General features: G+C 34.2%; 2 protein-coding genes across 2 annotated transcripts; one reads left to right on the top strand and one right to left on the bottom strand.

Annotated features, from left to right (window-relative positions):
- Positions 1–27718: 27718 nt before the first annotated feature.
- TSPAN19 (tetraspanin 19) lies at positions 27719–38587 on the bottom strand. Its single transcript, XM_065741344.1, has 9 exons — positions 38564–38587; positions 37409–37501; positions 37225–37297; positions 35620–35750; positions 34168–34242; positions 32238–32348; positions 29967–30110; positions 28712–28795; positions 27719–27795 (listed from the first exon to the last, which is right to left on the bottom strand). Exons 1-9 carry the CDS (start codon positions 38585–38587, stop codon positions 27724–27726), a joined length of 807 nt encoding a protein of 268 aa, XP_065597416.1. The 3' UTR covers positions 27719–27723.
- A 1537-nt stretch (positions 38588–40124) lies between these two features.
- On the top strand, positions 40125–140894 carry LRRIQ1 (leucine rich repeats and IQ motif containing 1). Its single transcript, XM_065743217.1, has 26 exons — positions 40125–40270; positions 41043–41154; positions 42435–42529; positions 43995–44097; positions 44816–45045; positions 46860–46934; positions 47113–48312; positions 48424–48576; positions 50471–50621; positions 54086–54279; positions 54997–55124; positions 60800–60873; positions 61588–61681; positions 64433–64609; positions 72437–72907; positions 74658–74796; positions 76926–77045; positions 92520–92609; positions 93419–93540; positions 94129–94224; positions 94600–94685; positions 102728–102826; positions 122646–122775; positions 123930–123990; positions 128273–128393; positions 140303–140894. Exons 1-26 carry the CDS (start codon positions 40142–40144, stop codon positions 140440–140442), a joined length of 4590 nt encoding a protein of 1529 aa, XP_065599289.1. The 5' UTR covers positions 40125–40141; the 3' UTR covers positions 140443–140894.
- Positions 140895–144179: the final 3285 nt, after the last annotated feature.

Below are 144179 nucleotides of genomic sequence, written 5' to 3'. Positions count from 1 at the left end.
AGGACAGATACAGAAAAAAGAACAGTGACCAGAATAGCTATTTAATTTTCTAAGATAAATATATTTTATAATAAATAAATAAAATAACCAAAAAACACTAGGTTGTTTTGGTTTGTTTTTTCATCTATGTTTACTATGTCATAATGTAAGAAAAAAAAAGAATGGCTAACAGAGGAATTATCTAATATTCAGTAATAAGAATAGAGTATGAAGTAGAATTTATGGAGGTCTGACAGGTAAAGGTAAGCTTCATTCCTTTTCCAGAAGTCTTCTACTCCAAGATTTGAAATAGTGATCAAGAAAATTAAGAACAAAGTGTAGAAATAGTCCTCATCAACTTAAAGTTATACATATACTCAGATAAAATTATATATATTAAAAGATATTAATTTTTGACTAGTCTACTATCTAATGGCATATTTGTGCAGTTTGGAAGAATGTTGTACTCCTGGAATATCTCACAATCTCCAAAATAGGAATTTCATTTTTCATTAATTTAACTCCAGTAGATATCTAGCAGAATTTATATTTTCAGCAATTGTGATACTGCTGTCAGAAAGTGGTACACAGTATATTTGGATGAGATCTCATTTGCAGTGAAATAACTCAGTATAGCCCAACAAGATGGAAATTGATCAATGCTGATGTTTCAGTGGTTATTTTTTTTAGAATTTTTATTATTAAACAACATTTTGGGTCACATTTTACCTCCACTTTTGGTTCAGAATACTTTTTTAGGTGTTTGAATAACTCAAAAATAATTTTGAAATTTAATTTCATACAAAATATTTTTTCCTAAGCAAAAAAAAAAAAAAAAAATGACTTTTGCAAATGTCCACAAAAGTTTAAATCCTATTTTGCTCATAATCTTACATTTACAGAAAAAAATACACTGGCTAGGTTATAAAACAGGATTATATTTCATATCATCTTTTTCCCTTATAATTCTGAATATATATTTGTATGTCAAAGATATCTGAAACCCAGAACTATGCAGTTGATAAGAGCATGTTAGTGAAAAAATATATTGTAAGAAGAGTCTGCATTCGAACTGCAATAAAAATCACTCAGAAGATGCTCTGATGGATTCTCCAACCATTCAAGCAACTTGAGAATTTTAGGATTTTTTTTAATTCCTCTGAGCTCTACTGCAAATACTAATGGCTTAAATACCACTTCTGAGGAAATATTTTTTCTTTTTTATGAGAATGGCATGCAAATCATAGAAACTTCTGCCATATGACCATCACACTGTACAGTGGTTCAATTCTATTTCAGTCTGCAACACAATCTTTCTTGAAGGATGTAACATGGACTTCAGCAGATCTAACATGACTCAAACAAAAAATCCCCTTATACACCCACTAAACAGTGTCTAACCCTGAAGGCTGTTAATATCAGTTGAACTTAAGTTCTCTTCTGCCCAGGGCTTCCCCAGCCCTGTTAGCTTGATGTTTATCTCCTGCCTGTGCGTGATGAAAATCCAAAAGTGAGGCATTTCTCTGCCAGGCTGCTTCAGGGTCTGACACAGGGGACCTCACAAAGATGTTGTGGCTGCTTTCTTTCGAATTCCAGCTGGTGGGAAGAGGTAGCAGACACAGAGAATCAAGAATTCAAGCAGGAAACAGGCAGTCTGGATCAAGTTCTCTCCTTAGCCCGAGGGATGCAAATGCACACAACTTACCTCCAAGAGAGTCATGTAAAAATGACGCTGTAGGTTATTTGAGGGAACAGAAATAAAGAAAGTATGTGAAGGGGTGTTCTTTGCATATTCCTTCTGCATTTTATTTCTGCAGGGAAAAAACAGAAGTCAGATTTGTTTATGTTTTTTAGCATGGCATTCATCTGGGTATGAAGAGCATGGAACATCTGTTTCCTTTAAAACAAACACTTGTTTGTATCTCAGTAGGAAGGATCAGAAAATATTCCAGGCCTTTTCATGTCCAAGTCACCGGTGTAGAGCACAAAGTTCTTCTTCCATTTACCTCATAAATTCCAGTGCTGGAATGCACCAGGTAAGAAAAAAAAAGGGATCTAAACATGCATGATAATCATTGTTCATTGAATGCGTGGCCTTGCTGTCATATAACGAAGAGATCTGAAATGTAACAGAAAAGTAACTGCCCATCACTCCTTCCTTCTCTCCTTCCCTGCTCCCCTCTCCAGCATTCTTAGAAGAGAAAGCCATTAAAAGTGTTGAAGGCTATGCCTGCCATAATTTGGATGCACTTACTTGAATATTTTAAAAATAAAGTCATAGAATCATAGTATAGAATTACAGGGTGTCTGGGTTCAAAGGGACATCAAAGACCATCCTGTTCCAAACTTCTCCTGCTGTGGGAAGGATTCCTGACCACAAGATCCCATCCAGCATGTCCCATCCTGAAAACTTTAATCAAGCTCTTCGCTAACTGCTCTCAAACTCTCCTTTGTGTGCTGCACAGACCAGTCCTTTCCCAATGTCTTGTCCGTTCTGAATCCCATACTGAAATATAATTCTTCTCTTTCTCTTTATAGGAAGCCTAACTGACTCACTCAAAACTTAGTTTCTAAATATAAAAACTGCATAAAAATGAGATGCTTTATTAAATCTAATTCATTATATACACAAATTTAAGAAATTGAAAGAACCTGGATTAATACTCAAAACATTCAAATTAATTAGAAACAAGCTAAGCATTATTTTATACCTTTTTTTTTTTAATATGAAAAGCCCTCCATTACATTCTGAATTGGATAACTTTCTCATTAGACTTGCTTTCTTGGTGCCATTATTACTGGAAATCACTTGTAAGAGAAATTTGGATGTTGCATATTCAGCTTGTTATGTACAAATGATTAGTTACACTGAAAGTGAGATGCCAGTTTAAAATGGGATGATTATAGCTTTATTCCTTCACATCCACTCAATCAAAGTAACATTATGAAATTTCATTCTGTGATTGTTTGAATATTTTGTATCAAGATTATTCTCTTGATTGTTGGAAGATCAGAGATTTCAGAGAAGCAAAGAGGGAGTCTGAAGGAGTGATTTTATTTAAAATACTGCCATCATTCTTAGTAACTACATGATTGGGGAACTCATCAAAGGAAGAAAAGAAAAACATATGACTGAAAGAAGTGCAATAGTTTTTAAAAGTTCTGAATACTTCAGCAGTGGGAAGATGAATTCAAAAGAATGGACAACACTTACATATATGTACATAAGTGTATGAATGAGCATACCAGTATATATAAATATATATGTACATATTCCATATAGAACAATATAACAAAAGAATAATAACAAATGCACTTGCATTTCTCAGCACTTTTACATAACAAACAGTTTCCATTTTTTCTTCATGCACTTCCTGTTTCTGTATCTTCATATCCTGAAATAAATTCTGAACAATTATTGATGTTTCATGAACACAATACATCAATCAACCCCCAATTTTATTTTGAGTTGTAATTTACCATGTGCAAACGTTACTCTATACATTTGGACTGCTTTTTCACTGAAAAATAACGTTGGTGTTTTTTGATGAATAATAACCAAATGTATTTGAAGAGTCTCCTGCTTGTTGGAAGTATATTGTTAAAGCATCCGTTGTTTAGTAGGTTTTATTGGAAAACCTGCAGATGAAATAACTTACAAAGAAAAAACCTGAACATTTCCTGACATGCATTCTGAATTTATTTCTCATAGTTTAGGAATTTAAAACTGCAGAGGATACTGGCCAAACAATATAATATAGTTGTGATTTGTATATATGTAGGCAAAGGGCAAGCTAGTAGATTTCAATGCTGTAAGCATAACCGTTGTTATTTAGGAGTAACTCATGCCAAATTTTTAGAGGGACTTAAGAGAAGTTATAATGAAGTATGAGTTGGTATAAGAGAGAGAAAAAGAGAGAGAAAGAACAATCAGAATCCTGATTTCACCTCAGCGTTTCTACCTCTTCCTCAGAAACACAAGACTAGGTATCAGATATCCAATTTTTTTTTTCCCGTTCTTCAAATTTTCCCAAATGGGATTTATGTTAGAAATGATCAAAACTGAAAAACAAAATATTACTTTCCTTGACATATTCTGTTAAAATTTCAGAGGCTTCTTAAATTCTCTAAGGTTTCTTAGAGATGCGACAGAGTTAACAGTCTTAGAAAAGGCAATTAAAGCAGTTTTAAATCAATTAAGTATTTTTGTAAACTTAGGTTGAGTCAATTTGACAGGGTGTACTGTAGAGAAGAGTAATGGGTGAAATCTCTGTACAGCTATATACTGTAGTCTCATCCATTCTTAACACAGCCTCAGTAAAGAACAAATGAGTCCTCATGAGAAAGAGTGAGAAGTGTATCTAATTTTCCCTGCCAACAAGGAAATAGGCCCTTTCAATACACCAAGTTTAATCTATTCAGGATGAAAAATAAGCTGGAAAGATGAAGAAAAATTTTTCACATTTCTTAATGAAACTTTTTTTTTATTATAGATGTTCTTTGGAGCATTTTTTATTCTGACTTTATGTCTAGCTACTTCTTTTGGTACTAATACCCCATCACTCCTAAATAGTAAGAAACGCTACCCACATTAAGTCTGCATTAAGTTTCCAATTTTGATACTGTTTACATGCTGCTTGACACTGACGGAGAAAGGGAGGAAAGAAAAACACTGTTTGATTTGTTCACAGTTAATATGTGGTGGCCCTGTATTTGTGCTTAATATTTTATCTGAATTAAAAATTCTGGGGACTGTTTTCTTATGTATTTGTGCATGAGTGTTGGATTCTTTGGTGTCTAATCAGGAATGAGCGCTCCTAATCTCAAAGGAACTTTCTTCTGTGCAAGATGTTTATTTTCAGTGACTGTTTCTCTAGTTTTGAGACCCCTGTCTCTCTTCCATATGTAATATCTACCAGTGGATTCAATGCAGGGATGTCCTACATACTCCCTCAAGAACACACATTAATTATAACTGTATAGGACTATTTTTCTTGTTGAAACTGAAATCCTGTTCTCTTATTGCTTTGCATGGCAATAATGGAAAGAAATGTTTTTTTAAATTTTATTTTTATTTTCATTGCCAAGATATATTCTGCTATAAGGAAGATAACTTTCAAAATGCAGTTTACTCGTAATGTTGACAGAAATCAAACTCAAGTGTTCAGAAAGGTGTTATGTCTGATTAGAAACATGTATAATATAAGAAGCTGGTTTATTTAACTTTATGGATTGCCTGGAGAATTCACCTAGTGAGAACCACTTTTCACCATCCAAGAACTGAAAATTGTATTTGAAATGAATATCTCTCATTAAACTTGTCATTTCCAAGACTCCTGTTGACTAAGTCCAGTTTGCTTAAGCACTGGACCTCACTTCTTCCGAGGACATCACAGAATCACAGAATCATAGGGGTAGGAAGGGACCTCAAGAGATCATCGAGTCCAACCCCCCTGCCAAAGCAGGTTCCCTACACCAGGTCACACAGGTAGGCATCCAGGCAGGTCTTGAATATCTCCAGAGAAGGAGACTCCACAACCCCCCTGTGCAGCCTGTGCCAGTGCTCCGTCACCCTCACCGTAAAGAAGTTCTTGCGCACATTTGTGCAGAACCTCCTGTGCTGCAGTTTCTGTCTGTTCCCCCTTGTCCTGTCTCCACACACTGCTGAAAAGAGTCTGGCCTTGACACTTTGACCCCACACCTCAGATATTTATAAACCTGGATCAGGTTCCCTCTCAGTCTTCTTTTCTCAAGGCTAAACAGACCCAGTTCACTCAGCCTTTCTTCATAGGGGAGATCCTCCAGGCCCTTCACCATCTTTGTGGCCCTGTTTGTCTGGACTCTTTCCGAGAGATCTCTGTCTTTATTACACTGGGGAGCCCAGAACTGGACACAGTACTCCAGATGAGGCCTCACCAGGGCAGAGTAGAGGGGGAGGATCACCTCCCTTGACCTGCTGGCCACGCTTTTTTTAATGCATCCCAGAATGCCATTGGCCTTCTCGACCACGAGAACACATTGCTGGCTCATGGTCAACCTGTCATCCACCAGGACACTCAGGTCTCTCTCCACAGAGCTCCTCTCCAGCAGGTCATCCCCCAACCTGTACTGCATGCAATTATTCCTCCATAGGTGCAAGACTCTACACTTGCTTTTGTTAAACCTCATTCAGTTTCTGACTGCCTAGCTCTCCAGCCTGTCCATGTCTCACTGAATGGCAGCACAGCCTTCTGGTGTGCCAGCCATTCCTCCCAGCTTCGTATCATCAGCAAACTTGCTGAGGATGGCCACTATCCCCTCATCAAGGTCATTGATGAAGATGTTGAACAAGACCAGACCCAGCATGGACCCCTATGGGACACTGCTGGTTAAGGGTCTCCAACCGGACTCTGCACCACCAATGACAACCCTCTGCGCTCTGCCAGTCAGCCAGTTCTCAACCCACTTGACTGTCCACTCATCTATCCCACACTTCCTCAGCTTTGTTGTAGGGATGTCATGGGAGACAGTATCAAAAGCCTTGCTGAAATCAAGGTAGACTACAACCACCACCCTCCCCCCCCCCACCTCCTCCCCACTCAATCAGTGACAACATCATAGAAGGACAACATCAGCACTCTTACTTTTAGTTCTGTATTCTGTTCTATTCTACTTTTACAGGAAAAAATCTCAAGCACTTATCCCAGACATAGCCATCAAGCTATGAAAGTACCTTGAGACTCTTCCCTGTCACTTCTTTAACACATGCTGACATAGCAGGCCACCTGAAAATTTTTACTTTCTTCTTTGCTGGTGTCTATTTCAGTTCTCCTGTCACCTGCTGTTCTGCTACTGCCTTGTGATCACTGACCATCTGGTGTTCACAGTGCCAAACCTACTATTTTATGTTGTGATGTCATTCTGATACAGCTCGATATTGTTCTAGTTATGTTTTACAATACAGTAGCAGTCACAGAGCTCAGCTGCACACTTCACATTCTATAAATGTAAACTACACCAGCGACAACAAAACCACCAGACTACTACACTTGCCTTCAGTTTCTAAATTATGATCATTTTGCGTGGAAAAAAAAATACTTTTATTACTTTTGAAAACATTTAGATGTTCCTTTGCAAATACTTTGTACAATTCTAGAAAATAAAACAATTCCATATTTCTTCCTTATCTAAGTGGATGTAATCACTCTTTCCAGTTGAAAAATGTTGAATGAGACCAAAAAAAAAAAAAAAAACCCAACAAAAAGCAAAAACAAAGGCTTTCACCTTAAAATCATAGAATCACCAAAGTAAGTTGGAAAAGATCTCCAGGATAGTCCAACCTTCCACTACTACAAATATTTCCCCTCTAAACCAAGTTCCTCAGCACAGTATCCCCCAGCACAACTTGAGGTTATTCCCTACAGTCCTACCACCTTCACAGTGATTTAGCAACAGGTAAAATTATTTATACTCCATGTGAAAAGAATGTGGCTACTAAATGATACTTCAGGAGAAAGTAAAGATACCAGCTATGTAACATCTGCTTCTGCTACTTAAGAAAAGAGCTGCAATTAAGTGGCTTTGTGAGACACATCCACAATCCTTTTCTGAAAAAAAAAAAAAAAGCAAACAGCAGTAAGCTGTGGCTGACTGAAGCATCTCAGGGGATAATTAACTTGCTTAAACTCAACTACATCAAGCATAGGTGGTGTGAACAAGGGATTTACTGAAGTAGCTTCCTCTGAAGAATGACCTCAGAACATTTGGATTGCCAGGCATTGCAGACAATAAATACCAAGTAAATAGAATAAATGTTGTATTCTATCTTTCTTTTATGTAGCAGCGAAAAAGCAGTGCACTCATCTCAATTTTTTATTATTATTTTCAAAACAAAAAAAAAATTGTGTGCCAAGCTTAATGTAAGAATAGACTTTATTGTTTATCTCCATAGTCTTTCCTACAGATTAAATATATGCTTTTCTACTTAACATAAATGCTGTTCGTTATAATATTTTCTGTATGTTTTACAGAAAAACTGCAAATTATAAATAGCTTTTGTAAAAAAAAAAAAATTAAAAAAAATCTGTTTCTGGTCCTCGTATTTTTTACTTTTTATAGTACGATAATGTGACATACCACTAATTACTCTAACTCATTATGTGCCAACTATGTAATCAATTACTAATATGTCTGAAATTTTAGTCCCTGTCTCAAGCATCACAGACCAAAACATCTACTTATCTACAATATAGAAACTAGCTGCTCAGGCTTTCCCACAAAAGAAAGCATAGCATCAGTAGATGTGTGCTTCAGTGTGTATCAAAGATAGGGCACCTATCTGCCAGCTAATATTAAGTTCAGCAATATTATATTTTTATTGTGCAGTTGTCAAAAAACAGATACCTAGAACTAGTGATTCACTAGTCCTCAATGGCTTCAAGAGTCATACACCCATTGCTCCTAAGCAGGCACTGGGAAAAGGCTGGCACTAACTGCATCTCTGACATAGTCACCTTCCGCTCATGGCTTGCATTCTTAGACCATGTCCACACCAAATAATTCAATGAGTGCAGGAGACTCTGGCAGACAGAGATGATAAATTCAGAAGTTAATTTTATTACATTTTTACCTTAGTTCAGACAGTAGAAATAGCTAAAAATAACTTTTCAGTAATAAAGTAATTCCAAGTTGTCTCATCAAGAGAGATTTTGATGTTGGGAGATTTACAGTGTGCTGTAAATCATGGCTGTCAGGAGGACTAAGAATTTTTTTTTTCAGAAAGTGAACCAAGGAAAGCAGGAGTAGAGAACTGATAGTAGATGTGAATTCTCTCAAACATGTGGTCTTCAAAAGAATCAAAGCTGATTACTAATATTCTCCCTTCAATCTCCAGGTCAAGAGGGAAAAGTAGACATAAAGTGCTGTAAGGATGAACTGCACACATGCTGGACTACGCTGGCTGGTCAGCATTTGTAGCTGTGTTACCCTGTTATTGTACCTCATGAGTGGTGCTCCCCAGGGGTCAGTACTGGGGCCTGTTCACTTCAATATCTTTACTGATGACCTGGATGAGGGCATTGAGTGCACACTCAGTAAGTTTTCAGATGACACCAAGTTGGCTCTAAGAGTCAATCTGCCTGGGGGTAACACGTCCCTACAGAGGGATCTGAGCTGGCTGGATCACTGGGCTGAAGCCAATGGGATGAAGTTCAACAGGACTAAGTGCCAGGTCCTGCACTTTTGCCACAAGAAACCCAGACAACAATACAGGCTTAGGGCTGAATTGCTGGAAGACTGCATACAGGAAACGGACCTGGGGGTACTGGTCAATGTTCAGCTGAACATGAGCCAGCAGTGTGCCCAGGTGGCCAAGAAGGTCAATGGCATCCTGGCTTGTATCAGAAGTACTGCTGCCAGCAGGAGCAGGGAAGTAACTGTCCCTCTGTACTCAGCACTGGTGAGGCCGCAACTCAAATATTGTGTTCAGTTTTGGGCCCCTCAATGTAAGGACATCAAGGCTCTGGAACATGTCCAGAGAAGGACAATTAAGCAGGAGAGGGGTCTGGAGCACAGGCCTGATGAGGACCAGCTGATGGAGCTGGAACTGTTCAGTCTGAAGAAGAGGAGGCTGAGGGGAGATCTTATTGCTCTCCATAACTACCTAAGGGAGGTTGTAGTGAGCTGGGGGTTGGTCTCTTCTCTAGTAATAGGACTAATGGGAATGACCACAAGCTGTAATAGGGTAGTTTCAGCCTGGATGTTAGGAAATACTACTTTTCTGGAATGGGCTGACCAGGGTGGTGGTGGAGTCACCAACCCTGAAGGTGTTCAAGGAACGTTTAGACATTGTGTTGAGCGACATGGTTTAGTGAGAACTATTGGTGGTAGGTAGATGGTTGGACGGGATGATCTTGTAGGTCTTTTCCAACCTTGTTGACTCTATGATTCCATGGTATCTGTAGCTTGGCTGGGACTGGGCAGGAATTATTACACTGAAATTTTTTAGAGGACTGGCAAGGAGCAGTATAGCTATTGAGTGATATATGGACTGTTTTCTGATTACTCTTTGAATTTCTCACAATCCTGTCTCCATTTAAAATGTAGATATAGTGAAATATTTAACAGTGCGCATGCTTCTATTAATACATTAGAGATCAGAAAAGAAAAAAGAGAATTTATTTGACCATTTGTGCAACAAACTGAATAATAAGTCTCCAAAAGGGGTATTTACGTTTCTTGTTATGGAATAAATCTCATTTGAAATGCCATCTTTTATTTAGGTAATCTGAAGACATACAGAGAGTTCTCAGAATAAATGGCTGGGTTACTAGTAGGTTTTTCTTTTAGTGGTGGAGGCTTTTTCTATCCAAAGAGATGACTGCTTGCATTTAACATAGAAGTTGGTTATTAGAAATATTTTTTAATAAACATAAAAAGTTCATCTTTAAGAAACTATTTGAAAATCGTATCATATATACACTTATAATTCATAGACACCTACACATAAACCATGCTTGAATAATGCTGTTTATATTCAAAGCAACACAAATAACGGGTCAAGCTCCCTCATCCTACTTAGGAATTAGTACAAATTTGATTGGACAATGTTGATGAACCCAGACATTTTCTAGGGTCATAGCAGTTAAAAATTCAGATAATGTGTTGCAAATTGCAATCCTATTAAAGGAGTAAGAACAAATCTTGGGGAAAAAATGGAGTTGTAAAGAAACTGCTTTGTAGAAAGTGAGTTACATTTTATTCAGGTTTAAGACTTAAGAAGTCTTAATCGGTTAATAACCTGAGCTCCAGTGGCTTATGACATAGATGCAGACTATGTAAAATTTTAAATGACCTTCTCAGCAAAAGTATAAAAGAATGAAGTCCTCTCATAAAGCCAGGATTAATAAAATTATAATTCTATACTGAGGAACTATGGCTAAACTTGATTGAAATTCCATTAATTGAATGAAAAATTAAATGCTTCTTTAGAAAACAAAACAAAACAAAACAATGTAAACACACAGAAACAGATTATAGTGTGGAAAAACAAATATAGGGACATCCTCCTGTTTCATTTAGTGATTTGTACACCTGATGAAGAAAAACAGTTAGCAATATTTGAGAAAACATTGTCTTATTTTCCTTTCCTGACCCACTGCTCTTCTTCAGAGGTACTTCTTGTCTTAGTAAAGAGATAAGGGATTTCAGTGCAAGAGCATATCATGGAATGAAGCTGATGTCTCATGAAAGAAAAAAACACGAGAGAAATAATAATGAGAAATATATTATCTGTGTAGGAAATATACTTAGGATAGCATAAGAAAAATTCACAACACTGGAGTAAGTTAATAGTGGTTTAGAAAGGATAAAAATGACAAATAACTCTTTGGAGATAAGAGAAAAATGAAGGAGCCTGGGAAATTGTGTGAGTGCACCCTCCTTGTCCAAAGCAGTGCCTAATTATGCCGACACTACAGACACAACAAAAGAGATCACATCTACCCCGCTATTTTCATATCAGGTAGCTTACGTTTCCTGAATGTTTAAGAAGTTAGATGTTTAAGAATACCCTCTTTCTTTTTCTTCCTCTGTGTGGTATTTTGTTTTTGTATTCTTTTATTTTTTATTTTTTATTGCTGTTACGAAGCAAAAATGGAGAAGATATCTGATGTTACTTCTTTTAATTTTGAGCTGCCTTGTACAATAACAGTATGCATTTTTCCAGTCATTATTGCAGACATGGAATTAAGAGGAGCACTGTGATATGAGGTAATATGCTTTTGAATCAAACTATCATGCTACTCCAAATCTTGAAGTGTTTTCTAGAAGGCATATTAGATTAGAGTCATAACATAAATTTAGATTTGTTACATAAATTGCATAAATGCAAATTATAAGTCCAAATGTCTCCTAAACTAGAATTTCTTTCAAGGATTAATTTGAGATAATCCTCAGTTTAGATAAATATATCCTATTTTCTTTTTATAGAAGGGTTTCAGAAATGCCTTAGGCAAAGCCATTTATAAGATATTAGAAGCTTACTGCAGAAACCTATCACAAACCTTTGCTGAGGACAACACTTACAGCACTGAACGTTGTTCCTTTTCCACAATTCTATTTATTTCTCATCTATGCTGCACTTTCTGACTTTGGAGTGTTCTTTTGCAAAGATTTGAGGTATAGACCTGAAACTGACCTTTTGGCTAATGATATCATCCCCTGGCTATTACCACCATATTTCATTTCTATGAAATTCAATCCCTATTTTTACTTACCAAGAATTAAAAATGGTAAAGCACCTCCAATCATATCACACTTCTGTGCAGTATTACTTATTTTGAAGAACTGAGAAAATGATATAAATTATATCTTAAACATTAATATTTCAGCCTATTTTTTTTCACTCTCTCTAGATGTTCGTACTAGATATTACACCCACCTAACGCATCAAGTAGACTTTAGGCTAAGGACTGTATCTTCCTGCCTTCCTATGTTTTTGTACCATTTAGATTAAGTACAGTCAGACATAAATCATTGTGTGGATAGCAAGACACTTGAAAATATTTATAACTGGATAGAATAATAATCCTTGCAGGAGAATAACTTCATTTACAAATGATTTTTCTGCACTTTTATATACAAAGATAGATACACTCAAAAAACTTTTACATCATTCAAGTGGAAAAGATTTTATGAGAAAAAGAAGATATGATGAGTTAATTGAAAATAAACTCAAAGCTTTTTTTGATAGCGCTGCTTTAAGAAAGCTTTCATTAGAAAAGTCTGAATTTCATCACTGTAATTTTTTCCTAGTATTGATTAATTAAAGAAGAATTGTCAGAATAATGAATGATTTATCCCAAATATTTTTTTCCTGTAAGTATAGGAGGGGTTACAGTGAAACAGAAAAGTACATTCAAATTCTACCGTGGGATAAATCTGTTTGTGTAAAATGGAAAACGAGTCCATGAAAACATAATGAGATTCAACATGGTCAAGTGCAAGATGTTGTGCTTGGGTCAGGGCAATCCAAGGTATGTGTACAAACTGAGAGAAGAACACAATGAATGCAGAACTGTGGAGAAAATAAACTGGAATACTGTGTTCAGGCCTGGGGCACTCAGTACAAGAGGAATGCAAATCTCTACAAGTGGGTCCAGAGAGGAGGGCCACAAAGAAAGCTGGAACACTTCTCCTGTGAAAAAGAGTTAAGAGCACTGGGCTTGTTCAGTCTGAAGAAGAGAGGGCCCTGGAGGTACCAGATAATATGGCATACACGTTCATCTCCTCTGCTCTGTGTTGAAGTAAAGATGGGATTCTTTGTTTGCTGCTCCAGCTGAAGTGGATAGGACAGCCTCTGAAGGAATGCAGGAAGTGTGTTAGTCCCAGATCCATGTCCTATTCCTGTTGTGTCTGTGATGAAGACAGGCATGTGTGGACACTGCCATGTTCCTACACTTCAAGGGACTCAGCATGAAGGTGCTGACATCTGACCTGTTTTCTGATGCTGCAGCTACAAGAAGAGTTCATGCAGAGGACAGGGTTAAATATCTGGGAGCTTTCTTGTAGCAAACTGCAGAACGCAATGACATATCTGTTGCATTTCCTCAGAGCTTGATAAGCATGGTTTTCCACTTTTCTGAGAGATAGTAATGTACTGTAAATGATTACGAATTTCCCTTTCTTTTCTTGACATTTTAACTCGTCTAGAAGCTTGTTGCTCTGTCCTCACCATGGTGTCAGTTCCTATTACCTTACTGCAAACGTCATAGTTGTTATTTTATAAGTTCTTGCTCCAAAACTATATGATTAGGTGAGAATTTAAGTCTTGATTATGACAGTGCATTGCTCTAATCCAACCATATGTGGTAAAGAGCTTCAACATGTAACCTGTGTGTAGTCCGAAAGCTCTGAAACCATAAATCAAAAATAAATGTGAAATGTTTCTTTCATCTACTTTTATTAGATTCTTTTTTAATCCTGTGAGTTTCATGTCAGACACAGGATATTTTCAGACTTTACACAGTACTCACGTGCTTGGAACCGCTAAAATCAAGCTCCATTACAATCAATCCACTTCCTGATCAGCTGCATCAGGAGAAGCAGGTATATTGCTACCTCTGTCTTCAGGACTTCCCTGCAGGGCTACTATGAGGTTGATGTTTTCATGATTCCAAGAGTGTACAAATTTCCTAATATGAAAATTACACCTAACAACTGAGCACAGACAGGGAAAACTGTTTAGTGGGAAAACTTGCTTCAAACTGTTAAACATTATTGCCTCCTTGTCTTTACAGAAACAGCTCCTGCTCTGGAAAATATACAAATCTAATTCTGACTACACTCTCTAAGTGAATAATGGCTTTTCCTTGGACGCACTAAAGAAAAACAAAAATGGGATGAAACTACATTTTGTTTCTGTAATTCAAAACTGATAGATGAGTCTGAAATATAGAAGTCCAACCAGTGTCAGGAAGGACTGAAAAGTTCAATCATTGCTTGTTTTTTTTTTTCAGTCTTTCTTTTCTGGGAAAAAAAAAAAAAGAGAGTCTTTTGAAAAACAACAAGAAGATATCTGAATAACCCTGATGTTTCTTTTTATTTGCTTTTCAGGAATGCAAATGACAGCTGACCAGTCAAGTATTTCATCAGGGTTATTTCCTGGCAGCCTCTGCAGCAAAGACAGTGAACTTCCTCGGTATTCTGCTATGAAATTTTCCTTAGGAGTGGGAGATACTAAAAGGTGTAGATCAACTTCACATATAGCATGGCAAAGCATTATTTCCATAAGGAGGTCAACTGTCTTGTGAACATTCACTGGCTGGAGAGAAAAAAAATCAAAGAGATTATCCTTAATTGAATGAACTAATATGACACATTTTGATCACAGAAAAAAATAAAAACTTCTAATGCTAGCTAGTTTTTAACACGAATAACCTTGAACAGGCTAAATCTTTTTTTTACATTATATTTATAAATACGTTCTTTGGTATAAATGCATACTTCATTCCCACACATGAGAAGAGATGATGTGGTTAAAGCAAAGTACTAGGAATTAAAAGATGAGTGGTGAAAGCTGAAGCATGCTGAATTCAAAGAAACATTTACTATTGACTTCTATGTTTAAGTTTTCATTCTAAAACATATAGGCTTTGCTAGACCCTCCTATTATTATAACGAGCAAATGGTGTATTTTTCTACTGATAAAAAATATAAATATATGCTCAATGTTATACATATAAGAATTCTATTTAAGATTTATATATCACATTTTATCTGTAATACACAGGAAAAAATTTTGTTGTTAAACAAGAGAAGGTGAAGCAAAAGCAAAACTTCCACCTACACATGGAAAATGATCTGAAATATTATTATTGCATTGTGTACAAGAAATGTACTTTGCTGTCTTAAAATACTAATCTTAATATGATAGAGATATCACATCTGAGGCTAGTTTTTATAATGTGCACTATCATCACCATTGTTTACGTGAGTGATTAATGAATCTGACCAGACCCAAACATGGATGCAGGCTCCCCAGCCCAGAACAAGGGTACACTTCAAATCCTCTTGCATTTGAAATTTCCCAAACATCCTGCTGGAAAGAGAGAGACTGCCAAACTCAGAAAGCTGAGAAGCTATGTTATCACCTTATTTTACACTACCTGAATGCACTTTCTTCCTCTTGAGGAGAGAGATCCTGAATCCTTTCCTGAGGATAGTTGTCTATGTCTTTCTTTCAAAAATGGAGATGTTGTTCCTTCCACCTAAAAAGCAGCTGCAGATGTTGATAATTCAGCAGTTAGAACACACACGCTCATTTGCCTGAGAGCTGTTATAACCTGCCAGTACTCCAGCTGCATCTACAGCCCTACCCACCACTCATTAAGTTTTCTAAGAGAGTATGTGAGAGGGCAAACTTCACCTTTGCCTTTGGAAGAGCAATTGTCTGAAAGAAAACAATCCCAGATTCAGTAGACCACAATCAACTGAAAGCTTGACTGTCTTATCCAGTGACTGAGACACTCCCAGGAGTGGGATAAGCCTAGTCTGATCTTTAACCTCACAACCTGCCTATTTTTCATGCTAAACTTCCCTTGGAGGAGGTTTGCCCTCAGATGAGTAGCTAATCTAGGGAGGCAGGAGATAAACTCCTGCTTAGGCTGTATGGATCATGTAACCACAGAATCATACAATCTCTTGTGCTGGAAGGGACCTCAAAGATCATCAAGTTCCAACCCTTCTGCCGTAGGCAGACTGCCAACCACTCAATCAAGTATTAGATCATGTTGCCCAGGGCCCTGTCCAGCCTGGTCTTGAACACCTCCAGGGATGGGGCATCCACAGCCTCTTTGGGCAGCTTGTTCCAGTGCCTCAGTGAAAATTTTCCCCCTGACATCAGAATAAAATCTCCACTCCTTTAGTTCACAATCATTCCCCCTTGTACTATCACTATCCACCCATGTAAAAAATTGATTTTTCTTCTGTTTATAATCTCCCTTTAAATACTGGAAAACAAGTATGAGGTCTCCACGCAGCCTTATCTTCTCCAGGTTGAACAAGCCCAGCTCCCTCAGACTATCTTTGTAGGAGAGGTGCTCCAGCCCTCTTCATGACCCTCCTCTGGATCCTCTCCAAAAGCTCCACATCTTTCCTATGTTGGGGACCTCAGATCCCAGTCCTGGATACCCTCAGGCAGTTCAACCAGGATGTTAAATTCTCAGCTAGTTCTTACATTTGTTGTTAAGCCTATTTACTTCCAGCTATCACCACATCTTATTCCAGAAGTGCTCACTGCCTCTGTGTACTGAGTCATGTAGGAAACTTCTGCTGTTCTCCTCACTCTTAACAGAATCAAAAGAATCACAAAATGGTGGAGGTTGAAAGGACCTATTGACATGATTTGGTCTAACCTCCATACTTAAGCTGGTACACCTAGTGCAGGTTGTCCAGGACTACATCCAATCAGCTCTTGAAGATCTCCAAGAAGGACACTCCATGACCTCTCTGGGCAATGTGTGGCAGTGCTCAGACATCCTCAAATAAAAATGTGTTTCTTGATGTTCAGATGGAAACTCTTGAGTTTATACCATTGCCTCTCATCCTGGCAGTGGGCATCACTGGAATGAGCTTGGCTCTCACAGTAAGGAAACTCAAAATTAGCTGTTTAAAGAATTGAAAATTCTTCAGATGAAAATCAGATACTCTTTTTTATTTTTCCCTTTCTGTGTTTGAACTCTGTCACTTCTGGCCTGCATCTTCTTATCTCCTGAGATTAAAAATTACCTACTCTTTCTGGATGCCAAAGATGATAATGTCATGGTAAGAGCTGTGTAAATGTGTAAGAAGGACAAAATCACTTGCTTGGCACACAATAACTTCACTATTTCTCTCTGTCCTGTTATGCAGAATTCCACTCCCTGGTCCTGTCTCCATAGCATCCAGTTTGCAAGCACACACATATCTTCCACATGCTATGCAAGTGTACAGCTACATCTACAAATCTGTTTGGACAGAGTCCCAGGGAGCCCTGAAGGCAATGACTGAGCTGTGCCACACATAGGACAAGACTTAGCTAGTGAATTCTGATCAGGCTTAGATACAAAGCAACAGTCTTTTGGTTTTATGAGCTCACAAGATAGTTTAAAAAAAAACCATAAAAAAAAAAGAGCAAGAAAAATTCAGTGATTTTTCAAACTCACATCTTTGTTTTTTCAAAGAATCTGTTCTTGTTCCATCCTTTTTCTGATTTTAGCTTTAGTTAAATGCAGATCCTTTTTTAAAGTTTGTATTACCATGTTATTCGTCAACCTGAGGGCACTCAGCTGATTGCTGTTTATTGCTTGATATCTTCAGTAACAAGACTCTTCCTGTACTTACAAGTGTTGTAATTGTCAAATATGAAATGCTAGGCAGAACCATTGTGAAGCTATGTGTCTCATGACATGTCTGTCAGTGGGCATATTACAGTAAGTTTTTTTAACCGTTTAGGATTTCAGCTTTTTTTTAGAAATAAACTGCATTTCCTAGTACAAATTCTTTTTAACTGAAACTATGTAAATGATAATTAAGCCTCATCAGGTTTCTACAAGTACAGATATGATGAGGTTTTACGACATACTGATGGAAAGAAAATGAACTGTCATTCATTCTTTGAAAAACATGAATACAATCAGCTACTAAAGCTATGATCTCCCTCTTTGAAGTTCAAAAGTTAATCTGATATTTATTCTGAACTCCAAAATCATTTGGAAATAAGTTTGTGGAGGAATTTAGAAAGACATTTATAGAGAACTTGCTGATGGCAGACATTTTCATGATTTTGTTTTCAGTTTTAATTCACAAGTTTTTTCAAGTATTTTCTCTATGATACAAGTATAATTTCTGAATTTTTACTTCAATTCCATTCTAAGTGTGAGGCCTTACTGACACCAAAAGCAGAACTCTACCTGCACTTGAATGGGTTGTGATTCCCCTCTCAGTTATTTATGATGTTACTTTTCCTATTTTAAAGCAAGCATAATTTTTCAGATTTAACTATCAAAAAATAAGTAATTTTGTTGTTGACCTCTGGTGGACAAAGAAAAACAATGTCCCAGATCTACATTAAGAACTCTAGATGAAATGCGAGATTTTGGCTAAGAAGGCCCTCCACATTTCTGCTGACAATAATTGTTTAAAATGATACAGAGATACAGAGAAAGGACACTTACATGACAACTTAGCTTTGTTGTCACTGTTGTATAAACAAAAACATATAAAGGCTATCAAATAGTACAAGAAAAAACTGATAAGCAAAAAAACCCCAATTATTTTGTAGTAGACTTCCATTCTTGTAAATTATTATTCTGTGCTCCTGTTGCCTAGAGCCAGTAGTTTGATAGGTTGACTCTAATGAGCCTTTCCTAGCTGGCTCACTTGGGCTACATAGTAAATCACTTTTCTTCACCTTCACCATGCTGTAAGATTTTCAGAGGTGACAGTTGAGTCTGTGAAAGAGTGGTCAGGCACTGGAATGGCCTGCCTAGGGAGGTGGTTGAGGCACCATCCCTAGCGCTGTTCAAGAAGCGTTTAGATGAGGTGCTAAGGGATTTGATTTAGTAGTTCAGTGGGTAGGGATGGTGATAGGAGGATGGTTGGACTAGATGATCTTGTGGGTCCTTTCCAACCTAATGTACCTATGAATCTATGAACCTGTCTTTCAGCATTAACTAAATGAAGACAACAGCTGAAAGGTGGAGAAGAAGAGTGCACTGGATACCTTTCCAGCCATCTCCCCAGACCCCTTTCATGAGGAAAGGCCTGGGTCCAGGACCAGAGAATCTAAAGGAAAGCTATGTCTTTGCATATTTGATTTCAAACATGTTTAAAAAAAATAAATCTGGGTTTTATTTTAGAATCTCTTTAATTCACTGGACAAAATGCAGTTTAGCATCCCAGAATTCTCAGGATTTAAAAATTTTCAGTAGATATCCAGAAGTATCTGAAAATTTAACAGTTCCAGTGGAGCTGACCTCCTCATCCTAGGATTTGAATTTATTTCTATAGCTGCTGATGCAAGAAATTTGTTGGGAGCTGCTGTTTGTCAGCTGCCCCTAAGGCTTGTTTATAATTGTTGAAGACAGTTACAAGACATGTTAAACTATTATACGATGTTATTTCAACAGGTTAAAACTCATTAGAAACCACATAAAAACTTTTCATTAATACCATTAAATAACCTACCACCTTATTTTTGTGTCATAGGCAATTTTCTCTGATGTTACAAACACACCCTCTCATGTACAGTACTGATCTACAATCATGGCCAAGTGGATTAAGCATAGATTCAAAATCATTAGATGTAGGTTTTAATTCCTTTCGATGCCATTAAGATGCAAGTTGGGGAGTAACTTCTTAGTAGTGATGGACTAAATCTCTTTTACTTCTTCAACTTCTGTTCAAACCTGTTTGTGATTATTGCTAGCTGCAGAGACTCTTGCATAACTTGGAACAATGGCCTGAGTGTCTGCATGTGATCGTACAGAAATCATTTACACTTTCTGAACAGGAGGTTGTAGTCAGCAAGGAGTTCAAGGAAACTTATCGTAACTATTTACAATTTGTCTACAGGGCTGGTCTTAGTAAACGACTACTGAGTACTTCACTGAGCTGACCCTCCACCACAAATCAAAAAACCACCCTGCTGGGTCAGCTGCTGACTGCTGACTTTTCTCACATTTCAAATCATTATTCCATACAGAAATCGTAACCGTATCCTTTCATTTTGCAGGAAGTAAAACTTCTGGGGCTACATAAATACAGTTACTCTACGAAATAGCATGCTTAACTGCATTTAAATGTCAAGAGACCAGAAGACTATTATGAGGTGTAAAAATTAAAAATCGATGCCTGCATTTCTTAAATTCTAGAATTTAAAAGTAAACAAGCAAGTAAGCAAATAAACAAACAAAACACAACTAGCAATATAGTAAAGAACATAAAACTGCTGAGCAGTTAGTTAGTTAGATAGTTCAAATACTAAAGCACCTTGAATTTGGGAAATATTTGTCCTGATATTGCACACCTAAGTGAGTAAGGGAGGGAAAGAGTATGCAAAGATTTATATCCTTTCATTAGCTGTGCAAGACTTAAATTTGAGGCTGTCGAATTAATAATGTCCTAACAGTAAAATTTCAATAGGATTACAGTTCATAACAGTTTGTATGTCTCCAAGTTACACTTGGAGCTCTTGCTCTTCTTCCAGTTTGAATTAGATTAGTAGGTGGTAATGAGAAATGTTAGTGATTTCTGACTCCTAACTGGCAGAGTTGAGCTGCAGCCACATTTTCTTTGTGAAACGAGTAGAATAGAAAAGTAACTACCAGTGTGATGGTTATGCTGAGATCATGGCACTGGGGAGACCTTATAGTAGCCTTCCAGTACTTGAAGGGGGCCTACAGGAATGCTGGGGAAGGACTTTTTATAAGGGCAGGTAGCAACAGAATGGGGGGAAATAGCTTTAAATTGAAAGAGTAAGTAAGTAAGAATGGTCTCAAGTAATTGTTTTTAGCTTGAAGTTATCCTTTCTGGTTATGTTTCTAATCATCTTCACAACGGCTTATCTATAGATAACACATTCAATGTTATTACATGATATATCGTATACAAAATAAGGTATAAAGCAGTTCTCAACACATTTTGACGTATAAAAAAATATTTATCTATTGATATGATGACAGCAAAGAAAATGCATACCTTCCATTCTTCACATGCTCCTCTCTTCTCCAGAAAAGACGGGTAAAGCATCAATGATTCAGGCTCTATTCTTGATCACACTATCATTCATTTTGAAGAACTTCACAGACCCTGGTGGAGTCTAGCCCATGTGAACTGCCCTTTTTCTTGAAGAATTTCTCTTTGACTTTTGCAGCTAGACACAACACCATGCAATGCATGCAAAGCAAAAGAGACAATTACAACATTATTTGAAAGTTATATTCACAATGAGCTTAAAATAACTATGTCTTTGAGGGGAAGAAATTGAAAAGACTGAATATACATGCAGAAATGTTTTAGGGTACTACTTTCCCTTTGTGTTTGTACAGTCTTGCCAACAGATTATTAAACAGATTTACTCTTAGATTTTCCATTTATATTTATTACCTTTTCAAAACAATAAATCTGTGTGGAAAAAAAATGACATCCTGAGGGATGTGAGCCGGTGCTTAAATCAAGAATCACTGTGATCTTTAGCAATGACATGACACAGCACTTTGGAAAAAGCAGACCAGTGACTCTGTCCAAAATTTCAGCTGCATTTCTTTTAAAAATGAGAGCTGATTGCACAGCCATGCTGTAGATGTCTGTTTGCACGCACATGGCTATAAAGGTACCTGAAGAGTTCTGCAGATAACATCTTGTCTGAGTGCCCATCATTCCTTTCCCATACTTTTTGCATCTGTTGTATATTCTTAACCAGGTTTGCCACAGAAAAGTTTGAAAAGTTTCAGTCTTCAGGTTTCTACTGTAGTAAAAAAAAAAAAATGACAGAACAGAATACTCAAGGAAAGGATTGTTACATAAACATACCCCCGATTAGAAACATAAGTAAAACATGATACAGAAAATAAATGGCCAGAATTCCTAAGTACGAGACAAGATTGAACTGGGGCTCTGATTACAAGCAGCAAAATACATGCAAGATCAAGTGTGCTGCTTCTTGCTTTTACTCTCCATCATGAAAGCAGGGTTATTACTTTAATCCATTCCTTCCTCCATAAATGATGGAAATCTGTGTGTGAATTAGCTAAGGAATCAACAGTTTCACAGGAATCTTAAACTGTATCTAATCCTCATCAGCATATTAAACACTCAAAATGAGGCAAAAAAAAATCTAAAATCTTCATCAAGTGGCTAGTAATTGATTAACTGAGTTAACTTATATATACCTCTAAATAAGAGCCTGATGGATGTGATATCAGCATACGAACTAGCCTTGGAATACTTGAGATGAAAGTAGAGAAATGTGTAGCTGCCACATTCACCCAATATTTTGGCACTGAATCTTGAATCAGTCTCAAGAAGCACTGGAAAACACTTCATTTACATTCTGCAGCAGTATTTTGTTTCATAAAACCATGGTTATTAAATGAAAAATGAATAGCCAAACTGCAGTGGTCTTTCAAGAAAAACAATTAGTTTCTACACAACACTTCAAAAATATATATGCCGCTATGCACATTCAAACTAGAATGATGTTCAAGATCATACACTCAGTCAATCCATGGTGTTCGCAAGTAATATAGCATCTAAGAATCATATGCTGTACTAGACTTTAACACTTTAGGTTGGCATTTGCATTCTGTATTAAATTAGGTCTGATAGTAAACCTCCAGCTTCCCCTGCACTGTGAAATTACAGGTACAGATCTCAAAATCCAGTTAACATCTGCATTTATTTTATACACTGGAGAGATTGTACCATCCAGGCATCTCAAACATGATAACATTCTTTATCCTATGTCCAATACATTGGAGAGAAGTAGGAATTGCCTTATGAACCCTGCTCTTCCCATGGTCTTTGTAAGTGTCTAATTAAAAGTCTCTTCCTCCAAAGTCATCACATGCCTTCTGTCCTTCCCCTGAGAGGAACTTTTAAGTCCCAAACTTCAAGATAACTGATGCAAAGGACTGGAACTGAATTTAGGTAGAAATACATGTTCTGTATTGTAATCCTACTATAGTTTTTACAGGCAAAGAGTCAAGTATTATAAATGATCTCTCTTGCAGTTTTAAATTTCATTCACTGAATTTGAACTTACAGTTCAATATGTGTCAATATGTGTCCTTTTGAACACTGTAATAGTGAGTTGTGTAGTGCTTGTAAAATATCTAGATAAGGGAATGTTTAGCAGTTGAGAACCCTTACTAATTCAAATTCAAAATAGCTGCAGCTAGAGCAGACTCTGAGAGATGCAGTATTACCAACTCCAGCCAAATCCAGTGCTCACAGAATATGTGATTTGATCAATCTTCACAAGCTTTTTTTTGTTTTAAAATACAGTCTGTGCCTCCCTCCCACACTTGGTCTTTTTTTAAGCCTTTATATCTTGCTGTAAACTTTTCTTTTCTGATGAGTACAAGCAAACCTTTAATTCTTACATTATAATCTAGAACTTAAAGAAATAAATACCTCATGTTTGACAAACCGTAAGAATAAGCAATGCTCTAAGACTGTGAAAAGCTTCAATCAAACTAAAGCCAATGTGTAAAATGTGTTTATATAAAAGAAAACACCATAAGCTAATTGTACAGCCATTTTCCAGTAGTTTAAGATTTTGAAACTCAGTGCACATGAAAAAATGTGGGGTTTTTTTATTTATAGATAGAAGAATTTTAAAAGACTCTTTATGAGTCCCAGGTTCCAGTAATTTATTGGATTGATTTTTCCAGTGTTGGAATGCTTTATACAATTGATCAGGAATAAAACACTGATTCTTCATCTTAAAAAAATTATAAAGATGATACAAAAGTATATATGTTAAGAGAAAAATAATTTGGATTGGAGTAAAAAAAAATGAACATGCATTGTTTCCAAAAGAAAAATAAGGATGGTAATCTAGCTGGGATTTTTTTTTTAATTATTAAATATACAGATCATTGTGATCACTTTATTCTCATAAGAGTTAAATTCCAAAACTTACATTTATTATATCCTTTCTGGACTTCTAAATATTTGTTAAGTGTGGAAAAGAGGATCTTGGGTACTGACTGTTCAAAAAACAGCTACTGTCACCTTCTTAAAATTCCTTTTCATGCAAGGTGTTCCTTTTTTACTTGTTTGTTAATGGATAAAAGCATTCTGTCATCTAGCATTCTTCTACAATAAAGTGGTTTACAAGATTTTCTTCTCAGCGAAATTTTTTATCGGTCTTGCTCTTTTGAGCTTGTATTTTCAAAGCCTTGGAGGCCATACCCTAAACCAATTTGGTATTTAAAATATCTGGACATGCTCTCTATAACTTTTGTACTGGAGTAACTTTATCTACAGGGCTACAGAATTTTCCCATTCAAAACAGAGACACGACATTCACTGAGGAACTGACACTGGCTTAAATTAGCTTTGGATAAGTACCAAACAGAAATTAGAGTTGTCCTGTGAGAACTGCATATTCTGTTCCCTTGGGAGCTGGGCAGTAAGTGGAAATAAGATAACTATAATTTTTATTTCTTCCACAGTTTGAACACAAATTAACCAATTGGCATTCACACCACTGTTTTTCTAGGTCTGTCTAGCCATGTAAGGACATCATTCATGCCTTTTTATCTTTTCCAGAAATATTTAGGGAGCCTGATTTCAATTACACGATTTCAATGCACCTGCTTCATTGATACTGGGCATCTAGCTTGTAACTCTGCTTCTATAAAAATTCAAGTTTAAACCAAGCAATAGCATCAATCAAAGTCTCTCTAAGACCCTCAGAGAATTCCAGAAAAATTAGTTACCTTTTGTCTATGACTATGACTAACACTGTGACTAAATTTGATAGTGACTGGCAGTGATTCCAGTCCCATGTACTGTATAGTCTTCTAACACTATAGTGAAGCATCCATCATCCAGGTTGGAAAAAACAAGTTTTCAGTTTTGTTCTCTTCCAGAGGCAGAGCCCACAGATCTCAAGACAGCATCCTAGTCCTGAGGTCACGAGGTGCTGTGAGTGAAAGCAGACTGTGCTGAACCTGTCACTGAGGCTGAAACTTTGTTCATTCAGGCACACAATGCAGCGGGGTGGACACAGAAAGTAAGAGGCAGACTCAGTTTTACATACAGACAACTTTATGTACGGATGGGCAGAACTAAAATTTGAAGGCCTGAAATATCGATCTATTTCATTTTTGACTCGCATCAGCCAATAACTAAATTGACAATACTGCACCAATAATGATCTAAGGACTGCTCTCTACTGGTCTGCTGCTGTTTTTTTTTTGTTTGTTTGTTTTTTTGGACAAGGATTATTTTTAGACCAGGGAAGGCTTTGAATTAGTTTCCAACAAAGCTGTGTGTGTATAAGTGCCAAAGCTCAGGCAGAACACAAAGACAACAGGGACAGTCTCTTTAGCAGCAGGGTGCTTTTAAGCCACATGAAAGACTGTAACCACAGTCTGTGGTTAATCCTTTTCTTCTGTCTAATCCCTTTCTTTACTCAATTGTATTTGGAATTTGTGCAGTTATTATTTCCCTCTGCACCCCCGGATGATACATTTCTCTAGGGACATCTCCTAATTTTGATCGTACAACTTCTAAATTAGCTGAACAGCACTCACTCATTACCTTTCTGAACTTTAATACGCTGATGGCTGCAGCGAGTTTGCTGTGGCACAAACCTTTGAAGCCCATTGCCTCTGAACACCCTTTTCTCTCCAAGTGTAGTGTTATGTGGCTCAAATCTTCTGACTTAATATGGCATACATATAAGGTATGTACATCATGGCTTTCTATGAATCTGGTGTTTACTTTTCTGTCTTGTATAATACTTTCACTCTGTGTCCTCTAGTGTCTACCTATCAGCACTGCACATATTAGCAGATTAAACAAATGTCTCCATTCTCTTTTATCTCAAAAAAATTTATAAAACCCTTTTTAAACTATAGATTTTATTTTCTGTTCTTTCCAACACTTTTTAGTAAATGATGTATTAAGAATGATGTTTCTATAATTATTTCTGTTATCACCAGCAGTGTGTATGGCAGTCTGGCCAGTCTTTTCTATAATTTTCATACATATGTCTATTATCTATTTACCTATATGCTTGACTTCAGCAGCATTTTATGGTGAATGTTTATGAGAAGTCTTGATATGTATTGCTTGTATTTTCTTAAATACTAAAACACATTCTCCTCTCACTTGGGCATGCCAAGTTGTCACTGAGGTCAATAGGAGCTGCTTCTATTCATGCTTAATATTTAAATTAGGACAACAGCTACAGAATCTGGATTGTAGCCTATGGTGGAAACACACTACGAGATCACATGAGATTATGGTTAATAATGACCATATGCAGTAGAAATGCTAAGTCATGGCCTGATGACATTGAGCACCTGATGGGAAGGGAGGGCCACCCCAGGGGAGCTCAGGTGCATGCAATGTACCTGAGTAACCAGAAGGTGTGGAGGCAGGATCACCGTTTGCTCTCTGACTGAATTACACCAGTAATATCATTAAAATCTCTCAATACATCACAGGCTCTAAGGAAACAGGCTGCTGCCGTTCTTAAGCAAACAAATCAGAGTGGAATGACAGACTAAGAAACTGTCATTACATCTTTGCTTGTGGTAAGAAAAAAAAAGATACAGGTTTGGAATTCAGATACTGTTCCAAATTTGCTTTACTTCTTTCAATTTACTCTCTTAAGTTCTCTAAATAAGGAATTTGTTCTATAGCACACACTTGGCACAGATATTTTTTTTTAGACAAATTTAATAAAACTTACCAAATCTATAAAATGGATTACTAAAAATGGAAGTTTTGGTGAACAATAGTTAACCATGATTCTACCTACATTTGCAATACAGTGCTTCCATTAGTTTTTCTGAAGATATTCCATGTCACGTCGCTGCTGTAAAGTTAAGTAAGTTTCAGAGTTTCAAGCTTACTCCACCTAAACAACTGAAGTCATTTGATTAAATTCATTTTAAGAGCCATTCAACAAGAAGATGCTTACTACAACACTTGTTGGAGAAGAACTTACAAGGATCAGTAAAGTTTTCAGAGATTAAATTGCTAAGGAGCCAAGGTCAAAATAGAGTTAAAAAGGTTAGAAAAAAACAATAAGGGCTTAAAAGGAGTATCAGCAGGACTTAATATGTTTGTTGACTAAATCTGATAATATTTTCTTTCTGTTTTGAAATGCTGTATATTATACAGTAGTACTTATAACACTGAACAAACTTCTGGAGATTCAGAAAACAAATACACAGTCTTTATGGAACCATATAGCATATTAACTATTTAAATATTAACTATATTAACCATATAGTAAAAGGTGTAGTACTTAACACTTTAAAACACACAGTTTTGCAGCATACTGCTGTATCTGTAACTATGATCAAAAACCAAACACATTAAAGCCCAAATGTTAATATTCTGGTGATTACAGGACATACAGTGCAATGGGAAATCTTAGTGGAAATAATTTCTACTACATTTTAATGTATTTATATTTTTTTTACTGTCACAAGAATGGAACAAAACTTCTTGCACAACAGCAACGCCCAGAGGAATTCATCATTCATTTGGCCAAATATTATTCTTTCTGATGTTCATACATAACTTCACGGTTAATGTGATCACAAATACCTGAGAAAGGAGAAAGGATAAGCTAAAAACAGCACAGAAAGCATTGATATTTGCTCATGACTGAGTCAATCTGACTTCTGATATATGAATGACAATGTAAGAGGACATAAAGGAGAATGATTGGGAAATCTTCCTGAAGACACAAGCTGCTCAAGCACAGACTTGCTCCGTGACCTCAAGCAAGTCACTTAGGTCCACACTGTAAAGGAATCTATTTCAAGTGACAATAACTTAAGAGTTTCAATGCCCTGTGAATCTTGGTGTTGTCCTTTAGAATCAGCATTAAGTTCTTCCCTACCTGACAAGAAAGTGCCGTAAGTTACAGTACACTGAAATAATGAGATATTCATGTCCTGTGCTAATGAGGGCTATGTAGTCCATAGTGTTTTTACTATCTACTTTTGAGGGATAGTACTACATACAGAATAGATGAAGTAGGTATAATTTTTAATTCTTTTAGTAAGAATAAACTAATCCCATTTTCAGTTCCATGATTTAGATACTACCAAAACTTCCTTCTGCCTGCTTGATAGTATAGAGCCTTCAAGGTGTCACTGTCACTATTCTTTTACCCCCCTAGATTTTCTCATAGATAAATGGGGAGAGGGTTTTTGCATTAACAAAATGCGGAACAAGACAGGAACCATTACATTTTTGTAATGGTTTCCTGCCCTTATAGATCAGGTCAAATGTTTCCTTCAACAAACTTTGGACACCAACATCTGTGATGATGCTTGAATTCAAGGACGGCAGTTGATAAACAGGGATAGATTTTATTTCTAATGAAAATTGATGGAAAGCTCTATAAATTTTCTGAGAGCGTGCCAAAACCAAATGGCACTAAAATGATTTTCATCCCCAGCAGAATGTCAAAAGTTTTTGTATTTTTTTTTTTTTTACTTAAAACTGCTCTTACCTGTGTAATTAGCAGACTGATACTCATTCCATTTAAGATCAAAACATTATTTTCAAACCACGTATCTAAATGTTCTTCACAGCCCTAAACAAGTACAGAAGAGCATATTTTGAGAAAAATCATTCTGACTATTTAGTTCACATTGCATATTTACAACATGTTGTTAGAATATATGCAATACAACTTTCTGCATTTTAAGATGGGATATTTACTCACCAGAAATCAATAGAATAGTGACGTGTACTGCACATCTAATTGATCTCAATGATATTTTTGTATGGAAATGTACCAGACTCTGTAACTTAATCAAAATGATACTTTTTTATTTTATTTTATTTTTAATCACTTCACCAGTAAAGGAAAGAATATTTTCAAGTTTTCAGTGATTCTCACACATTATGCATCCTGCTGCGTATTTTTCAGATTGCAGTCTATGCTTATTATATTGCTGATTTTAAGAATTGGTTAGCTATTATATAGATTAAAATAGCTATAAATATAATAAAAATATAAATAAATGCTTCCTATACTTCAAAGTGATCCTTTAATGACTAGGAACAGATTAAAATTCCAAACTGAAGAAGAGAGAATACCAGATGTCATTTGACAACATCATGTCAATTTCCAGTCTTCAATCACCCACTGAATTATTATTTATCTACACTAGGAAGTTCTCTTAACACTGGATAGTTTTTAGAAGAAAATACAATGTATCTTTTCTTTTATCAGCTGATGAGTTGGTTGCTTTCTATTAAGATACGCAGATGCTAACACAAAATGGCCTTGAGCAACACATCTCTCATTCCAATACCTTGCTCTTATTCTGTACAGAAGATGTTTTGGAAATGAATAACTCAAACAAGTGAAGTAATTGCTGTCATTCTATAAGTAAGGAATAGTAATTATAAGTTACTATATACTTTTCATATACCGACACTTCCCATTATCATTTCTGATTTGCACAGCATTGAATGCCAGGATGTTTACCACATTATAAATCATAAATAAATATCCCTGTGATGATGATTCTCTGAAATTTGCACCCTCGTTTTCTTCAAGCATCTGCCTACATGACTGACACCTAAAGAGCAAAATACAAGGCTTCAGGGTGACAAGTGACAAACAAATGATTATTATTAATATTTTCATATTTGCAAGACAAGACTTGATGGAAAACATGCTTTGAATATTCTTTTCCAAAAGTCCATTTAGTAGCAGAAGTTAAATCTTACAAGTTATTTCTTTAATTTCTTACCATACTATAAGTTGAATTCCTTGAGATATCACAAAACCATTTCTTCAGATTAGATTTTGTGCATGAACATGGGATCTGAGTATTGCTTTCTTTGTTTTTATTCTTTTCCCACTGCGTGACATTGTATCTTCCACAGCATTCCATCTAAAATAAAAGTGCTATAATTTGTAACTCCAATGCTTAAAAAGCCTGCCTCTCAGGGGAATTTTAACTCAACCAACATCAGTGATTTGATTTAGACAATTAAATTAGATAGTTTCCCCCTACATTCTTAGAAAAGAGGAGTCTCTGCAGAGGATTTACAGGGATGTGCACTGGATATTTGGAGGCTCAAAAACGTTTTCTTTATAGTTTCAGAAGGAGCATTCTTTCAGGTTCTGAAATGATTCTAGAATACTGCAAATAGAAAACTTTAATATTCAGAGTATTTTTAACAATTAACTTTAACCTTTGCAACCACTGCAATTTGTAATGCTAATGACTAATTCAGCATAGAAATTGTGTGTAAGCAGTAAGTACAGTAAGGATGCACTCAGTGTGAATTTCAACAAACACGAATGCTTTTCCCTCAAAAACACAGTAAACACAGCCATATTTTATAAAGCATACTAAAAAATTCACAAACAAACACTCCTTTACTCCAACCTAGGAACTTAGAAAAGGACAGATTTTGCAAAGCTTTTCATTATTCCTTTGCAAGTTCTAGAGTCATATTTGCAAAACTTCTTTTTGTTAGCAAGAGATCTTCAGACCATCTCCCTGTTTCAACGTGTGTTTTCATGGAATTGATCTTTCCATTTAGGAAATTCCAGAAATTTTTCCTTCTTGATCAGGATGAAATTTCAGAAATATCTATACTTTCACTGTTGATTTTGTTGGCTTGTTTGTTGTGGAATTGTCATATTTTGTCTTAGAGATTGATAAACAAAAACATCTAATTTTAGAATTGTCAAGAGGTAGTCCAGAATGTTGCTTTTAAATGTTGAAAAATTATACAACTTTGCAAAAAATGTTATTTTTCTGTAAAAAGACTCACCTTCATGAACCATACAAGTTCAACTGAAACAAATCACCAGCTTTAACCAACTTTAAACTTAGCACTTTACCAAGAATACGTTAATTCTAGTTCTTCTCCAATACTACTCAAACTTATTATTATTAATTTGTCATGGTAGACACTAAACACATTGTAACAAGCAGAAAGCATGTAACCTAAGATTACGGCAAAAGTAAAATTCATCTTGGCAGATTTTACATCATTTTATCTGGCTAAGACCCCAGCAGCAAAATATGAAAAGGATTCTGATATCTGTCACGATTTAAACATGCCTACTTACTGGATATTGACTAATGTAGGTAGCTTTGATGAAATCTGTGAGCCCAAAATCATCCAATTTCAACTAAGTTGAAACATAATCCAGAGAACAGTCTAGCAACACCACTGACATAAAGAGGTCACCACTAGAGAAATCATGAGCTCTATTTTCAAAGAACAGATTTTAAATACACATTATAGATGCATTTACAATCTTGAGTCTTGGCATATATGCTTTGTGAGTTATCTGGAGTCATAAATTGTGTTCAACAATTGTCAAGAACTGTTTAACTCACCTGTATAGGAATTTGTATTACAGGATTCTCTACTCATCTATATAAATATATTAAGTCTTATCAAACTGTAAAGTCATAGCGTTTGTAACTCAAAGCTCATGGCTCAGTCAGAAAGTTTGGTAACAACTTCCAAAATAACTGATCTCATATAAATTCTCTGAAGGACTTCTCCAAAAAGGAAACAAATTACATATTTCCAGACCACAAAAAAATGATTATGCTTAACAATTAAATTAATTTGAGGCTTTAAGCATTATTTCTGAGAAAGGCTCACAGCAGTATTTATTCAGATGCCTTCTCAGTAGGAGCTGTGATTTGACCTGATAGCCTTGCTGCTTGCCAATTGTTCATGTTAGCATTCAGACACGCAGACCAAGCATCTTATTGATATCACACACTGTTGAAAATATTAGAGAACACCTATTTTTCTTCAGCTGCAGTAAACTTCAGTAAAAGGAACAGCATCCATTCCTAAATAGATCAACAAGTGTGCCAAATAGCTAATCTCAACCATGACCCTGTAAATTAAGGAATCCGTGCACACACACACCTGCACCTTACTAGATACTAGTAGCAGATCCTAAAAAGGTAATCCTTTATTAAAGGAGTTGTTTTGTTCTTAATTAAATTCTAATTTGTGACATTTTGTATTTTCCTTACATTCTGTTGCACAGCATTCAGAATATTCCACACAGGTTCCTTCTCAGCCAGGCTCTTATTCCCATATTCAGAAATAACTTCATCGATTCTGTTGTTCCACTGATGGTAGACCTGTCAATAAATGTTTATAGCACTTTGTACACGCATATAGATAGTAGCATGAATCGATCGTATAGTCCTTGATCTTTTACTGATATTCAGACTAGGACAAGAGTCACGTGCAAGAAATTTGCTAAGTACGTTTGCTAAGTACGATCTAAACCACACCATAGCTACTGGAGTCACAGTGAAGCTAAAAGCTGAAGGGGAAGATAAATGAAGTGGTCAAAGTACAAACGTAGTGTAGGCAGGCAGAAGTTGCTTAGCTCAGCTGATGTCAGAAGACCCAGGGAACATTGTTCAGATGCTCCTTAGCTTTCCCGAAATAGAAAATCCTGCCTGTTATTCTTGTTAGTAAGCACAGCACCTTTCAATAATAACAATAAACAAACAAAAACCAACCAATGTGTTGCAAACATGTATAAACACCATACTCTTTGACTAGGATATGTATTACTTTGGGCTAGAGTTGTCAGCAGCTCATGTTGAACCTATAGCAGGGATCTTTGCACAACTTGTTAAAATATACCTTCAACAGTAATTGAAGAAGACAAACTGATCACAGAGTATAGCATGGAGTACATACATATGAGAACTCCTAGCCCCACTGAAAGTTTTGATTAAAAAACAAAGCAAAACTAAACAACAACAACAAAAAGGCTTCTCCAACTCATTTCAGTTGCTATAGCTGTTCAAATAACAAAGTTTAAAAGCTTGCACAGTGAATAACAAATTACTATAATTTACTATACTTCAGCAGCACTTTAATTAAGGTTGAGATCAAGTGAAATTACAAGTTAAATTTAACTGCAGTTTTTCAACCAATTGTTCTAGAACAAATAATCAGCTCCAGAATGCATCATTCCTGACAGTTCAAATATTGCAATATATAGAGCCACAATATGGAACAGAGAGTACTTTGTCATTATAAATGAACGTTTATTGAATAAATCTTGATGACAGAAATTGACTTTGATGGAGTAAAACTAATTTATTTGTGCTGTGCTGAGCAGCAGCAGGTTTTGAAGAACCTTATAATATTTACGAGGCAAGTGTTGTGGGAGTTTTCTCAAACCACAGATTTTGTAATTGCAGAATAGGGAAGAAGCAGGATCTTTATGAATTTTGTACAGATTACCTTGCACACTGTAGTTTGTGGAGTGCTCAAGCTATTGAAATTGATATTTGTAGATAAATAAATGACCAAATAAAGTTTTAAGGCAGTATAGTTACTAGCGGTAACAACTATATTTGTTCTTATTATTACTCCTTGTTTTTAAAAGCAAGGATATACCATGTAATTGATCTCTATTTGGATATAAAATACAGGCTCAAATAATAAAACTGGTAATTTACTTTATTTACACTTAAAGTATACTTTAAGTGCCATGATATGAATGACTCCTACTACTAATGGCACAGTAAACTGCTGTTATTACCTATAAAAAAAGACTGTCATCTACTGTGTTCTATGTCTGCTGAAGTTCAGGAAAAAAGGGACTTCTTAGGACATCTTTCAAAATAATAAATCAAATATAATAAAAATAAGCTGTCCCTGCATCACTGTTGATTCTAAATGCCTGAACAGGAAGAGTATGTTTTGCTGAAATTCAGAAGACAAATTGTAAATTTCTCTTAAGAATCCTTTAACCACGCTGAAGTTTTACAATTCAAATTCTCCGTTGTGCTTGGTCAATGTATGGAATACTCCAAACAAATAGTCCAAACAAATAGTGATAAATCATGCAGTTTATTTTGGACATTTTTTAATTAATTGCAAGAAAGTATTTTGTAACTAACAGCAGTTCCATGTAATAATTTATGTACTTACCACTTCTTTCTTCAGAAATACCAGCACTGATATGGCAATCTGGGTGAAAAACACCAGGACTTGAAAACACACATACTGAAAGAAAGTTCAGATTATGAATAAACATAATATTGAATAAGCAAGTGTCTCAGCTTCAGCTGGGACGGAACTGTTTTCTTCAGTATCAGATATGATGCTGTGTTTTGGTTCTAGGAGAAAAACAACGTTGATAACACATTTGTTCATAAGTTCATAAGTTCATAAGTTCATAAGGTTGAAAAGGACCTATAAGATCATCTAGTCCAACCATCCTCCTATCACTATCTCTACCCAACTACTAAATTAAGTCCTTTAGCACCTCATCTAGACGCTTCTTGAACAGCGCTAGGGATGGTGCCTCAACCACCTCTCTAGGCAGGCCATTCCAGTGCCTGACCACTCTTTCAGAAAAGAAATGCTTGTATGTGTTTAATGTTTATAGTTGCTGCTAAGCAGTGTTGTGCAGAGGCAAGGCCTCTCTCAGTGAAGGGCCCAGGGAGCTGGGAAGGAATAGAATTAGGACAGCTGACTTGAACTTGCAAGGATATTCTGCACCATATGACATCATGCAGGAGTTCTTTTTCTTTTTCATTAATGTTCTCCCCCATCCCACTGGGAAGGGAGGAATGAGCAAACAACTCTTTGATGCTTAGTCACCTGCCAAGTTAAGCCAGAACGCCAAACAATATAATATACTATTCCAGAACCTCCAATATAACTCTTTGTGACTATTATTTATATTTTTTTCTAATAAAAGTAAGAAATATTCTTTTCCTGGAAGCCCTAAGAAAATGATGTCATAGTCACTTTTAGAATTAGAGAGCATTGTGACTAAGAATTAGGCTTCAAGCAAAGCACAACTCATTGTTCAGGGCTAATGAGAAAGCCACAGCTTTCAGGGAAGTACAAAATAAAAGCTGACTGCAAGCAGCTGTGCTCCACAGAGGAAAACTCTTGTTTCATTATTTCCTCTTTCAGTTCTTACTGTGAGACCTGAAAGTCTCACACTTAGGTAGAAACTCTTCTGACTAAAAGATGCACAAAAAAAGAAAACAAACATAGTTCATTCATATTTTTCATTTGCACTGAGACAAAGTTTTCATCCACACTGCCTAATTTTCAGACAACTTCATGAAAACTAGAAATTAGACATTTCTTTATCATTGTTTAATAAGCTGTCAAACAAACACTGAATAAGAAGGGTAATAGCCAGAATGAAGAAGAAAGAAGCATCCTGGACTCCTCACATCACTGCTTATTGATACATTTATATGGAAATCTTCAGTTTTGTTCAGATTACATTAGAGCCAGGACTTTATCTAACAAGATCCTCCTCTTAGCCTGCTATTAAAAACACATCAAGACAGGATCACACTGGTTTCACCCACATTTTTTAATAGTTTAACAGAAAGTTGGAGTCTGATTTGCACTTACTGTAACTATTAGGTATCTGATTTCCTTAAAATTTCCAAGGAATCCCACGGCTGATGTAAAAATAGTAAGAGATCCAACTCCAAGTAACATAAAAGAAACACATGCCACTAGCTGGTTTTCACCTGAAGAAACTGGAATACAATGTGTTACTTCTTTTCAAGTCAAAAGATGTATTTAATAAATTCAGATGATTGCAACATATGAGATATGAACAGAAGATACTTAGCTAAACAATGTGAACAATTGTTTGATCATCAAAAATTAGTAGTGCATGTGCAAATCACATGTGGACATGAATATAGTTCTTCCAAACACAAATTCAATGCTGTCCACCCTCTTTGTGATTGACAACTTTCCTCATTCCCCTTTAATAGGACTGAATAGCTGGGCTGAGGTCAATGGGATGAGGTTCAATAAGACCAAGTGCCGGGTCCTGCACTTTGGCCACAATAACCCCATGCAATGCTATAGGCTTGGGGCAGAATGGCTTGAAGAATGTAGAGAGGAAAAGGACCTGGGGGTGTTGGTTGATGCTCGGCTCAACATGAGCTGGCAGTGTGCCCAGGTGGCCAAGAAGGCCAACAGCATCCTGGCTTGTATTAGAAATAGTGTAGCCAGCAGGAGCAGGGAGGTGATCATCCCCCTGAACTCAGCTCTGGTACGGCCACACCTCGAGTACTGTGTTCAATTTTGGGCCTCAAAATTGCACTCTACCACTTCCTGAAGGGGGGTTGTGGTGAGGAGGGCGTGGGCCTCTTCTCCCTGATAAATAATGACAGGACGAGAGGGAATGGCCACAAGTTGCGCCGGGGAAGATTTAGATTAGATTTGAGGAAACACTTTTTCTCTGAGAGAGTGTTCAGGCACTGGAATGGCCTGCCTAGGGAGGTGGTTGGGGCATCATCCCTAGCGTTGTTCAAGAAGCGTTTAGATGAGGTGCTAAGGGATTTGATTTAGCAGTTCAGTGGGTAGGGATGGTGATAGGAGGATGGGTGGACTAGATGATCTTGTAGGTCCTTTCCAACCTAATGTACCTATGAATCTATGAATCTATGAATAATCATTTTTGCATAGAGAAAGAATCTAACAGGAAGTTGTCATTACTTCCATCTCAAATGCTCATCTCAGCAGTTTCTTACTGGGTGGGTGAACTGGTGCTCCTCAGTAAAGCTGAGAAAAACAATTCCCTAAGAGCATAGCTGTTGTCCGTGACTTGAACAAAGCACAAGTGCCAACTGATATTTATTCCACCCAAATACCCACTTAAATGACCTATAATCATGCTAAACATGGGCCAAATGTGTTCTGATAAATTATTTTTAAAAATATCAATAGACCTAGTTTATATTCCAATAATTATTCTATAGGCCATTCACCAAGTTAAATAAATAAATTGTATAAATTTATAATCATAAATAAATTGTAGATGTACTGATATATGCTATATTTTCTCCTCTTTTGATAATCATATAAACATACCCAAAAGAAAAAATAACCTAAGTATTTCAACTCAACACTGCCACCTTGTGAAAAAAAAGTAACTGCTTTCCTTCATTTACCTTATGATCATTGCAAGAAAACAAGGGAAAATCCATTTATACTCACATAACACACTGAATAAATTGTTTCTGTCACATAAAAGCCACAGACCAAACGTCAGAAGCATAACACCCAGTGCCTGGAAAAGAAAACAAGGACTATTGTTTTAACTTAAACTATTTTAAATAATTAATTTTATGTTGATAAAAAGGAAAGAAAAAAGAAGAAAACTTTTTTTTTTTTTTTTTACCAAGAAAATTCCATTGAAGACAGTTAAGGTTATTTTCCATGTTAATAATTTATCTCTTATTTTCATTCTTCTGTTTTCTGTTTTGAATTGCAGCTGAAAATATAATAACATATTCAGTCCATACAAAACAGAGATATCTAAACAAATCAATAATTAGGTGATTTATTTCTTTCAGACACTGTTTTATAAATTTAGACAGTCACCTGATGTTAAACAGAAGTTGGAATCAGCAGCAGATGCAACAAGGAGTGTGGTTTAATTTGCCTCTAACATTATAGTTTACACATTTATATGTATGTACACACTTCAACATATTTTTTTCCTTAACTACTGAAAGGTATTTGGAGGCACAATATATGTAGGAATACTTATATTGCAGAGATGGCAAGAATTACATAGTCTGTCATACATTTTCCATACACTGCTAAAAACTTAATTTATGAATTTTTAATGATGCTAGCTGAAATGAAGGAGAATCATAGCAAAAAAAAACCCACAAGCTCCCACCATTTACAAAACTTGATTCCAATTTTTCTTTTTTAAAAACAGTATATACAGACCGATGATTTCAGTGAGATTCAGTGCACAGTTCTAACAAAACCATGAGAGCTGTTAAATGGTGCAAACAAGTCTCATGTCCTAAATCCAGAGCATGCATTTTCACTTTTTAAATTAATCTCCCAGTCATCCCCACTTAGTTCTTATCTTCTGGACTTTTTGTTTTTGCAGAATGTAACAGGATGTGAAGTTTTTAACTCATATCAAAGAAAACTAAACCAAGAGATGCACTCTGTCAAGAACAGTATATGGGCTCTCAGTAAAAGGACAAGCCTAGATGCTAACCATGGCAACTCCCCTTGAACAGATGTGGTGTGCATTAGGACCGGGGAACCAACTGTGTTGCTCTACCAATTAGATTAGTATGTTACAACACTTGCAAACATAGACCCAATCTTAATAAGCACTGATGTTTTTAATATGCTTTAACATATTTCAGCAGGTAAGTCCCTTAGCACTGTAAAGTATCTAATACAGGGCTTCATTTTTATGTAATCAGCATTACTAATTATCGTTATTAGATATCCTATGAGTCTATCAAGATTCTTGCAATGAGTGAAACTCATACATCTGCCCTCCCCACTGGTTCCCCTTCACCTCTACTGTATCTTCTGTAAACATACTCCAGCATTCCAGTCTGTCTGGATCGATGATATAAGCTGAAAAGAGTCCAAGAGCAGGGTTAGAAGATGACTTCTGCAACAGCAGCCTACTGCAACTATTCCATACCTTTCCCTTGTAAGACAAGGCAGACAAGCACTCACACATATATAGACTCATGCATATAGCCAGCATATGCATACTCTTTAGAAAGTATTTTCCAATCCAAAGGGATGTGTTCAAAAGGAATTGTATGTGGTTCTCTTTTGTCAGAATTACTACAGATTAATTACATCCTCTATTATTTGTAAAATAGATGAAAACGTTATGTAAATGAAAACATCATGTAAACTTCAAAATTCTTATCAGACAAATTAATGTTTCTGCAGTTTCCCTGAAGAAGATCCACTACTTTTAAGAGAAATTAAATTTCATCAGAATTTTCAAAGTTGGAATTATTGATTTGGTACGCTGTTTCATTTAAAAGAAAAAAAAATAACAACTTTAAATGGTTTCAGATTTCACTTCAAGCCCCATTCTGCTGTAATAATAGAACGGTTTGGGTTAGAAGTGACCCCTAAGATCATCTAGTTCCAACCCCCCTGCTTTAAACAGGAACACCTCCCTCCAAACCAACTTGCTCAAATAATTATGTGGGTTGCAATGCTTTATTTTGAAGCATTTTAACAGTGATTTGATTTCTCTTAAAGCACTTATCTGGAAAATACTGTCTTTACAAAACCATGTTCATTTTACATTTAAAGGCTACAAGAAAACATTTAGCAGCTGAATACTTCTGTCTTACCTGAAAGACTACAATCTTACGATGATATGTTTTTTTCCTTATGTGCATCTTAGCTGCATGTTTACACTTCTGTTGACCACCACTTACTTCCTGGTTACAGAAGGTATGCGGACAAAAACAGCAAAGCTGTTTGACAAATGCAGGACACTGTGTCTTGTGATTCCTTCACCATGACAGTATATTTTGCATTAAAAAATGAGAGCCAAGCCTGCATCCAGCTCAGTGCTTGAGCATATTTCCTTAACACAACCATAGAGTGACGTTTACCAGTTGCGTGATTGTGCGAAGATTGTGATTGTGCAAAGATTATGATTGTGGATTACAAATGGACACGTTTTTACAGTGTTAAGATCTGAGTTTCTTACTGATTGGTAACATCCAGCCTGACTCCACCTGCCAGCTCTCTCGCTGTCCTGCTATACGTATCCCGGCGCTCAGCACTCCTAGCCAAGCTAAACACTTCCACACCTTAAACCTACACCATCTGCACTCTCCGTGGGCCTAACTGCTTAACTGAGTGAGGCGGACCATTTCCATTCTAGGACAGGCCACTTCCTCACGCAGCGCCCTTCCAATGGGCGCCACCCGCAGCCCCGGCCTGGCCCTTCCGCCCGCCCGCCGCCTGAGCGTCCCGTTGCCGCGGTGACGCGCTCGCGGCCGAGGCACTCTTTCCGTTCCCGCTGAGGGAGTGCCAGACAGCGGCTGGAAAGCGATTAGTGACGGCTAATATTTTCTTTGTGCAGCTTTGAAACGACGCTGTGGAAGGTAGAATGTCAGCAGATATTGAAAGAATTGAAATAGAAATAGAAAATGAATTAAGTAGAATCAGCGTTTCTTCCTTTGAAGCAGATGAACCTGACGCAGAGGTATCAGAGGGATCTGTGAGTGACACTGAGTCGGTAAGTGTTCAGATGGCTCACACTGCTTTTGCTTCTGCATAGAAGTTGTACAGGATCTATAGGATGTTTGAGTAGATGACCTGATATCTATAGGATATCAGTGTAGTTGGTCATATGCGACCATTAACCATATATATTTGATACAGATAATGGCAGATCAAGGCATCACTGTTGTTTATGCTCTTGCATCTTAAAATACCAACAATAAACAATTGCACATCTAGGGAAGGCAGTCCTATTTTCCCAAATCTTTGAGAAGATGATATTTTGAGTAGAAAGTGTCTGCATGGTGGAGAAACATCAAATACGTATATACATACTTTAAACGTTTATATCATCAAATTTAAAATTAACTTTGCTTCTGAAAGAGTTGTAACATCATTATGGAAAAGATTCTATGCATCGTAGGTGTTAGTTAATTTTTGTCTCAACTCAATTTCTTTGTCTGTGACAGTTATAAAGGAAATGCTGATTGAAACATTTTTGAAGTTTTCAGAAGATAAACTACTGAAATGTATTCCAATTAGAATTTAATGAAAGTTTAAGAAATGAGAATTATTAATTGTTCAGTGGATGATATGAGAGTGGGAAGAGTGAGAATTCCCATCACCAAAACTCTGAACAATTTTGATAGCAATTGCTACTAAATTTCCATTGGTGCTTTATAGGTGAATCCTAATTGAGTCTGTATTCTCGCATATTAAGTATTTACCTCCAGCTGTAGCAGTGTGATGAAAATGTAGAATTTATGTGAAATGCCCTATTTTTCTAGATTTCAGATGATCTGCCAGAATCAGTTCTGTCCTATTTAAGTTTTATAAAGAGCAGAAATCAAGATACTGAAAAGGTTATACTGCAAGACTTAGAAGATGAAGAACCTACAGGTAAGCAGGGATCACAGCATATTTATGCAGCTCATATTTCAACTAACAATGAATAAACCAATGCAAACTTTTAAGCACAGCAAGCAGTAAAACCTATTGCATCAGCTTCTGAAAGCATATTGAGTCAAGAGTAAAATTATATAATGCTGTCTTCTCAGATTAACTTTTGTATATGAATTGATTTTTTTTTTCCTAAAAGTTCTTCTCATGCTAAACTATGGAACAAAGCAAGTTACAGAATCATTTTCTGAAACAGAACCTAGGCCAGATTCTTCATGAGAATATGAGATGAAGTCCCTATAAGCTAACGTGCAGATACAGTTGAGCCCTTTAGGATGTTTAAAGTCTATGGATGTCATGGTTTTGTGGTTTTTGTTGTGTTGTTGATATTCCACATCATGGCATCATGTGGTGTACTGGGAGTTAATGCTCCAGCTGCATTCTGGGTATTCCTGTCCGAGACTCGAACCTGGGCTGTGGCAGTGAGAACACTGGCTCCTAACCACTAGCCCAAGAGCATTAGCTCTTTAACTCCCAAAACACCACATGATGCCATGATGTGGAATATCAACAACACAACAAAAACCACAAAACCATGACAATGGAGTTGTCCTAGCTAGCAGTAAATGAAATGGCCTTGCCATTGGAACTTGCCTTTGTGTACCAATTGTGTGCCTGAAGCCAGGCTCATAGTTTTTATGTTACATCTGGAATTCTCTGTTCCATTTTAGTTATTCACAGTGTCTTAGTATTCATGCTCATTTCATGTAGTGTTTTGGGAACAAAAATTCTATATTGTCTTTATATTTTGCTATTAGGAGAAGGTTTCTTTAATTATTTCCATCCTTATTGTAATAGGCAGTCATTCTTCTTGATTATTTTTGTAGTTCTCTGTCAGCATTTGACCTGTTTCTTACAAGTTCTACAATATTTATTTATGCCACACATATTTGACTATTTTATGCTGTGGAATTCTTTCACAAATGCAGTTTGGTCTCCCTGGGCAATAGTAGCATAAATTGCATGTGTTCCAGTTACATGTATTGCTACTTTTAATTTAGAAGAATGACTCCCATATATGTTTGAGAATAGTTTTGGTTGTTGTTATTTTTGTTTTGCTGGGTTTTTTTTTTAATTATTTTTGGAGAAAAAAATTAAAGGAAAAAAATACTGTATTTTTTTGTAACGTAAAAAATACACTGGGTAGTATAGAGCAGAACTGGGTACTGCTAGGGGATTTTCTCTCTGTGTACTAAACCATATATTTTTTTCTTCTTTAGATAATATTCATGAAGTAGTTCCTTGCTGTGCTTCAGATAACTTGGCAGAATTGACTTCTGAGTATAATGAAGATTCAGAACAATTTAAAAAAAGGGTATTCACTATTTAAACAATATATACAGTGAATAAAATTCTATTTAGTATAGTAAATAGCTTGTTTAGATAGCTTCCTGGTGAGACATATAGATATATTCAGTTTTATTTCTGTTAGACTATCTGTATGTTATTAATTTGCATTTCTAATGCTGTTCTTTAGAAATGGGACTCAACTGCAATACACTACAAGTTAAAATTTGGAATCAATTTTCTTTATCAGTTCTTGAGATGTTGAGCACAACAATTAACAATATTAAACAAAACTGAATAATCATTTCTTATTTATTTCCAGAATCATATCCCAATAGTATTGTAAAATTTCTGACACTTCTTTCTAACCTTACTCTTTTTATGATTAGAAAGATGCATGACTGTTAATGCCTGGGGCTCTCAATGACAAATCAAAAGTTATGAACTTCAGTTCTTCTATATTTTAATGAGATTTGAGAGAAAAATATGCTAAAGATTTTATAAAAACACAAACCCGTATTGAATGTCATCACTTTTTGTTCACCTGTTTTTTATGGGTGAGCACTTCCTCAAACATGAATTTTTATTCTCTGAAGACCATTGTTTAAAGTAGCAAAATTACTTTCTGTGAATTTATTTGTTTTACATAACTTAATCTGTATCTCAAGCACGTGCTGATCAGGTAGTAAATAAGCAGGAATAGATTACTTCTAGACACTAAAAAAATGAATGAAATACAGTATAGCACTATTTTTCAAATAGACTACTTAAAAATGTACAAGCAGCTAGTTATTTGGCTATCTCCATAACAGTTTAGATGCATAAGTATAGTGCTTCCACAGAAAGTAGAACAAAAACAACCCCCATAAACAAAGAGTTTATTTTTCCAGGTTAAAAATACAGAATACTCTTAAATAAATAAAAAACACACTAATACTGCTTTTTTAAGGAGAAATACAGAAATATTTATTATTCTAGAAAATATCTTTTGTCTGACCCATTTATATTATTCAGTGTTCTAAGGATAGCAGACAGCAGTGAATTTCATACACTTCACAGAATCATGGGATTTTAGGGGTTAGAAGGGACCTCTATTAAGGACAAAGTCCAGTAATGCCCCTTCCTCATCAGCTTCTCCACCTCCTGCATCAGAAAGTTATCTTCAACACATTGCAGGAACTGTCTGGAGCATGCAGTGCCTGGCCATGTTGCTTACCCAACAAATATCTGAATAATTGAAGTCCCCATAAAAACCAGTGCCTGTAATCATGAGGCTACTTCCAGCTCCTTGTAGAAGGCCTCATCAACTTCCTTCTCCTGATCAGGTGGCCTGTAATACACTCCCACAGCGGTGTCCCTCACACTAGCCTGCCCCTTAATTCTCACCCACTGTTATAAGATGGAAAATATTATGCTTCTTCTGGGAGATACTTATAATGTTCTGCTTTTAAATTTTATTTCTTGCTTCTTAATGACAATCTAAACTCTATTAGGTACTATTTGAAATGGAAAATGAAAACTTAAAAGCTGCTACAACACCTACTTGTAATAATCAGTCCAGCGGTGAAATAGTCACTAATGACCTCTTTCTTACAGGTAAGGAAATGTATTATTCATTTGCTTGTGTTGGTCTTCAGCATTATGTTACTACTTCCTACTTTTCTATTTTCATAAGTATAGTACATTTAGTGAAATATTATACAATACAATACGCAATAGCCTTCATGGACTACTTGTGGTTTATCTAATTTGGGGATCACAGAATTATCATTGTCTTCAGTGTCTTGATAGAAATTTTATTTCAGAAAATATTACTCTAGAATGATTTAAATAATTATGAGAATTAAAAAACAAAAAAACAAGTATAAGCCAGATTGGAATCACTAAAATGCTTGTTCTTTAGCCACAGTTTGCTTTATTTTTTGTGGTCACAATGGTTGAAATGCTTCCATTTGCCTTAACCTTTGCATGTTTTTAAGTGGAATGCATCAAATATGAAACCCCTGCAAACAGCCAGAGAAGGCATTTATCTTAAACACAAAGTATAATCCTGGCACATACATTGCCATGGCTGTGGCAGCATCAGAGGTTTCACTAATAAGTGTTCATAGTAGTTCATATGGTAAAGTATAAACCATTCAAAGAAGGCACTCATTGCAGCTCTGATTTCCTTGGGGATATATATTGCTGGCTATATCACCATAGGATCCTTCAAGTTGTATTTGCTTGTCAGTGCATTATGACCATTTAATGTCCACCAAAGCCTATTATTAAATTAAATAAAAGGTTTGCTTGATTGATTACAAATTTGTAGCTGATGATGAAATGAACATAAGCCTTACTTATAATGAAGTAGAAGAAAAATGTAGACAAGAATTTGAGCAGTGGGAAAAAAGACAAAATGAGATTGAAGATGACAAGAGGAGAAAGTGGAAAGCTGAGAGAGAAGCACAGGAAAAACAGAATGAAGAAGAACATGCCAGAAGGGTGCAGCATCTGGAGAAATTTGAGGCTGAAAGGATGGAGTTAGAGCTTCTGCACAAGGTGATTAATGATACTTAAACAAATGTTGTTGCAACCTAGATTAATTGAATTCAGGGTCTAATGTGAAAAAAGAGAGTGCTATCTCAGACTGTATGATCATCTTTTACCTACTCTTTCTGATACTAAATGGAGTGATAAGACATATTTAAGTACTATCTGTTGAGATATTTGTTTTACTGCCTTGATTGACAGTGAGTTGATTTACTATGTTAAATGGTAAGTATTTCTTTTAACATTGCCTGTAAAGTCTTCTTACAGTATGATACTAGCCAAAGTACTGGAAATGAGAGTTGTATTAAATTACTCACAGAAAAAAAGCAGCCACTGTGTATTAACAGAAAGTACTTTGGTCCATTCACTCCAAATCCACATTTAGATATAAAATCATAGGTAAAATAATCTGAACAAAAATCGTTCATAAATGCTTTGTTTTCCCCTGGATAGAAATTAGAATACTACTTTTCCTTGTCGGTGCCTGGGAGGCTGAGTCAGGATTCATTTACTGAGTTTCATCATGATGGAATATGGCTCCAGACTTTGACTGGTTGCACTATTAGAGAATCTGGTCAGGTTTTGGCACTGTGTATTGTCCATACCAACGGATAAAATTTGGTAATTCTCCACAAGAGAGAATGAAGAAATGAAATCTTATCCTCAGACATTACATTTGTGAGGCCAAAATTGCTTCCTACTTAGCCAAAATATTTCTGTATTAGGAGATATGTTAACACTTCATATTCAGATAACTGATTTGTGAATAGCTGTGAATCTTTGTTGCAGCAATGTAGTTCAAGTCACCAAAATTAAGGAAGGGCTTGGTGAGTGGAAAGACTGTTGACCTCTACAAGTCAATGAAGTGTCTGAGATAGCTCTGTTTTCAGCAGGCCACAGAGTTGCTTTTTCTCTCTCTCTTTTTTTTTTTTTTTTTAATATATTTCATGAATAATTTTTGGATGGAGAATGGCTTTCTTTCTCTAGATAAGGTGGATTTTAACATGCTTGTCTTGGGACAGTTTGGAAGCTCCATGGCTAGAACACTTTACAGGGGTGAAAGATGTAGTCTAACCTTCTCCATTAGAGAAGACTTGAGACATCCAGTCTGTTTTATGAGCAACATAAAGAAGTGCTGGCTTGTTTATACTGGTTCTTTCATGTACTGTTGTATATTTAATTTGGCTGATGCTGATTTATCTTGGTTTTACCAAGAGTCAGGTAGTTATGGATCAGCCTCTGGTTTTTAGGTAGTTACTCTCCATTAATTGTCGATCAGATTGAATTCCAGTCACAAACTTTCCATTTTTCTTCATCTGAGAAACAATGTCAATGAAAAACTTCCCTTCTGCTTCACTGAACAAAATTTCTGTTTGAAAGATTGTAGGATTATCAGTTACGTAACAGCACAAAGTTGATATTCATTGTACTTTCAGAACTTTCATTTCTGTTATCTTGCTGCTATAATGCAAATCTTCTTTGAATAGTGTCTTCATAAGCATAGCTTTCATTTTCAGTAGTATAGAATTTGAAGTAGTACAGTAGTGCAGAGGAGAGTGGCAGTTGTTTAGACCAAATACTGAGGTGGTAACACTCTGAAGGTATGCATCATTCAGTACTTGACCAAATCTGAATTATTAATCTGAATGCCTAGTTGTTGATTTTGTTTATTTAGAATTTACTCACACAGCTGAGTTTCTCATTTGAATTGAAGCATTCATTCACCAAAAAGGGTAAATATAAATTAAAGGTGGAGGAGTTTGAGAGGTTATTTTGTAAAATACATTTTGTACAATATTCATTTAATTTGATTTATTGTGCAGAAACAACAGACTGTGATGGAAGATGAATTACAGAGAGAAATGAAAGCTTGGAGAGACGAGATGATGCAACGCGAGGTAAAGTTGTACAATGAGCCTTTCTCAAAAGACTGTGAGGTTACTTTTTTATTAGAGAATACACATTGTTCTGTAACAGTTAATCCACCAATTGCTGTCTATTAATAGTAAACTTGTGCCAACACCTGTACTATTTTAAAAGTTAGTAAACTCTATCTTAATTGTTATTTTGGCCTAGGAATTAATCAAGAAGTTGCAGCTGCGAATGGAACAGGAGAAAAGGGCGTTTGAAGAGCAGAAAGAAAAAGAAAGCAAACACCTGGCAGAACAATGGAATACAGCAGCTGTGAAAATCCAAGCTAGATTTAGAGCATACTTAGTCCGTACGAAGTATGCTCCTATCTTAAAACAATGGAAAGATGAAATAAAAAAGAAAAAGAAAATACAAGAAGAAATTGAGAGAGAATTGAAAGAAAGAGAGGAAAAAATGAGGAGGCAAATGGAGGAAAAGAAGCAAAATGAAGAAGAGAAGAAGAGACAAGTAGAGCTAGAAAGACAGAAATATTTGGAAAAGGAATGGAGACAAAAGGAATATGAGAAAGAAAGCTTTAGACTTGAAAGAGAAAAAGAGCTGCAAATAAGAGAACAGAGAAAATTAAGAGAAAAAATAGCAAAAGCTATGATCACTGAAAATGAAGAAAATAAAAAAGAAAATATAAAAGAGGATAAATTGAAAGAAACTGTGAATGTAATAAGAGACGAGAAAAAGGAACTACGTAAGCAAGTAGAAGAACAAAAAGAAGAGCAGATTAAAACGATGAGTAAAACAAATAGTGGTATGATTTCAACAGAAAGAAAGTTGACACCAACACTGAATGTGCTAATCTCTGAGAAAGAGGACTCTTCTCAAATGAATATATATGAGAACATATATATTAATTTAGTAACATGTACAGAAGAAAATTACTCACAAAGTAAAGAAATTGATAAAGCTTCAGGTATCCATGCTTTGTTGAATGAATCTGTTGATTTTGGAGCAAATCACATGGTAGAAAATAAGTCAAATGATACATGCATCAGTCAATCAAATGTCCAGTCAAATGCTACTAATACAGATGACCAAGATCAGTTTTCTCAGTCTGAAACAATAAAGAAAACCTTATTTCTAATGGGAGATGCTAATGAGGAAGTCATAAAAAATTGGGACACATTTCAAGAGGTATCTGAGTGTTCTAGTAGATTAATTCTTCCCAGTGACATTGAGAAAAAGAGAACAGAATGGATGAGCACATGTAAATCTTGGTCTAAAATATATGAAGAAAACCAAAGGAAGATACCAAATACTAAAAAACGATCAAGGAAAACTTCAGTTAGCAGGATGCCTCCATTAAATATACACAAGATAATTCATAGTGGTCCTTGCAGTACTCTGCAGCAGGTAAAATGTAATTTCGTCTCTCTATTCAGAGAAAAGCAGAATGTGATGTTGTATAAGGAAAGTTCAGCATATCAGTAATTAATCTCGTTTATCATGTTATTTATCATGTAGGTCACAACTCTTACACTTGAAGATTTGCCAGCTTGTAGCCTCTCAACACTGTCAGAGTGTTCAAATCTGCAAGTTTTGACTGTGAGACGCTGTGGACTAGTTGCACTGGAAGGGCTAAGTAGCTGCAAAGACCTGAAGTATATCAATGCAGAGGTACTAAGCATATTTGATTCTTTATCATAACTGGGTGAAAGCTGCCAGCATTGCTGTTCAGGTGGTTCTGCAGTTGCATACAAATGAATATAGAATCATAGAAACATAGAGTCATCTGGATTGCAAAAGGCTTTGGAGAGAGTCAGAGCTTGTGGTTTGCTCCTACTGCCACCCTGAACATGTAGATTTTAGTGCTTTGAAAGCATGAGAATATCAATAAACATAGTTACGGAAGTAGATTTGCACTGTACATAGCAATTTGCATTGTACTAAGACAGTATCCTGCAAATGAATCAAACTATGCTAAGAAAAGTGATAGTGTCAGTCTAGTATTATTTACTAGTACATATAGTAATAAGTATTGCTATGACTTGATTGATAAGATATTCATTACCTCACTCTGTCTGAGGCCATGAATGGATGGGTTAGCAGGTTAGGCAGGAGTACGTCCTCTGAAATGCAAACCTTGAATATTAGTGAAAATTACTCATGTAAATGCTCAAGGAACTATATGGCATGTTACACTAGAGACATAATCTCTGGGTACATGTTACTGCATCCAACAAGACCGTCTAAATTAAAATTTCATTGACTATGCAAACATTTTGCTGTATGGTGCATCTCAGTTCCGGAATTTAATTTACATGAAACAACTCCTTAATTTTTTTTCATGTTTTTTAACAATCCTCATTCATAAGGAAGTTTCTGTGCCATCATTGTTCGCAGTAGACTTGTGAGTAAGCAACACCTGTTCTTTACAATATTTCTTTCTTTACTTATCTATTTATTATCTATTCAGCATGTAATTTCTGTGAATCATTAATTTTGGTACCTCAGTCTACGAAAGCACAGTAGTAATATGAGAACATAATATACATGTCTAAGCTGCTAGTCTTTCTAAGACTGGTATTTATAAGCAAAAAGTGCTAGATCAAATAATATCTGGTAAAGAATGGTTTTTTTTTTTCATTTTTTAATTTCAAAATTTTATACTTAATATGTATGATTGTCTCAGTGGGATACATCACACTAATTTGATGAAGGGGGAGACTCCTAGAAGATTCACTTTTATATATACTTTACTCATCCCTTAATAATACACATTAACAATAATAATACTTTGGCTTTGCTGTCTAGTTTGGCTGTTGTCTTCCATTCAGCCTTAAGGAAGAAACAGCCTCTTTTGTGAGGAATCAGTGTTATGGTTTCCAAAAGAAGCGTTTGTGCATGTAGCACCTAAATCTTGGCAGGAATAAAAATTTGTTTGTTGCAAAGGCAAGGAATTTATTTTTTGTTTTGTTTTGTTTTCGTGACTATCTGCTGGTAGAAAAGCGAGGGCAGCAAATAGTGAAGTGAAAATCAGAGAGAGTATTATTAAAACAGCCTGAGGAGAGGAGAGGAATGTTAAAAGAGGAAGAACTTTTGGAGAAAGAGCATTAGCTAAGAACAGTTTTAAAGTTAGTAAGCAAAAGACCTCTAAATGCAGATTTTCATTTCTAGCAAATACGATTTCATCAAAGTCAAAACCATCTTCATTAATGTCTAGTAAATATAATGTTTGCTATGGATTTTTCAGTTCAGTCTCCTAGGCTTTTAGAAGTCAGCAAAGTATATTTGGGGAAGACCACTGTCTCTTTAGATTCTCCTTGCTCTTTTTGTTTCAGCTTTTGGGTATTCTGAGCCAGAATGCAGTGTGAGATATATCTTTGCTCTTTTCCAACTTAACACCAAAAAGACAAGTTCTGATTCATTAACTTATTTCCCTAATGAAAAAAATAGATGCCCTTACTCCTAGCTAGAAATTTAAGGTAAACATAAGTGATGGTGATAACCTACTATATTTTTACGTTTAATTCTGCTGATTCACTGCAGATGCTATTTGCCTTTGTTACAGGAAAACAAAATTCAAATAATTGACTGTGAAAATCTGGAAAATCTCTGTATTCTGATTCTGAACAAGAACCACCTTTTATCAATTTGTGGCTTGGATGGTTGCGTAAATCTCCAGAATCTTGAACTTTCCTACAACAGAATCACTCGAATTGGTAAGAAAAGTAATGAAAAATTATTCCAGAATAACTTTTATATGCAAGGTTGTATTTCCCTTGGATTTGGGGCCAGCCCACAGCTAAGCCCAAGAAGAATGAAGAAATGGATTTAGAACATACTTGTATTTTAAATTGTAGTCAACTTCAGATTTATTAGTCGCATGGCTTAGATACATTAAGTATTTCTATGTATAAATAATTACCTGAGTGTGCTAACCACACTAACACTGGACCACAGCCTTTCGTCTAACATGCTGCCCATTCTTGTTCCAAACCACTGTTCCATATTTACTCTCTTGTTCTTCGTTGCTACTGATTTGCCCAAAGCTGGAAAGAACAGTTTTATGTTACAGTCATGCATCCCATTTAGGCACATCTAGTGTAACAACACCTGTTAAAACAAATTGCATCTGTAAATAATATTTGTTTGGTCTGGCAGATTGTAGACCAATTAGCATGCAGTCAACCAGGTAGCATTCACATACCCACAGACAACTCTACAGATGCATCAGTACTTAAAAACTTTGGTCCAAGAGATATCTGTTGTCCAGCCAGGAATTCTTCATGTAGTGAACCAGGACTTACTTCTCTCCTTGTTGTACTGCCTCTGCCTTTGAAGCGCCTAGGGGGCAGGTTTCTCAGCTTCTGGCAAGCCATAAGAAATTGTAATATGAGCTCTGTCTTACATACATTTTGTAAAGTGTGTAGTATAGATTTAGTCATCTGAGTTCAGAGCCTTTCCAAGTCAAAAATGATCAGGAAGGAGTAGTGCTGTCATCCTTGCTGTACTCCAGTGGACAAGCTAGATTTTTTGGCTTTAGAGTCATATATGAGGGAAGACCATTAGTAGTCCCTCAAAAACAACGTTAGCAGTTGAGAAGAGCTAGTAGTAAACTTCTGGAAGTTTTTCATTATATGAAAAGGGGCTTTCCAGGAAGAGAGGAACGAAGTATTGTAGCAAGTTGAATAGACCTAGATTTAACAACTTCCCTATGGCTCTAGTCTTGGGTTTTGGTACAATACATATATATAATTTATATTATGCACAAGTAAAGATATTGGAGTATCAATGTTTACTATAGAACTATATCAGTATCCTAATGGGAAACGATAAGAATAGCTATAAAAATGCTTTGTCTCTACCTTTGTGATTGATTTGATAAAAATGTCTGCCAGATTACTTCAGGATTGGAGCAAGTATGTGTAATTTTATCTTTGTATGGAACATGTGAGCTAAAATCCTGTTGCACTTTCTGTTTTGTTCAGTGTGTTGTTACACTTCTGATGAATTTGACTGGGTAAACTTCACAAAAATCAATTTGGAATCAGTCTTTCACTGCTGCAATACAATGCAGTGTGCTCTGTTCAGCCATTGTTAACAAAGATTGTATGGTGTTGCTTTTTGTTTTTGTTGTCTGCTGTGCTTCTTTTTCCCCCCGCCGTCCCCCGAGAAAAGGCTTATTTATATTTGTATACTTGTGTTTTAATAACTTATTGTTGGACATGTCAGGCACACTCATTGTTTCTTTTTCTTTCCTCTCATTAAAATATAGCATTAGTGGTGGGAAAAAATGAGTTACCAGAAAACCCTTAAAATGACAAATACATCTGATATGCTTTTCTGCTTAAGGATGTATGCTCACAGACTTGATCATTTTATCAGTAGTATATTGAAGTTCAGCACTAATGTATTTGGAAGATGTTTTACACAAGAAATTGCTGAAAAAGAAGCATTTTGACTTGATTCATTACATTTTTTTAGATTGTATTTTCTGAGCTGTGTTGGCTAAAACCCTGGCAAAGCTAAGAAAAAAAGTGCATAACTAGCTACTCTTAAATGTTTCTTTGGATCTATTGTTTTTAAGAAAGCACAACAGGGGTTTTTATCAATCATCTTTCCATTTTATTTATTTTTGTTTGTGTGTATGTTTTTCATCGTCGCGTTCACCGTCATCTTTTAGTCCTCCTTCATCATTCATCTTCGTCATGCTTAGAAGTTATTTCAAAACTGGATTGCTGGCTAAGACAGAGTCCCTAGTTAACAGATTGCAGTACTTTCCCAACTGCTGCTTTATTTAAGTGAGAGTTTTCTACAATTTTTTCTGAAACTATGTGCTTTTTATAACAGAATGGATTTTGGTTGTCATCTGAAAAACAAGATAATATCTTCTGAAAATGTGCACAAGATTTTCATGCTTATTTTTAATTTCGCATGCATACAGAAAAAATATTAAAATATCAGCTGTTCATGTTATATTATGCTTTTGTGTTTTTCTCTTGGACTTCATTTGATAGTTCAGAATAAATTGTGATCCCTCTTGTATTATGGTGTTGACATGTCTCTTCTGAGTGATGCTCACTCTAAAACAGATGATGAGAAGAAAATGTAAAAAAAATCAATAATTTGTGCAGTATACAGAACACGAATTTCCAGATCCTGTATTAACTCCTTGCTTTTTCTTATTGTCCTCTTTGTTCCATTCTATGCTAATTCAGTGCTTTTAAAGTTACCAATACTGCTTGCTGTGAAAATTTAAATACTGCTCTTGTGAGGAAGACTTGGAAGATGTTAATATTAATACTCTCTGAAAGGAAAGTGTTTTAAGGCCACTAGATGGTGCTGATTCCCTTTGTATTCTTACCTGATCATGGATAAAAGAAAACACAGGGCTGGATCTTGCAGTCAGGATAGTATGTCATGGATATGCTTTTATTTCTTTTACAGCAATTAAAGATTTGGAAATTTATCTCCTGAAGCACTGTTTTCAAATTATAATATATAATATTTGTTTTATACACAGTATGTTGTCTCTTTAATATACAATGTGTTATGAGATTGTGTTATTTTGACTGGGTGCTTCCAGTTTTAACATATTGTACCTGTACTTGCTGTTTGTAACTGCCCTGCTAGCCTTGGTATTTAATCTTTCACTTCTTTTTTTTTTTTCCTTGTTTTTTTCTTTCCATATTCTAAATAATTGATGGTGCAAGATGGTCTTATAATCTAGTTTAGCTCAGAAATTTATTCACTTCTGCAAAGTTTGCCTAGCTTACTTATGGAAGCTTTGGTAAAAATGAGACAAAGTATTACATCAAACCCATGAAGAATACTTGAAAGAAAAGTTAATTCAGAGCATAGTTCTAAATGACAGTTATAAATTGCTCAAGCATAGTAAGTGCAGTTTATCAATTAAAAAAAAAACATTCTGTTCCAAAGGGTTTGAGAATTGTCCTATTACTTAGTTAATCGGATCGGAAATTCATGAACTGTAAATGGCATTTTTGATAGAGTCAAATACAGATAATTTTTTAAAACTTATCTAAGTTAAGTACTTTATATATATATATATATAATATATTAATAAAATATTGAAACCTATTTTCTTGCTAAGTAGAAACCAGCCTTTTTTCTTTTATTATTTTACGATCGATTATTTCAGGTTATATCTTTTAATTTTCAGGTGGTTTAGAGTCACTTAAAAACCTTCAGCAATTAACTGTGGATCATAACCAGTTAATCAGCACCAAAGGTCTTTGTGAAGTGCCTACTCTCATATATCTAGATTGTTCTTTTAATCATCTCACACAAGTTGAAGGCATTGAGAGTTGTGGACTACTTCAAATTTTGAAGTTACAAGGCAATAATCTCCAGGAGGTAAAAACATTGAATTAAGTGGTTGTTTATTGTACCTGCATCTTTCTTAACAGTAACGTGGCTCAGACTGCTGATCATGTGCTCTCTCTTTGCCTGGGATGTTATTTGTTTTTGTTTTCCTTACAGAGATTTTCTCAAAGGTAGAAATTGCTGTTGGTGGTAGCTAAGTATTTTCTTGTTCCTAAGTTCTTGGAAAACTGGACCCTCAATAATTATATTTTCTTCCTTGTTTTAAGGCATCTAGTCTTCAGTTTGTATCATGCAAAGATGATTTTTTAAAATGTAACAAAATATTGTTGTCATTCCAGGTATAATCCAGTTTAGGTTACTTTCAGGAATGACTAAATAGAAAGGTAGTTTGCTAAGTGGACAATTAGTCGTCTCTATCTTGCTAATATTCTCTTGCACTCTGGGAACAGAAAACTATTGTCAATAAGTAGCAGATATCAAGTATTAGGAGTATGGCTCCTGATTCCCTTTTTCTGGAAATGTATCTTGACTGTTTAAATTACATAGAGAACACTGAAAAATATTTACCACCTGATTTGTAGCAATTGTTTGACACTTAGTGAGCGTGTTATATGAAAATGATGTATATATTCAAAATAGTTTTTTTGCTTGTATTTAATATTGATTGAGGAAAAGCATGTGGTAAAAATTCTGCTGTTATTTCTCAAACTTAGATTAATTTCAAATAATCTTCTTTTCTCTACTCAGCTTCCAAGGCTGGAAGATCATGTTCTGCTAAGAGAATTATATTTGGATGACAATAGCATTTCTGCAGTGAGAATGCTTTCCTTATATTGGTTGCCCCTGTTGCAGATACTTTTGCTGTCTCAAAACAGGTAAAATTTTTTTTTTTTCACTTATGTAGTTGATACAGAGGAATTTACTAACATAACACTTATTTGATAAGTATAATTCTCAGTATGTTTAAAATATCACCATCTTTTTCAGATACACTTGGAAAGTGTGTTGTTGACAAGTAATGGCACTGGCTACCTTTAGTTACGAAAATTCAAAACAGAAGTAACTATGAAAAGTATTTTTTTCTATTAGATGTTATATTAAAATAATTTTTGAACATTGCAACTTTATTAAAACCATAGTGTTGTTTTTTTTCTTTCTTCTGCTATTGTTTCTAGAGTATGTCTGTCAAACTTCATATTTCTCATCTGTTTTATTCAAAACAGACCTTAAATGCTATAGTATAACTACTAGAGCTAAGATGTCCAAGTTTGAATGTTCATTAGGCTTTTCTTAAATTTCATATACATTGTATATTAGTACTCCCCAAACCACATTTTAGTACTGCATGCATGCTTTCATTCTTCGGTGTAGCAGTTGAGTTTGGAGGTCTAGTAAAGAGTAACCAAGACAAGCAACATAAAACTAGATGATTCTCTGAAGTACTATGTAAATGTCTTTCTTTTCTATTTTTATAAGCTAATCTGTATATCTGCAGAATTAGAATGACCAGATTAAAAAAATATATATAATTTGCTGTCTTAGTAATAAAACAAATTTTGCAAGTAAATTTGGAAAAAAAAAACACAAAAGTTTTTCCATAATGTGTTAAGTTTATTCTAAATAGAATTTATCTCATCTAAACACATAGAACATAACGTTACATGCAATATGCAGAATGACTTCTCTTAAGTAATCATTTAATACTCCTGTTACTGAGGAGAAGGAGATGGTTTTAGGATATGATTCACCTGCCATTTCTAGACGTTGCTTTGACACGAATTGTATTCTACAAGTACATGTTCATCTTTGTTGACTATTAAGAGTCTGGATGGCCAGCTCATGTGTAGATGTGTCTTCCTATTAACAGAGGAGAATCATCTTATGAGGCAGCAGAGTCAGCTGTAGCTGGGAGACTGGGGAAAAGATCTGTAAGCTTAAGTCCTTTTATAAGGAAATGCCTTCATGGAAAATGAAAATTATTTGAGTTAATACAACCTATATTTTCATTTAAATTACTTCTAGTAAAGAAGTGTCCAACTAAACTCTTACATGTAAATATACCAGCTAGTTTTATATATACAAAATCTGGGCTTCAAGTTTGTGTGCTTTTTGGATTGGATATGAGTAATAGCTCTATTTTCTTATGGCTTTCTCTTTTATATTTATTTGACATTCAGTGGTGGCTATGTGTGTAATCAAAAATTTTCAAAACTGCGTGAAAACCTGATGTGCCTGCTAGGAAGACAAAGTCTTAAGGAACCAGGTTGTGTTGGGCTGGCCATGTAGATCTACTCAATGTCACATGATCTTACAGTTTGTATTTACTGTCCATCTCACTACTTACTTTGTTTGTCCAGTGGCCACACCGTCTGGTCTACTGAAGTTCTGCTGAAAAAGAAAAAAGCACGTATTCATGCATGAGCAAACTGCAAATAAGCAAAACAACAACAAAATTCTCTTCATTTTCTTAATGTATCTGTATTTTATATCAAATCTTTGAGACAAAAAGACAAGATAGCCTTAAATGCACATTAAAGTCCTCCAGATTCCTGGCATTCGGTAGCCTGATCTTTTACACCCGCTTTCTGTACGCTTATAAGTAGCTCCATATGTGTGTGCTATAGCATAAGAAACTTGATGTTCTATACAGCAACAATGAATGTAATGAAGTAATCTGCTGAAAGAAAAGCTATTTCTTTACTTTTATTTTACAGCTAGTGCTATTTTGTAATTTTATTTTTAAGAATTTATTGAGTGCCATTTTCTTTTTACTGGTTGCAGGAAGTCTGTATAATTTTAATGCTATAAATCTGTATTTTTTTATAAATATATGAAGTACTGCTAAAAGAAAAAATGGACACTAATTTACAGGTTTTTTTTTTAATTCTGAGATGTTTTTTATCATAAACCAAAAATTGCTAAAATTTACTTTTTTTTTAACCTGCAGTATATCAACACAGAATTGTATATAGCATGTAGTGATGAAATACATGTGCATCAAGTATGAAAGTGACAGCAATTTTTCCACCTCTGCTTTTATTGAGTGTTTTGCTGTGGCTTTCACATGGGGAACATGTACTTGGTTGGTACACAGTTGACCGAAGTCAGTAGTGAATACCTACCTACTTGGCTTAGTTACTGCAGCACAGTGGCTATGAAGATCTGTACTTTCTTTAGAGAAGCTGGAAAACACAAACATTATGTCAGTGTTAAAAAGGAACATTTTCTTTTTCCTTATATTGTAGATAAAGATTAAATATTACATATTTAATACACAGTAACATTTCATGTGATGTCTCTATTTATATGTGATCTCACTTAATCCCGTAGCATACTGGTTAATTTATTTTTCATTTAAAAAGTTCTATAAAGTGACAATCAATCTGCTCTTCAATTAGTCCTTACATTTTTTGTGCAAAATCACATGGACAAATACATCCCTCTTCATTTCTGTTTTAATATGTATAAATTCTTTTTGATTTCTGTTGTTTTCATTATCATAACTTGTGTGGTACTTAAAGAATTAATATTAAAATAATTCAGTGAGCTGCAAAAATAACATGACATACAGGAAATGTCAAATCACAAGAGAATCAAATTCTTTCTGAACTTGTTGCTCATGTGTTACTGCAACTAAATACACACTACCTAATAATATATATATTTTTAAACAAATGCTAAAGAAAAATCAGATTATTTATTTCTTCATTAATACTGTTCTCCCTTCTGAAATATATGTGCTATCTGTTTGTTCACCTGTTTTCTCATTGTAAGGCTTTCTATTTTGAGAATTTAACAAAATTTCCAGAGTCAGCATAATACATGTAAGTGTCACGGGATATTGATTCTGGTCAGATGTGGAAAAGTTATACTTACTTATAGTGTTGTGTTCTTGTACTTCTCCACTCCCCTTACCCTTATTAAGCATACATTTATAATCATACATTTATCTCTAAGGGTGTAGCACCATGGACAATACTGATGAAGAGTACTTCTTAGTAGGCAGTTCATGAAGAAAGTAAATAACTGATAGATTTCCTACATTGTATCTAATTATTAATTAAAAATATGATGAATATTTCAAATGAAAGTGTTCTTCAATTATGGAAATGGAATGAACATTACTTAAATATCTGGATTAACCTAAGTTATTTTTTTATTACCTCTCACTACTTATGAACATCAGTGATGTTTTCTTCTGTGGAAAAACTGATTGACAGCGAGATTTGGACTATCCTCGAATTCCTGCTATTTGTATTAAGAAAAAAAAGGATTTTTTTTCTTTTTTTTTTTTCTTGTTTCATACTTGCAACTATTCTGATCTCTTAAATTTTTTTTTCTGGCATATATTTTTGTGGCTATCTATGTCCTGTCCCGTTACAACCTTAAATAAGAACAGAAAGAGGAAGCTATCGCTTGCTTTTTAAAAAATATCTTCTACTTTTGTGTCTTCTTTGTAATTTATATCTCTCATATGCCCTGGGCTAATGTGACAAGGTCAAGTAGTATTAAGTTTTCAGTAATGTCCTTTGTCTTTCTGGTTTGAATTTTCTTAGGGAAAAAAAAAAATTAACAACGAATGTCAGTAAAGGGAAAGTTGGAAAATGACAGGAACATGTTTTAATTCTCATAATGCCAATAGCAGGCAAGGATAGTCCAGCAAATAGAATTCCTCATTGACCACAGTATATTCCGAGAGATGTACAAAAGCCCAACTCACCATAAATAAAATATTGAAGTATCATTTTCTAGAAAGAAGGGTGCTGTAAAAGTAGTGTTTCAGTTGCTCATATAGAGTATTACATTTATTTTCCTGGAAATTCTCAAATATGTGATTCTGCAAGTATAATCTGTATCATGGATTTTCAGTCTTTCAGCCATACTTTATTTGTTACAAGTATTGTATATTGTGTACATGATGTGTAATTGACTGGTCATGAGAACCTAAAATGCTGATATTTCCTGTACTGTCTACAAGACTTCTTATGAGGCTTAATGATTTTTTTTTAATTAATGCTTCTTCTTATTTTATTTGATTCTGTGGAAAACCAGTATGCAGGTGATGAAACTAAACAGAATTAAAACCAGGCCAACTTTAAAATATCATTTGAGAAAGAAATTGAAGTGTAACGACACATACTCAGTTTCATTTCTGTTTCTCTGAATTTTCTGTTATGATATTGTCATACGTAAATACTTTTTTGCCAACTGAATGGGGAAGTTTTGTTTTGTTTTGTTTGCATGTATGCTAATTATCAACAAGAATAAAGAATCCACAACCAGTGCTTGGTCAGGAATTTAACCCAAATTAAGTCCAGCACTGTATTTCAGTTCTAATGTACTGGAGAACAAGATGTAGTCACATATTTTGGCAACAAACAAGCATTTTTGGCTGTGAACAATTGTAACAGAATGATCATGTTTCTGACCATAGAAAGTCTGATTTAGAGCTTTAAGAGGCAAATAATACTGCTATAAAAAAAATACTGCTTCCCATGAATGCTATAAAAAAAATACTGCTTCCACCCAGCTTAGAAAGTGACCACACCCAGTGTCATTTGTAATAACATTCTCCTGCTTTGCTTAGGCCACATCTCTGCAGGAATGGAAGAAGTTGCATGTTTTTAAACAGATAAAATTGTTTTTCTGTATGTTTTATATGTAAACATTCATCTTTTATTAAAAGATATTTAATATCTCGATTTTATTTGTTCCTCTCCCATATATATTTCACATAAACCCAAAGTGACTTTTTTAATTTGAAAGGTAATATTTGGAAACAGGCTTGGAAGCTGACTGAACAGTTTAACATTTATTCTTATTTACAAACTTCATTGGTGTAATTAAATAAACATCTAATAATATTTGTTAATACCAATATTAATAGTTATGATGATACTCAGTCCAAAATACTTTGTACAGATGAATGTCAGCTCAGTTTTCTTGTATTTATTCCTCAGTCCTATAAATATGAATTTTGTCATGGTCTTGCTGCTTTACTGTGCAAGAAAAGCTCTGACTGCAAGAAGTACAGTTTTATATCCGTTTGTGTAACTGGCACTTTATTGGCACTGTCTTACAGAAGTACTCAAAGAGAGGAAGTACTAAAAATCTATTACCAGAAAGTGCAAACTTGACCAGTTAAGAAATGCAACTTTGAAAAAATTACATTAGTTTTATTATCTAAGAAGTGATGAATGAAAAAGAGAAACAAACTGATAATAAATGAAGGAAATGGAGTGAAGTAAAGTAGATTTTATTTTCTCTCCCAGGGTCTTCTCTGTTATTCTAGCTATCACACTTAAAGAAAAGCCCCCAAAATAGAATAAATTATTCACTGGATGAAAGAAAGTAGTAGCATATAAGTAGCAAACCTGACCTTCTTTGAAGGCTAAGAAATGCTTTTAAGTTAAAGGAGGAATTTTGGTAATTAATTCTAGCACCTTTGATAGCTGAATAAGTTTTCATAAATCTAAAATATTCTGGTGCCTGTGTATTCATGAACTCCTATTTTCTTTAATTGAAAACAAAATTTCTCTTTTGTTCTTAGTTTAACTGAGCTTGTACCTTTAAATTCATTTGTATCTTTGGAAAAGCTGGATGTCAAAAACAACTGCTTATCAGGTGAGTTCATAGAATCATCAAATGGTTTGGGTTGGAAGTGATCTTTAAGATGATCTAGTTCCAGCCCCTCTGCTATAGACAGACACCTCTCACTAGACCAGGTTGCTCTTGAATACTTCTGGGGAGGGGGCATTCACAACCTCACTAAGCAACCTGTCTTAGATCTACCCTCTTCCAGTTTAAAGCTGTTTCTTCTCATCCTATCGCTACATGCCCTTATAAAAATTTCCTCCCTACCTTTCAAGTAGATCCCCTTCAGGTACTGGAAGGCTGTTGTATGGTCCCCCAGAGCCTTCTCCAGGCTGAAGAGCCTCAACTCTCTCAGTCTGTCCCCACACAGGAGGTGTGTTCCAGCCCTCTGATCATCTTAGCCCTCCTCTGGACCCACTCCAACATTGCTGTATAAGAAACATTAAGAGTTGTATTTAAAAACATTTTGAAAAAACTTACAAACAAGAAGTTCTAAATTATATTGCAAACTTATTTGAACATTGTAAGTTCTAAATATATAGTTCAAATACTATTTATGAGACATATAGAAAATATATATTTTTCAAACGTAGGTGTTCTAGATATTGCTAATAATTGTACCGTACTGGTTACAGAATTGTTTGCAATGCTTCATAGTTTTCATATCATCTGTGATTTTAACTAGAAATAGTCCTGTTCCACATTCAAATTGATACCTTTATTTTCTTTTGTACTTGATCACAGACCTTAGAAATGTCATTACATGCTTAAGTGGATGCAATAATCTAAGGGAGTTGTCACTCAGTGGAAATCCTCTTCTCCAAGAAAGGAATTGGAGGTAAGGAAATACATGGATTTACTAAACTAAACTAAACTTAAAAAAATAAAAGTTAATGAATGTTTTCAGTTGAAGTGTATTAAATTTGACTCCAAATAAATGTTCAGATTACTCTTCACCTGGTTTTGTGCGCCGCAGATGTACTTCTAGTGTAATTTTTCTAAACCTGTGATAACTTGCACTATAAATTCTGAATATATTTATATATATGCACTAGCATTTTTATGTTAGCATAAACATAATTTTGTTTAAGAGGCTTAATGATTTTTGATGTGAAAAAAATTTTAGTGTAGTGTAAGCCTTATAGAAGTTTTTATTAGGGCTGGACTTCTGGGAATGTAAATATGCATCTTTTCATCAGTCTCCTTAAAAACAGAAAGACCTATTTATAGTCTGCTGGGAGCAGAAACAAGTTGTGAATGCAGTGTTAGACTTTCAGGTGACGTTTCAGGTGCATGTCGTAGACGTAGTGTCTGTAAACTCTTACTGTGATTCCATTAAATGTACAAAGAAGTTTTTAAATCAATAACACTTCAAATCATTACCGATCTTCTTAGTTAAGGAAGAGAAGTATCTACTTAGAAAAGCACTAACGTAGTAATATTTCTGAGGATGTGAAACGGAACACAACAGTTGGACTTTCTTTCCGGATCCAATTTGAAGAAGTGACTAATATTTTGATGAAGAAAATGCATTCTTTGGTGGTTTTTTTTTTTTTAAATCTTAGCAATTTGAAGCCATTTTCAGGTCATTTCTATAAAAAATACTACAAATTTTTGTAATTCAAAATTATTATTTTTAAAATAAAATGTGATCAGATTTTTATTTTTTTTTTAATTGTCAGCTTGGAACAATTTCTTCTCAAATGACAGAAGAATGCTTCTATTAGTATTACATATATTTGATTTCCTCTTAGTATATAAGGATCACTTCCACAAATATTTACTTCACTGTTATGTAGGTAACAATTTTTTTTAATTAAAACTAGCCCTCCTGTAATTTCAGGTCAGTTAAACATAAGTTCATAAGTTCATAAGTTCATAAGGTTGGAAAGGACCTATAAGATCATCTAGTCCAACCATCCTCCTATCACTATCTCTACCCAACTACTAAATTAAGTCCTTTAGCACCTCATCTAAACGCTTCTTGAACAGCGCTAGGGATGGTGCCTCAACCACCTCCCTAGGCAGGCCATGAGCTTTTACACTACAGTATTACGTAAAAATGTGTTTAAATTGTGTACATATTCGATATTTTATATTACCTAAATATAATATCATTGTTTTGGGTATTTGTTTGTTGGCTGTACAAAGAAATTCCTGTGGGTTTTTTGTTCTTGCTGTTTTTTTCCCTTTTAATGAACAGACTTATTTACATTTCCATGGTTCATGCATGTAATTTTGTGAATAAAGTTCAGTGACTGTGGCAGTATGTTCAATTCTCATTTGTATTGCTTTAATTTCTACTTTTTGAGAGAACTAGCTGTTATTTCCCTTGTAATCTTGAGGGGAAAAGCTTTCTGAATTCCCGTTTAATTATATGAACAGACACTTTGGCTTACTTGACCCAGTACACCTTTTGTGATTAAACAAGAGATTCATTTGTCTCAAGGATTTAAAGAATGAGATATGGTAAAATATGGATTATGCTGAATATGGCGTTGACCATAACATCAGGCAATATGTTCCACTGAACTTTGTATAACCTCTTGATACCAACAAAGGAATTAGTCGTAAAATTTCCCAATTGGTTTAGTACTTTCATGTCCAGCCAGTGATAACACCGACAAAAGTGTAGTAGAAAGAAATTGCTTTTTAAAAATTAAACCCTTGGATCAGTCTGAGCACTCCTATGGGAATGTGTTTCAATGCTGTGATGATTAATAGAGACTCTTAAGTGACAGAATATTCACCAGGAAGTTTTCACTAAATGAAATATTGACTCAGTTCTTCACCAGGAAAAGCCCAGCTGGAAAAACTAGCATTGAGATCCCATAGCTTACGAGGCAATACTTCCAGCATCAATCACCTTTGATATGGCACTTTTTTTTAAAGTTTTCACTATTCAGTATCAGCTTTGGTAATTCCTCCCTAATATATTGAAGGATTGTCTGAAGTTATCATTTTATTTCAAATCTATTTCAGGCAGTATTGTTCATTAACTTAAGAAAACGGGAAAAGGCGAGTCTTCTATTTGCAAAAACCTAATAATCTATTCTACTGAACCCCATTTTGGAGTTTTTTAATGCAGTCATAGAAACTTTTGCTTATTTTAAATGAAGTGTATCATTAAGACTGACAGTGTTTAGTAATCTATGCAATTTTTAAATCTAAGCCTTTAAATGTGTTAGCAAAATTAGTACTGTGTGATCTTGTGACTCAGCTTGCACTGTTGCATAGTAATCAAATACATTGCAGGTGCTTACACATGGGAGTGTCAGACTTTCCAGTCATTCAGGCAGGTGAAGTACTAGATATAATGCACTGAAAATATTTTTACCTTCCTGTATTCAATATTTTAGCAGTAATATGTATACCAACAATGTATTGCTAAGAAATTGATTCTCTGTATCAGTTCCAAGGTTTATTAATGATAATTTTTTAGTTAATATATTAACATATGAAATAAAAAGAAATTCATACAGATACTTTGGTAACTATTATTTTATTCTGCCTTCTTATATGTTTTTATCACTAAAGTGGAAATTTTACCTTTTTTTATGAAACTAATGATGACTTTTTCTTTTTTAAGGCCTTCTTTGTGTAAGGTCCTTCCTAGGTTACAGTTTCTTGATGGTGAAAACGTGCATTATCATACCTTACCCACAACTGAAAGAATCAAAGTATCAGAATCAAGAACTTTTCTGGAACTTTGTCAAGTTCAAACTGAAGAAAATGTTTTGCTGAAGAAAAAGGTTGTTGAAGAGGGGTATGTATTTATATGAATACAAATTGCTTTCAGAAATTGATGTACTCTTAGTATACTTCTCTATATTCTTCTTGGCAATTTTACTTCACTTTTTTTCTGGAAACATATTTATGTTAAGGAAGGGATTAAGATCACTGACTTCAATTCAAGGAGTATTTCAGACATTAGTATATCTGTTGGCCTTGGCTTTCATTGTTTTAAGTATGAGGAAATAGATTACTCGACTTGAAAGATTCTTGAGGTAATAGCAGTTGGATGAGTTCTTACACGCAACATAGTTCAGTGGTAGATTAGTATAGTATCTTAAATTGTTGAAGTGATATAATTGTATTAACACGACTTTCAGTTTCAGGTTAACCAAACCTAGTTTGGATATCAGTGCTCTGTTGTTTTTGATTTTTCCCCCCCGCTTTTTACAATATTATTCATCTTCTAAACGAATTCTGAATCAAAAAATTGCTTTCAGCTTGCTCTTAATGTGATGAGTCATATGGCTTTGCTCACAAAACTGAGCTTTCTTTGAAGAGATACTAATTAATTAGAATAAAATTAGTTTGGGAGAAATTAAGAAGTTTTCTTTGACAGAGGAAGTGTTAAGATGGCTCCTTGAACTCACTGATTTCTCCTTGGAACCCATCAAGAACACTTCTCTACTTCTGTAATTTTTTGTTTCTGGTTTGTAAATAGGAAACTAGCACTTCCTAATCTGTTTATAATTTGAAATGGTACTCCTTCTTGAAAGGAAAAATGGTACTCTCTTCCATTATTATAGAGAAAAATTTCTTATATTCAGCATTCATATCTGTTCCATTGATAACCTTTGCAAAAAAGAATTGCCACACTATAATTAGAATGTGACTGTGGTTGATCTGGAGTAGAACCTCTTACTTCTACATACATTTTTGCAAGATTATAGAATGTGTGAGGGAAAGGTAGTATTCACAAAATTGAATTGTTTATTTAACCTAGGTCTGCAAGAATGGACAGCTTAACAGTTAAAAATTTATTGGATAGTAAGAATATCTATTATTGTGGTTAATGGTTCATGCTATTCTCTTGAGACTGAGACCTATCCTTCAAACACCTTTATTAATAACCTGGAGCAAAGATGGAATGCACACTTATCATTCTCCCAGATGACCCCAAATCTGGGGGAGAAGATGGTTTATATGCCTGAGTGCAGAGCTGCCATACAGATGGACCTAGATATGTTGAAGACAAAAACAGGAACCCAAGATTTTTGTGTATTCAGCAAGAAGAAATACAAAGTTATTTACCCTAAGGGGTGACTCCTGCCACCAGTAAAGGTTTGGATTGGCTTCCTGGGAGCATCTCTGCTGAAAATGATGTTTTGTGTGTGGATGAATAAGAAACTGAATATGAGTTAACCATGTGACAAGTTCAACAGTGTCCTGGGCTGTATCTTCAGGAAGATGGCCAGTAGACTGTGGGAAGTGGTTAACCCCCTCTTTTTAGCTCTTTCATCTAAAATACTGTGCCCAGTATTTTAGATCATCAATAAATATGTAGCTCTCTGTGGAAATAATGCCTCCTATGTATTGTCATGAAAATACAACAGATATAAAGAAGACAATAGCATTATTGGATAGAGCAAATACTCAGATTCAAAATACTTCTTTACAGTGTAGTCACCACCATTAGATACATGTTTTTGCCAGAGGTGAACAAGAGCCTGTATGCCACTCTTGAGAAAATCTGCACCAGCAGAGGTGACCCACTGTTTCACAGTTGCTTTGGTGGTGTCCTTGCCTGGAAAATCTTGCCCATGTAGTTCCTGTAGCTGTTTGTTCATTCCTCCACAGCTACTGCAAGTAGATAGGGGATAGTCAAAAGAGCAGAAGTGAGAAAGCCCCATTAATTCAGATAATGATAATAGTTTAAGTGAAGGACAGGGGAGCAAGGATGAAGAGTAAAACAAAAAGGAAGCACCAAGTGATGAAAATGCCATTGTTGAGTACTTCCACTAGCAAACCAATGCCCAGCCATTTTTTTGAGTAATGGTTAGTTCGGAAGGGCTATTCCCCCTAGTTTTATTGAGGAGCCTGATATCACATAGGATGGTATATCATTTTGGTCAGTTCAGGTGGCCTGTCTTCACCATTTTCCCTCCCATCCACTTGCATACCTCCAGCTTAACCACTGGGAGTGGCAGAATGAAAGATGAAGAAAGCCTTGATACTGTGCAAGCATTGTTCAGCAACAGCTGGAGTACTGGTGTGCTATCAACAGTTTCAGTCACAAATAAAAAACATAGCATATAAGCTGCTATAAATAGTATTAATTCTATTCCAACCAGATGCAGTATAGCTGAACATAAAGAAAAACCTTTTCATCATTAGCATAACAATGCATTGCAACAGGTTTTCCAGAGAGGCTGTGGAGTATCCATTCTTGAAAGCTTTCAAGAAATGACTGGAAAAATCTCTGAGCAATCTGATGTGATCTCAAAACTGACCCTGCTTTGAAGCAGGAGAATGGATTAGAGACCTCATGAGGTTTCTTCCAAGGAGAATTCTTCTATGATTCTCTGTAATTTTAATGGAAAGAACTTGCAGATGTCTGAGAAGAGCAAGAGGGTGAAGAAGAGACAATTAATGTCTGAGGTTTTTTTGTTTGTTTGATTGGGGTTTTTTTGTCTTTTTTTTTTGTTGGCTTTTGATTATCTTAACATTTTGAGAATTCACCCACCAAAACTTTGAAGTTGCTGAGATATTTGAAGAATGTCTCATCATGTTTAGTCTTAAAATGAATTTCTTGTACATTAAGAACCTTTATGGTTTTGTTTTTTGTTTTTTTTTACTAAAAATATATTTTTTGGATGACCTGAAAAGCAATGGAAACTGGAGTTTGTGAAAGAAACTCTAAACAACTTGTTTGTGTATAAGCCTTAATAGTGTAGCTGCTGCTATATGTACATACTGAAATACTTTCCCTAAACTAACTGAATTAATATGACATTGCTAAAAAACAGGCCAAAAATTGAGCAAACTTCTCTCTGTTTCACATCTTGCTAAGTTATGAGCCCCTGTAGGTGTGACCTCTAGTATGTAAGCTGACAAATCTAATCACTGCTGGCTTCCCTAATCCATGTTTCACAAACCACTGCTGCCTAGTTCAATTGTCTGTGCTGTTTCTGCCTGCAAGTTCACTGTTCCTACCACACTTAAAATATGCTTAAAATTCATTTTTTTAAAGTAAATTTCTCTAATAAATATTTTACATCCCATAAATGTTATGTTTTGTGGTGAGTAATGGTATCAAAAACTAATATGAAGGCTGCATCAAAAGTAATGTCTCCTATTTTATTATGTTAGCCCACAACATCAGAGGCAGATGTTGGTGGCATGGCAGTAGAGGTGGAACCTTCCTGCCAATAATCTGTTACATACTGTTGCTGTGTGACAGATGGCAGCAGAGGGGCAGTCTGACGAAATGGCATCTGACATGGAAGTGCATATGAAGCGAAGGTGTGTCATTGAATTCCTTAATGTAGAAAAAATGACACCCATTGATGTTCACTGATGCTTGCTGAAATTTTATGGAGACCAGACAGGGGATGTGAGCACAGTAAGGTGGTGAGTGGTGTGTTTTCAACAAGGGCAATAGTGATGTGAAAGTCAAGCCGCATTCTATACAGCTATGCACAGCAGTCACACCACAAAATGAAGAACATCTTGATCAGCTCATTCATGTGAATCAGCTAATTTTGCTGACTATGTTGAAAAATAGTGTTTTGTAGCTGTGAATCTACTCTACTAAATAGTGTTATTGTGTTCTTGGTATTTGAAGCAGTTTCCATGGAAATTAGTATGCAGCATTACCTTCAGAGCAAGTTACTTAAATCACCTTGGCTGCATTAATTTGTTTCCAGTAATCAGATATGTAGATTTCTGGCTAGTGGAACATTATAAATACTATTTGTATAATACAGTGAAAATTAGAGGAATTTCTTAAGCAGAGTTGCAGAACAGAATATATAAATCATGACCTCTTTCACATGTTTGTAAGAGAACTTTCTAATCTGCAGCTAAACATCAGAAATAATGCTAGACAATATTTAAAAAAGCGCAGTTAAAATTGGAGTGTACTATTTGTACATGCTATGTATCAAAATATGCACGCTCCTCTTACAAACAGGAAAGAATAACACTTTCTATTTGAAAAAAAATTAACTTCTCAACTAATTACTTATGAAAATCACAGTAGAGCTGCAACATTAAAATATGACATTAAGCTAGCACACAGTTAGGAGTAGAATTATATGTGTTTTAGCTGCAGTGGCCAGGAGAAAACTGCCAGCAGAGTTCAAAACTGAGCAGATCTGGCTTTTTTATTATCTTTTTTGCCTTTGTGACATTTTTTATGCTTAGCTTTAAGTCAGTGCATGGAACACTACACTTCTTAGGTGTCAAAGACGGTTTTCCCCTCTCCAAACACTGCATGTTAAATTGAAAAGAGTTTGCTCTAGTTTTATGGAGACATTGATGAATACTCTTGGTGGACTGTTACTAAGACTAGAACATTAGTGGATGAATGATTTGAATTTCCCAATGGTTAATGATCTTTTTCTAGTGCTTTCATCTTTCCTTGAAGTGCCTTGAAAAACCCTAACACACATCTTTTTGTTTAGAAATCTTTCTGTTCCCGGCATTTGTTTGTTAAAGTAGTGTCTTGGTACTTCCATGGAATTATAGAATTGGCCAGGTTTGAAAAGACCTCAAGTCCAATCTCAACCTAACCATACTACCCTAACAAACAACCTAAAGCTAAATCATGTTCCTGAGCGCCACATCCAGATGTTTTTTAAACACATTCAGAGAAGGTGACTCAACCACCTCCCTGGGGAGCCTATTGCAGTGCTTAACAACCCTTTCTGTAAATAAGTTTTTCCTTATATTAAATCTAAACCTCCCCTAATGCAACTTGAGGCTATTTCCCTTCATCCTGTCACCTGTCACCACTGAGAAGAGACCAACCACAGTCTCCCTGCAATTACCTTTCAGCCCCAGCTCCTTCAGTTGCTCCTCACTGGGCATGTTCTGCAAGCCCTTCGCCAGCCTTGTTGTCCTTTGGTACTAGCAAGAATGCTGTACCAGCACAGTCAAATCTTGTGATTAAAGATTCATCTTTTTCTCTTCTGCTTTGTTCTTTCTCCTTCTGGAAAAGCAGTGCATCCTTTGTGACTGTGCTAAAATTTACATGGAGCCTAACATGCTTTCATTTGTTAAGGTCAAATCAATGTGGTGGGCAGCCATTGAACATAAGAGAATATGCTCATCAAAGCTGAAAGGTGTAAAACTTTTGCTATTCTGAGGCTGCTGTATTCAACATCATGTGATGAAGTTACTCCAAACAAGTCAGTGTGAACAGATCCCTTGATCTTTAACTCCAATAAAAGTCTTAAAGCCAAAGAATGAATTTACATTAACTGCAAAGGATGTCTTTAGGAGTCAAAAGTCTTAATGCTTAGGTATTTCTTTCTTTGTCCTCTCTCTTCCTTAGTATGTTTTGTGGTTTTTGTTTGTTTGTTTTTAATTTATTTTGTACACAATAAGATGGTAAATCCGTTCTGCTTGTTTTCTATGATTGATGCTTCTTTTTTGTGGTTTGAGTAAGTATGTCAGGACCAAGTCTCTGTTATCAGGAATGAAGTCACTGAGGCACTGAGAAAGCATCAGCGTTGACAGGGTGGACATATCCCAAGCCTGTACAATTTTTTTCCTGTCCACAGCTGCCTAAAATGCCTGTTGGCCTAAGGGTGATACTGACTGCCAACTAACACACAAACCCCATTTTAATAGCTATTGTCTGTTCTTTTGAGCTTCACTTTTGCAAGATCTCGGGTGACCACATAATTATTTTCTACCTACATCTTCAATTCCCTTCAGCCTCCTCTGCTGTTTCTACTTGCCACATCCACAGCCACCAAAAAAATGAAACAGCTGGTTGAGACGCCTCTGGAATTGACAAAGGGGAAGATGCACAAGCATCCTGCTCTGTTCACAATTTTTGTTTTCTTTTTCTTTGCTTGTTTCTGTTTGTTGAGAATGAAGAAGTCTCAGAATAGTGATTTTGAGAGTATGCTTTTCAGACAAAAGCTTATTTTGTCCAGTATGTAAAAGTCTGTTATTTTCCCTAAAGTTTTAATCCCAAGCCTCAGCAAAAATAAACAAGCACTCAAACAAACAGAAGAACGTAAAACTAAAGTTAGAAAAAACAAAATGATGAGAAAGAATTTGGCTTTTTTCCCTCCGTCTTCTCAGCATGTTTTGTAGAGCCTTGGGAAGGCTTTGTACTAAATTCATCTTCTTAAATACTTTACCAGTATTTCTTGATGAAGTAATTACTTTTCTTACTGTGTAGGAGGAGGCAGTTAGAACTTGTTAGATCCTCAAGCAAATACATATGTTGATTTAAATCTTTTTAGGAATTGCTACCATATATGTGAAATTAACAGGAAAAAAGTGTAATGGGTAATCAAATGTAGAGCTGATGCATAATGAGTTGTATAATTAGATTGTGTGGATTTGGCTTCAAATTTAGCCATTTATATTTTGGATTACAGCATTGAACTTGCAGTAGCAGAGAAGGTACGTCTTTTTTCCTCTAATAAGATCTGATTCTAAGTGTTCTTCAAAATCAAAGAGTTTCTGAGTTAAACCACTTAGAGGAAGTGGTTATTAAGGTAACAAGTCGTTTCAAAATAAAGTGTTATAAAAGCTTTGCATTTCAAGAGTGATAAACAGGAAATTCTGTTACTCAAACTGTTATCTTAGAACTTACTCTTTCCAGACCGCTAAGAGAACTGATTTTATTTCAACTTTTTATCTTTCATTGCTTACCTAGAATTGACTTTTTGCTCCTCTGAAAATAGCTCCAGATTACAGATCTCTGCATCTATCTCTGCTATCAAAGGAAAATGTTTTGCTGTGCTACCTATTACAATAGATAAACACTGTCTAAATACAGACAGCCTTCTGTATCTGTAACAATTAGTTCATATTTGCTCATACTTGCCCTAGTCCTAGATGGTGTGGCACAACTAATCAGAGCCAGACTTCATAGGTTAATGTTGCTGGACTCTTTCTGACAATCAGATGGGAAGTCAGATACTTAATATGATTCTTTTACTCAACTTTATTGCTATACCAGGCTAATGCTCACAGCTTAGCATAAAACCCCAAGCCAAAAGTGAGCAAACTAATATTTAACCAAGAAAAACACTCAGAGAAATATTATTTTTCATGACCCATCCCATATAGTAATAAATGTATTTACATTTAAACGTTTCTGTTTTCCTAAATTCTATCTAGTGTTGTAGTTTGTTGGTTGGAATCTAAGTTGGACGTTTCCTGCCGTATATCTAATCAAATTTTTGGAATACTGTTATTTTTTATATTAGCTTTCATAGGTCCTAAATAAAAAATATTTATGAAGACAGTTAAAGGTTTTGTAATTAGATTGCATCAAATCTTCTAACATTCTTATCTTTGTATGACTCTAACCAAACAGAAAAAGAACAGTGGAATATATATCCTATAGTGCCTATTTCAGACTGAAACCATTAAAATAGTTACAAAAGCATAAAGTAAAATAAGCAATATATATTAATATATTTTAGATATTACTAAAAAAAGGAAAATGTATTTAAGGTTTGTAAATACTACAACTGGTTTTCAGAGTAATTACTGTTCACTGTAAGTGTATGGAAATGTGCAAGGATACTTCAGAGTTTATAAAGAGAGAAAATATTTTTTAAATTGTTCATAGTCTGAAATACATGTAATAATTTTTATCTTTCTTCAGAATTGCCTCTTCCATTGATGCTGTACAGAGACAATGCTGGTATTTCAATCAGTTGATGAAACTTAGCATTGAACATCGATGTGCACATGAGTATGGTGAACTAAGCACTACTGACAGAGATAGACCAGAAGCACTGCAAAATCATTTAAAGCAAACCTCCACTGACTGCCTACAGGAGAATAACCTCTTTATCATGGGTGTGACAGAAAATAAACAGGTCTTGTTGGATCCTTCTGAAAGATGGATTACTACTGGCCATTTTCAGGCCACATTCATTAACTCCTCCATAGCTATGCACCAAAAGGAAAATAAAAAAGATCATGGAATGGAGCAGAAGAGCACTGAATCTTGTATTAATTACAATGGGGAGAGCAGTGGCGACAAGAATATACCTGCTCAGCTCACACTGCAACACCCAGTTATAGAAAGTAGTATGGGAAGAGATCATCAGTGTTTTGAGAATACAGAAAGGTAAGACATAGATTTTGGTTTGCTTTCAAATAGATTATATGGATAGGCAATAAGAGTGAGGATTTCCTGTTTAAAACATACACACTGAACAGATAGTAAGAAATTAGTATGTTGAAGTTCATTAGAAAATTTAGAATTATTTTAAGGTGATACATGCTGGTTCTCCATCTTAACAGTTCCATATGGTATTTTGTCAGGTAATATATTAAATATAGACAAGTATGCACTTAAAATAAATTTAAAACACTGTCTAATAAGAGAATTGTAAAACTCTGTCTTGATCTCCTAACTTTTCCATCTTTTTCTGCAATACATCTATGACACCAACCCATAAATTCACAAGTAACATTCAACATCAGAGGTGAAAATACTAGGTGGTTTGTTGTGATTTGGGGGAAATTTAAACTACAAACTAGTGTAAAGTTTTCTATGTATTGTTCACTAGACATTCAAAATTAATCTATGTAGAGTTTACAGTCAATATCATTTGGAAGGCAAGAGGTAAAGTTGCTTAAATCTACCATCCTACTCCCTTGACCTTAGGCCAATCTCCTGCTGTTGTGATGACTGAGGAGCTAACAGTCTGCCCTGCCCTTGATCCTCCTCCAACATGCCTCAACTTACCTCTTAACAAGTAGAGGCAGAGGTGAAGGGCCAGTTCAACTTGTTCTGTGGTTCCAAATATTCCCTTGCATAAAATAAATTGGTTTATTACCTCTTGGGAAGTATTCTCTGCTGGTGTATGGTTCTGATTGTACAGTCAGAGAAAACAAAAGCTGAAGTTTTTTCCCTAAGGACCAAAGAATTCAGTTATGAATTCATAAGAATTTGTTTTCAAAAGTACACATTAATGAGTAAACTTAATAAACATATTTTAAGAAGAAATACTTGAATGCTTTGAGCACTTCTTTCTTCTGGCTAAACCTCTGAAGTATGCTGTGACTTGTGCTAGAGCTTCTTTTCTGCTGAAACTACTCTATTATTTAAATAAATGCACTATATAGAGAAATAAGATATGTAAATTCTTGTAGAAATGTAGATATATTTTCTTAAACTCACTGGCCAATTGTAATGTGAATTTTGTGGAGGATTCCAAAATAGCAACATGCTAACGCAGTCCTGCATTAAACTTTTTCTCCATCAAAAAATTGTCTACATATTTAGAAAGCTCAATCACTTGACAAGCCTAAGTAGCCTCTAATCGGTGCTTTTTAAGTAATAGGCAACTTAGAAAACATGCATATAGCTAATGGTCAGTAATGTTAAACTGGAGGCTAAGAGTAGGCAAAAGATTAAATAGCACTTTGTCGGTTTTTTCATTTTGGCTCCACTGGTTATATTTATATCATGCAGTTTTCAGTATTCTACTTAGCCAACTCTAATATTTTTCAATATTGACAGTACAGATAAAAGCCTTCCCCTGCTTTCCCTGACAGATTGCTTAATTATTATTAAACTATTTTTGCTCCTAATCTTTGCTTTGAGGAGACTCTTCTTCTCTAGTGAATGTAGAGTCTAATTAATGTAGTAAATGGAAGTCCTTCCGAAGCTATATGGAATAAATATGCTCCTGTGTTTCTGAACATTTATACTGTATCTACGTTGTAATTAATGGTTTAATGTCAGAGTCTTCTATTTTTCTCAATGCATAGTGCTGTTCTTTCAGTGTTTTTGTGGTTGGGCAGCTATGACAACTCAGGTTTGCTGGTGAGGTTATGTCATTCATAAAGGTACTTATTTTCTTTACTAGGTTACATATGGCAGCATCAGTGATCCAGTCTCATTGGAGGAAGTACCATACCAGGAGGAAAACTGACTGCACCAAAACAAGGCATGATCATGTAAGAGAGGCTTCAAGAGAGAAACATGAAGCTGCCACAGTAATCCAGGTTGGTTTGCAGTATTCTCTCTGCTTATTTTCAGATTTAGTAAGGAAAATATCCTACTATTTTTGTGTACTTTCTATCTCATATCTATTTTTATTTATGGTCTTATCATTAGATTTGTTATTAAAGTTTTTTTTTATTATTCAGTCATTCTAAGCTTAATATTTCTAATAGAGAGTCTTCTTTATGAAATGTTTTGTAAAAGGATTAAAATATTTTTACTTCATTCACTGTTTCCTTGAATTAACTATTATTTTTTTTAAATTCTAGTATTATGTTTATGACATATTGTGCCCAAGTTCTTACTGGTGTATGTCTATGCTATTAAACAGGCAAGTGCTGCTTAAGTGATAGAACGTGTCTCGTATCAATGGAACTAAATATTCCTCCTATCTCTCCCATTCTACCTATTCATGCCTTACATTCTCTCCTCATCTCCCTAAATAAAGGATTCCCTTGTTCATACTGCCACTGGCAACTCACCAACTGTTCTATACTGGATGATGGGATAAACGTTTACTATGTGCATGAACTCAAGTCTACGCCTTGGCTCTAGAGATATCTCTAGAGAGATACTGCATCTATGTGCCATATTTCCATGGTCCATTTTAGGCAGATTTTTCCAGTACTGCTAAATTTGTTTCTAGCATATACTGTGTAGCTAGTATGCAAAGAGATGTCTGCATAAATTTATTTAATCCATTTTTCTTTTCCTAAACCTGATGATTTTAAAAGTTAATGTGGAAGTAAATATACTTTTATCTGCATTTTATGTATCTGTAGGTCTTTCTCATCCATCCTTATATTCACTCTTTCCTAAATAAGTTCAGTCCACTTAGTCCCTTTTCACACTACTCTATACTTAACTTTTTCTCTCTGTCTCTGAACCTTTATTCTATTCTATCATTTTTAAAAGATGAACTCGAACTGTTTTCCAAAGGAAGATATATTAGGAATTTATACAGTAAGGCAGTTTACTGTCTCATTTCGTAAAAAATCTTATAATATAATAGATCTTTATAATCTTGATGCATTCATAGATGTGATAACAGATATCTTACCATTTATTCTTCTGTATGCACTAATAAGAACGTTGATTTTTTCTCCAATAGCATTTGTAAAACCTAACTGTATTTGTTGAATTAAATATATTTTTAATTTGATCACACCAATGAACTGATAAGGAAGGATATCTAATTTCTAATCATTTTTATAACAATGAGAATGGAATTTTGTGTCTTAAACCAGCAGTATTTTCTGCAACTTATGCAGTTAAACAATCATTTCATAAAAATGAACAAGCTAAATGTTAAACCAGAGTATAAGATTTATCCTTCATGTTTTAGTGCCTCTATTGAAAGGCTATTAATTTCTGACAACACTTAATTTTTCAAGAGAGGTGTTTTTTTGCATAGTATTTTAATTTTTTAGGGCATCTTCAACTGTAATTATGTCAAGCAGTGATTTGGGAGAGAGTTGCTGTCTTGAAATTAGTTTTCCTAATTCAATCTATTTCAGTATGATTACTAAAATATTTTCCTGGATATGATTCTACAGGTTGACATGTGTTCATTAACATCTTGCTACTTTTTCTAGCATGTTATTCCTAAAATGCTTATTTGTTTTAATATTCCTACTGGTATTTTTTTTATCTTTAAATAAAGATATTACACAGTTAAGAGAGTAAGTAACTGACCTAGATCAATTGCATGAGATGTCCTAGAATAGCTTCCTGTAAACTTAAAGACATTTAGTACAAATGTATTTTTATTCTCAATGATTTGAAAGTTAACACGCAGCTTTTTCTTATGTAGTCTTTCCTTTCAGTTTATAATAGTCCCTCAAGGAATTGTCAAATAATTAATTAGTTGACCCAGGTTTGTAGCTGAGGGAGTTGCAGGATTCCTTTCTGCTTACTTGTGGAGAGCCTCTTGAGTACTCTAAGCTTTAGACATATGCTGGCATTTAATTTGTCTTGTAGTTTTAAATGTCACATAAAGTTCAAAAAACAGATCATTGAGCTATTAAACCGGGACCCAAGATGTTTTATCTTCCTAATGGGATAACATAGAGAATCTGGATTTGGGTTTGATCTATGACTTTGTGTAACATGCTTTAAATTTTTTGTTTAGGCATCTTGGAAGGGCTTTCTTTTACGAAGGAAATTGGCCAGTGCGCTTGCAGCTGTTAAAAGTGACGCAGTGGATGATAGCTATGAAGAAATAAATGTGGATGATTTTGTATCTCATGAAGTAAGCATATCAATTAGCATAAAAATTTCATGTCAAGTGTAAAGTATATTTATTTTAAAACAATCTTGTTAGGTGTTGAACGTTAGATATTGAAAGGGCTAGCAGGGCTAAAATTTAACATACTCAATGCTCAGAAATAAAGAAGTGTTTGGTATATGTAACTCATTTAAATGCATTTATCATGGATTGATTGCTTCCTGCTCTTTGAGATGCATTGGTAGTTATTCTGCTATTAATGTCACACCCACCATAGAACCCCAAATATTTCCATAGTTAAAGGACAAATAAATGAGAGTTTTTAGTAACTTAGTAACTGATTATAATGTGTATATTAATGTACATTTTGTTCATTTTCACGAGACAACGACAACAATAATACAGCTGAAAATATAGCAAATATATTGATTCAGTGTTGCAGAAGTCCAATAAAAGGAAATATCTCTCCATAACAGAGGTGAAGCAAGCTTATTAGCTCTACAATTATCCTGTAGGTAAAGTGCTAAAAATAATGAACAAAAATACGGATAAATTAGAAAAAAAATACACTTTTTCTATTTAAAAATAAATAAATCCAGAAGTGTTTACTAGTGTAGATTTTGTTTTGTTTTTGTTGCTTTTTGGAAATTATATGGAGTTAATAATGTCCTTTAAGTTTCATAAACGTTGAAATTGGTCCAGAAGTTTTGCTTTCAAAAAATAAAAGCAGTAAAAGAAAAAAAAGAATAGAAGTTAGATGATTGAACTGGATGATCTTGGAGGTCTTTTCCAACTTTAGTGATTCTATGATTCTGTGATTCAATGAAAAAGAAGCCCCAAATGAATTTATAGAATATCACTGTCAGAACTCGATTTATCAATAATTAAATTAAAAAAAAATGTCCACAGGATTGAGTAAGCAACAAAAAATTTGTGCCTCAAAAGACATATTCTGTATTGGTTCTAGACTCAGTATGCATTGTCAGGCAGGTGTTAATTACCTGTTCACATATTTATTTGTCTTGAACACTCTTCTCTCTAATAGTTCACGTACATGGTCTTCTGTTCTTTTTATGGTTTCAGGTGAAGCAAAGTGATAGCAGTGTAGCCATTTGAGACCTAAGTGGACCTGACTGAGTTCTTTCTTTTCATAAACTTTTGTTCATGGATAGCAGTGTGCTTATTCAATTGCTGTATATTTGCAAGAGCATTTGTCAGTATTCCACAGTAATTTTGCAAGAAACTGGTGCGATAGCCTCCTTCTGGCACAATTAAACCCTATTTTTGATCACATTTTAGTGACTCATAGGCAACTGAATATATTGTTAAGTGGACAGTTGATCAGTCTTTGATCATCTGGGTATGATCCATCTTATATTCCATCCCTTCACCCCATTAGAAAATAGAGTTGTACTTTTTTCTAAATAATTTCTGGTGACTTGATGACTGGGGTATTTTTTTTCTCCCCTCTTTCAGCATCTATTTTAAGATTTTCAGACTTGCTATATTAGAACAAGCAAAATGTTTGAGGTAATAGTGCCAAGAATCATTTGGTACACAGGAAATGTGTGTGTTGAAACAGATCTGGCTTAAATTTTAGGGCTGTATTTTTATTATTTAATTTAAAATATATACAAAAAGAAGAACAGTCTCATTAGCTGATGTTCTCTGATTTCTGCCTTCTTTCTAGAATAATAGCAGAGAGTGGAAGGATTTCCTTTTTTTTTCACAAGAAGGAAGTATGTGTTCATATGTAGAAAAGAAGGAAAATGCCCTGTTTTGAATTATTCAACCTGTATTCCAGAATCACATATGCTACAAGTTGGTTGAGCCAGGCTTGCTTCACTCTCCTGCCCAAATAATCATGTTTGGTTTGTTTGTCTTTCCTTAACTAAAAATTATGTGGGCAATTTTGTTCCATCTGACTGTCAGCAAGGTAATCACATCTGGACAGGTCCTCCTAAGGCTGAGAAGAGTTGAGGAGGCAGGAAAATAAAGGCCAGGGCATTTCAGTGAGTCTTGCACTGCATCACCTTCTGGTGTTGCCATACACCTTTTTCTTTTTTTCAGAATTTTAATTTGCACATCAGAATCAAAGACTGAACTGGAGATTAATGTCAAATAAATTACTCAATCCTTAGCTTGTTATGATGAAAAATGTAATATCTGTTCTCTTCAGAGTTGTGTATGTGGTAAATTTAAAATGTTTAAGCCCAGAAAGAATATCAGTGATTAAACATATCAGTGTTCAAGATTGACTGTAAATGTAATTCAGAAATTTCTCATACATTGTGATGTTTTTTGTGTTTTTTCCTGTTTGTTTGTCTGTTTCAGGCATATATATCGCATTCACTAGATTATACAAAATATGCAGTAGGCTTACAACTCCCCTACTGAAAAGTGTGTGTGAAGTAGCCATGAATGTTGCAGTTGTATCGTGTTATTAACTGTGTGCAATACAGAGAAATCACGTGGACTTTTCACTTCAGCTGAACCAAAAAGCTTGGAGAAGTCTTTGCTTCTATATCCCTCCTTTCTGGCCTCAGTGTTTTTATGGTAAAGTGCTGAAGCAGAGCCAAATAATGACACATTATATTAGTGGCTGTGTGTTAGGCCTCAAACAAGTGTGTAGGGAGGAGTGCATGTTGCTGGCCTGAGATCCCATATGCTGGGGTTTGACGGAATAACAAAAAAATACCTGGATGCCATTTTGTGCTGCAGGTTTTACTGTTGGTTAGAGTAAATGTTCTGAGAAAATAACCTAATTTTATTCTATACTATCTAACAATTTGCAGAGTCACTAGTGTGCAAGCTTCTATTTAAATAATTTGCAAATACCATGGTGCAGTAAGTCACCCATTAGCTACTAGTCCTCATCAATTAACTTCCTAATCTCAGAATTTTAAACTCAGTGTGTCTAGTGTTTTGTGGAAGTTGAAATTGCAAGCCATGGAGAAAACTAGTCTTTTTCAAACATCTATTTTATCCACTTATGCATGTTGAGCAGTGATATATTATTAGTACAAATCTCTGGCTCCACATCATGTGAAAAATTGACTACATGTTATTGAACTGGAGGCAAGATCTCTATCTTGCTCACAATAACATGAATAGTAATCATTTCACCTTTACAATTACTGCTATCTTCTTGTATTCATCTCTGCTCCAATAAATTGCCAAAGGCTTTCAGAGGCAATTGACTGCATTAGTGTTTTATGTCTGTTTTTTGTGCAGTGTCAAACAGGCCATCCCAGATGAGATGAAAGATCTGGCCAGCAGATGTCTCTGAAAGTATGAGGCTGGTATTTGGTGATATTTTCATGTCTTTCATGTGGACTTTGGAGAATTCCAGCCTATATGCTCCAGAAGGTTGATCTTAAGACAACCTTTCATCAACAGTCCATCCATGTAGCAAATGTTGAGCTCTACAAGACAGAGCTCTTTACCTCTGATGAATGATATCTGACAATACATTTGCTTGACACAGCTCTTACTTTTTGTACCATGCAACTATAAGCGCTGTTATTTTCATTATGAGAATAAGCTGTGAGTCAAATGCAAAATGTCACTGTCAGTAAGTTGAACTCAGTGACTATAATCATTTTTAAGACCAAAAATTAAAAATAAAAATAATCACAACTTCCTTCATTAAAAAGAATAAACCCACTACTATGTGACAAAGGATTGGACTTCTGAGCTTGCTTGGGTAGAATTTTTAAACCACACTCTGTTTGATAGCTTTTGAAGTTTAGTTTTTGACTAGGAGTTTTCTTCATATTTTTTACATAACCACAGTCAGCCTCACAAACTTCGTTGTTTTTTTTTTGCCCTCCAGAGCAGCTGGGTAGCAATTACCCATGTTCTAGAGTATATAGGAACATATAGATACCTTTATAAGGCATTTATATAAGGCAATGACTTGTTAGTATATTGCGTTTTCTTGTTCAGGCTGTCTGACTGCTTAGAGATCTTCTAAACAACTCAGTCACCTGAGTTTGAGATGAGCTGAGGTGAATTACTATAATTTCCCAGGTAAATAATAACAAATTCTAGTCTGTGAAATCAACCTCTGAAGTACACTGATATTTCCATGAGTATTATATTTATGATTTAGAACTTAGCCTAGCTCTGATTTGTCCTTGGGAGATCATGCTTCCTTTTCTTTTCTTTTCTTTTCTTTTCCTTTTCTTTTCTTTTCTTTTCTTTTCTTTTCTTTTCTTTTCTTTTCTTTTCTTTTCTTTTCTTTTCTTTTCTTTTCTTTTCTTTTCTTTTCTTTTCTTTTCTTTTCTTTTCTTTTCTTTTCTTTTCTTTTCTTTTCTTTTTTGTTGTTGTTGTTTGCTTTTTGTTTTCAAAGTGTAAGACAAATAAATGCTTGAGCATATTTTAACTATTGAAAAGTAAGCAGCATGTGGAATTTTTTCTTAGTATTTCCCACCTTTTGCATACTTACCACTTGTCCACACTAGACATTTGCAGTGTGTTTTCTTTCTTTTGAGATAACACTGCGTGATGTGGTTTGTCTCAGGTTGTTATGCTGGGAAAGAAGGATGCTATAGGTTAGAGGGTCCCCATAACCTGACAGTATCTTGACACTTAAACAATAACAAGAGTGTGCCTATAAAAGTCAGATCAGAATCAAGCTTTCGTATGTTTTATGCTGCAAAGAATACAGTCACTTCCAGTGTAATGGAAAAACAAAAAAGTCTATGATGAAAATGTCCTCAAATTCATCCTTTTTTGTTGTTGTTGTTGTTGTTTTTTAAAGATTTAAGTAACATATTGGGAGCTCAATCTTTTAAATGAATGTATATGAATAATATCTTCACATGATTAATAAATGGCATGTTAGTCTGTGGTCAAATACATAGGTTTTCTTTTCTGTCTCTTTTAGCAATTATCTAAAATTCTGAGATCTTGTTTTCTTGTTATCTAGCAGATACATATCCTAGCCCTAGAGGTAGGTTTTTGTCATTATCTGACAAACACAAACACAGGCATTAGAAGTTGTGATCTTCACAGCTTTTGCAGAATGTACTCTGACTGCTTTCTGACTTTACATCATGTGATCTCAGTTCCATAATGCCTCTAAAATGCTCTTGTTTCTCAAGTAGAAACTGTCTTCGTGGTTTGTCTCTAATTGCTGGTTCACAGTGACAGATTCAAATGCTTCACAATGAAAAAAAAACTACTCATGATGTATGACACTAAAAATATGATTTGAAATCTATGTGTAGCTAAATGGTATAGTATTTTTCTAAGTTGCATTTAGCTTGTATAACATAGGAAAGTATAATGACATAATTAATTATGCTTCTCCATATTTTTTCTCTAAGAATGGTTAAGTGTCACTAAATGGTATAGTATTTTTCTAAGTTGCATTTAGCTTGTATAACATAGGAAAGTATAATGACATAATTAATTATGCTTCTCCATATTTTTTCTCTAAGAATGGTTAAGTGTCACAATTTAATAAACACACCAAAACCAGGAAAAAATATAGAGAAGTGAAATAAGTCCTCAGTTCTGTGTAGTTTTAGCCTCATTACTCAGCCTGCATTTTGGACTCATTAGGAAAGTGTTCACTGGTCAAATATATCACTATAAATTGAAGTAATAACACACTCATCAGATCTTCTCTGTGAATGCATTTGGAGTTACTTGAAGGGTGTGCTAAAGATTGCGGATCATTGAATATAAATTCCTAAAGCTATTTAATTTGTATGTAATGTTAAAACTGGTACTGTAGTGCAGGTATAGTAGTTTTTTAAGTTTCTAGTTAAACGTCTTATATCTATTAGATATAGATAGATTAGATAGATAGATGACAGCCAGATAGATAGATGTACACATGCATTGATTTTCATTGAGAGAGGTCTTAGTAATATGTATGTGGATATAACTGCACCCACTGACATTCACTGATACTTGCTGAATGCTTATGGAGACCAAACAGTGGATGTTGGTACAGTGAGGCAGTGGACAGTGCAATGACACCATCATCCCAGTTGTAATAGAGTGGGTTGCCTTCACTTGCATAGATTTTTACAAGTGTGATATCCAGGCTTTTGTTCATTGCTAGTGACAGTGCTCAGCCAATGTTGATGACTATGCTGAAAAATAGTGTTTTGTTGCTGAGAATTTGCTTTATCCGTGTTATCGTCCTCTTTGTATTCATTGTAGTTTCCATGGAAATACACAGAAGGCATTACTTTCAGAGCAGCCTGTACAAGATGAGATACTACAGGGCCTTCTTAATCTATAACAGAACTTAATGTTAAGCTTCTAAAGAGTCAAGAATGTAAGGTCACAGTCTTAGAAGAATGCTTGGACAGCTGTGTACCAAGGATGTGCTACTTCTGCCCATCACAAGTGCTTAAATATGCTGACTATCTAAGACGTTCATGACAAAAACCTGCGCAGACTGCATAAGCAAACTGATTAGAGCCTCAAGATGTTCAACAAAAGCTACTGTAAAATCTCATACGTGGTACAGTCAACCCATAAAACTCTGAAAGCTTTGGGCTGACTGTTCAGCAAGCATCTCCATAGAAACAATCTAGAGCTCCTAATGAACATTCTTGACTGTGCATCCTTGAGTTTCTAACACTGAAAAAAGAGAAAGGAAAACCCGATACTTTATGACACAATTTATATATAAAAACGACTTAATTTTGTCTAAAGTGTCCTTGGCTTAGAAAACCCTAAATGCTACTTTTTAAACTATCTCCTGGTTCTCAGTTTTGCAGAGAGTAGCAGATATGACATTGTGGTTATGAATTACCAAATTACAACTTGCAGAGGCATTTGTGCATAATTTACTTTACAGAGAAGTGTCTGTGCTGGAAACATAGGATGTAGATGGTAATATAAGTGAAAATAGAATGATTAAGACCTATCTTCCCTAGAACAGAGTATTTTTAATGTAGTTAGAGATTCATTATCAGTTTCAATACATGTGCTAATTTCTGTTCTGCTCTTTACTTTACTTATTTTCCACCTTATTTCTGAAATAAGGACTTTTAAACAAAAAGGAACATTCATTTCGAAATAAAACCAAATTCCTCATGTGATATGAACTTTGAAACATACTAAACATACTATTGTGTGTTTATTGATGACTAAATTTTTGAAAAGTCTATGCTTTATTACCTCATATTTCTTCCTGACTTCCTTTTCTTTGTCAGAACCGCAGGCTAAAATATAGCCATCTCTTATACTGTGTTTTTAGAATTTCTTCCCAAAGCCTTTTAGCTTGTATGTGGGTTCATAGAATTATACAATCCTAGGATGACTTAGGCTGGAAGGGACCTTAAAGATCATCTAGTTCCAACCTCCTTGCCATGGGTACATTAGACTACGTCTAGATCAGGCTGACAAGGATCCTATCCAACCTGGTCCTGAATGCCTCCAGAGACGGGGCATCCCTAGCCTTTCCAGGCAACCTGTTCCAGCACTTCACCACCCTCTTAAGTAAAAAATTTCTTCCTAACATCTAACTTCAATCTTCCCTCTTCCAGTTTAAAGCCATCTTCCCTTGTCCTATCATTATCAGACCATGTAAAAAGTCAGTCCACCTCCTGATTCTAAGCTCCTTTCATGTACTGAAAGGTTACAGTGAGGTCTCCCCAGAGCCTTTTCTTCTCCAATCTAAACAAGACCAACTCTTTCAACCTTTCTTCATAGGAGAAGCGTTTCAGCCCTTTGGTCATCTTTGGATCCTTCTCTGGACCTGCTCCACAGCTCCTGTACCATGACCTCAGGCTTGGAGGCAGCATTCCATGTGGAGCCTCACAAGGGCAGAGTGGAACCATCACCTCCCTCTCCCTGCTGGCCGCCCTTCTTTTGATGCAGACCAGGATACTGTTGGATTCCAGGGTGCAGAATACACTGCTGGCTCATGTCCAGCTTTTCATCCACCAGGGGCTCCAAGTCTTTCTCTACATGGCTGCTCTCAATTCGTTCTTCTCCAGGTCTGTTCTGGGATTGTCTTGATCCAAGTGCAACACCATGCTCTTGGCCTTTTTTAACCTCATTAAATCTCGTTAACCTCGCATGCTCACTTGTTGAGCATGTCCATGTCCCTCTGGGTGACATCCATCCCTTCTATTGTGTCAGCTGCACCACTCAGCTTGGTGTCATCAGCGAACTTGCAGAGGGTATGCTCAGTCTCACTGTCTATGTTGTTAATAAAGATATTGAAGAGCACTAGTCCCAAAATGAACCACTTGTGACCAGCCTCTACCTGGTCATGGAGCCATTGACAACAACCCTCTGGCTATGACCATCCAACCAATTCTTTATCCACCTGACAGTCCTGCCTTCAAATCCATGTATCTCCAGTTTAAAGTTTAAGGATATCATGTGGGGCCAGGTCAGAGACCTTGTGCAATCCAGGTAGACAACATCACTTGCCATTCCTTTGTCCACCTGTGCTGTCACTCCATCATAGAAGGTCAGACATAATCTGCACTTGGTGAAGCCATGCTGGATGTCTTGGATCACCTTCATGTCTCACATGTGCCATAAAATCTCTTTGAGGAGGATCCATTCCATGATCTTCCCAGGCACAGATGTGAGGTTCACTGGTCTGTAGTTCCCTAGCTCTTCCTTTCTCCCCATTCTTGAATGAAGTTTCCCTTTCTAATCACTGAGGATTTTGCATAAAAGCCTCAATTATTATGATGGAAAGCAACTGGGCAGCCACATCAGGCAGGTCCTTCAGAGCCCTGAAGTACATGTCATCTGGCCCCATAGGCTTGTACCTGTTCAGCCTCATGACATGGTCTCAGACTTGCTCTGCTCTTAACGCTGAGAGGAATTTTATACTCTTGATCCCTGCTTAGAAGTTCTGGGAAGCAAAAGGTATGAGAAGCCTGACTAGCCATGAAGACCAAGGCAGACAACTCTTTAAGTACCTGAACCTTCTCCATGTCTGAGAAGGCCAGTTTTCCCTTCTCAGTGAAGTGTTTTTGAGGTCTTAGAGCAGTTTCAGGGATAGGCTAAAGGAGACAGGACCTGATACTTATTGAGGTTGGTGGGAATCTCAAAAGATTTTTGAAGTATCAATTTCTGATGCTTACTTGAACTGCTTGTGTTCCATCTGAAGCTCAGATTACTGTTTACCTTTTTGTAATTTGTATTCCTGTATTTAAAATAATAATAATAATAATAAAAAGGTAGAACCCAGAGCTTCATTTGAAAACTGTCATGCAGAAGGCAGAAATGCTTTTCTGAAAAACTGTGGGTTGTGTAGGTAATAAGAGAATAAGAGATTTGATAAACTACAGTGAAAATCAGACTTCTGGAGAGTCAAGTGTGTACATATATATATACACACACACACACACACATATATATATATATATATATATACACTCATTCAACCATTTTTTGTGAAGGAAGAATTTTTGGGTCCCTGAAATTTTCATTATTTGTTTATTTTGTATATTGCCAAAATTTTAGTCACTTGTAATTAGAAAAATAACATGTGAATGTATTAAATGCAAGAATTTAAGAGAATAACCAATTTTCTGACTTTATTAATCATTTTGGAAAAAAAATAAATCCTTTGGAGAAGATATTCCCCAATAATTTATTCTGAAATGTTTTTCTTCAAAGAATATTGTGATTTTTTTGAGTAAATCCTAGTACATCATTCCTATAATTGGGCAACTGCACCACTAAACTGTTCTAAATTTCCTGTAAGAATGTACTCTATTAACCAGTCTTCTGAAGTCTTTAAAAGCTTTTCAGATCAATTCATTATTTTTACGTTTCCTTGGAATTTTTATGGTATACGCTACTTTTTTGACTTAAAGCATTGGTTTTAGCAATCATGAGAATGAAGCCATGCCCAGCATTCCTTTCTTACAGAACTCAGATTTGAAAAAGAAGCATTGACAGAGGTTAAAATAACCTTTATTGGAGGGCTACTTCATTTTATCTTCAACATGTAACATGCATGAAGAAGTATGGAAAACAAATGCAGAGAAAAAGACTATTTTTCCTACTCCTCACATTTCAGAAACTTTTTGCCCAGGAAATGATCAATGTGTTCTGCATTAAAAAAAAAAAAAAAAAAAAAAACCCTGTGCGTTTTTTTTTTCTATAAACTTAGTCAAATCAATTCGTTTACACATGATTTCGGAATGGCAAAAATTTAGCTGAAATTTGTGGCATACCAGAAATGGAAAAATAATGTAACAAATGATTCAGTGAAGGATGATCTTATTTGATACTGTCTTAGTTTTGGAATTTTTTTCAGAAATGCACGCTCTGAACTGACATTCAAATTCCAGATGTTGAACTAAGCTTTACTCATGAACTCAAATTTCTTAGAAAAACTAGCCTATAGAGTAATATGGTTCCTAAACAGACTAGATGAATGAAAAGGCTTAAATACTAAAAAATATTCAGATCTTCCGGTAGTTTTTGATCACAATCTATCAAAAATTTTAAATAAGTTTCGAAAACTTCTTGGCCCTTCTGTAGCTGCTATAAGAGCTAAAAATTCATGATTTCCTAGCAAGTTTTCAAAAATGTATTATACTTTTAGAGAATAAATTTTTAACAAGGAATACGTAGGCTTTGGCAGAAAAGGAGTCCAGTGAAAATTAAGTGAAATATTTTCTACTAGAATAGTATTGGATTTGAGTTAAAAACACCACAAATTGAAATATGTTTGCCAGGAATCAAAAGATAAAGTTAACAGATTTCTGCCAGATGAAAGACAGTCCAGTATGGCTTGCTCTCGTATGCCCCTTTCTACTGTGAATATCCACAGGGTTAATGTTCAGCATATGATGCTTTCTTCCTTACCACCCACTCCTGCTGCCCCAAATCCCAGAGCATTCATTTAACTTAGAGGATGTTTGAAAATAGAAAAAGTATTTCTTCATGTGGTAAGCACTACTCAAAAAGGAATGTTGTAATTCTTTTTGAAATAGCCATAGGATGCTGTTGAACCTTTTACGTTGGATTAAAGTAGCATTCCATTTGTGTTTTCATTTCAACAGCATTATTAGCACTATTCAAATATATTCATCAGAAGCTAGCCAAGTAGAAAACAGACATCTCTGCTATGAAGAACTTCTGTTTGTATTCTGTAAAGAAAACTAGTGGAAAGATTCATTCTGATTTTTTTGTATATTAACTCTTGTTGCATATTGTCTTATTCTTCAAAACTATTTGGAATGTAAAGGAGGCAGATACTTCACAAAATCTGTTGAAATAAGGCCATTCTTTACAGATGATGTTAAAGACTGAGAATAACATAAATGGCCTACCTCACCAGAGGGTGCAAAAGTCCAGAGAAACAAGTCAGGCAAAATGATGTCAGTATGAATCTTTTTTAAATTGAAAGAAATCTATAATCTATCTATGTGAAATAGTATTGTGGAAACATTTTTGAAGTAAAATTACGTTTTCTTTTCCCTCACATTCTCAATATTTATTGTGATTTCCAGGGACCAGTCATGACTCAGTTTAGAGTGAGTTTCGTGTATTAATCTCCTGTTCTTGCAAAAATATTCCATTGACCACATCTTCAATTTTATCTTAAAATAGTGTATCAATAAAAGCCCTGGTTAAATATCAGTAGGACAGTTATTTCTATCCTGAAAGCAGAGAATGAGACAATGAGTAAATGAAAGTAAAGAGGTATAAAGGGTAAATTCTCCCTGATTCTAAAATATAGTTTCACAGTTTTATCAGATCATTATTAATCTTGTAATTCTGAGGCCAACCGTGCTTGGAAACATGGGGTAGCTTCAGCCCCCATACTGACCTTTCAGTGCTGAACTACTTCTTTGACTTCAGAAATAAACATGAATATAGTAATAAATAACTGTTTACATAGACATGAATCAAACAATATTTTATTTGCTGTGTAATTCATCTCAGGCTGATTTTTTTTTCCTGTTAGGATAATCTCAGTTGAAATTGATCTAATTTTTAGCCTAATTTTTTGGCAAATGGGTTATAAACTTTGCATTAGTTATAATTTAGGACACTGTTTATGGGAAAGATATGGACAGAAGTTTCTTGAACTTAGTGCTATCTCTCTAGGCATAAACACAGCGAAAGATAATACATTTAAAATCAATTATGTGTTTATTTTTGTTGGCCAAAGCAAATGAGAGTGTGGTATATTTTTGTAATATGCTACATACTTACACTAGTGCCAAATGCTTCATATCAGTGGATATAATCCTAATGATAAATCAATTTTTTTGTTGTTTTGTTTTCTTCTGGCATTTTCTACTCTTGCATCATGTTTTTCTATTTTCATCGATATTTCTTTTCAACACTTAGAACACTGAAAGACATTTTGTAGGCTGTAAGAAACAGAAACGCAATGGGAAAATATTAAATTATTAACTGTCAAACACTGGGCTAAGAAAGTATTTGTGAGAAAAGTTTCAACCTGAATTTTAGAAGAATTTTAACTGAATTATTGTGCAAGCATATAAAACCAAAAGATTTTATCTATGCACTACTTAAGTGATTCCTGTTCCAGAAAATTGACTAGAACTTCAGAATATTGCTTCTCATGTTTCATGACTTTATTGTTTTTTATCAAACACAAATTCATTGGGGAGACAGAAATTCAAATATCTAGGATAAATCTGACAGTCATAATTGAATCGTATTCACTATTAATGTAAGGCGTTTAAACACCTAAATCATTCTTGGACACATCACTGTACAACACAAATTAATTTGATTGATATTTACGTGAATTAGGAATCTGCCTCTCTTCCAGCTCCATTGATTCTTCTGTAAAGAGAGGAGGAGAAAAATATTTTTACAAATTGCCATTTTCATACACCTTTATATACCAGTAAAGATGAAGTCCCATTTTCACTGATTATTGTCTCTGGGACTGCAGGTGCCTGGAGTCGCAAGACAAAGACTGTGGTAATAATAAACTCCCAGCCAACCCCAAACTTGTATGGAATTTGATGCTTCGAGTGCATATAAGTCCATGGGGCCCAATGGGATCCACCCCAGGGCACTCAGAGAGCTGGCTGATGTCATTGTGATACCTATGTCGATTATTTTTCAACAGCCTTGAGAATCTGGAGAAGTCCCAGTTGATTGGAAGCTGGCAAATTTTTTTCCAATTTTTAAGCAGGACAAGAAAGAAGACCCTGTAATTACAGGCCTGTCAGTCTCACTTCATTGCCTGGTAAAATTATGGATATAAATTATTATATTAGTGATTGTTCTGCTTTATGCTGCACTGATGTGGCTTCACCTTAAGTACTGTGTGTATTTTTGGATGCCACAGTACAAAAGGATGTAAAACTATCAGTGTCCAAAGGAGATCTACAGCAATATAATCTGAGGGAATGGCATGAAGCTGTGACAGGTTGGGTACAAGCTGAGTATTGGGAAAATTTTCTTAATTGAGAGGATGGTCAGGTACTGGAACAGGCTCCTCAGGGACCTTACTGGATTTCAAGAAATGTGTGGACAAACATCTCAGACACATTGTCTGATTTTTATGTTGTCTTTAGTGGAGCAAGGAGTTGAACTCGATGATCCTTATAGGTCCCTTCTAACTCAGAATATTCTATGATTCTATGATCCTTTGCAGACCTTGAGTTTACTTGCAACTGGGTTGCATGCCTATGCTTGAAATATAAATTTGAAACTATTATCTGACTTAATGCAATTGAAGAGTAAATTCAAGGAAGGCAAGTTGGAATAGTGCTGATTTCACTGAGAGATTTTGGTCAGATTTTCTCCCTTTTTCATCAGTTTTGACCAATCTATTCACAGTCAGCAGATACCTGCAGAACTTGAATATATAATAATTTTGCCTCTGCAGTGATATAAACAGAGATAAGATACAGCTTTCTGTATGTGAATTATGCCAATGTCAGAACTTGAAATGGTAGCTTTTGGAACTTGGTTTATTAAAATCTTCTAGAAAAAAATGTAAATGTGAATTTTTAAAATGATTTTTTTTTCACCTACTCATTGCTTATCAGCATGAGAATAATCATTGAGAAGAGATATGATAGTAGGTTGCAGACAAGTATAACAGATAATTTCTTAACATATACAACCAGCTGAAAGAGGACGTGGGGTAAGAAGTATAATGTACGTTTTAATCATGAAATGAAACAATAAGAGGAAGATTCATAAAGATACATGAGCAATTTTTGACAAGAGCATAGAAGTAGTCTGGATTTTGTAAATAAATCAGTAAAAACCCAAGCATACTGTAATCAAAGAACAGAGAATTCCAGAACCAAGGAATCAAACATGCAAGAATGAATCATTCTTAATGCTTGAAAATAAAATAAAAAATTAAGTAATAAAATAATAATAAAAAACTAAATTAAAATCTAAATTGATAATTTGAAAATTTACCCAATGGACCTAGGTCAGAATGGAAGAATACTGTTTCACCATTATTCACTTACCTTATAAATAAGATCTTTGCTTTTAGAATCACCAAATTATATGACCACTGCCTGAATTAACTTTTTCAAAGTAGCTGAAATATCCTCCTTTTTTTCTCTTAGAATTTCAAAGGGCTTGAAAGGCCTTATTATTCACCAGACTAAGGTTGTGCAAAGTCCTCTCACAGGGTACCAGACTTAGGATAACTGCTTCAAGTTCTCTGAATCAGAAATTAGTGCAATCTGAAATTATCTACAAATGGGAGAAGGTAGTCTGGTTTTACAAATTAAGCATTTTCAAAACAATGAACTCCAGGGTCTTTGCTGCTGAAGTAGTAACAGCCTGAATGACTGAGCTCTTCGTTCTTTACAGGTATTGACTTGAGTTAACTGAAAGAACGTGGTTGAAAAAAAACATGGATGTATAAGAAAAATAGGTTGTACACAGATTGAATTTGAAATATATAATATATTTTTTTTTTTTTAATGAAAGAAAACTAAATTCCATTTTCAAGTTGTAGACACACCAATTAGCAACCAGTTTCCACAGTCCTCATAATTCCAAAATATTAATTTACTTTGGAAGTGGTTCTGCTACATCAAAAATAAAGCTGATAAATTGAAGAATAATTTCATACAGTTTTTACTTTTTTTAAACCAGATTTCACTAACTCCATTCAACTCAGCAAAAGTAAGTTTGGCAGGATCAGGCACCTGTCACTTAAAAATGAACAATGATATTCAGGCCTTTAAATGATATTTAAGTATCTTAGGTCTGTATTTTTTCTGAGTTTAGCAGTCATTTTTAATAAACCATATTTACTAACAATGTTGGGATTAAATTACAAGAATTTGAGATATAGGAGATGCACTTCAAGAAAAAAAAATCTGTTTTAAATCAAGGAGTACAACATAGAATCTTCAAAGGTGTTTTGAGTGTGATTGCTCTGCAGGTAGCAGTTCTGGTATATGAAATGAAAATACTTGAAACAGTACACAGGACAGATGAAAAGAGACTTTGTAAAAGTTATCAAAAATAAACTGATTTTATCAGTTCACTATTTGACTTTACTCATTTGTACAGGCTGCATTAGAGAATGAATGGCTAACCCTGGATGCCACCCATTTCCATTCAAAATCACCCTTGATCTCAAACCAGCTGCACTGGACAAAGGTAAAATGTCACCAAACTTCTTACTCTTCAGTCTTTATTCAATCCTAAGGATATGAGATTCTGGAGTGATTAATATGACAATCTATTGACTTGAAAAAAATGCAATTTTAGAAGTCTCAGACTTCCTCCTCATTCCCAAATTTTTCTTTTAGATTTTCTTTCATTTGCTTAATTTTTTCTTTATTTTGGATTTATTTCAATACTTTACTTCACAGTAGCAGGAAAAATTAAAAAAAAAGATGACATTCTTCATCTGTACATTTGGCAGTAGATTAAAAATTGCTAGTTGACACAGTACTTTAAAAATACTAAGATCTGCACTATATGACAACAGCTGAATGTTTTCAGAACAGCGAAAGGTCATTGAGCCATAATGTCTGCTAGTTACTTGATAAACTTTGAAGTTTTAGCTTTTTGTTTTCTTAGGGCTTCATTCTTCTTGTTCAAGTGTAGTATTACTAATGCTTTATTTCCTACAATTAAAATAAAGAAGTCTTATAAACGTATAATTCATTATATTTTAGGACTTCTAAGAATCACTGAAATCCCCTTTTTGCCCTGTTTATTTAGTTGAAGGTAAAGTTTCTAATGATTTCAGCACTACTAAGAATCCTTTCTGTTACAGTGGTAGACTGCAAACTCTTTCACGTTTACATTCACATTTTGGAGTCCTAGACAAGTGTAGTCTCAGACATACTCCGAAGTCTCTTCATGTGGAACTTCTGTTTTTTGAATAATTGTTTTTGTGGCTTGTGACGAATTTGCAGGAATTACTAACTACATTTTTTTTTTCTTTTCTTACTGAGAAGTGTGCTAGGCCTTCAAATTCCGGTGAACATTCAAATAATTTGCAGTTGTCACCACAAGCACCTTGGCAGTGTCTTGAGAGACCGCATTCATACTCAAGAGAAAATACCCACTATCATAGAAGGTAAGTTATATAACTGAAGGTGGAAGGAGGGTCAAGGAAAGAGGAGGATGCTGTTTGTTTTCATCTCATCTGTTCAGTTGATTTTGATTTTACAGACATCAAAAGGAGGAGAAACTAAGACTGTTTTCTGATGCTTCTTTTTATGTAATACCTTATTAAAACTAGGTATATTAAATATAGTTAAAATTTTTCATTACTTAAGCACATATGGGAGTACTCATATTTTATGTATATGCTTGACTATAAATCATTAAAAAATTACATACATGATAACATGTAGATGTTGAAATAGATATTTCTAAGACTAGATAAAGATTAAAAGGGATTTCTCACACAGCTGTATTCTTTTGGAGAGAAAGGACTGAAATATGCTTTGAGTAATTGAAATGTAAACATTTGAAATTAATGGCAGACTTTTTTAGTCTCTGAGATGAAGCTTTCCTGGAGTATTGAAATAGATTTGTTGTATTAATTCCAAGCTTCCAAGGGCACAAACAACTTACAGAATAACAAAAGCTGCAAAACAGTCACATAAGACCTTCTTATGTATCAATCTTTATCAATTTTGTTCCTATAATTTGTTTTCAGTTCTGAGAAGGGAACAATGTCACAGAACTCTGACTTAAAAGAAAAAAAGAAATTTTCATTCAGATCTGAAAAAGAAGAGAAAATTTCAGAAGAATGGTATGTTAAACTTCTGTATCTTGCTTTTTTTTTTTTTTTTTGCTATTTTCTATGGTTAAGAGGTCTAGTAGGAAATAGGTACAGTATATTTGGCTGTTAAACCATGCTTATTTTATGTTCTACCCTTCATGAATCTCTGTTTTCTACCAAAGTAAAAATTATTGTACTTAACTTTTAAAACTGTCTGAGATACCAGCTTAATACATTATAATTTTAAGATAAGCATTGCACGAGTCTGTATAATTCAGAATGTTTCTAACTATGCATAATAAGTACTAAGTATACTCTTTTTGAAAAGTGCATTATAAAATACTATGCAGATGATCTAACATAATATATATGTGAAATGTTCAATATGTTATTTCCATCCTATAGGGGTTTTAAAGATATTTCTACTGCGCAGCTAATGCTGAAGAGGGCCCATAAAATGAAGCCCAGAAAATACAGTAATAAAAAACAAGGTAAGTCAACACATAAATAATGATTTTAGTAATGAGATGTTTCTATTCTTAAATCTCAAAATAAAGCATCTATTTTAAGAAGTTTGTTTGCACCACATTAATTTGAATAAAGGTAAATGTGGTTTAGTGAAGACAAGTCACACTTTAAATGTCCATAAAGACATCATTTTCTTTCAGGGATAAATTACTCAGTTTCTTAAAAAAATTCCATTAGAAATGAGTATTTTACAGCTGTTTTAAACTGACTGTGTGTGTTTTCTCTCATGTATCTCTTTTCTAGTTCTGCAATTTGTAGTTCTTATATTTTTCATTTGGTACAATCAAGTTAAAATTACCTGCTTACTCAGGTTAATTTTGGTTTTATTTCCTCTGATTAAAATGTTGCCCTTAGAATAAAATTTGTGTAGCATTATTCATATTTCTGTAACAAGCTTGTTGGTTGTGCAAGAACTATTTATGAAGATGCCAGTCTGATACATATTAAAAGAAACATTTATTTCATTTTACTGAAATGAGGAAATAGAGCTTATGCAACTTTTTTACAATTGTCTTTTGATTCCTCTCAGATGTTTATGTCAAAAAACCTTATAACTTATAATATGCTAATATAGATATTGATTGACTGCATTAGGAATAATGTTTATAAAATAACACAAGTACAAGAAATGTTGAAATATGTAGTAGCCTGACTTATATCAGGGCCTAATTCTTAGTAATCATGTTAAATGGCTTTTGGAAAGTGTAATTTTATTGTGTTTGATTTTTAAGTGTTCATTTTCTTTTTCAACTTCAGAAGCTGTGGTTATTTTTTTTCTCTTGTATAACTTCGTGAATCTCTTTGGCATTAGGTGATGAACATACTTATAGACATTACGCTCTTGGAAGTGAAAATGTTCAGCATACAGATAGAGTTAATAAAAGTGTTTCTACTGAAAATGTTGCACACTCAAGCCTCTTTCAGTACATTTATCAAGCCAACTATTCATTCTCATACAGAGATCTAATGAAGTGTTAGTGCTTGTTTGATCATTGAGGACCAAATAGTACATTATCAGTTAAAAGAAGTGTTTTTATCTTAAACTCTTGATAATACTCAACTATTGCCTTAAATGATCCTGATGAGATAATCCCATGTGAGAAGAATCTTCACATCAACTACCTCCTCTGAAGCACTGAGAACACTGAGAAAGTCATTGTCTCATTTAGAGTCCAGTTGAACTGAGGGATTTGTCAGCATTCAAATTAGAGTAGGTTTATCTTATGCTTAGGCTAGCCATCTCTAGATCAGGAAATTCTAACTAGATCCACTAGTCTGCTATTATCTATATTGGATCTCAGGGTGGTACAACTCATGCTAGAATGCTTCAGGGATTAAGAGAGAGAAGGAGATTGAGAGAGAGTTCACAATCTTAAACTGTTATTGTGAGTTTAGCTGTACTGAAGCAGGAATTCAGTAAAATACTTCTTTCTAATACTTGGAAGCAGATGCAATTGCATGTGAATAAGTAGATATCAGCATTGCCTTATGTTTTAATTGTAGAGTCATAGACTACTTTGAGTTGGAAGTGTCCTTTAAAGATCATCTAACTCCCCCTGCAGCAAACAAGAACAGCTACAGCTAGACCAGGTTGCTCAGAGCCCCTTTCAACCTGACCTTAGATGTCTCCATGGATGGGTTACCCACTACCTATATGAGCAACCTATTCCAGTACTTGACTACCCTTATCATAAAAAACTTAATTATGACCAAGCTAAATCTCTCCTCTTTTAGTTTGAAACCATTTCCCCTTGTCCTGTCACAACAGACCCTGCTAAAGAGTCTGTCCCCGTCTTTCTTAAAGCCTCCCCTTCAAATACCAAAAGGCTACTGTCAGGTCTTCTTGGAGCTCTCTCTCCTCCAGGCTGAACAGCCCCAGCTCTCTTAGCCTGCCCTCATAGAGAAGGTGTTCTATCCCTGGGATCATTTCTGTGGCCCTCCTCTCAACCCGTTCTAACAGGACCACATCTCTTCTGTACTGACTCCCCATCTGGGTGCAGTACTCCAGGTGAGGTCTCACTAGTGCAGCGTAGAGGGGCAGGATCACCTTGCTTGACCTGCTGACCTCACTTCTTTTGACGTAGCCCAGGATACAGTTAGCTTTCTGGGTTGCAAGGGCACATTGCTGGTTTGTGTCCTCCTTGCTATCCACCATAGAAATCGACATTTTATCAGCTTCATGTACTCTGAAATGAGCTTCATGCTTATTGTTAATACTAAATCTTGCAAGATTTCATTTCATAAATATTATTTCTGTTAAGTTCCAGTCCTTCAATGTTATAACTGCTTCTTCAGTGTAATAATTTTGTCATCAATATAGATTTCTTGCCCTCTAGAAAATAAGTAGGCAGTAACCACTTAAAAGTTTGGATTATAGGGTGAAAAAGAAAATTTCCATACTACTTCCATTATCCATTTACTACTACGTGTTTGACTTAAAAGCAAACTTTTAAGTTTGTACAAAAAGCGAAGCAACAGCATCTAAAGGTTCTAGATACTGATGAATTACCAACTAGTAACAAATAAATCTACGGCTCTATGCTAAGATTTCAGGATCATCCTAAACATTTTTTTAAGAGAGTTTGACTCTACTGTGGAAATGATCTTATTAGTTGTAACTGATTTTGAGGTACTGTTAGGTTTTGTAGGAGCACATGGCCTGTCAGAATACGTTGTCTGCTTCCAAATGCCATCAGATTCCTTTGACTGAAATTCACAAATGGAACGTGTTAAAAGGTTGGACTAGATGATCTTAGAGGTCTTTTCCAACATTAATGATCTATATTGATCTATATTAAATAAGCCCCATCTTACAAGTTTTAAAACTCCTCTTTAATAGCAACAGACATCTGCTGTTTGGAACTTTAATTGGGCCGCCATGAACAACTTCTGACATCCTTAGGTGTGGGTATTTATCCCTTTGTCATGGTAATTTTCCATCTTCTCTTAATGAAGAAGTTACAGATACAATTGAACTCATTTTGTTAATTGTAGAAGTTCACATCTGAACTAGTCATCTGCTTTCCATTTTGCTAACAAATGGCTACACTAAATATTAATTTCCTTCTAAAACAATTTAAAAACAGGCTACTTGAATCTCATTTTTAAAGCATTTACAGTATTCCATTTTCTATGCACAAAACCTAGAGTAACTGGCTAAGAATAACTGACTAGAATAACTGTACAAACTGTAGTGATGTAAAAGTAACTCAAGAATATTTTCCCTCATATTTCTGACCATGCACCTTTACAATAATGAATAAATAAGGAAGATGCTAGCAAATGCACTGAATCCTGCAGGTTGTATTACAAGGTTTAATTAAGAGGTTAAAGTAGCCTAGGCTAATGATAGGGAATGATTCCAGCATTGACTATACTACAGTAGTCCTATCCCACCAGCTAATGGACTTAAGGACTGTTATAACCTAATCCACCACAGTTGTGTGTGCTTGCTTGTGTAGTTAAATAAAGCTGTGGTCTGTATTTTAACCATACTAAATCTCAGACATGTCTACTTCAACTTTTTTTACTCTACAGTAATATAATGCAAAAAGCTTGGGCAAAAAAGCAGAAATTTTGCAGTCAAGTATAACTGATACAATGTTGGAAATATTTCTGTTTATCACAGATGCATAAAATTATTTAGAAATTGTAATTAAAAATCTAAATAGAGCAGGCATTACTGTATCTCGTGCTTAAAAAATGTCTCATAACAATTCTAGTTTCCTGAAGATGCATTAGTACAGCAGTATGGAATTTCTTGCTTAACTTTGAATTTCTTTGGTTATATGGATTTTATATTAGCCTCTGAAGGTGCTTTTTTCTTCTAAGATATCTAGAAGCCTTATCTGGCTTTCAGCTTGTCTTTACTACACTGCTGTAATACTTCTTGTTTATCCTTTTCCTCTCCAAAGGAAAACACTTACCAGTGACTGACAGCATGAGATGGTAATTCTTGCTACCATAAGAGTATTAAGAAAAGCAAAAAGCATCTGGAGTGGACCTTCACTCCCAGAAGTAAAGAGAAATGATTAAGACATTTCATAGGAGTCAGCAAATAATTTTAACTTTGAGTTAAACAAAACAAACAAACACATTAACAAAGACCAACAACCACAAAAACATAAAACCCAGAACTCCAAAACAGATGATCTCACTGTACAACATGATCTGTTGAATTAACAACAGTCAAAATAAAAACCTGGAGGACTTCATTATTTCTTATAATACATTACGTAAATGGCCATTAATCCATATTTTTATAGTAGCAGAAAAACAAAACCAAAAACTATTGGTGTTGTTACTGGGTATTCCATATAGCAGTATAATCTGGGAACTCCAACCATGGATGAGAATCCCGTGGTTCTAATTGCAGTTCAATTATGGAACAAAATATGTATTTTCTTACAAATGAATTTACAAATTGAATTTTCTCATAGATGCTCAGCTGTCACAATACTACTTTGATTTATCAACTCTTTAAAACTGGTACGGATACATGTTAATGTTTTCCTGTGTTTTATGAAAAGCTGTGAATTTTTTTCAGTTTCACATATCATGACATTTACTAAATTTGCCAGATCAAGCAGTAACTATTCTTTCCATACTGTTTCTGTAATATTTCTTGGTTTTGTCCAACTTATCTTCTATATTTGGAATCTGCCAGGCAATGTGTATTACATTATGTCCTTGGCTTCTAGATTGCCAGCACAGATCATTGTCTAATAAGCCACATTTAGATGAGTATGTGAGAATCCAGGAAGATGTTTATATGATTTTGAACTATTGTACTCTTTAACAGTTCTCTGTGTGAAATCTGAAACATTTGATTGCTTGTCATCAAAGCATACATACAGTTCATTTCCCCATCTCTCTCACAGCCTGAAAAGCACTGGTATTATAAACTAATCTTTGTAATATTGCCTACATTTGGGACTAAATAAAGAAAAAGGCTCATTTTTAATAACAAAAGAGCTGTAGGCAATGGATGAGGTGATCCAGGTAGGTCCAAATTCAGCAGTCTGGCACTGAGTTAAATCCCTAAAGATTATTTTACAAAGACTTGGAGATAAATCTTCTGATAGAAATCCCCTAGTAAAACAATTTCCATCTCTTCTCAGTTCACGTATTGCTAATGTCTTTGCACACAAGTAAATATTTGAAAAAAAAACAAACTGGAATAGTACTAACAACTTCACATGACTTCACTTCAACATCCTTAGTAGAGTTTAATTTTGTACTTTTTGGTTGGATTTTTCAGAATTGTATAGTAGGCTAGATTAAGGAAAATGACATTTTAAAAATGTACTGGGGCAACTTCATGAGACCATCATAGGAAAACAGAATGATATGGCTGAAATTGCTTTGTTGCTTGAAAATAGTTTGGAAAGCCTCCATTATATTCTGTCTTAACATATTTTAATCAATTTTGACACTTTGTATTTGGTTGTCTGTTGAAGAAAGACACTGTCTTTGATTTTATTGCAACTAGCTTTGTAAATTAGAAGCCATTTTTTCAACTCTGTTTCTTATCAATACAGTCTTCCAAGTGTTTAAAAAAAAAAAAAAAAGCATTTTGTACTCTTTAACCCATATGTAGTACTCACATGATCATCTATATTACATGTATAGACAACACAATATTAATTTATACTTCAGTTACAATATTTTTATAACTTCTGTTATTTAAAAGTTCGGACAGAACTTTGAAAAAAATATATTAAAATAATAATATGTTATATTTTTAAAATCTTCCTTTGCTCTATTGTCCCAAACATTAGCTACTCTAAAGAGCTCAAACTTATTACAAATTTAATTTTTATTTGGGATGAATGTCAAAATAGATGTAATTAGTCCTTTTATGCAAAATCTACAAAGCTAGTAATGCAGTTATAAATGATTTTTAATATTCTCACCTTAAAATTCATAGAACTTAACCTCATTTACTGTACTTTTGCAGTCATTTCACTGAGTCTACCTGATGTAGTTAGTAAAGGTGGGGTAAAATGACTTCATATCTGGAATTCTCTGAATTAATTTGGAAACTATAAATATCACACAAGTTGAGAACCTTTCTCCTAGACAATTGGAGATTAAAAAAAAGTGTAAGGTGTCACTGATTCGGCCTTGGGAAGTAGACATGGATAAAATTACTTTGATCCATATTATCCACAATGCTCTAGTTAGTCTGCTTGGCTGCTTTGTGAGAAGTTAGCACCATCAGAACATGCAGTTAAACAAAAATTGCTGCAGGGTGGACTGTTTTTTTACATGTTTTGTCAATGCATTATCACTTAAAATGTCTATAACCCATTAGAATTCTTGGGGAGACTTACAAGGTAAAGCTGCAGAGAGTCGGCATCTTTGTTATTTTGAGTCAAGGGAATGATTCTCTGAGGAAGAAAGCAGCATTCTTAGGATCTCTTTATGTTACGTTACTTTGTAATGAAATGTCTACTGCAAATACAAAGATCTGTTTAAAATCATCTTTCTATGTTGCTGAAAAATTCTGTAATAAATTGCCTTAATTTCTCTGCCTTAACAGAGCACCGGATACTTTTTTTCATAAATAGGGAAAGGACAATAACAACAAGGCTTTTAACTTGGCTGCAGTACTATGGTTTGTGCCATATCTATCTATATATGTCTATGGCTCTTGTAACCTCTCACAATAAATATGGATGATCTTCTACAAGTTCATCCAAATAACAGGCTCAAAATGAAGCATCAAACATAATTACTTTTGTAAATGTATTCTATCTGAATACTCTTTCAGTCTTTCCATCTCCTTTATTTTCCTGCTGTCTTCTGGCATACTCTCACATATTTACTTTTGCTATTTTTGAATTGGTTGTGAAAATTAAGATCCCTTCCATACCATGTCTAATTTCTTGCTTAATTCAATTGCTAAACTGTTCCCTCTTTGTTATTAATTTTTTTGCCATCACTTCTTTAGACTAACCACTTCTTCACTATTGTTTCTTAGTTATTATGGAGTGTATTTGTCTGCTTGTGCTATGATCTCTTAACTGTTTGAAACATTTTATTTGATTTTCCCTTTGACTTTCTGTCTCTCATGTCTTCATGGTCAGTGTTATAACTACAGTACTTTACATGCTTTTTCTTTTCATTATGTATCTGCTTTTCTTCCCTTACCTTTTTTTACTTTTTTCAATTGTTGAACCTGACTAATTTATTCTGTCCTGAATATATAATTTTCACGTTCCTGCTAACCCACTGCTTCCTTTAAACTCCTTCTTTGTTCTGATGTCAAGTAAACAATTCTTCCTTCTTTCAAGGAAGTAACCTTCCCTGATATGTGTTATTTTGCATTAGTTCGGTTTCTACTATTTAATTCTTAACACTTCTATGATTGAACGTGTTTATGTACATTTAAGTACAGAACTGTACTCATCTTTGCTTCCTTGCAGAGTTTTCTAATTGAAAAATTTGAAACTAGTCAAGATTTTCTACTGTGGTTTATGTATGTGCCTATAGACTTCTGATGTCATCTTTAATTCAGTAAGAATTGGACATGAAGAGGGCTAGCTTATTGTCTGCATGTTTAGCCTCAAAAAATAAAGTAATAAGCTGCCCCCTGTTTACATCTTCTAAACGTAAATAACTTGATTTAGACCACTGAATACTTATGAATCAAAGCTTTTAGAAATAGTACTTTTTTCTGCTAATATTTCTGATTGAGTTTCTTTAAAAACAGATTTTGAAAATATTTTGTGTAAATTTGTGCTTTAGAATTGGTTTTAAATTTTGAGTAAAGCTAGCTAAGCAGTGATTGATGGTGTTAAAATCTTGAAGAATAGTGAGCTTGATTCTTGGTTACACAAGTACTTATGGTGCTTTTTTTTAGAAAGTGTAACCTTTTGTGAATATAAAACCAGCATTTAAAGGTCTTTTCAATTATTAAGTGTCTAAAAGGTGAAAAACTGCTTGAAGGAATGAGTGAGCCAAGACTGACCTTTGATTTTAACTTGTTCTTGTCGTCTAGACCCAGCTGTGCGCCTGGCGTTGTTCAAAAACAATGAAAATAAACATCTCCATGTGAAACCACCAAAGATACAGGCTGTAAATGATGGTTACTTTGAAGGTATGAAGAAGAATTTCACTTTGTCTGTATGCATAAGACATAAGCATATATGTCCCCTAATGTCTTTTAAACAAGCCCACTTGAAATATAAAACAATATGAAGAAATTGAAGAAGGCAGGAGTTTAAGGTTCTTATCTATTCCTCAGTGTTTCAAGTTACAGAAGTGAAGAATTTCAATTTCAATTCATTTGAAGGAGTGTGCTCCTAGATATTAATTCATAATGAACTATCACCCTTTGTATTTATTATTATTACTTGTTTACTTTCAAGAATACAAAAGAATGCCACAGAGGTGTAAAATATCTAATTTTGTAAATGAAATATCACTTCAACTTTTTCATTTTGTAGTCATTTTTCCCAAGCTAAGCATTAATTCCTGATTACTGATAACATTTTTGTTATCACTGTTGTAGTAGTTACTGTCACAAATATTCTCTAAAAATCCAACATTTGACAGAAGACAAGAAAAGTAACTTCAGTGTGCAAATATGTTTGGTTCAACAAGCAAAAATGATTTGATTTCCAAAAATTCATAAATACTAATTTAGTTCATCAACTGTTGAGATTATTGTTAAAAGTCTCCTTTGTTTCAATACAGTTGAAAATATTAAATATTCTCTGTTGAGAATATGAGCACCTCTGGAGGCTTTTTTATTTTGTTTTTTTTACTGTTTTCATTCCTTTTGCTACTCAAGTCTGTATTCAGAAAAGACCCAAATCACCTCTGCACTTTTACCTTTTTATGACATAACCATACAATACCTAATTCATTCCCATTTCCACGAGGTAGAAGAAAAAGAAGGTAACCATGACATTTGCATGCACTGATTAGTGAAAGAAGTTAAACCTGAGACAGATGTACAACTGAGCTGAGTATATCTGAAATTAATCCCATCAATGAATCTAATCTTTATGGAAGGTCTAATTTGCCTCACATTCATGAGTCCACACTCAGATTTAGCTGGAAACAATTCTTGGGAAATTCTGAAGAGGAAAAATGTGTCTGCATCTCTGTTTTTGCATTCAAGGATGAATTTGCATAAAATCCATGGAGTCTGTGTGTATGATGCCTGATTTACCATTTCATAGAATAAGTCAGAGAATCACAGAATGGATAAGGTTAGACAGGTGCCTAGAGATTATCTGCTTCAACTTCTCTGCCATGGGCAGGCAACCTACTAGATCAGGCTGTCTTGTATCTGTTCCACTGGTGTGTGTTTATGTGCCACCATTTGCTGAAGTTCTCATATACTGAGTATAGACATGCAAACTGTTTTCATGTGCCTTCAACTAGTAGCATGACTGTTCAAAGCCATACCGAAGAGAGAACTTGATCCCAGGCTGGGATCAAATCTTTAGCCTAGCTTTCATGTCACTGGTTTATCTGTTCCTGCCTGTAGACATCTTCATTGTGTAAAGACAATATATCTGTATACTAAATATTATAGGAATTACTTTTTAAATACACAGATAAAAGGCACGGTAGCAGATTAGATATCAAAAGGTAAGTGCTGTACTGGCAATGGTGAACTTTGACTTTCATTTTTAGGATGATTGCACTCCTTTGGACAGTTCATTTTTTTTTTTTTTTCATCAATTCCATATTAGATGCTTACATGTTATCTGGCAGTCTTCAAGAAGACATACAGTGCTGTTCTGCTTGTCAAGCATATGAAATTGTCCTTTTACCTGAGGCATTGCTACTACAGATGGCATGGTCAGAAAACAGTAGGTTTTTAATCTGAATCTAGAGTGCAGTAAAGAGTATTAACTAACAGATAGAATTCAGAGCTTCTAAAGTTAGAATTTGAATAACATCTTACATGTTATCTACTTCAAATCAAAGCACCTACATGATCATTTCAGAGTTATGTCACCAGTCATTTCTACTCTCACACACAGAAAAACTTGTTTCCTATTTCACTTCTCTCACTTTTTGAGCATTTCTTTTTCTTTTCCCTGGAAGAAATTTTGGGGGGTCTATTCTGCAGTGTGAATTATTTCTGTAACAAGAAGTTGGAATTATTTCATTATTTATCCGTAAAACTTGTGGACACCATGTTCTAAATCAAGAGAGAATATAGAATATCTCATACCAATACATTTAATGGTGGAAATAAAATTCCTGGATTTAACTATTTAGTCCCTTTTACCTTCACAGACTGGTAGTAGTATTCTGGCAGAGAGTTTGAAGTCCAGTCAGTCTCCTGCATAAATTAGTAAATATTTCTCAAAGAAAAGTAAAAAATTATGTTCTATACATTGCTGGTAAATAAGGGAAGAAACTTTAGCATCAGTAGTAAGTACACATATGTTATCTGTTAAATAACAGTCACTACTTTTGAAAGGAGATGCCCTCGGAAGTGAAACAATTAGAAAAGTTTTAGATTTTCAAACTGGAAAACATCATGGTAATGAATATTTAGGAGGTAATCTAGTTAAAGTGTAGGATGAATGTCTTTCGTCCTCATTGTGTCTTTAGTTCACGTTTAACAATACAAATAGAAAAAAAAATTGAAAATAAGAGCTATAAAATAAAAGGTGGAAATAAATTAGCTAAATATCTGTCTCACATAAAGCATCTTTGTGCCTTAATTAACAGTAGGTTCGTATTTATTTTTACATACAGTTTATCTTGAGTAAGTAAGTAATTGAAATGTCATCTGTAAATAAAAACATTGTTTTATTTGTACAGATATGATTTTCCACTGCTTATTGTTTCAGAGATTATTGAATGGTATAGAATTACTAGACAGTGGAAATGTAGTAAATGAAAACCAAGATTTTTGCCTGAATACAAATCCATCAAAAAAAAACATTGCAATTAAATAATATCATTCTCCCCTTATCTTATTAGAATGAATCACTTCTGAGATAAAGATGATATTCTACCATAATTTGCCTTTTCCTGCAAGCTACAGTATTGTGTTATACCACCTGCAAAGCAGTATCTAAACACTGTGAGGACATAGTGTCGATATGGTGTTCAACTTTCTTGGCATTGAATGAGATTAATAACTTTCCTTTTAAATCTTGAAAATGAGCAATAGAAATTATAAATTTCCATCTTCCAAGTCAAATTACAGATTATTAAACCTAGGGTATAGTATCAACTCATGAAAGATTTTAAACAAGCATTTTAAAAGTTTGTGGATAGTATGTTGATAATTTATGTATATTAAATTTTTATTTTAAATCTATATATGCAGAGTTCTAGTTTTTAGTGCCTTGCTTATCTCTCTTCAAATTTTATGTTCATTTCTGAAAAAATAGTCACAATAGATGAAAGCTATAGCCAGGCTCTACAGGACTTGTTTGTTTAAAATGTTATAAAAGGAATGATTTTTATGAAAATCATGTAGTTTCCAAACAGGAGGAAGTGATAGAGAAAATAAATGTTGATATCGAATTTTTAAAATTTATGGAATTCATTGATCCCATTAAACAATTAATGCATTTGTAATTTTATCTATACATTGTAGGAAAATAATGAAGTCGAGGGAATAAATATGAAAATACATCTTTTAAAAGTTGAGTGACGTCGTACTTTATATTGAGTGATCACCTTTTGTTCAGAGAACCATGGTTTCACATTTGTACCGTGATAACACACAAGGTAGTCAAATTCCTCTGTATTACGTGCTTCATTAACACATAACGAAATATTAGTCCTACTAACATGAGTGTAACATTTTAAAATATAAGCAACATATGAAAGCACAAGTCATGGGAATGCAATTAAATGCATGTCTGATATATGTATAGGTATGTGTATGCACATATAAACATGTGTGCATGCACACACATTTATGCACATACTTGTGACTATAAATTGATATGAGTTAAATAGTATAGTCTTTCTATGCTTTCCCAATTGTTCTGTAAAGAAAGTAAATGATGAACAATTACACTTTAGGATCATTTGTAGTATTGGTTTGCATGTTATAATACAAATGTTTTCTGTCAAGCTGTTTTAGTTTCTTTCAAATTATTTTAATGCTTGTTAAAACTTTAATTTGAATAAATAATATTTTTGGACTGTGGCCATGTATTGGGACATAAGCTTTTAGGTATAAAGTATGCTACAGAATATGCTAGTGTGCTCTACTACTTCTCTTAAGAAATTGTGGTTTGATCAAAAACTCTGACTTGTTATCTGGAAAGCCTCATTTCTTTTGTTTGGGTGGACATTTCCTGGAATTGTGTGTGTTACACTGCTTCTTCTGTTGTCTTTGAGTTATGCTTTCAAATGAGTTGTTGAGTTAGCACTAGCTAGTTGATAAAACATGCTTATAAAGAACACAAAAAATTTCATCATTTCTTATTTTGTGGCAAAGTATGTTTTTACAAAGTTTTATTACTGCTTCTCTTTTTATCTGAAGGCTGTTTCAGTCATTAATGTAGTGTAAGTAGCCTAAATTATTCTGGGCAAAGTAGATCAAGAATTGAAGGAAGAATGTGTTTTTGACTCCTCTTTTCTTGGGCAGTTCCAGTTTGTCTTGAGTGAATGTGTAACAGAGCATCTCTACCAGCTGTGGGTCAATAATTACAGGGTATATAATTCCGTTTGTACAAAGGAAGGACGTCTACTTTTACCAAGGAACAGCGTGACTTTTAATCCTTGAGAAGTAGTACAAAACTAAAGAAGGAGGCCCCTTGCCTAGCACATTGCTTTGCAACTGTCTTTGGAAACTGTATACGACTTCTGGAGTATACTTTAATCTGAATTCCTTAACAATTTTGTTGGATTATCCAAATAGTTTCTGTTCAGTTCAGATGAATGAGAACCTGGATTCCAGTCTGTAGGGCAAGTTGGAAGAATGCAGATCATGTGGGAGTCCAGTCAAGTTATCTAAGTCTTTATTCTTTGGATAAAATTCACTCATATGATTGCTGTGTTTCTCAGAATTTCATATACTATCTTATTAATTTAGTAGATTAAGTAATTTGTTAACACTTATATTTATTTTTAATCACATATCCATCAGTGACATATGTACCATGCAGTTCAAATAAGTAGAAAGAATATAACTTGGCTTCGCCCTGGAATGTATACGATGACCTTTGCCAAGAAGTTTACTTATATTAAAAAGGCATTGGAATATGTTGTCAGGATACTGTATCTTGGAAACTTGTACTTCCAATTGGGTAGTACTATATTTTCTTTCATTTTACGCTCATTGGTGGCTAATCAGTAAAAGTAAAAAACAGGTATAATATTAAAGCATATTTCACCAATATGATTTTGATACTTAACTTTGACAGGTAGTTTTTTATTATGGATATATTTATCTATTTCCCTTCAAATTGCAAGTAGAAATAACACTTCTCATACTCGAACAAGAATAAGACATAAAATGGTCTTGTGATTATGTAATGCAATTGAAAGCTAAATATCAGAAATCCATTTAATATGTTCTAGTTTTTATCTTTCTTATACTTCACAATTATGATGCTCATTGTCATTACAAGTGAAAAATTATGTAGCAGAGCACTGTTATTGTTTGTTACTGCTCATGCTAATTGGAAAATAGACTTTGAGATTGGAAAGTGGTAATTGCAAGACAGACTTTGAGTTAACTATCTGGGCTTATTAAAATATTTCAACGTAATGACAAACAAAATTTATTAGATATTTTATATTAACAGCATTGAAGAAAAAAGTATATGTAATTAAATAGAATTTGCGCTGATTCAGATAAATGGTGGCTTTAAATATCTGCATGAGAGTTAAGAGAAAGTGCTGAGAGTAGAATGCTAATATTAAACTTTAAGTATACTTAAGTAAGTTAAGCTAGTAAGAAATGTTAAGTAAAGTAAGTAAGTTTCAGTTTCTTGTTATTTAAGGGCAATTAAAAATACAGTGAACTGTAGCTAATAGGTTTTTTTTGGCTGTTTTCATCTTTTATAAATCAGCTATTTTTATTGGGGAAAAAAATAGCGTAAGATCCCAGGAATCTGTTTGTAAATTTTATATTGTAGTTACATTGTATATTGTATTGCTGTATATATTGTATATTGTTTTTATATTGTTTGTAAACATCCACTTCTAAATCTGGTCTTCCTGCAGTTTTACTGTATGAATTGCCATGTTTACAGTAATATGCATGTATTATATATCACCTGGGCTTTAAACTTGTATGCCAGATTAGGGAAGCAGTTCCTAAACCATGTGGCACTGACAAAATTGAGAGAAAATACATTTCTAATGAATCTAAGGTCTGTGATGAAATGTGATGAAAATGCATTACAGAAACAAATAGTGTGGAAGAGAATCTATCTTTTAAAATCAGAATTCTATGGCTTTGTTTCTTATTATTTAGTGTGAGCTCACACAGCAGAACTCTCACATTGAAATATTTTCTCATTTTAAGGAATTAATGGCTCTCCACCAGCCCTTTAACATGTAAAATGAGTAGGTTACTTGTGTCCAGTACATCCAAAAAGAGCCAGGATAAAATAAACATAAGGAGTTGGATATCTTGGAAAAAATCTGTCATGGGTTTGGGTTAATCATCTCCAGAAGAAATTCAACTTGATGCCTGAAATGTAAGACTTCTTGGAGAAAGCAGTAAAGCCTGAGGCAGTGTTGATCTGAAGGAGTGCTCTCCATGGGTCAGAGCTGCTCTGCTGGCAGAGTGCAAACCTAGTTCACAACAGCGGTACGCTGAAAAGTTGTAAAAGACTGCAGGGGCCTTACAGTGCATGCACTCAAGCTTCAGTTACATAGTTTTAGTGGTCCAGTTTCTTATTATAAAACAAAACTAAAAAATAAAATCTGGGCCTAATTTTCCAGCCTCCTGTCCATCAATAATAATGTAAGTTTTTTTCACTATTCATGGAATGAAGCAATCCTGAAATTATAGAGTAGTTTAAAAATGAATACCTAAAATGTAATTTATGTGCATTCATGCAGTAAACTTCAGCATCTTAATACTTATATAAACATGATTATTTTACTATTATTTTTACTTCTAACTTTCAATGAAATTAAAAAAAAAAAAAAGAGAGAAAAAGAGAGAGATAATGAGATTTTAGCTTTTCTTTGCCTGAAGTTCTTGAGTAGAAAGTTTTGGTTATAGATACTTAATATTGTAAACTCTCACTGTGTTTATCTTGTGTATATCTTCATGGTTCCACTGTTCTAATGTCATGGGTTTCTGATTTTGACTGCATATTTCACCTGCTTGTGTGTTATCTCTGCCTTCCAGTCTCTACAGTTTTGCAGACTTGCAATTTTTGGTGCTATGTATTGTCTACACAGTTTATTTGTTTCAACAAACTTATGAAATTTAGGGTTTTATTCAACACATAAGCTCTTTTACCTTTGCTTTCCCACTGAAGTAGTTTACCAACCTTTAACATAGAAGGAACTTCATGTTAAGGGGGAAGAAAAAGTACTGCTGCTACTTTGCTAATGACTGCCCAGTGATGAGTTCAGAAGGAATGAGATCTCACTCAAAATGTCATCACAGGTTGATAACTAGTTTATGTCATTGTTGAATAAGGTAGCTCAGTAGTTTAGGTAGTTTTATTTTTATCTTCTGAGTTTTTGCAAAGTTTTTTCTGTTTTCCTTGAACTGCATGGGCAAAAGCTACCTAGTATAGCTATTTACTCAGCCAATATTTCATAAATAAAATGACTCCATATTCAGAACCACAACATTTTATTCTACATAAGGCAATCATTTTGGATGAAAAGACCCCTGAGTACTGAAGCATTTCAAATCCTTTTTCATTTGACCATTCAATGACCTGATAACTATTTCCTGTCCCTAAGTAAGGTTGTGACCCAGGTCTTAGAGTGCAAAAGACAGATAATTTTAGAAACAAGTTAAATCCAAGTGGATTTGGTTGGAGGGGGTAAGGGAGGGTAAATTTGGCTAAATTCCTCTACAATAAAATGTTAAAGCACTTGGATTTAGTAAGCCAAGTTGAAAACAATTATTGAATTTATTTCCATTTGTTTGGATGTCTGGAGACCATGATCAATATTAAAATGGTTTGTTTGTTTTGCTTTTTACCCAAAAATATTAAAATGCAAAGATATTCTTCTATTTATGCTGAAAAAAAAATGTTTATGAAGATGTCCTTAAAAGTGCATTTTCAGGTGCATCCTAAGCATTTTCTGGAGTAAATATTTTAGGTGTAACATAGGCCACAAGAAATGTATGCTCTTTGTCCACAGAAATATCACAACTGTTGGATCACACAAATGTTCATCTTACAAAAGTACTTCCATTTTGTGTAGAGCTATGAACAAAGAATGTAATGTATACTTATTACAAATTTTGTTTCAGTTGCACAGTGTGATGTTTAATAGCAATGTCTCTGCAAACTTTTCAGAAGCATACTCAGAAAGGCTTTTATTCCAGAGTATTTCATTAATTTGCCAATATAACTTTCCAGTTTCCTTATGTGGAAATTCTTATTCTGTAGGAGTACTAAGGAGAACTGGTTGTACTTGTAAGGTCAGAGATCTGCAGCATTCCAAGAAGGCTATTTTTCATATGACAATGCATTTAATATTGACACATATCTTAATCTTTTCCTTTTTTTTTTTTTTTTTTTATAGCTAAGGATGTTGTGAATCATATGGATAATTTATTTTGGTAATATGCAACATTTGTCAAGCAAAACATTAAAATTACTTTAAAATTGAAATCCAGGTATTAAAAAAATTATGCCATTCAAGGCTAACTCTAATAGCAAATTCCTATACCTATAGATTAGAGGTTTCATGTAATCTATAAAAATAGGCAGTATGTATGTTAAATTTTTCAGGGAATTATAGGAAGGCTTATAAGTAGTTCAAATGTGTATTTCACAGCTATCATTAAAGAAGGGGAATTTGATTTACCTTAAGTTCTATAAACGGTTTCTAAGAGCAAATTGAGTATCAAGCTTACTAAAATGTGGAAAGTCATTTCCCTAAAGCGCTTTCATGCTTTTTATTTTTTCATATGAAGCAAGCTCAGTAATTTTTCAAATTATGAAGAAAACAGAGATCTCTTTGTCAAAAATAGAGTTTAATTTTTAAAAATTTGAAAGTTAAATTTACTGAGAATTTGCTTTAGTGTCTGATGATGTAGATTTTGTAATTGAGAAATTAGTAGAGAGTATAAAAAGAAAAGAAGCTATGTGCTACTAAGGCATAAAGTTCTGATTTAACCTACCAATGACCTGGCTTTGTTTGTTCAGATGACAGTTCTAAAAGTGTGCAGAGAATATTCCCTTTTAATACAGTTATTCGCCGCAAGCCCTGACCTCACTGCCTGTCAGGGAGCAGGTCTGAATTGGCCCTTTCTCTGATATCGTGACATTGCTTCTGTTGCCTCGATTGTGACCTCTGATTGCATGATACCCCTGAGAGTTCAATTTAATAAGCGTGACTCCTGACTCTTAGCCAGGTCTGCCTTCTTAGGTTTTGTCAGACTCTGCTTGTACTCTGGTCTGCATATGCTAAAACATTGCATAGGCTGTCAATATAATGTGTGAGTTGTGTGCACTGTATGCAACGTTCTTTTTCAAAGATATTTCATTTATTTCAAATGGAAATATTTATTAAAAAGTACTTGGAATAAATTTTAGTAATTTATTTATGTATCCTTATAACTACTCAGTATTTATATATAAATATTTCTTTAGAAATAGTTGCTACTATTTCACTGTATTACTAAACATCCATGCTTCACATGTGTCATGGTAATTCCTTACTTTGAAATTTGTTTTATTTCCCCGTATGAGAGCATTATATGTTTCTACGACTTCCTATCAATGATGCGTTTGTTCATTATAGAAACAATAGAGATGAATTCCCAGTTTTTGTTGCATAATTAATCCAGTTACACAATGAGACAGTACTGATAAGCACCCTGAGCATTATGAAATGTAATTATTCAGGACTAGTCAGGTGAAAACTGAAGAATATGATTAGAATTTGGGAGAAGGTAAGTAAAATGAAGACTTCTAAAGTATCATTGAAAATTACTGGGTTTAGTGACTATTTTTCTACCTCATTGTATTCTTTTCTCCTGTTTCCCTCCTCCTCTAACTAGAATCATGAAGGAAACTCTGTTTGGAGACCTGGCTGCCTTGAGGAGGATGATGCTATTCAGACATTGCTTTAGCTTTATATCAAGGTATACCTTGATACATTCGCTGAAGCAGACTGTGGAGAAGTTCAAAGATTTGAAAGGAAATTTCAAGAACTGCGTTATAAGTGACAGAGGAGTTTATTTCTTTATTATTGTATCTTTATTTTTTGTATTCTCATTCTTAATTCATGTACCTTATTCAAGTATCCATATCAGTATCTCTAATGTACTGCTTCTAATGTACTGTATTCACCTTTTCAGATAAGAGAAGCAGAAAAATTTTGTTGCAGCAAAAGAGTATTTGCTCACTTTTATGGTTACATTAAGGGAATTTCTATAAATGCTTTTTTTTATATTTCTTCAGTTGTTTTAGATTTTTTAAAAACCTTTCTACTCAGATTCTTTTGTTTTACAATTGATATATCATGTATGAAGAATGGAAACTGTAATAGAATCTTTCTTACAAAACATGTTCTCCAGTATCAGGTATTGTCTTTTTACATTCAAACTTTCTAATGAAATGCTTTTCATTCTTCATAACAGTGAGCGTTACTAAATCCTACCTGCTTTAACTGGGTAAATCTTTTTTAATTGTTTCTTTTTGCTTTGTATTTTGTTTTGCTTTGTTTTTATGTATTATTTGTAAGAATTCTCATGTATGTTAATATAATCATTTTGTTTAGTTTACAAAACTGTGAAATCTATGACTATCTGTTCCCTTACTCTGTAGTAAATTTTATATATTAAAGTTCTTTAATATAAAGTATAAGTTTACTCACCTAATGGGGCTTCACGGGCTTTCACTCTTTTTTGGACCTTGTGCTTATTTCAGGTGCTTAGGTAAGTGGCTGCAAGTAAGCAAAATTGAACAGCAGGCAAAACAAATTATACTTTCAGGTTTATTAGTTATGGCTGTTATATCAGATATATACAACATATACATACTATCAACAGTTATATCGAGTCTGTGAGGTGGAGAGATTGGTGAAAAATTTAGCTTAGAAATTTAGAAGGAAAGAAACTAATTTAAGCACCTACTATATGAATGAAATATTGTCAGTCAAGCTTAGGGACAATGAAATTATGTTCAGCAGTAGAACTGGAGTGGTTGTTTGTTTTTCTTACAAATAATTTGTCTTAAAAATAATTTAATTAAAAATCAAAATAAAAATCACTGTTGGAACGGAATCTTTTTCTTCATTCAGTGAGGTGAATCATTTAAACCTCCTTGCATAAAAAGAAAAATATGCCATTATAACAATAACTGATTTGAAGTCAGTAGAATCAAGTTCAAATTCCTGTAGGGCCAAATACTCTTGAATGTGTGTTATTTAACAAAAATTATATATACCGTGTTTAAGTTATTGCACTTTTCATGTGTTTATAAGCTGAAAATTTCAATCCACTTAGCAAAGAACTCTGTAAAACTGGTAAGCTCTTTGAGCCACATGAGTTAAGAATTAACCTTGGGCAACTTTCCAGCAAATCAAGGGAGTTTTGTTTGTTTGTTTGTTTTTGTTTGTTTGTCTGTTTTACTTTTTTTTTCCCTCTACCTGTCTTTTTTTACAAATGAAATTCCATTTTTTAATAGATCCATAAAGGAGTAGAATTTCAAATTGTTTATTTTCTTCCATGATGTATCAACCAATTAAATATAACTTATTAAGAAGAACTGGTATTTGATCTCTGTATTTATTTATTTTTTTCATTTTAAATCCCTTGTATTTATAGTTATTTTTAAGATGAAGATAAATATATAAGAATTTTACCCACTTGGGATTTGTCTCTCTTTAGATGTATAGTCTATCTTAGATTTTTTTTTCCATTCAATTCAATAAGTATTAAATCAAGTCTTGTTTATACAATGTTTGACATAATGGCAGACCTGATCTTCCATGGTACCTCTGGGTTTTACTAAAAAGTAAATTAAACAGCAGCCTTGGACTTAATCTGTGTAGATTTTTTGTATGCATTTGAGAATGTAAGGTTGTTCTACTGTTATGCATTACTGCACTGACAAAACTATGAATTGTTGTCATGGTACCTTCATCAAATGCCAAGAGGTACTTCCATTCAGCATCAGAATGTACACAAGAATTAGTTTCACCCACATGGAATAAAGCTTTAAACTGAAAACTGTATGTATGCATAATAAATAGGGTAGATGGCCAATTTATAAGTGTTCATAATTGAAATGCATATTCACATTAATACAAAAATTTAATTAAGTTTTATTTTCAATGTTATTCTGCATTGATAAGTACCAGTCGTGTTTGATACTTGTGAATATCACAAATGTTGATAAATGTAAGTTCTTAAAAATAAGTTCATGTATTTTTCAGAAAACTCTCTGAAGAAAATATTTGTTATCAAGGATAAACATAATTAAGAAAGTTTAAAAATATACATTGCCAAGCAGTGGTACAACATTACACACTTGAATTATTGTTTATAAAAGTTATGAGATAACGTGGAGTAAGTCAGCTTTAATAACTTCGTATTGTTCATGATTAATGGTTCATTATTTATTTATTCATGGCAGAGAATTCTTTCCTTTTTTATGCATAGCAGTCTCATAGTAGTTTCAACCTCCGGCAGTCTTATGATATGTTGTGTATTTTTTCTTTCTTCTTAAAGAATTCCTATGGAAGATCTGATATCTTAATTCATTTAGGTTGGTTTATTGAATGTAAAGAAAGATATTTATCTTACTTGGCTTCAATACAAAGTGATAATTTTTTCACACGTGGAAATGCTGCTTCATTAATGAGTAACCACTTGTGTTCATGTTCTTGACTGCTTCTTGATTACATATGCTAATCTTAAGAACTGGGAATTTATAGAATGATGTCTCTCAGAATATCTATTCAAAAAAGTTATACAATTATTCATTTTCTCTTGAGCAATATGACCTTCATTTGCATTTTTCATAGGGAGCATCCTTCCTTAGGGGTTTTAATAATTCCCTTTGAATATGAGAAGTACAGGAGATGGAGTCTGTACTAGGCAGATTTTGAGAATGATAAAAATGTAAGTGTAGGTAGTAAGGCTTAATTGGATTCCACCTTCTTTACCTTTTCTCATACATAGCTATGCGTGAAAACACTGGACATACCCTTTTATTGTAATTCTTTAATATTTTATTTGTTGTACCTTTTTAACACTGCACTATTTTATTTTTAATTTCTCCCCTTATGACTATCTTTAGATTGACCCAAGTAAGCTATTCTTATATTATTATTGTTATCATTACTGTCTTCAACTATTTAATCTCAATCTTTTTCCCAATTAGATCTTCAAGTCTTTTCACAAGAGTCACTGCCTGAGTCGGTTCAGAGCAGTCATAAATTAGAAAAAAATTAAAATCAGTAATTTCATATGTGAGCATTTATGGTAGACACCTCAGACTGCATATTTCTCTAGGCTTATAGATCAGAAAGGTGTTACAGGTCTTAAGGAAAGGCATGAAATGAAACTGATATTGTTAGGAATGAAATTATTGAAGACAAATGAGAAATGGTGTTTAACATAAACGATGGAGTGGACAAAGTGATGACTGCCCTTAAAACTGTGCAAGTGGGACAGATTGGAAGGAGCAGAGATTAATGCTATCTTAAAGTCGAAGCCAGAAAAGTGAAGCATATGAAAACATTTGAAGGGAAATACGAACTGCACAGACAGAGCAAAAGATGTAACCAATTTTGTATACAGTAAAATTTTGTAGTTTGCAGTATATCTGTATTATCAGAGAACTGTACTGAAAGATATTAAATAATCTGATTTAATAATAATAAAATAAATAGTAAAATAATAATTTTTAAATAAATTAATAATACCGAATGAAGAATTAATTGGAAATCTTGCAATATAAATAAAACTAGCCTTCAATAAAGTATCTTAAAAGTATATTATTGAATATAAAGTAAGTCCTGAATTTGTTTCAAGATTAGGTTCAAACAAGTCAAGAATAACCTGTTAAGTATTAATACTGATCACTACTGACAAACAGTCATGGTGCTACAGAACAATCAGTGAAATAGAAGATTTGTGAAGTATAAAATTTCGTTTTCCTTGAATTCAGAAGCTGAAATTGGTACAATTTCAGTGGTTTAGGAAAATCAGTGGAAGGATTCAGCTTTTGTGTAATCTAATAATAAGAGTTCAGAAAGATAACACAGATGGGAGAGGCTGAAATATGTTAACTATTGACACAGAATAAATTAAATCGGTGAAGTTTTATTAGGGATGTGAATCACTGAAATAGTTCATAATGTAGGAGATAAAAAGTAGAAAAAAAATAGGGAGAAGAAGGGCAGCCAAAAAAAAAAAAAAATCCCCCCCAAAACAGCTATGGTCTAAAGGTATTTTATTCATTACTAAGAATGGTAAATACCTGAATTCCAGGAAGGATGAACAACTGTGAGGTTGAGGTCAAGAACAGTTGCATGGTGAAAAGGAGGTAATTGCGGTAGCAGATGAAGAATTTAGAGAGCAGAATATTCACAGGAGGAAGAGTAACATAGTAGACTTTATTTTTTATTGAGAAGAATCTGAAATATCTGGTAAAAAGAGAACAATTGCAAAAGCTTTGGGAAATTTTACAGGCCATAACTTGATGTGGTTTTTTTTTTTTTTTTTTTTAATATCTGTTTCATCTTTTATTCATCTGTGCACTCAAATGCTGCTATAAAAATTCCTCTGTATTTTCATTCATTCTGGCCCCCGACATGCAAATTGCTTCATTCAAAGCTACTCAAATGAAAAAGTAAAACTAACCAGTCTTTCTGTTTCACAAACAGATTTATATATTTTTAAGGTAGAAATGTGTTTCACTATCTGAAAAGTCTGGCTCATAGATGAACAATCGCAGAATCACTGAATTGTAGGGGTTGGAAGGGACCTCCAGAGATCACTGAGTCCAACCCCCTGCCAGAGCAGCTCCCTAGCCCAGGTTGCACAGGTAGGCGTCCAGGTGGGTCTTGAATGTCTCCAGAGAAGGAGACTCCACCACCTCTCTGTGCAGCCTGTGCCAGCCAGTGCTTCGTCAACCTTACCATGAAGTTCTTATGCACATCTGTGCGCAACTTGCTCTGTATCAGTTTGTGGCCATTTCCCCTTGTCCTGTTGCCACACACGACCGAGAAGAGTCTGGCCTCATCAATGATCTGGGAATATTATAATTTTAAGTGATAATAAAATTTTATAATAATTAAATATAATTTTAACTTTGCATTAGTTACTGCCACATGGTACTATCAACTATCTGGAAATCCTAGAAATATTGGTAACATATACACTGAGTAAGTGTGAACAGGCTAAAGGCCACTCGAAATACCATTCATTTTGGGAAAAAAAAAAAAAGGAAAAAAAATAAGCAGTATTATAGGCATGTAGTGATTGCTCTTTAATACTTAAATGAATTTAGTAACTTCTGAGAAAGTAGACTTCTAACAAAAGTGCAAAACTTTCTGTGAGAGAAGAAATTCTCATTTCTCCTACATTCCAGCATAAGTTTGGTTACTTGATCTTTTAATTATTTTCTGATCTCTTAACAAATTCTTCGGTTTTTTTTGCCTTGTTATCACTTATGTTGTTCTTTCTTTCTCTTCTGCAGGTATTATACAGATTGTAAGAGAAGTAGTGTCCTTTTTGCTGACTTTGAGTGTGGAGAAAATGAAACAAAATGTTAGATTTTAGGTTTAGTATTTTTAGATTTTTTTATTAGTGCTTATTATAACTTCATGGAAGGCATGAAATATAAAAATCCTTGGGAAGTAGGGAAATACATATATATTTTACTTTTATTCAGACTAATCTTTTTGTAGGTTTGATATACTTGCACACAAACTCACACACACACTCTCAGAGTATATATTGCTGAATGCTAATCTGTACCAGAATACTGACAGATAAGGAAAATGTCAGTGTCTTAATAGCATTGACATGATTTTTATACCAGCTTAGCTACTTAATTCCCTTATTAGGAGAACCATTTCCAGAATACATATTGAGAAAATTAACTCTGGTCACAGATTTTTTATATTAAGAGTGGAAAACTTAGAATGCTGAATAAATTTCAAGCCCTTCTTCCACACTGTAGATATTAGTTTTCTTAGTCTGTATCTTTATTTGTATTGTGCTCCGTATGAAGCAAGTTTGAAGTGAATTAAATAACCCTCTAAACTCAAAATTTAGCCATACATGTTTCAGTACAGTGCAGACGTCACACAGTTCTGTTTCAATAAATGCTTATCATATTAAAGCTAGAACTTCCATCTTCCCATCATCAAAAAAATAAATAAATAAATTCGAACAAATTGCATTGAATCAGGTTCTTCAGCAACTCTTTGCATAAAATTTGGCAAAGAACTCCATTGCTAACTTGGTTTTGGAGCAGTTTTGTGTTTTCTGGGCATAAAATCTAAAAATGAAAATGGAAATTTGAAAGATTGCTCTGAGTGTAGTTATTGTGTAATCATCTTTCTTCTTTTGTATACTCACTTTCTCTTAAGAGCACATGCACCTGTGGTGGGGAACTTAGGTACAAGGGACTTCTAAGGCTGTGGAGAAAATGCATTTGGAATACTCCTTAGCTTGATTTGAATCTCAAGCTTCCACAGTCTAAACTATAATTTTGGGTTATGTTTCAGCCTTCTTTTTACAGGTGATTGCTGTGTACAAATTCTTGAAGGAAGACTTGGGAGAAAAAAAATATTATCTAGAGCTTAGGGCGCTTCACCAGAAGTAGTTTCTAACTACATTCTTAGGTCTTCTCCTAATAGCTAACAAGAGATAAACCAGGTATATTATAATGTGAAATATATAAAAAAACATATTCTAAACTGGACAAGAGTCATGCTGTCTCAAAGCACACTTGAAAAAAAAAAAAAAAAAAAAAAAAAGCCAGACTGAAGTTTACATTTTTCTGGATTCTAAAGTTATGATTTTTATGGGTTCGCACATTGATTTGGAGACCTAGAGAATAATGTTATTTTCCCATGATGTTCAGTTCCAAGGACATCTCAGTTGCCCAGATTCTCCTGAGTAAGTGTTCTCAAATCAGATGCTCAAATTCTGTAGGAAAATGGCAGTAGGTGCCCCTGATTCAGGCCTGAGTGTGTAGAATGCGTATAGATTATTAATCGGTAACACCTAAAAATCATTACTATACCAATGCCAACTGTAAGTCTATTCCAACAGTAAATTATTGACGTGTGTGTTGTAAAAAAATATCAAAAAGGTTGAAAGCTTAGAAATGATAATCTAATGAGTGTACAATACTTTAAATACTTCTGAGATGAATTTGTTTTTTGACAGAGTTTTGCCTTCTTTGATGTGTTCCTTTTTTCTTTGACATTCTAAGAGTTGTCTGGCTGTAACAATTAAAGATTATAGATCTGATCCATTTCAAAGTTGCAGAATGCTTACAGCTCTTATGAACTTCTGTGGAATTTGTGAGTGTTAGTACTTCTACAAAATCAGGTCCAGGTTTTAAAAAACCCAGAGCCCTAATTTAAGAAAGCTATCAGGCAAATGCATGTTAATGGTAATGATACATGAGATTCTCAAACACATGGAGTTCATAAGAATAGGAAAGTGATAATGCTGTGTTTTAATTCATAACATAGTATTTTTTCATAAGAATTATATAGAGAGAGGTTGATATTTGAATATGTCTGGATATGTTCCAAATTAAAATATAGAATAACGTTTTATGCACTTTTAGGGCACTTTTATTTTGATCACTTTCTCATTTCAATAGTATTTCTGTAATTCTAGTATGAATGTATGTATGACACAATTTTAATAAATAAAACTGCATTTCAAACAGAATTAAATCATAAATTCAAACTGCTCCTAAGGTGTATTATTAACAATCATTTTGGAATATAAAAAAAACTTGCCAACTCAAAAGCATGCTTTTTATAAGTTTTAGCTTACTGTATGTCCATTGTCTTTTAACTATCACTAACTCTCAGACTCAGACATGATCTTGTAATATTGGTTTTAAATCCCTATATTGATTTCCCTTGTCAAGGAAGAGAAGGGCATGCAGGCTTTAGCAAATTCATAGTTAATACCGGTAGTTTTACTAGGAAGAAGTATTCTCCTGAAAAAAGATAGGTAATACTGACCCAGTCTTTTCTGTAAATACAGGTAAAAAGGAACCTAAAGTTAATTACTGCTTAAGCTTATTATTCTTCACTGGATATTGCATGCCAGTATAGGAGGAAACTCTATCTCCAAGACCACTCTTACGAAGTCATGTAAAATGTTTCTTACTTCTGCTAGAAATCAGATTTTTTCTTTTTGTCTGAAAAGATATAAGTATGCCAGTGTAGCGGCAAACTTGGAATGTACAAATGTTTGAAATGTAAAGGTCAGAAAGCTGTACTCCAGAGCTACAAACACAGAAAAAGAATATTACAAACCTAGGAAAGAGGAAGTGACTTCTGTTTTATTCAAGGACGGTGAAGAACTCTGATATTAGAACTTCTTGTATTTTATGTTCACTGCTTTATCTTTTTAGAAAGACATCTTATCTTTATTTTGGTAGACTTGGTGAGACTCCACCCAAGATTTTAATTTTGTCTTCCTGAGAGTGTATGCAATAGCAACGATGTACATTCTTTATAACAATGAAGAGTAATTTTTTTTACCTAATTACTAGGCTGTCAGTCTCTATCAAGACATCTATGACTTCATGTTATGAGTAAGGCAGTGCAACAGGTTCAGCCTCAGGAGTGGATTGGTTTGAACAAACATTTCCTATATATAAATATATATATATAAATGGAAAACACTATCAAAAGATGATTTTATTTCAAGCTGTGATATAAGAAGTTAGGGTACTTTAACAATATTTCCTTAGAGCTAAAAATGAGAGCAGTGGACCCACTGCAGCGCCAGATAAAATGGAATTAAGAAACTGCAATTTGACGCTCATGCAAAGAAAATTATAATTTTTATTGCAGGAAAAGAATAAAAAATACTGCAGATAATGTAGCAACCCTCTCACAGAGGTGTACTTGTGAATAGTCCATAATTGCAGTTTATATTGTCAAAACATGAATGCTATTTAAGGCTTAAAATAAAGCGTATGAAGAAAACATTCACCTCAGAATGTTTTCTTCATACAGAGGGAGATCAGCAGTACTGTAATTTTATTGTAATCTTGCTGTATTATTCTCTAGTGTCAAAGTACTTGTATTAGTAAGGTATGCTTTGAAATCAAATATCAGAAGATTTCATTTAAATATCACTGAAAAATCAGCGAAGAAGGATTGTCATGTCTCTACTCTTAAATGTAATTGTGAAATTTTACCTTATGAACTGGTAAAACAGAATTGTAGACATAAATGAATGTGTATTTTTAATCATAGAGATAGCACATTAAGCAGTGTTCACAGATGCTTTGACAAGCAATTTATCTGTAATGTATTTTTGTATATACTTTACAGAATAAAGGAGAATCTTATTTCACAATGAAGATAAATTTATTTAGGTCTCTATTTAATCCTAAAGGAGAAAACAAATCGTATAATTAAAAACTAATTTTAAAATATTTATTACATATAACCTGTTGAATTCTGCAGTAAAATGTAATGTGCCTTTTTTCTTTGGTTAATGCAGTACACTCATGATTTTTCTGGTATCAATCCTTTACAAGCTCATATTTTAAATAGTAGTGAAAGACAAGAGTATATTTTTTCCTTCCTAGGTGAAAAGGAAGAATTTCCTCATCTGGGTACTACTTTAGATGAGAAACTGCAGAGAAAAGACTTCACATACAAATGGCTTCATACACAGCATTCAGATTATGAAACAACCAGTTCAAAAATTATGAAGGGGTGAGATCATTGCCTTTAATTAGATTTTTTATAATTGTAAATTTATTTTGTACAGTGGAACCTAAGTTAATATTTATGAAACAAACAAGACTTTGTAGTTAGACACTACACTGTATTTTTGAATTCCAAACATGGTACTTTTTAGAAATGTTTTAGTCACTGAGTAGATACTCCTTCCACAGTGACTCTGCTTAATTTTTGTTATTAAACATGTATAATATCAATACAGTTTTTAAAAAGATTATTTTTTTCTGTAAACCATCATTAAAGACATAGTAAGTATATGTTGTTCCTAAACAGATAGGCCATTGATATTGCAGTGAAGTCATTAATGGACACACTGCCAGGCACTTCTAATAGAACTAAACAAGATGTCAGTAGGCAAGCATTTTAACTTCATTTTTGTTAAAAAGTTATTTGATTCTTAATGAAAATGACTATATAGTGTTATGTTTTATATGGAAAAATATTCATCATTTCTAATCTGTTGAAAACTCAAGGAAATACGTATAGCAAATATTCCTCAGAAAATATGTCAGTCATGTTCCATAATAGTGAAACAGTCCTAGAGCTTGTTTAAAATATCTGTCATGAAAACACTGGAGCAGAACATATAATGATGTTTGAAATAAGATGCAGAAAGTTATAAATGTTTTTCGTTTGATTGGTTGCTTGTTAATGTTACTGTGCTATACTCTTTGTACTGTCATTTTTAATATTATAGTACCTGTTCTGCATGTAGCAAAACTTCAGTGGAGCATCACTGATATGCTGTTTAGAGCAGCTTAGACATTTCTGCAAGTAGCAAAACTATTTTATTCTTATATAAGATGATATGGTTACCTTTTATGTCAGTGCCTGTACGTACATTCATATGTTGTATTCATTGACATCTACTTTTTGAAGTTAGTATTTTATGACTATATATAATAAACAGTAAATTCTTAATTTTAATACTAGACACTAGTAATTATAATATTAATGTATCTGATATTATAACATGCATATTTACCTTGTAATTATTTTAAATGCCATCATTGCTAATTTGATAAATCTGAATGCTTTTGTGTTTCCATGAAAAGATTCTACGTAGATATTTTAATGAACTTATTACAATGATATTTATTAAAATTTATGTTCTACATTTTTCCTAGCTGTTGTTTTTTGCCTGATTTGAATCATGTGAACTGCAACAGTGGACAAGTACAAACTGTGGTAAGAACTTGTTTCCATGTGGAATTTTGCTGAATTCAGATAGGCTTGATGGCATTTTCAAATGCATATTTGGTATAAAAACAAACTGGAGTTGCTTTATTTATTTATTGAATATACAATTCTCCAATATTGTCCCTGTTTCACAGTCAAATCAACCATTGATGGAGACCAGAGGAAAAACTTCAGGCACAGAAATACATGTGTTTATAGAATTCTGGTTTCTGGTGAGGCACTGGAACAAGCTGTCTTGAGTAGTAATGGATGCCCCATCCTTCGAGGCTTTAGAGACCAGGTTGGATGGGACTCTGGTCAGCCTGATGTAGTGGGTGGCAACTCTGTCTATGGATCTTTAAGGTCCCTTCCAACTAAGCCATTCTGTGATTCTTTGATTCTCTGAGTTTCTAAATCAGCCTTCAAAATGCCTTAAAAAATAAATATGGTTCAGCACCAACAATTAACTAAAAACATGTAATTTTGTCAATCAGGAAAGCTTAAATGTTCTTAAATTCTCTTAGTCACATATCTAAATCAGTCTAATGTCACTACACTGAATGATTTAGTAATAAGAAGTTAGACCTGTATATTAATATAATGACATTATTAAAAACAGTGTAAAAAGATATTTATTTCAACCATTTCTTTAATTTTTTTTTCAAAAAATGGCTTCTGTCTTTTTGTGATTAACTTTTCTTTCCAGTATTTTAAAAAGCTTATGTATTTCTTAAGTGAGTAATTCTGTAGGCTGGCAAAGAGAGGAAATAGAAATGATTTAACAATCTGTAGATCTACTAGATGAAAAGGCTTAGTGTCAGAAACATCCAGAATTTCCTTTGATAATAAGCAGAGCAATTTATACTGTATGACTTTACATCTTATGGGAGACATTACTTTCAGAGCAGACCTCATATAAAATGGAAGATGTTACATAGAAGAGTTTCCCATAGTTACATTCTGTGTGGTTTGCCACTAAGATTACGTACCTCATTCTGTATCTGGGGCAGTCTTGGCCTTTTCCAACATTTGTGTTCCAGTTTCAGCACAATGCAATGTTGCAATGTTGTGTATTAGAGATGCTTCTAAAAAGATGCTTCTAAACTCCTCTAAAATTCATGGTTGAAAAAATGCATTTAGAAGTTAGATGTTACCTTGTTATTTTTTTTTTTTCTGTCAGATTCTATCTAAGGTTTTTATTTGGTGTGATGTGAATGCAATTTTTAGGTTCTATTGAAAATTCTGTTGCTGAAATCATGATCTGGATGACTTGTGGGTTTTAGGTACAGCAGCAGTAGTAGTTATTCTTTAGGTAAAGTCTAAAGAAGTAATGGCTCTAATTTGAAGAATTCTTAATCTAATAATGTTATCTAAATTACACATTAGATAATTATCTGTAAACATATGTGCATATAGGTAGATTGTTTCTTGTTTGCAGTAAGCAGTACTGTCCACAAATTTCTACAACAATCCCACAATATTATGTGGTGTACCCACATAACAAGAAATATTATGCGATTGTCACATCCTGAGCCATATTACAGAGCTGCTCCACGTGAATGAAATTCTGACAAAAATGCAACAGGTGAAAAAATGGAAAAAGGACTAAAATGTATCTGTAATGTAGAAAACAGTATTATATAGGCATTGAAATAGTCATATGGTTTGTTTATTTAGATGTCTATATTTTGCTTAAAAAATGTATATACATTTTGGCAACCTTTAAAAGTTCTTCTTGATAATTTTATGTAATACAACCACTTAAGTGCATAGGAAGTCATACTGACATACACTTTAAACTGAATACTTTAAATTAAATAGGATTTTCCTGGATTACAGTAGAATAGACGTATCCAGTAATTTTTGTTACGTATTTAAGTCACCTACGTGGTTAAACTATTGTTCAACATCTCAAAATTATTAAGATAAAGCTTGAATTTAAACAGTAGTTTTTACCTCAGAATACTAAAGAGTACCTTAATAATTTTACAAAGTATCAGAGAAATACTCAGGTGCAGAACTGCACTCAGGGCAAATATTCCTCCTGACAAAAATTAAGTTCCATCTAATTAGAAAAATAGCTGACGAGTTAAATGTGGTGACCACTACAGACTGAAGTCCAATACAACACTCTCTGAAAAAGTGTACCAGTATCTTAAATTTCTTCTAAATTTTGGCTTTAAGCTATAGAAGTAAATGGCAAGGTTTTAATTATCTTCAGAGGACTTCTAATGAGACTCTTTACAAAACTGAAATTAAGTTTGCTTCAGAGAGATTAATGCATCTTTAAAAATTACTTTGATTGTACTTGCTTAAAAACACTAGTCTTTATTTGAAAGAATGTAGTATATTTTTTACATGAGAGACAGCCCTATTAAAATGTCGCATAACCCTGAATAATGTTGCCTACAAGATGATGCCACCTCAGCTTCTATGACGAGATAAACTGGATAATAAATCCATGGAAAGATTAATTGCTTACAGTACTGTGGCCTTTGGGTTCTTTTTCTGGGATATGAGAAAATTTCTGCTCTGTGTTGAAACAGGTTAGATGGAAATAAGAATGATCAGTTAATTGCATCATTTCAAGTGAAGAGAAAGTAAAAGCTTCCTAAAGATTTTGAACACAGAGAGCTTACAAACTTAAGAGGACTGTTAGGATGGCCAAAAATGTGAAGAGTTGCCAGGAACCTTTTGAAAGATTCTTAATGTTCTTCTTGAAAATAAAATAGTGGTGTTAACAATAATAATGCAGCCTACTACCTGCGCAAAATGAAACTTTAAAGTCATGATCATTAAACATATAAAAGACAGACATCAGGAAGCAAGGAATAAACTTTCTGTGACATCAAGGGAATGCAGTCACTAAGGAAGAGCAAAAAATATCTGTATTTTGGAGTTGCTGGTTTGAAAATTGCATGAAGTTTTTTAATGAATTTTACATTAAACAGCTCCTGGACAAAGAAATAAAACAGGTCTCTATTTCATCTGAGTTCTCTAAGTTAGACTGGACTACAAAGCTCGTCTGCATTGGAGAAATGCTTCTTTTGGTACTGTGAGCTGGTTTGAACAGGAAGTCTGGAGATTGTCTGCTCCAGAATAACCTAAGTTTACAGTCGTGGCATTTTTCCTCAGAGCAAGGAACTGCAGGCCTCAGCAGCCTGAGGAAGGAACTGAGATGCATTCTCTCAAGTCCTGATCCAGCAGTCTGGAAGATACTAGTATATTGTGCAAACGTTTGGTAACATTACCACCAGAACTTTCTTTCTGAAAGGATTCTGGAAGGATTTGGGGATTTGGGTCTTTTCAGCCTAGAGGATTTAATTTGCATCCTACGTTCCACTTCTGGAGTTCCAGAGAGCAGAAAACTTAATTGTAAACCTATGGTCAGTAATTCCAGCTGACTAGATCTATACTGGGAATTCTGTAGCTCACTCTTCTCCACTGACTGATTTTTCCATGTCAATGCCACTGGCCCTCAATATCTAGTTACTGGTATTGTTAGCTAACTGCTTTTGTCATTTAATAGCTTTTCATTTCAAGGACAGATAGTTATTGTTGAATAAATATGAATTAATTTGTAGGGAAAAAAGGTAACTATCTACAATTTTCTGTGTGTGGAGTCTTCCAGGTCAGTATTTTTAACCTTTGTCCTACACATTGCCATAACAAGGACCTCTAGCTAAGCTGGAAGATTATTTTCATTTCTATTTTGCCATACTGAGTTGCAGGTAGCATGCCTCATTTCAAAAACTAGAAGTTTATAATTAATAAAACACTCTTACATAAAGTATAATTTAGATGCTGACTGATGGATATGATTAAGTAGCAAAAAACTACAAGATTAGATTACTTACTGGGTCTTTGATTGATTGAAGTGATACATGTCCTGGATAAAACATAAATATTGCAGAAAATAATCCAATATGACATCTCTGACATTCAGCTATAACTTAAATTATAGACTGGTCAGTAAATGATCTTAAGCTGTTTAAGGTTTCATCAGCCATCTGCAAGATTGATTTTCTTCAAAATTACTGTACTAAAATGTTTTCTTTTGTTGCCGCACTGACTCAGATCACAAACCACAATTTTAAAATCGGCTCCTATTTACAAAAATGCTTTGACATAGTGCATTTGTTCAGCCTAGGCAACAATAAAGGACTGTGGTATCATTTTGAAGAAGGTTGTTTGACAGACCCTGTTTGTTTATTTGGGGTAATGTGAGCTGCATTCAGAATATGTTACATTTTGTTTCATGATTGTGTACATTCTCTCCCACTGCTTCCAGGCAAGCTCTGTAAGCAGAGAAGACACAGAGTTAGACCTTGTTTCCCTGGCCAGTGGAAGTGCTTTGACTGTGAACAGAGAAAAAAATAAGCAGCCACACAGACACTCAGCAAGATCTTCAAGTAAGTTATAGATTTTTTCATTAACAGTTTTAAATATCACTTTAAAATGCTTTGGAGAACTGAGAATGCTTGAAAAACTCAATATCACGTGCTAATTTATCTTTCTGTTACTTTCTTACCTGAAATCTCACGTTTTCTACAGTTCTGTTTGAAAACTATATCATTAGTATCAATAGACATTCCTCTTGGAATTTTAACCCACAGTCACCTGTGACATATGCTAGGTCTACTGATGGCCAAGTTGTTATTATTTTTTCTTTATTTTACAGAGCAGAGCAGAAAAATCTTTTTTTTTTTTTTTTCCAAAATAGCTTTGGAAAATACAGCTTCTTTTAATTAGACACCATAACACCTATCCTAATCAGGCCATGGTTACTTTCATGTTGATTACACACTGTGCTGTAATATATGCACCCTACAGAATTTACAGTAGCTCAGAGAAACCCTTTATTTTTTAATCACTCTTTAATATTATACAAATTACCAGAAGAATCTGTATTTGAAAGTAAAAGAAAAAATTATAAAATGCTAGCATTTTCAGATTCATGTTTTAGTTGGTATTATGCAACAGAAGAAAAATTCTAATGTGATATGTTTTATCATTTGTGTACAATATGACATTTCAAAATAAATAAAACTTTAAAATCCAAAAGATTTATGTTATAGAAAATATGAGCAGTATTAAATATCTGTGGCAAAAGTATTGACATTTCTTAAACTAAGTAATAACGTTCCTTGATATCTTTTTTCATAATATACATCAGATTGTTTCATAAATTATATTTAATTGCCAGATGTTTTTATTATTGTTAACTTTTTTAAATATGAGCTGAATTTTCACTTTAAAGAAAAATTAAATTAAAATTCAAGAAAAAAAATTAAACTGTTTTCTATCTGTCTTTCTGATATCCGTTGAAAAGGATTTGGATTAAAGATCTATTCATGCTATACCAGTCCACCACAGGCAAAAAATAACAGACTATAATTTGTCTGTGCTTATTACCTAGATTTAGATTCCTAGAATTAGATTTGATATGAATTAGCATCCTAGGCTCGATTAAGTGCAGACACTGAGAAAGAATAAAATGCTTTGTCTTTCACCATTTAAATTAGAAGAGATTCCTTACTACTATGACCCTGAATTTAGTGGCTGAGCTGCAAATATCAATGGTAAAATTATGAAAATATTCAGATGGTCAGAATAGAGTGTTTGCTTATCTGGAATAATTAAGTGTTATGCACTACATTCATATTAATGTATAATTGCTGTCTAGATTGTAACCTACGCTATATTGCCATCTAAAGAAAAATTGACATCGGTGATCTAGAAAGTCTTAATAAATAAAATGGTCCTAAATTCATCTTCCAACAACCATAATGTTTGCTGATGTTCAGAATTCTTTTTAATTATTGGTAGGAAGTCTTCAGAAGTAGATGTCATACAGCAGAGACGTTAGTATACATCGGAGATGTTAGGGATATTATATATGTTTCATACATATAATTGTGATTCTGTAACTGCATCAATAAATTGTTGAGATCCTTCAAGTTCTAAAGGGAAATCTAAAAATGCAGAAGTTATTTTTACTTAGATTTACTCAAATAAAATAAGAACATCAAATATATGCAGTACTGAAAAAAAGGCATTTTATATAATGCAGCAGTGTGACTGGTCATGTTTTTATGAAGATATAACATATAATATTTGCATGTTTTAATTTCAAATTTTTGGAAAACTACCCAACTTCAACATATTTTTTGTTGATTTTTTGGGGGGCAGTTTCACATCATTTCTGAAGTTAAACTTGGTAAAGAATTTTAACATTGTTATGTCCAAAATTAATAAGTATTTCTGTAAGACATGGATGAAATAAATTAGTTCTAATCTATTTTTATTCTATTCCTTGACACAAAAATAATTTAAGAATGAAAGTAATGCTGTGCACATAGTATCTCAGTTTAAGAAAAGCATCTGTGTATAGTGTATGCTTATCTATGTATAGTTGTATTTTCAAAGGAAAAATTTACTTTTATATTTTAAATTGGTGCAACATGTAAAAGAATGGGAAAAAAAAAAAGTAGTTATCCATCTATTTGATGACCTTGCTTGGTCCTCAGTTCTAAAAATTATAGTTACTTATTTCTGCTCACTGATAATTATTTTTCCTTTTCCCTTTCTTGAGATTTTAGGGGACATTGTTTTCTTTTGTTTTATTTTTTCTTTCTTTTTATTTTTCATCCATTTCTGTCTCTCCACCGATCTTGATCTCTGTAATACCTTGTGCCAATGAGTTAAAAAGGGCGGTATATTTTAAGGTGACCTTATGATAACTGTATTTTCTACCTTTCAATTTCACATAAACTCACCTTGCTTTTATAAAAACAAGTAGAAAAGCAGAAAAGACTTTCCTGATGTGTACTTTCTCTGTATTACACACACGCACGTAATGGTTAGTGGCTTACAGAGTTATGCAAGAATCAAGTATTAGCCCTACCTTTTTCAGTACTTCTCATAACTCCATGAATATTGTTATTAATTTCTGGTTATAAAAATTGTTATTGAACACTGGCAATGTAGTTAACACTAAGTTACAAGATGGGCATAGAAATTAAGTAATTAATTTGTGATAACTAGCTTGATAGTAATTTTTATGCAAATAAACAGTTTTTGAGTGCATCACAACAATTCTATTCTGTCTATTCTTGGTCTTTACATTCTTGGTCTATACAACCAATGTTACACATTTAGCCTTCTGTATATCTGCACTGTCTAACTAACATCACAATCTTTACAATAATCTGAATTTTCTATCTTGTCATGTGAGATTCAATCTTTTGACTGGAATTTACAGAATAACTAGAATTTGAAAGTGCAGTGTGATGGGGACTTCTAATTCTTATTTAAAATACTACCTGATATTCTAAATTCTTCTCCCCCCTGGATTTTAGTCTTTCTGATTTCAGTAAAACAGTGTTTTTCAGGAAACAAAACAAAACCTCAAGAAGAAGAAGAAACAAAACTGGGGGCCCAATTTTGTCATTCTTTAATCATTCCTAGTTCTAAAGATGGCCTTTAAATAGTGTCCTCTGCAAAACATTTATCATTTCTTAGATAAATTATAACTTTATTTCACTTTCCTTATTACGAATTCCAGTTCTTATTCTTCCCTTTGAAAGAACCCTTGCCCTGAATTTTTTATTGCCTTCTTTTCTTTTGATGAATCAGAATCACTGAGAAAGTGTTCAGCTTTCTCTTAGGCTGTGTATGATACAGCTTTACTTGTTAAATATTTCTGCTTTCCTACTCCTTTCCTGTTAGAATTTTCTGTATATCCCAGTTCCATAACTACTGTCTTTCATTTAGGATTTGTAAACTCTTTGTAGTAAACATGTCATTTTTCTCTTCATTCCTTTATTCATGTTTTATTTAAGGGCAGCAGATGTCCTCTTAAATAAAAGGTTGTTGTTGCTGTTCTTATTCTCCATTGCAAATTAGAAGTTTGTCATAGAAGTTAAAGGAACTGAGTAAGAAACATTTTAGAATCATGGAAACAAATATAGAGGCATTTATTTAGCAGTCCCTTCAATTTTTTGCAATTTATCTACTTAGTAGAACTTCTTGAAGATAACATTAAAGTTTGTGCTTTCTCCTTAGAAACTTGTAGAAATGCTGTAAACATATGAAGATATTTATAGTACTAATTACTTATCCGCAGTAAAATTCTGCACTCAATTTAACAAAAACCACAACTGCTATCACTATATTAGGAATAAAGCCATCTCTTTAAGCCACATCTGGTAGTATGATCACATAAATGTTAGGACATGCATTTTGTCCAGTACAAGATAATGAGAAAATACAATATGCTGAATATTTTTCTGCTTAGAAAATGAATGGATAAAATGGATGAAAAAGGATTGCACAGTTCTGAAGTAATTAAAATTTACTAGATTTTTTACTTCTTGCTTTGAATATAACGGAAATTAAAAAAGAGAGAAAATTCCTACATTCACAGTGACATTCGTGTCGTTTAGATATTCACTTCAAACCTTGGAACTATTAGACCTACCGCAAGGATTTCTGCCATGTCATATAACAGCAAGTAATAGCAGTTTTAGGTTTTCTTTTATGTGAAAAAGTTGTCATATTGCTTCAAAAAAATATTTCTCACAGCGCAGGAACACTTACTATTTTATAAAGTTGTTGAAGTGGATGGCAGCATTTTTTTGTTTACAATTTTTTCCCCAATACAATCTTCATTTGTTTTTCCTTATTCTCTTTTTCATTGCCAGCTTTACCTTTACACTCTAATCTTTCTGTCAGATATTAATAGTTCTTAATAGTTATAATTATAGTCTTAATAATAAATAGTCTTAATAATAAATAGTCTTAATAGTTAATTAATAGTTCTTCTTTGTTCTAGCCTAAGCTTTCCCTCCAGTCCATCCTTAGGCTTTCTTTTCCATCACTGAGTTTTTTTCCATAGATCTTTGATTAATTTTCTTCCTTTCTCTCTAATTCCTGTAGGACTTAGATATGCCTTGCCAATATTCGAAGATCTCCTAATTTAAATCTCCTCCAAATTTATTTGGCATGTCTTAGTGTACTATTTTGGCACGCCTGACTCTTAATCTTATTCTCTACATCTTTCATTATCATTATCTGTATATATTTCCACTACTTTTTGATAAATTAAGAGTTAAAGCCAATCTAGTGCCTTTAGTGCCTTCTTTGGTCTTTCTTAATCCCCCCCTTGCCTGTTCACAGTTCCTTTCTTCCCCACTGTCAGTCTATTTCTTCTGCCAGCTATGTCAGGGTATTGTTTCAATGTATTTCCAAACTAGCCTTGATCTGTCTCAGATAACCACAGCTCTCTGCTTATTCTTTCAGACTTCTTCCTGTAAGAGCTTCTTATCCTTATCTTCACAATTGCCATAGCTAGAATCTGAGAGTATATAATAGAGAACATATAACAAGCAGTCTGTTTAGTTCCCTGACCTAGCATGACTTTCAACATTATTTTTAGGAACAGTCTTGATTAGCTCCATGTAACATCACAGTAAACTGTGTTTCCCTGTTGACTGATATTTAGAGAAGATAGCAAAAAAAATCAAATTAAAGTTTCTGTGTGATTGGAAGCGATGTTCTTGATTTTTTTTTGGTCTATCTTCCCTAAATATCACAGAAACTTTCATTTGCATGTATTTGATCAAATTTGAACAGATTTTAAAAGCAAAGCTCTGCTAGTTGGCAGATTTCAAGTCATTTCCACAAAAGACAATACAAATATGTCACATATTTTTTCCTTAGAAGTGACCAGCCTTTCAGAAAACTACAGCCAAAGCAAATTACTCAGTTTAATTTTTACCCTAAATTATCAAAATTTGGAAATAGTTAAGGAGCTGGCATACAAAGGAATTACTGAGCTTTAATAACCAGTGGTTCTAAAAGTCCTGTTTACGTGAAGGCTGCTCTGAAAGTGATGCCTTCTATTTTGTTATTTTGGCCCAAGACATCAGAGGCAGATGTTGGTGGTGTGGTAGTAAAGGTTGAACCTTCACCAATATTCCACTGAATTCTGTTGCTGTGTGACAGATGACAGCAGAAGGGTAGTCTGTCGACTATGTCGGTGGTGTTTATCGACACTTGCTGAATGTTTATGGAGGCCAAACAGTGGATCTGAGCACAGTGAGGCATTATTTTTGGTTTCAGCAGTGCTGACAGCAACAGTGGTTCACCTCCAACGTGCAGATTGTTGTGAGTGCAGCATGTGTGCTCTTGTTCATTGCTGTCAAAGATACATAGCTGGTGGTGGTGGCTATTTTGAAGAATACTGTTTTGTAGCTATGAATTTGCTCTATCAAGTAGTGCTGTACTTTTCATATCTGTTGTGATTTCCATGGAAATAAACAGGAATTAATTTTGGAGCAACTTGTGTAGTTAGGAGCATGTTGTATTTTACAGGAAAATGTTTGGAGTATTATAGTTCTTCTGTTATTTTGTTTCCATGTGTAGAAAATGATTAATAAATATTTGTTAGTTATGTCAATATTTTTGTAAACACTTCTCTGTAGGAATTCCTTTATGTGTGTGAATTTGGCGTTAAGAGTTTAGATTATTCAAGTATGTAATTTCCAGTATGACCTGGTTAGAATAGCATCAATGTTTGATTAAAAAAAAAAAAAAAAAGTTTGAATTCATGATATCTATGCAATGTTAAGATTAGTCTTCAGTCCTGCAAACTTGAAGTCAGAGAGACTTAGAAACAAAATTAACACATTGTTCTTCACCTCTCCCTTTTAACCCACACCCTCTTCCAAAAAAGATTATGTTTTATATTCGAATCTCAATAGGGAAGGGAGATGCATCTTTACATATTATGCAGGATTTCATGCAAGATGCTCTTGAGTCTTCTCAATGCTATTCAAATATAAGTGTGAAATATAAAAATATAATGTAAATTTTAAATGCAATAAATAGATTCTCCTTTTTGTTTTAAGGTTAATAAGGCAACTAAAGAAATAAAATATTTTGTAATCTGATTTCAATATAGCCATAAATAACAATATTAAAAAAGTAGCCCTTCTGAGATTTTAGCATTCACCTTTTTCATAGACCTGCTGAACCTAACTTCTTTCCAGAGCTTAAATTGATGTAAATGCTTTGCTGCTGAAGATTCGTTCTGGTCACTTTCATTAAGATGTTGAATTTTTCTTCCATGCATTCTTATGCTGTATTTGCTTTTAAGTAATACAATATGGTAAGGACTTTGAAATTATCTCTCCAGACACACAATGTTAGGTGGATCGATAAATACCCTATGACGTCTACTATGCATCATAAAATTTCTATCATAACCTGTTTAACCAAGCTTTTCTTCTTGGACACCAAGAATTTTATTCAAAGCATTTTACATATTGCATTACTTATCAAAACAGAGGATATGTAAACCTTGACATTTGTTAAAAGACCCAGGCTTTAACCAAAAAAGACCAGAACAAATCAATAGCAGAAAACAGATTAAACAACAGAAAAGTGACTGCTTAGAAATAGAAGCATGTTAACCAAGCCCATGACAAGCTTTCAGCACGTAGTCAAAGGAAATGGTTATTTGATATATACAGTCATCAGAACGTATCTCAGAATATACTAGAGATCCCTACAGTTGAAAGTTACAGTTAATTGAAAGTATACTAAATTACTGTTGCAGTCGCAATCTCCTGAAGCCTACGTTGGCATAGGAGAAATTAAATTGTTTTTTTTTAGCTATGTTAAACTTAATACACTTACCCAGTCCTATTTAACTCTAACCCTAGTAACCCTAAATGGTAAGTATTGTTGCCATTGTTGTTATTATATAATAATAATTATTATTATTATTATTACGGATGTCAAAAGTATTGATATTTTATAGAATAAAAATTTAGTAAAGATATTTATGAGCTTGAAAGAATGTGAAACTTTCTGTTATTGTCTTTTGTTAAGTCCTGTTACAAATATACTCATGGAACATAACATGGAATAAATAATATTATAATCATGATTTTAAATTATTGATAAATCAGAAGCATGGATGTGCTTACTTGTGCATAGATTGCTACATGGAAAAAAAAAAAAAAACCTGTACATTTTGTTCTTTCAATCAAATATTTCTGATAATTTTATTCATTCACATATGCTATTACCTGAAGCACTAGTTTGCAAGACACACATTGTAGTTTAGGAAGAAAATGAGTTATCTTTATATAAAAGGTGTCCATCTGTGTTGCTATTAGTAACACTGAGTTAAAAACTATCTGGGGAAAAAAAAAGTAGTACGGAGATGTAAAGTAAAACTTTCAAATAGAGCACATTCTGAAAAAGAAAGTAAAGTATCTCAGAATTTTTAGATATTTTAATAATGCCTGATGCTGACCTTGCAATGTGTTTTAGATATTTAGATATACGTGTGGTATATCAAAATGTTTTCATTTGCAATTATTTTTAGTGATTCATTTCTTTATTCTTCCATACATTGAACCAAGCATCTTCCCCACTTTTTGTTATTTTCTCACCTTTTCTTAAAATTAAAAAATCTCATTAAGCAGTAAAGTTGAAAAGCTTTCCCAGAGCAGGTATAAATATATTTATCTCCAAGGAAAAGAAGTGAGGTCCAACAAGCACAAGTAAACACAACAAATATAAATACATAAGTCAAATACAATTAGGTTTCAGTTATTTATTAATTTTAATATTTTAAAAAATATGTTGCAAAAAAAAATAGAAAGAAAGAAAGAAAACAAGGTAACTAGGCTGTATTTGAGAATCATTTGTATATTGAATCACTTAATTCAAAATGGCATCATTGTCTCTTACCAAATTCTGTCTTCCTTCATTGTCTTGGTCTAGACAAAATTCTAACCATCTGATGTAGACCTGTCTTTATCAAAAAATTCTGAAGGAAAAGATTGCCTGCTTTGGTAATGTAGAATTAGAAGACCTCTTGTCAACACAGGCATTGACAATAATTGGGCTACGTTAATTTTAATTTACATGAGATATTTTTATTTCTCACAACACTACCTAGATGCTTGCTTTGTATTTGCATGCAGGTGCTGCTCTTAGTTTGCCACAAGAGTGTCCCTGCCTGGATTCTTGATGAAACTGCAAAGGACATGAATTAAAAATAAGCATGTAATTTTAGGGCCACATGTGTGATGAACCAGTTAAATCCTATATTTGCAGTGTGTTCCATTTTCAGTTTTCTTTCTTCCATTAAACTCTAGGAGAAAGAAATGTGATAAATTTCTTTCTCATAGTTGACTAATATCTTCAATGTAAATGAACTGTTTCTTTGCCTTACAACTTTCAGTCATAATTAGCATCTAAGCCACTAGCAGTTCTGTGACTATGTGTGAGAATTAATTATAACATGAACAGGATTGAGAAAACTTCATTATGCTTCTACATCAGTCTCATGCATATCTCTGAGAATTCTTCTGTAGAGTACTGGCTGTTCTTCTGCATGCCAGTTCTGTTTTTCATCACTCCAGATAGACCTATAACTGGAACAACAATTATGATTATAATACCCATCTCTTAGTATTATTGAAGTGATATCACAAGTATGTTCTCAGAAGAAAAATGTGTTTATATCCACTTCAAAGACAGGAAGGTGTAATATAGAATGGGGGCAGATGGGAAAACTGGAGCTGTTTAGACTGTAGAAAAGAATGCTGAGGGGAGACCTCATTGTTTTCTGTAACTACCTGAAAAGGAACTTGCAATGGGGAAGCTGTTAGTCTCTTTTCTCAGATAACAAGTGATAAAATACGAGGCAATGGCCTCACATTACACCAAGGGAGGCTTAGATTGAATCTCAGGAAGAATGTCTTCTCAGAAGAGGTTGTTAGGCACTGAAACAGGCTTCCTGTGGTTGAGTCCCAGTCCCCATGTGGATGCAGTGCTTATGGAAACGATTTAGCAGTAGACTTGTATTGTTAGGTGGATGGATGAACTTGGTGATCTTAAAGGTCTTTTCCAACCTAAATGATTCCATAGTTCTATAATTTGCAGGGTGTGCACTTTTCCATCCTATTTTCAAGGAATATTTTCATTCTAAATTAGTTGATCATTCCCTATAATTATTTTATTTTATTTGGCTTAAAGTGCTAAGAACCATGTGAAGGGTGGAAAGGATACAGAGTAGTCTATGCTTTGATAAACATTGTCTAGATCACTACTGTAGGTAACGTGTAAAGCGGACCTTAGGAAGTCAAACCAGTGCTTCAGGCTGAATAAAGGCAAAGAGAGACATGACAACCAGACTTTGAGATATCCTGTGGTTTGTTAAACCTGGATTCAAGGAAACAGAGAGTATTTGAGATTTTGAAAAAATACCTTCAGGCTGAGAACTTATCCTACCCTATTACTGAGACCACAAGGTCGACAGATTTTGAGCTATGATTCTCACATAGAAGGTAGTTTTGTCAAATTGTATGCACTCAAAATTAATAAGATGTTACGTTATACTTAGAAAATATTTTACAACAATGCCCTCTAAGCAATGTATCAATCAGTTACAATTAAAAATAAAAAATAATAATGATTTGTAAACTATTGACCCTGTAGTTTAGACAAGCATAATTCATGCTATGACAGATAGAGCTGTCATTATGCCAAAATAAAAGCATATATTACTAACTTGTAAGGATTTTCTACAGGAGTCTTGTAGTGAACTACAGCAAGTCTTCAGGGATTTCTTAATGGAATAATAATATAACTTTCATAGTAACTGTAAGACTAGATATCCCTTCCAAAGAATTGTGTACAATTTTAAGTGGGAAGCCAAGAGATCTACATTTACAGATTTCTGAAGTCCACCATGAAAGTAATATTTAACATTACAGATAGGTTCTTAGACAAGTAAGATTGTTAGTCCAGAAATGATCCAGGTTAGGCAAGCAGAATTTGGTCAGCTTCCTGTTTTGCTACACTGGATTCACTTCTAAAGTAGTTTTCAAATTTCTTATTGTTGGGTTTGTCCTGACATTTCTGTTTATTCAATTTTCAGAATTAAATAATAAAAATATTTGTTTCATCAAAATACATGAGTAACTGGTATGTTTAATTTATCTTTATCACTGATATAATCTAAAAGATGAGTGCATAGGAGATCTTGAGCATACACTAGCCCAAAGCATTTTTCCAGTCTAAACATGTAATAGATACTTCCTTTTATTTTCTTTTCCTTTTTTCTTTCATTTCTTTTTTTTTTCTTTTGGATTTTTTTTCACCAAAGGTCATACTGCACAATCCTTTTGTTGTTGTTTGAAAACTTTTCCAATTTCAGGTAAAAATATCTTTAAATTAATCAAGAGGCCCAATATTTTTATTATTTTTTTTATTTTAAAGTTTCCTTAGGCAGTTAATTTACTAATTTGAAGATCTCAGCTTTCAATTAATGTATTACAGCTCCCAGACAAAAGAATTAATAGAATGATACTGTTTGATTAAACAGCTAGATACTGGTTTTTTTTTTAATAAAAGCTTTTCTTCACTAGAGGTGAAGAAATGATTTGAGGTGTTAAATAATGCTTGGTAAATGTATGTAATTATTAATCATCCTTTTGATATGTGAAGATGTTTGTAGCACTTGTATTTAATTAGCTATCATGATAATTTTATACATATAACTGCTACACTGCGAACATCATGTCATCCACTTGCTAAGTTTGACAAGAGAGTTTAAGTTGTTTTCTGCAGATGCTTACATGCAGATACACGTCCAAGAAAGACATTTCCATCTGTAAAATGCTGGTTTATGTAAAATGAATACTTTTGGTCGGAACTGCTGTTTATTTTTATTTATCAGAGCTGTCTTAAGTATTTTGTATAAATTGCCATCTAAGTTACTCAATTGTCTGTGTGTATTACAGTGCAAGTTTTTATTTAATGTATTTCTATGTGTATTTAGACTTGGTTTGGCAGCACACAGCTTTAATCAAAGTTCAAGTATTCCTGAGCTTTGAAAGAATAAATATCTATTTTGTTTGGTTTAGAAAATTAAAATAACTTTTAAAATTGATATACTTTAGATCTAAATCCAGTTGGAAGATGGATGACATCGCTCGTTTCTATGTACAAAGCATTCTGAATCTCTGTATCTGTTTAAAATCCATTCAGAATAGGCAGATAGTGGCCCACTAAAAATGTGATAATTAAGATCTTTGATTTTGCTTGTCTGTTTATCAGCAATTACTGCATTGTGAAAAATACCTGTATGACTTTTAAACCAGGAAGGAATGCATAATTATAAAAGGTGTGTTCTGTCAAATTGGACATAGCAGTATGTTTTATTAAATTAAAATGAACATGATGCAGTGAAATTTTTGTTTGTTTTAATTTCATATGTCTGTTTGTTTCTTAGAAAAGAATGTATCTACTCCAGAAAAATCACATTTGGGTCCATCCTGTAGAGAACGGATATCGTTTCGAGACCATCCATTGCAGTACAGTGGAGGATGGGGGACAGGCAAAAAGAGGCAAAATGTTAAAAATATTAGCTGAATATTGGAGATTGTTTAACTAAATGATTCAGTCAAATTTTTGGTTCCCAAAACATATGGAGAACTGTTTTCTTTTAAGACTGTGAATATATCTACATATATATTTTAGTTTATAAGCAGTTTCAGTTAACTACATATGACTTATTTTATTATACATGGTTACAGTGGTTTGGGGTTTTTTCTGGTCAAATTATTTTGTAGCTGTCAGTAGATTATCTTAGTTTGTCTTTTCAATTGCTTATATATTTATGTGGTGTAGGGTGCAGAATCAATTAGCTCTAGAAGAATTGTTGTTCAGTGAATAAGTTTAGGCTTGCTTATAAAAACTTGTTGGGATGTGGAGATGTATTAATATTTCTTGCTTATATGATGTATGCCATATATCAAAACTGTAAACTCTCATTTTCTCATGAATAAACTGCACATTTATAATCCATGTTTTAGACTGTAACATCTGATGTCATTCTTAAAAAAGTCTGTTTAACATGTTTTACTGAGGCAGCAAAAATTCACAGCATGTTAGAAACGTGCAGATAGTGGGAATCTTTTTTGTTTTGGGTTTTTGTTTTTTTTTTTGCTGTTGTTATTTGGTTTTTTTGTTTGGTTTTTTGTTTTGTTTTTTTTTACAGTAATACAAGAAATCCCCTTGAGTTTCACCCTAAAATATTGTGATAATACGATAAAGCGACTTATTAAAATTTCACATTTCAAATACTTCTAACATTTTCCTAGATGGTTTAAGTAATAAACAAATGCATTTACTAACCTTTTGTTTTGTGCTGGTCTAGTGTAACGCTACATCTACAAGATACTTCTAACCCAACTGTTTTTTCATGCAAACCTATGTAAAAAATCTATAGAAAGAAACAAAATATATGACATTTAAACTATTCATACCACTGCAAGATAGAAACCCTGAAGTGGATATGTAACTCATTACTACTAGTGAATTCTTTTCCCATTAACAAACAGGGCAGAAGAGGTTCTTTGATTTCAAAGCCTTACATTATTTTAATGTTTTCCATTCTGGGGGTTGAAATTGCTAATTGGATCTAGAGGAGTCTGCTTTTGGATTTCCTCTTCTGTTTTTGTCCAGTATTGTAAAGGCTCAGTCTCTTACAGAGTGAGAGAGGTGGAGAGGGTGGTGGGGCTTGAAAATTCAGTCTGTAAAGAAGATAAATTCATGTGTTGTGTCTGTTTTTAAAATGTACTTAAATTTCATATGACATAATTTTGGGAGGTGCTTTTATATGCTATCATGCATATATGACTGTGGATTGAAAGCAGTTATCTCCATTTTTGTGAATGCTCATATAGTTGGCAAGAAGTAACTATCTGCCTGGGTATAGGAAGGTACTACAGGGGGATCTGAACAAGCTGGATCACTGGTATGAGGTCAGTGGAACAAAGTGTAACATGACCAAGTTCCACATCCTGTTTTTTGGCTATAGCAACCCCAAGCAACCCTTCAGGCTTGAGGTAGAGTGGCTAGAAGACTGCATAGAGGTAATGGACCCAGGAGTATTGGTCGATGCTTGGCTGAACATGAGCCAGCAGTGTGCCCAGGTGGCCAAGAAGGCCAATGACATCCTGGCTTGTATCAGAAATAGTGTTACCAGCAGGTGCAGGAAGATGATTATTCCTCTGTACTCAGCTCTGGTAAGGCCCCACCTCGAGTACTGAAATGTGTTCAGTTTTGGACCCCTCACTGCAAAAAATACATCAAGGCCCCAGATCATGTTCAGAGAAGGACAGTGTAGCTGGTGAGCAGTCTGGAGCACAAACCTTAAGAGGAGCAGCTGAGGGAGCTGGGATTGTTTAGTCTGGAGAAGAGGATACTCAGGAGAGACCTTATCACTCTCTACATCTACCTGAAGGGGGGGTTGTGGTGAGATATGGGTCAGCCTCTTCTCAATGTAACTAGCAATAGGACCAGAGGAAATGGCCTCAACTTATGCCAGGGGAGATTCAGGTTGTGTGTTAGGAAAAATACGTTCACCTAAAGAGTGGTTAGGTGCTGGAATAGGCTGCCCAGGGAGGTAATAGGGTATTGGTATTCAAGAATGTTTAGTTGTTGTACTGAGGGACATGGTTTAGTGGGAAATACTGATGATAGGTGGATGGTTTGACTGGATGATATTGGAAATCTTTTCCAGTGTGAGTGATTCTGTGATTCTATGGTTTTCACATTTAGTAATAGCTGATGCTATTAATAGTTAGCAGCTAATATATTTCAATAATATTACTCATTTAAATCAATTTGAGTTGTAGACTCATAGAATGTCTCAAGCTGGAAGGGACCCACCAGGATCATTTAGTCCAAGTCCTGACTCCACATGAGGTAATATAAGAATTAAACCTTATTTCTGAGAGTATTGTCCAAATGCTTTTTGAACTCTGGCGACCTGGAACATAAAATAAAAGGATCTTCTGGAAAGAGGAGCAGGAGGCAAAGGGATGAGGCTGGACTCTTCTCAGCAGTGTGTGGTGATAGGACAAGGGAAAATGGCCACAAACTGAGGCATAGGAAGTTCCACACAAATGAGCATGGGAATTTCTTCACAGTGAGGGTGATGGAGCACTGGGTGGAACAGGCTGCCCAGAGAGGCTGTAGAGTCTCCTTCTCTGGGGTCATTCAAGATCTGCCTGGACTGGTCTAGGGAGCCTACATTGGCAGGGGGGTTCGACTAGATGTGCTCTAGAGGTCTCTTCCAATCCCTACAATTCTGTGAATCTTGGTGCTCTAACAACTTCCATGTTCCAGTGTCAAATTCTTCTTTTTCATTAATGAAGTTTTGATATGAAAGAACTTCTCATAATGCTTCTTTAATCCATTTTCATGCATCTTATCACTGGTCATCTGAGGCAAGAGGTCAGCACTTTCCTCTCCCCTTCATGATGAAGTCACCCCTCAATCTCCTGTACTCTGAACAAATCATGTATCAGTGGCTCCTCATAAGTCATACCCTCTGGTCTTTTGTTCCTCTCCATCTTAAAATCCTATCAGTGTGTTGCTTTTATTATTACTATACTACTGTAAGGTCATTGCAATATCAGTTTTGAAGGAAAGAATTCATTACTTCTAAATGTTTGCTGTTTTATGTGCTAGTGTGGTAAGTAAATTGACCACTATATAACAGGTGCTAACTGGAGATCAAAATGCAAAATCGAACCATTCATAGTTCAGCACTTCTTGTGGATTGTTCCATTTATTTATCTAGACTGTGCATAACATGCTGCGTATTATTGCAACTGTAAATAAAGGATATTTTTAATTTACATTTCATAAATGTTGGATAGTACAATAAAAATCTGCTTTGTATGAGTAATTATACCTGATCTCTTTTGCTTTCCAAGTGTTTCTGAATGAGAAATATCTCCACACCTAAGCTGTTTTGTCAACAATTTTAAAGGCATTTTATTTTGGTTATTTATTATTGTGGTTGTTGTTATTATTATTACTGTTTGGTTTTTATTTTGTAAAGAAAAAGTAGTAGCTTTATAACATGCAATTTACTAAATTATTATTTGGAGACACAAGATTTGCTGACATTGCATGGGGATACAATTTCAGTTTAAGCTAGCAGAAAAGTGTTTGTTGTTCTCAGGACCAAGGAGAGGCACCTCTAAATCTGAGTGAGCATCTGCTGCTCTTAGTCACACTTTACAGTATGAAAGGTCAGAGGTAACATGAATGCTACATCTTGTGGTGTATTTCTGAAATGAATATTTCAGTCC

Source organism: Cyrtonyx montezumae, unplaced genomic scaffold, assembly GCF_038088225.1.
Source record: "Cyrtonyx montezumae isolate F1298 unplaced genomic scaffold, pur_monq_1.0 scaffold_3, whole genome shotgun sequence".
Lineage (NCBI taxonomy): Eukaryota > Metazoa > Chordata > Aves > Galliformes > Odontophoridae > Cyrtonyx > Cyrtonyx montezumae.
The sequence above is the reverse complement of the archived record's forward strand: the minus strand, read 5'-3'. Positions and strand labels throughout refer to the sequence as shown.

Coding starts and splice junctions, on each gene's coding strand:
- TSPAN19 (XM_065741344.1), bottom strand. CDS start 38,587: ATGTTTACAGAAGATACAGTAGAG. Junction 37,502..38,563: donor TTACAGAAGATACAGTAGAG/GTGAAGGGGAAC, acceptor TTATATTTTCAG/CTGCAATTCAAAACAGAAAA. Junction 37,298..37,408: donor TCTTCAATGGAATTTTCTTG/GTAAAAAAAAAA, acceptor TTTCTTTTCCAG/GCACTGGGTGTTATGCTTCT.
- LRRIQ1 (XM_065743217.1), top strand. CDS start 40,142: ATGTCAGCAGATATTGAAAGAATTGAAATAGAAATAGAAAATGAATTA. Junction 54,280..54,996: donor AAGGCAATAATCTCCAGGAG/GTAAAAACATTG, acceptor TTCTCTACTCAG/CTTCCAAGGCTGGAAGATCA. Junction 123,991..128,272: donor GTGGACAAGTACAAACTGTG/GTAAGAACTTGT, acceptor CACTGCTTCCAG/GCAAGCTCTGTAAGCAGAGA.